The sequence below is a fragment of the Xyrauchen texanus genome, chromosome 50 (genome assembly GCF_025860055.1).
Source record: "Xyrauchen texanus isolate HMW12.3.18 chromosome 50, RBS_HiC_50CHRs, whole genome shotgun sequence".
Classification (NCBI taxonomy): domain Eukaryota; kingdom Metazoa; phylum Chordata; class Actinopteri; order Cypriniformes; family Catostomidae; genus Xyrauchen; species Xyrauchen texanus.
Window position 1 is genome coordinate 20,570,427 of NC_068325.1, and position 144,179 is coordinate 20,714,605.

General features: G+C 40.3%; 1 pseudogene; it reads right to left on the reverse strand.

Moving 5' to 3' along the window:
* Positions 1 to 7,237: 7,237 nt before the first annotated feature.
* On the reverse strand, positions 7,238 to 112,194 carry LOC127641015 (dynein heavy chain-like; annotated as a pseudogene).
* Between the last annotated feature and the right edge of the window lie 31,985 nt (positions 112,195 to 144,179).

Here is a 144,179-nt window from a genome sequence, read left to right on the forward strand (position 1 = left end):
ATGGTCACAAATATGGTGGCTTTGGGGAAAAAGTGACGTCACTGAAACAGATCTATAGTTACACTACACACAATACACGAAACAACTAGCTTGCTAAATTTAAGCTCACACAAAATATGTAGCTAGCTAAGCTAACAACCACTCCACAGAAAAATTATCTAAGCTAAAATGAAAGCTAACTTTAACCAAACGCATGATAAGACTAGCTTGATAAATTTAAGCTACTTCATATTTTCTCTTATACATATGAAATAATCACAAGCTACTCAAAAATGTAGCTAGCTAAGCTAACAACCACTCAAAAGAAAAATTTGCTAAGCTAAACTGAAAGCTAACTTTGACCAAACAGGGCTATAGTTACACTAAATGAAAAGACTAGCTTTATACATTTAAGCTACATCAAATTTTCTCTTATAGGCCTACATTTGAAATAATCACAAACTACTCAAAATAAATTAGCTAGCCAAGCTAAAAACCACTCCACAGAAAAATTAGCTAAGCTAAACTGAAAGCTAACTTTGACCAAACAGGGCTATAGTTACACTACATGAAAGACTAGCTTGATACATTTAAGCTACATCATATTTTCTCATACATATGAAATAATCACAAGCTACTCAAAAATAGCTAGCTAAACTAACAGCCACTCCACAGGAAAATTAGCTAAGTTAAACTGAAAGCTAGCTTTGACCAAACGGGGCTATGGTGACAATAAATGGAAAGACTAGCTTGATAAATTTAAGCTAATTTATATTTTCTCTTATGAAATAATCACAAGCTACTCAAACAAATTAGCTAGTTAAGCTAAAAGTCACTCCACAGAAATATTAGCTAAGGTAAACTGAAAGCTAGCTTTGACCGAACAGGGCTATAGTGACAATAAATGAAAAGACTAGCTTGATAAATTTAAGCTACTTCATATTTTCTCTTATACATTTGAAATAATCACAAACTACTCAAAATAAATTAGCTAGCTAAGCTAACAACCACTCCACAAAAAATTAGCTAAGGTAAACTGAAAGCTATTTTGACCAAACAGGGCTATAGTTACACTACATGAAAAGACTTGCTACTTCATATGTTTTCTCATACATATGAAAGAGTCACAAGCTACTCAAAAAATTTAGCTAGCTAAGCTAACAACAACTCAAAAGAAAAATTAGCGAAGCTAAACTGTAAAGCAATTTCTTTTTTTTTTTTAGAAAGTTGCAAAAAACACTGCAAAAAACATTCTCTAGTCTTGTTTTTCAGTAGAAACATCCAAAATAAATGTACTTAAGAATAAAAAAATTGCATCCCTTACAGCACCTGTAGATCACCCAGACGTCTATTTGATGTGTGTGTTTACATGGAAGAAACTTAATCCAAAAGGAAAAACAAATCACATTTTCTTACCCCACTGGAATACATTATACTGTATTTTTCTGCTATTCAGTATTCCTCTGAAAATAGGGCTTAATATCTTTTTGCATTTTACGCCCCAAGGAGCAAGGATATTTTTTTACTGGAAAACAAGAAATAAAATACTGATTAAAAATGTATATTATTGATTTAATATTTACACTATACGCTACATGGGAAAACTAGCTTGCTAAATGTAAGCTTCTTCATATTTTCTCTTATCAATATGAAATATATCAAATAAAAAAATTTATAGTAAGCAACATAAAAAAACTGTAAATGTACTGTACTGTATGTTCATCAGACAACTAAAAACATTTGCAAAAAGACAAAACAAAAATGTAGCTACCCTGCTAAATAGTCAAATAGATTTGTTACTTGCTACTGAGCAATCAAGTTAAACTAACTGCTTTTCATAGCGGCACTGCTAGCAAAAACTCTTTCAAGCCCAGAAATAAACAAATATTAACAGTGTGCTAACACAGAATAGGAATTAACTGGCCTGGTCAAAGGGATTTGCTTATTCATAACTGCTGGAAACAGCTTGAGTAAGACTAATTCCACACCAGTGTTTTTCTCAAGGGTTTCAAATGTCATAAGTTGTTTTGTTTACAACGTAAAGACCAGCTGAGTTCGGCGTCTAAATGGCCAAATCTGGGCGTATATCGCCTACGACGTGGTGTAGCTGTAGCCTAATTGTAAGTGGTTCTCAACGACTTTTGGACTGTAAGTTACGACTGACTAAATCAGTAACCCCACACATAATCATCTGAGTGATATCCATCACAGAGTCTATTAATTAATTTCCATAATAATGCCTGCCAGAATTAGCCTGCGAGACCGTCTAATTAGTTCTCTATCAGTAGCTGAACACAAATTAACCATGTGATGATTTTTAAAACAGAAGAACTCGAAGCCAGTCTGGTGCCGGCGGTGGAGGGCTTTTTGTTTAGTGGCATATTGGGAATAAAGTGCTTTGGCGTGCTGTGGCAACACCTGTCACTCTTTTCCGAAGCTTTTCAGCGGATTAAGATGATGTCATTGCTTAGCAATCAAACTGCCATGGAGTTTGGGATGTTGGGGGAGACGGTGATGTTAAATTCTAACGTTCTTTCCTTCAGCGCATGAATAATACATGCCGCTAAGACGCCCCATGAATAATTAAGGAGGCGGTAATGAGCAGGGCCAGGTGCCGTATTTCAAAAGTAAAGAGTGAGAAGTCAATGCTCAAAAGACACAGAAATGGGTTCAGGAGGCATTTGGTTGGCTTCTGTGATGTAGTAGTGATGTAATCCTTAAATGACTAATTTCTTCATATTTTCTAAGGCCACATACAAACGAATACATTCTCGTTTGGAGTATATTGAATTCACTACATTTATGTCTCTCATTAACACTCCGTTGGCCGAAGTGAATAATGTCGATCATCTCCTAACAAGGTCACTGTGGCATGGGGACGTGGTCATGAATGTTGTGCCTTGATCAGTGTGGATTTCCTTTGGAATCCCAACTCGGGAGATCATTTTGAAGAGTGCCTCCGCAACACTACGTGCTGAGATGTTGCGTAGTGGCACTACTTCCGCATATCGCGTTGCATAGTCCACCAGTACTAATACAAAGTGATGCCCGCATGCAGTCTTCTCTAATGGCCCGACGAGATCCATTCCAATTCTGTCGAAGGGGATCTCGATCAACGGTAGTGGGCACAATGGCGCTTTTGGGGTGGCCGGTGGATTCACCAACTGACATTCTCGGCACGCCGCACACCACTTGCGAACGTCCCCGTGAATGCCCGGCCAAAAGAATCGGGCCATTATATGTTTCAAAGACTTTTCGTGACCCAGGTGAACAAGCCTTACCGCTCTCTCTCCCGTAGACAGACACATGACCACGTCCACATGCCACAGTCACATGTCATGGTCTGGGTGGATTAGATGGTAAGCAAATATTCGGTTCTCGTATTCAACGTGTTGAATGCATCAGAAATGGGCAGGAGTAAAGACCGAAGCGACTTTGACGAGGGCCAGATGACTTGGTCAGAGCATCTCTGAAACGGCAAGGCTTGTGGGGTGCTCCATGTCAGCAGGAGTGAGTACCTACCAACAGTGGTCTGAGAAGGGACAAACCATAAACCGGCGACAGGGTGTCGGGTGGGCAAGGCTCATTGGTGCGCAAGGACAACAAAGGCGATCCCGTCTGGTCCAAACTGACAAAAAGTCTACTGTGGCACAAGACACACTAATTTTAATGATGGTTACGGGAGGAATGCTTCACAACACACAGTGCATCACTCCCTGCCGTGTACTCACAGATCGATCAGAGTGCCCATGATGACCCCTGTCCACTGTCGAAAGTGCCTACAATGGGAACGTGAGTGTTGGAACTGGACCTTGGAGCAGTGGAAGAAGGTTGCCTGGTCCGATGACAGGATGCATTGTGGGAAGATGACAAGCCGATGGAGGGAGTGTGATGCTCTGGGCAAAGTTCTGCTGGGAAACTCTAGGTCCGGCCAATCACATGGGCGTCAGTTTGACACGTGCCACCTACCTAAACATCCTTTCAGACCAGGTACACCTTTTCATGGCAATGGTAATCCTTGATGGCAGTGGCCTATTTCAGCAGAATAATGCATCCTGCCATACTGCGCACATTGTTCGGGAATGATTTGAGGGACATGATGAAGAGTTGCCCTGGCCTCCAAATTCCCCAGATCTCAATCCGACTGAGCATATGTGGAATGTGTTGGACCAATAAGTCCGATCCAGGGCAGCTCCAACTCTCAATTTACAGGACTTGAAGGATCTGCTGCTAATGTCTTGGTGCCAGATACCACAGGGCACCTTCAGGGGTCTCGTAGAGTCCATGCCTTGGCGGGTCGGTGCTGTTTTGGCAGCATGCATAGGACTAACAGCATACAGTATTAGGCAGGTGGTTATAATATTATGGCTCATCAGTGTATACTCTGGAGCCAGATTCACAGAAATCAAAAATGTCTTAAAATCCTTATGCTACCAATTTCTTCATATTTTCTAAGGCCACATGCAATCAAATACATTTTTGTTTGAAAATGCATTAAATTCACTACATTTATGGCTCCCATGAACACTCCAATGCTGTTGTCTGTTGTCGAAAAAATTCTCCATTACCGCATACTTTAGAAACCGATGATGTTAGGAAACTGACAATGTTACTGTACAGTATATACAGTTTTCAGACGAACACAGTTTGGTATGGATGTGACATACGTTTAGAAAAAGGTTACGAATATTTTTCATTATGTAATATCACATTTTATGTATCCTAAGAACTTAATTACATAAAAAATATATAAATAAATTCTTAAGAAGATTTTCTGCTCCTTAGATATGGCTTAGGCCCTCTAATGGCACTCTTTAATGAATGTTAATCTAAGAAACATATGCACAAAATTGTGTAAATTTGCTTCCAACAAGTCAAAAAATGCAAACAATATTAGTAGATGCATTTAAACAGGGTCATACTGTACATGAACCTTGTCCAGTACAGTTTCAATTGAAATTGGCATACCAATTGGTTTCAATGAGCAGCACATGATTCATGTTGTTTTCTTGTAGATCTAGATATCAAATGCTTTGAATAAAACTGTGGTTCATGGGGAGTTCAGGATTTTCTCAAGGGGCACTGAAGCTCTGCTTAGGCCAGGGGGTAAACAACACCGGTAATGCCACAATAGACCCCAAAGGGCTGGAAAGAAATTAGCTGAAATCTTAAAAATAAAACTTCATGTGTGGTTTAATTTTTTTTAATTTAATGCAGTATATTCCAATATTTAAGACCATTGACAAAGACACTAGGTGCCCAGGAAGGTTTTTGTAACCACCTGGGGTCCACCTAACAAGACCAATTAGGATTCAACTGTGCAGATTGAAATCACAAAGGCCATTCCCATCGGAGAGGAATAAAAAAAAGTGCCACTTTTTGTGCAACATATCTTTCGGTCCCTTTTCGATGATTTCACATGGAGCAAAAAGCTGTGGACCTCCCTGAATGACAAAAAAATGTGTATTTGAGAATAAATTGCTTTCTTTGTCACTTTTTGATTGTGGTGTCTGCCATTCATGCTGTTGAATAATTGTGCTTTTCTTGTGTGGGACGCAAAGCAACATTACACTCAGAATTCTGCACTGTTTAATTCAACAGCTCTCAACCTAACACAATGCAGGCTAAATTTTGTCTGTATAAAACTGTAATTTTACACTTGAGAGTTGGGTTATTCAAAAAGATAACAATAAAGATACAGCTGAAATATAACTGCGCATGGTGTACCGTTAGCGTTTGCCAGCTGCACGACAGGATGGCAAATATTTTGCGACAGATGTGCGTCCATCGCGCCCCATCTCAATAAAACTATCATAGCTCACTGGAATGACTCCCACAGTGATGTTAATTATACCTCATTTCAATATCCCTGGAAACAAAATGCTTGAGAATAAAACTTTTAATTAAAATCTCTCTCACAAGGACTTAGCTTGCTTATTAGCATTACTTTGCATTAGCGTTGGTCATTGAGGGGAATGAAATGATATTTGGCGTTTAAACTAACACATTTTTCCTCAAAACAAGGTTGATAATATGGTCTTCGCAATGTAACTCAGCTTTCCCAACATTTTTTTCCAAACTATAGTAGAGCGGTTTGAAAGTCTCCATTTTCAATGGAGAAAAAAGCCATTCTACTGTGGATGAGAGGACAAAACTTAGCAAAATCAATGTATTTTGAAACTAAAACGCTTTAGTGTGGATGTAGATTAAAAAATGTTTTGGTTAAAAACTTCCCATTCCTAACTCTCATTCATTTTCCAAACTATGCCACATTAGAGAGAGTCTCTATTTTCGATGAAGGGAATTGCCGTTCCAGTGCGAATGAGATGCGTAAACATACGTAAATCAATGTTTTTTAAACAAATAAGTTTTAGTGTGGACGATTTCCATTTACTCGTGGCCATTCCAAAGTATGCATACCCAAGACCATTTTCGAATGTCTCTATTAGCGTTGGAGAAAATAGCCTACAACATTTTTGTCGAAAACTAAGATTCCTAACATCAGGACTGGACTGGGAAGAGAAATCGGCCCGGGATTTTACATGGCAACTGGGGTTGTTCTCTCTCCATTTCTGCATATCGCGGCACTGATTTGTGGTCTGTTCTGCATAACACGATGGCTCATTTTAGCTTATTGAGGCCCATTCAGCACATTTCGCGGCCAACCCACCAGCCGACTCGGTTCTCCCGATGGCCATTCCACCCCTGATCGGCCCCAAAGTACGTTGGCCCACTGGGAAAATGGCTGGTATGCCAGATTACCAGTCAAGCCCTGCCTAACGTCATCATTTTCCAAAGTATGCCCTAGTAGAGAGCGTTTTAGGAAGTCTCCATTTTCGATGCAGGAAAATGCCGTTAAAGTGCAGATGAAAGGCGTAAATGGAGCGAAATCAATAGATTTTCATTTACATTTTTGGTTGAAAACTCAATTTTCTGCTTCCCAAAGTCATCTTTTCAAAGTATGCTATACTAGAGAGCACTTATCAAAGTCTTCGTATTCGGTGGAGGAAAACGTCACTCCAGTGTGTCTGGGAGGCGTAAAGAAACGAAAACATATAAGTGTGGACACGGCCCACGTTTGACCACCAAATTTTGTCTCCCGTGTACACATCACAGCTCAGTATACCTTGATCCTGTACGGAAACCACTATACCGTGTCAATGACAAAACCTAGCCTAATGTTTGAACAAAAACGGATTGTGAGGGCGTTTGGAAACTGCATCTATCTTGGCACACCAATCCCAGGAACATTCAGGCTTCAACAGCCTGCAAAACTGCCAAACTTGGCCTGTATGCCTTCACCCTGGCGTACCGCCACTTCTTTCTCTCCCTTTTTGTGTTTCAAACTCTTTCCAAACCTTCCCTCAACCACATACTTCCTATCCAGTCTTTGAACAAGCTCCTCTCCCTGTCGAAAGCACCCTTTCAGGTCTGCGATCCGACACTCATCACTAGTGAAATGATAGAAATGTCCAATATTGCCAATGACATTTGCTCATAAAACCCAATGGCACACTGGAGAGAGGTCGACAGAAATCCCGCTCTGCTACCTGTCTTATACACTTTTGTTTTATTGTTGTTATTTTGTAATAATTCACCGTACTGCCAAAATTCACAAAATCCTACTAGAGGTGAAAGGAAAACAATAATGTTTTGTTGCAATGAGCTTATTTTGGTTTGTTGATGTGAGAAACTGGAATAAACAACACTAGGATTATATTATCCCACGCTTCAGGATATTTCAGGAGTTTTATACCATGTTATGCAGCTATTCAAGTGGAACATATGCCACAACTTCCCATGCAATAATGATATTTATACAATAAAATTAAGTAATTTTTAACTGGTATTTTGAGAAGAACAGTGGAAAAATGAGATCTCTTTAATATCATAATTGTTTCTCTCTGAGAAAGTAATAAGATCAAATGGAGAATGAAGGAGACTTCTGCTTAGATGTTTCTCCAGGGAAAAAGACCCCGGTACTCTTGTGTATTCTCTCGAGTTTCAGGAGAGTACTCGACAGTGTCACAAACTGTGCTCAGATTCGCCAAGATTTCGCTAAAGTCTGCAATCAAAGTCAGAGGTCTCAATACCCAGGAAGCACACACGCAGATGTTTTCATCTGGAAAGCCTTACAATCAAATTTACATCTGCTAAACATCTTAAAAAGATCAGATTTACAAACATTCGAAATCATAAACGTCTCAAAGACATCTGCCGAGTGTCTTATTGTCATCCAAATCATACTTCTTGACATAGGTCATATAAATGATGCAGATGAGCAAATAACGTTAAAATGCCTTTTCCAGATGAAGTCTATAAAGGAGAATGTCTTCATGTGCTCATAAAACATGTGCTTTGTGTAGCCGTTTTTGTCATTTTTCTGTGGGTAAGCTGTGCGTGTATTTGGGTCAACAGTTTTCCTGCGTTCATTCATCTATTGTCTTCTGTACTTCTTGTATTATTTGGCAGTGCACAATCAAATATGTCGACAAACAAACCACACATATGGGAACTCCACTTTGCATTCACACTTATGAATGGCTTTTCATTGGCAACGGTCTTCAAAATCTCAATCATGTTTGTTCTGATCGCACAAAAGCATTCGCCAAGACAGAACCATGCAGACACAAAAGAGGGGCTTGTCTCTGGTCAAACGAGAAAACAAGGTCTCTGAGCTATTTTCTCACATATTACGTGATCTCTTTCAACTGTGTAGATGCTTTGAATCTGGAATAAGAACTGAAAAATTATCTATAGCAACTATATTTTGTTTTATTTCATGCATGTTTGTGTTTAGATGCAATCTGACCTATACAGTCCAGAGGAATTCAATGGTTTTCTTACATGCTGTAGCATAATGCATTATCTAAAATGCTACTAGTTTGAACTTGAAAGTAATTGAGAGCAAATATAGATGGGTTTTAGCCATTTATACAGTATGCACACTGGCGGCTAAAGGTTTGGAATAATTTACAGATTTTACTTTTTCGGAAGGAAGTTGGTTCTTTATTTCACCAAAGTGTCAATCAACTGATCAAAGCGGACATTTCTGATGTAAAAAACATCATCACTCTTTGAACAAAGTCATTTTAGATCAAATCTAGACAGGCCCAATTTCCAGCTGCCTATTTCTCAAACTACAGACTCTGGTGTACTTATCCTCTTGTTTAAGCTGCGTACACACTGCCAGCGACTCCATCCCATTCGTTTTCAATGAGAGCACAGCGACTTCCGGCGACACGAGCTGTCGCGACCGTTGGCGACTAGATGTGTGCGTGTCCAGCGACGTGACAAAGTTGAGGCAAGTTCAACTTTATTCAAATGAAGAGCGACTAACGGAAGCGACAGCCAATAGGAGAGAAGACGGGAGAGCTCACGTGATCCTTCTCTCTCTCTCTCTCTCTCTCTCTCTCTCTCAGCTCCTGCAGTAACGGAAAGATGGATGAAAGGCTAGTTCTTGCTGTTAGCAATTTTCCAGTGCTCTATGATATGGATCTGGTATATCCAGCCGCTGCTCTTGCACCAGCCGGTGGTACTTGCCATGCTGACTCCGAGATTTAATGGTTATGTGGACCCAGACAGACCGGCGTTTGCGTTTTCGCCACAGATAAACAGCCGCTATGGCAAACAGCACGCCTTGTTTCTCATTCATCTTTGATATAAAGCATTTAATGTACTGATTCCATTTATATTTAGTCTTTTCCCTCCAAAATGTTTGCTTTTAGCGCTAAGAAAAGCGATTTGCTGTCAAGAGCAATGGAATGACATCCGTGAATGTCATTTATAAACGTTACTAGGCAACTAGTAGTGGGAACACCCACTAGCGACTTCACCGCCAGCCACTGGCGACCTGCAGCGACAAAGTCAGCTTTAGTTGTACATCTGGTCTTTCACGTCTCTTTCTGTCCTTATTAGAGACAGTTGTCCTTTGTCTTTGAAGACTGTAGTGTATAACTTTGTATGAAATCTTCAAGCATTGTATAGCCTTCATTCCTCAAAACAATGATTGACTGATGAGTTTCTAGAGAAAGCCGTTTCTTTTTTGAAATTTTTCACCCAATATTGACCAGTCTATTTCATACGGTGGTAACTCAAAAACAAACACAAAGACAATGTTAAGCTCCATTTAACGAATCTGTAAAGGGATTAATGGAAAGGAGGCTCTCTCGCACCACCATCCGCAGTCAACCTTTATCGTTCTCGAAGGCTTGATTAGCCTGATAAGGGACCGTGTGTGTAGAATCACGACCCAGCCCGCCCTCCACCCTGTCACATTCCTCTCTCAGGCTGGGGAGCCCCCTGCATGACGTACAACCCCTCCCCCACCCCCCCAGGGAGAGTCCTCCGGCCCCTGGCGGACGGAACGCCCCGCCGTGTTCTCGGGGAACAGAATGGGTCTCCCCCGCCCCTGGCAACGGTTCTCTTGCTCCAGGCAGTCGGCGGTCCTCTCTTGACCCCGCCACGTTTAGCAGATGGTAGGGGTCACCCCCCGCCCCTGGCAGCGGCCCTGACCACTCCAGGCGCTCGGCTAGGAGCCTCTTCTCCCCTCGCAGTCAGCACCCATTACTCCGCTTCCAGGCGGCCGGGCTCCTCCGTCCCCTAGCAGATGGCCGTGGCTGCTCCACTGGGGTGGATGGTAGCGGCGAGAACTCCACTACGGCGTATCCCTCCTCCTTCCCGGGTTTCGTCACCAGTGTAAAGGGATTAAGGGAAAGGAGGAGGCGAGAACCGGCTTGACGATATAAATGAAATTTAATTAAATAAAAACACACACTCACACACACACACACACACACACACACACAGGGCAGCTGCCCATAAACACTCTCTCTCTCTCGCACCACCGTCCACAGTTGGTGTTTATCCCTCTCAGAGGCTTGATTAGCCTGATAAGGGACCGGGTGTGTAGAATCACGACCCAGCCCTGCCCGAAACATCAAAATCTGTACATTATACCAAACTTTGGGCCACCACTGTGTGTGTGTGTGTGTAGATATATATATATATCCAGCCACCAGAGTCACGGGCTGCTCTCACTGATACCATCAGGCAGGCAGTATCACAGCATCAGGACCCACACCAGTCGACTTCATTACAGCTTCTTCCCCCAAGCAATCAGACTTTTGAACTCTTGATCGATCATGATACATATATCAGCTCTGCATTTTATTAGCCTCAGACTGGACTCACATTTTATACTTCTCTTAATAACACACCGGCAACTGACTATCAGCCGACAGCTGAATGTCAACACAACACTTCACATTTTGTGTAGTCTGTATATTGTATATTGTGTTGTGTAAGAGATGTGAAAAATGTGGTATGCGTAAATCAGACATTTATTGTAATTGTCATACTGCTATATTGCTTGAAACTGCACCAATATATATATATATATATATATATATATATATATATATATATATATATATATATATGCCAAGAAAAAGTATGTGAACCCTTTGGAATTACCTGCATGTCTGCATTAATTATTCATAAAATGTGGTCTTATCTTCAGCTAAGACAAGCACAATCTGCTTAAAGTAATGACAGACAAATAATGCACCTGTTCTTGTCAATAAATACACAATTTTAACATTCATAGTCTAGGGTTGAAAAAGTAAGCGAACATCTGGGCTTATGAGTTGTAATAAAGCTAACTGGAGGCAGGTGTGCCAGTCTATGTGCTGAGATTGTAGGTGTAGACTTTAGCGGTGCCCTGCTGTATAAAAACAGTACAGTCTAGGTACTGACAGAGTCTGAACTTCTCAAGAAGCCTGTGAACCATGCCGTGATATAAACAAACCTTAGAAGAAACATTGTATAGATATGTGAAGCTCGAAAGGCTACAAAATTTTCTAAGACCTGGATGTTCACCAATCCACCGTACGAAAAATGGTCTTCAAATGGTGGAAATTCAGCACTGTTGCTACAGTAGTTTGCCAAGAAGTGAGCATCCTGCCCAGTTCACTCCAAGAGAACAACATGCAATGCTGAAGGAAGTGAAAAAGAATCCAAAGGTAACAGCAAAATATCTGCAGAAATGTATTGAACTTGCTAAAGTCTCTGTTTAGTTGTCAAATATAAGAAAAACACTGATCAAGAATGGTGTTCATGGGAGGACATCATGGAGGAAACCACAGCTCTCCAAACAAAACATTTCTGCACATCTCAAGTTTGAGACCTTGATGCTCCACAAAGCTTCTGGAATAATGTTCTGTGGAGAGATGGAACAAAATTTAACTTTTTGACAGAAACAAACAACACTATATTTGAGGGGGGAAAAGGCACTGCACATCAACACCAAAACCTCATCCCAACTGTGATGCATGGTGGAGCAAGTGTCATGGTTTGGGACTGCTTTGCTACATCAGGGCCTGCACGGATTGCAATCATTGAGGGAACAATTCAAAAGTGTATCAAGGGATTTTACAGTAGAATGTCAGGGTAGTGGTCTGTCATCTAACAGTTGAGTGATTCAACAAGAGAATAACCAAATCAACAATAAAATGGCTAAATAGAAAGAAAATGTGTGTTTAAGAATGGACAAGTCAGAGTCCAAACTTCAACCTAAAGAGGGCAGTTCATGCAAGAAATCCCAAAATAACTACTAAATAGAAATATAATCACAATAATACCAAATCCAAACATTTAACTCTCTCCAAGTTCCACCGGCAACTTTTGAAGTGACCTAAAATCACTTAAATACAAATACAAATGAGGTCATAAAGACAATTGCAAATATAAACATGTTAATAAACCATGACCTAAAGATAGCTTAACACAAATCTCATAAATGTTTGTGTCATAAAACAATGCAACAGTGATTGGACATAATTTGATGTTCCATTATATTTTCAGAGTTTAGACTTTGCGCTTAAAACAGAAGTGGTTAGCGCAATGACCTATTTCTCAGACTTCGCGGCACTTCATTTACATACAATACACCCCCAGTTTGCACACATACACCCACAGATAGCGCAAAGACTCCCACCCATGCCCACTTGTGCTTTTGCGCTGGCACAAAAATTGCACATAGAATAAGCGCTTTCACGAAATATTGATAAGATGTAGCTATCGGTTGTTGCTCGTAGAAATGCGCATTGCAAGCTCACGAAAATAGAGCCCATAGTAAGTCTTAAAAGTACAGTAGCCTGTTTAATTCTAACGATTAAAAACGGGAAAAAAAACTTTACTTTTGACTAATATAAGAAGTGGACTGTAGAGAAAAAAATGCATCTGAAGTGTAGAATATGACCCTGTTAAAGAGCCCATCAAACCCCCACCATACTATGTTCTAAGCTAGATGGTTTTCAAACAGAGCCAAAATGTTTGGGTGAAGTGAGAATTAACAGAGAAAGCACCATCCCTCGCTACAATCCAGTTAAGGGGGGGCAGAGACCAGGTCAAACACAAAGCAAACACTTGGGTGGAAGCATTTGTCTAGACTCTTGACAGTCAGAGCCTAGTCTGTCAGTTTGGCTCTACAGGAGAAGAGCTAATTGCTGTGGGACTAGCATGCCTTCAGTATACATCAAAGCATGCCCGCCCATCCCACCCGTCCACCTCTGGAATCACACAACGGAACACGGGTTGGTTCTCCTTGGTGTCCCTTCAATATAACCTTCAAAACAAATGGCTTATAGGGCCATTCACGTCAAACGTGTTTTTCTTTCCACCCCTATTTTAGTATCGTATTCCTTTGTAAACAAGCGCTAGTCTGACCTTTTTGAGCGTTACACGCCATTCTCACTTATTTAGAACCCTTAAATTAAAAAGTACTTCAAAGTTTAAAAACGCATCTAGATGCACCTGCGTTCTGTTCTATTCTTTTTTAGCCCAGAGAGCGTTTGGTTTGAATGGTCTCTAACGCCACTTAGCGTAAAAGCAAAGCAATGGCGATTAGCTTGAAATAACTATCGGCCGTGAGGTGGCTGTGGCTCAGGTGGTAGAGCGGGTCGGCCACTAATCGCAGGGTTGGCGGTTCGATTTCCGGCCCACATGACTCCACATGCCGAAGTGTCCTTGGGCAAGACACTGAACCCCAAGTTGCTCCCAATGGCAGGCTAGCACCTTACATAGCAGCTATACCGCCATTGGTGTGTGAATGGGTGAATGAGTCACAATGTAAAGTGCTTTGAATACCACTAAAGTTAAAAAGGCGCTATATAAGTGCAGACCATTTCCCATTTACCAAATAGAAAAATAATAATAGTATTATATAATTGAATTTTACATGATGTAATACAGTAATGAATATCTAATGAGGCTCATCATTGAGGAAAATTAAATTGCAAAAAATTTATTCATTAACAGTATATATAAAAACTGCCCAAACACATTTTGGTGAAACAAACTGAGGAGAATGTGCTCTCCCAATCTGAAACATCAGATACCTAATAAAGCCTAACAATAGGCTTTATTATCTTTATGCAACAACATAATTCACATTTTTTCCCTCTTTAATCTGGGGCAAAATAAGACCAGACATGTTTTTTGGAGATTCACGGTTTACATTTTAAGCAAGAAATATTCTGTTGTGTTTTGTCGCTCGTGTGCACTGTAGACACTGTTAAAGAATTTATCACCTCTTCCAACGTTCACTCACATACGCACAGCATGCATCAGGGGAATGTTATGCTTCTCATTTGCAACTCTCTGGGAGAAAAGTACAAGCTGCGATTCGTCAGCTGCCAGGGAATTCTCTAAGGAATATTCGTGAGGATATACAGTTTGCACTTTGTGTTGCGATTGGAACGAATGTTTGCTTACTGGCGAAGTCTATCTCTCTAAAGACCTTCTGTCAGCAAATATAAATCGAGATACTGTAATCACTCTGAAGCAACAAACTAAATCTCCAGAGATAGCCATTGTTTGTTGTTAATAACCACTCGTCACCTGTGAGTAGCTAAACCTTAGTGAATTAGCAATCATTTCTCTGCAATATTTGTCTTCTTACTTGGTTTAATCATTTTATTGCAGGCCTTATGAAATCTAAATCGCCATTTTGGTTCTTTAAGTCGATATCTGTTAGCTTTAAGGCTAATCTGTATGCTATTGTCCCTAACAGTTAGCAAAATAAGCATTTAGCATATTAGCAAGTCATGTTTCCATTGTGATGAATAAACACTAAGTCATTAAAGATGTGATTTTCAACCTGTCTTTTCTGAGTCATTATTTAATCATGAATTGCTGCTAAAACTTAGCACGTTAGCAATTCTTTCTCTGCATTTCTTTTCTTTTTAAATATTTAATTCTAACACTATGACATCAAAATTGGGGCTTTGTGGCTTTAAGTCCATGTCTGTTAGATTTGAGGCTAGTCAATATGCTAGTGCACCACTACAAGTTGACAAAATGAATGTTAAGGATATTAGCAAGTCACATTTCCATTGAGATGAATAAACAGGAAGACATGATTTTTAACCTGAGTCATTATTTGATTGTGAATTTCAGGCTAATCAATATGCTGTTGTACCCATAAAAGTTGACAAAATGGATAGCATATTAGCAAGTCACATTTCCATTGCTCAAAGTGAGTAAATACCAACATTATTCATGTCCATATCTTAGGTTGTAAATTTCCTTCCTTTATTTTCATGCTACCTTTTGGCAATGGTCACTTTCCTGCGAGGCATGCCCCAGATGCTACACAAATCAAAGGATCACACTGAAATTGAATTTTCCGTCCTTCAAAAGAAATACCTCTAGGAAATAAAACCAGGGATTACAATGACAAAGGCCACATAAGATGGACAGCAAATACAGAAAGTCTGTTCCCTCTCTCATTCAGAAACCAAACCCACGCAACAGACTGAACCATGCCTCGCCGCATTTGCCTGTCAGACTGGGAATCACACGCACACTTCCTTTTATTAAAAAATACGGTCCCCTGCTGTCGCACCAACAGACGTCGGTGATCTCACTCAATATGACGGCCCCTTCCATCAACTTCTGAGAACGTGAGACATCCATATTTCATAGAAGTTGTGTTTCTCAACTACGTGCGGCACCCCAAACCACTTGTTCCTCAAGTCGAATTGAACTGCGAGGTGAGCGTGATGTTTAGAGACTACATCAATATTTTTCTCAAGCTTCAGACTTCAAAGGAATAGTTCTGCTAAGAAGTTAAATTCTGTCATTATTTACACATCCTTCTGTGGAAAGGAGATGTTTAAATTAGGGCAGTCAATTGATCTGATTACATGACATGCCAATTAATTAAAGGAAATAATTGCATATCAATATTGGCTGAAAAAGAACCTCAAATAAAATGATTCAAAACATAATAAATAGGTGTGGCAGGGCGGAGGGCGGGGCCGGGGCGTGATCCAACACACCCGGTCCCGTATTAGGCTAATTAAGCCACCGCAGGATCCTCTGCAGTCGACCTTTATCCCTCACGGTGGCTTAATTACCCTAATATGGGACCGGGTGTGTTGGATCACAATAGCGTTGTCAATCGATTCAAATTTTAATCTAATTAATTACTCGACACAGCAATGAATTAATCAAATTAATCGCATGAATCAATATTTGTTGAGAAAGGCCCCTAAATAAAGCTAATTCAATAAAAAGAATACATCTTTATTTAAAAAAATATTAAAATAATATTAAAGTTATCAGTCAACAAAAAAATTTAATCGCGATTAATCACTGATTTTGAAAATCTATCTATCTATCTATTGTCAGTCTATCTATCTATCTATCGATCCATCTATAGTCAGTCTATCTATCTATCTATATCTATCTATCTATAGTCAGTCTATCTATTGTCAGTCTATCCATCTATAGTCAGTCTATCTATCTATCTATATCTATCTATAGTCAGTCTATCTATAGTCAGTCTATCTATAGTCAGTCTATCTATCTATAGTCAGTCTATCTATTGTCAGTCTATCTATCTATAGTCAGTCTATCTATAGTCAGTCTATCTATCTATAGTCAGTCTATCTATTGTCAGTCTATCTATCAATAGTCAGTCTATCTATAGTCAATCTATATCTATCTATAGTCAGTCTATCTATTGTCAGTCTATCTATCTATAGTCAGTCTATCTATAGTCAATCTATATCTATCTATAGTCAGTCTATCTATTGTCAGTCTATCTATCTATTGTCAGTCTATCTATCTATAGTCAGTCTATCTATTGTCAGTCTATCTATCTATAGTCAGTCTATCTATCTATTGTCAGTCTATCTATCTATAGTCAGTCTATCTATTGTCAGTCTATCTATCTATAGTCAATCTATATCTATCTATAGTCAGTCTATCTATTGTCAGTCTATCTATCTATTGTCAGTCTATCTATCTATAGTCAGTCTATCTATTGTCAGTCTATCTATCTATAGTCAGTCTATCTATCTATTGTCAGTCTATCTATCTATAGTCAGTCTATCTATAGTCAGTCTATCTATAGTCAGTCTATCTATCTATAGTCAGTCTATCTATTGTCAGTCTATCTATCTATTGTCAGTCTATCTATCTATAGTCAGTCTATCTATTGTCAGTCTATCTATCTATAGTCAGTCTATCTATCTATTGTCAGTCTATCTATCTATAGTCAGTCTATCTATCTATAGTCAGTCTATCTATTGTCAGTCTATCTATCTATTGTCAGTCTATCTATTGTCAGTCTATCTATCTATAGTCAGTCTATCTATCTATTGTCAGTCTATCTATCTATAGTCAGTCTATCTATTGTCAGTCTATCTATCTATAGTCAGTCTATCTATTGTCAGTCTATCTATCTATAGTCAGTCTATCTATCTATCTATCTATCTATCTATCATCAGTCCATCTATCTATCTATCTATCTATAGTCAGTCTATCTATCTATATCTATCTATCTATTGTCAGTCTATCTATCTATCTATAGTCAGTCTATCTATTGTCAGTCTATCTATCTATAGTCAGTCTATCTATTGTCAGTCTATCTATCTATAGTCAGTCTATCTATCTATCTATCTATCTATCTATCTATCTATCTATCATCAGTCCATCTATCTATCTATCTATCTATAGTCAGTCTATCTATCTATCTATAGTCAGTCTATCTATTGTCAGTCTATCTATCTATAGTCAGTCTATCTATCTATCTATCTATATCTATCTATCAATAGTCAGTCTATCCATCTATAGTCAGTCTATCTATCTATCTATATCTATCTATCAATAGTCAGTCTATCTATCTATAGTCAGTCTATCTATCTATGTATCTATAGTCAGTCTATCTATCTATCTATCTATCTATCTATCTATCTATATCTATCTATCATCTATCTATAGTCAGTCTATCTATCTATCTATCTATCTATACTCATTTTCCTGTAAAAATGAATTTATTTCCTTTTTTAGGAAAGAAAAAAAAAACATTAAGTAACAATGACATTATATTAACATTTCCAAAGCATTCAACAATATAAAGAAATGCACAAATAGCACCAATTCAAGGAATATTAAACGGTTCCCAATCTGTAATTATGTGGGAGGTTGACTGATTGGCGGGACTATCTTACTGGTTGAACAAAAGATGTCGAGGGGTGTATTCTGAAATCTTATTGCAAATCCGTTCGGTGGTGTAATGAAATTACATACTTCAGCTTTAACCTTGTGCGACCCCCACAAAAACATGGATGGATGTTGGATTGTGGCTTCGGTATATGCAACGCATAATATAAATTCATTTAAACTGATTGACCTCAGCTCAGGAGAATCTGGACTGTCATTAAAGGGTAAAACATTTCAACATCATTTGGCAAAACAACATGGCACTGACCACAGCAGAGTTTGTCTTTACATTGAAACCCGTTTGTGTCAAAAGAGTCTCTAGTTTCATCCTATATGCCATTTTTTAAATTTGAACCATTTTAGTTTAGTTTCAGGCTGCAGATGATGTTTGGACCACTCAACATGTTTGACAGATATGGGACAATGATAATCAGTACATAGATAAATAATTGCTGGTTACAGCCCTAGTTCGCAACAAAGTCACAAATTGTCTCTTAGAAGGACCGTATCATTTTTATATGGCATTTAAAGCACACTAGACAACATCCACTGATGAACAGGTATTTTCGGCCTGTCTTTTGGCTCTGGGACAGGAAGCTCGGCGCAGGTTAAAAGGCTCCTGCCCCTCCATCAGTCCCTCGCTGTCTCTTCGTTGAGTGGCTTGGCTGAGAAAAAAGGGGGTTGATGTTTTGGCTTGAGAGCTTTTCTCCGAGCCATCAAATCAGCATGGCCCATCTGATCTCCCGAGCCCTGGCCGGCATTGCTGTGGACCAATCAGAAATTGGAATCAATGCGGGCGAGTGAACATGACAGCGCCTGACCTCTGTCTCGGAACACTGGTGTTCGGCCGGATGTGTGTTGATAAATAAAGAGCTGGGGCATTACCAGGAAAGAGAAAATTTCCTTTTTTTCTTACTTTCATGGAGGCATGATCTGGCAAGAATCCCTGGCTTCTTACTTCAGCGAGGTATCGACTCCATCTGGCTGGTCCTATCTTCTTTGAGGAGCTGGTTTATAAAGAAACTACATCAGGAGAGCAGAGCTGGTTAAAGATACGGGGTCTTATCTGGGCTCTACAGTCAAGGAGGTAGGACTTCGGTGACATTGCTGTAGTCCAATCAGAATCACTGTCAACATCAGTGTATTTAAATATGTGTAGTGGCAAGCATCGTTAATAATGTTGCTCATCCATACAATATTGAGAAAATACAGTATTACATTTAGGTGCAGAACTCTTTTTGTTAAGGCCATAAATGATCCCTCAAATCATGCATCTTTTTGAGAAGAGGTGTGCAATTACTTTTCAAAGCAATCAAACTTATCTTAGTAGGCAGGTAGATGCAAAAATATAACGTAAAAACATAAAGGCAAACGACCCATAGACATATATTGAAGGAGAGATAGCGTTAGGACTGAACAGCCCATAACTTAAACACTTACAACACCTTAGCAACCACATTGCATTGCCTTGACAACCACGTACAACATCCTAGCATCAATGGGGGGTGGGGGTTATTTGCATGGGCTAGCACCAATGGGGGAGGGGGGGGGGCATTTGCATTAGCTAGAACCACTCCCATATTCTTCAGGAAATGTATAAATCTACTTAGTCTGATTAGTTATGTGTTGTGTTCACACATTTACTTTAATCTAGAAAATGTTTGCCATTTAAATGATACCATCCCATTTTTTCATAGAACCATAATGGTTTGATTTTTTTATATGCAGATAAACAATATGAACCTTAAAAAAGTGACAAGCTCTTTAATAATGAATTATAGATCTGCCATCACCCATAACCTCAATAAAAACAGGATGCTTGTGCAAATATCATCACTCAGACTGTGTTTACAGTTCTCAAGGCATCGCTGTGTGAAGTTTTCAATCCATAAAAGCACATTGATTAAAACTACAGATGAGGATGGTATTATTCAAATTCTAAAGTATTTAAACACCATGGTGGTATTTTATTGTACTGCCTTTATGCTGATTTTAATAAAGAATAATTGTATTCCAGTAATGAGAATGTAATGACAATCATCATAGAGAATAATGAGAATTGCAAGGAGCAAAACTATCGCCGTCATCTTCTTGTCACACTATAAATGTATATAAATGATTACTCACTTCCTTTATCTATTTTGCATTGAGCTTCTATGCCATACTGTACAGTTATTGTACCATAAACTGTGTTAGTCACTATATGAATGTAGAATATTGAAGTAATAATATAGAAGTTGTACCTTTACATCTTTTCTTTTGCTGTGGCCTTCATTTCTCATTCACATCACAGCCTCCCTGACAAAACTCTCGCCTTTGTGTCCATAATAGAATTATTGTTGCTTTAATAACAGTTGAGCTGAGTGCAATGAAAATTGAAGTGACAGCGGAGTTTAAAAATAAAGTAAAATCTAAGAGAATATTCCTCTTTTAACAAGTTCATCGCCTCCATCCAAAGACACCAGGTGGATATATAATAAAGAATGAGACTGTAAAAAAGATACATGTTTTACATCTCTCAAGCGTCTCATTTAACGGCTGAATCAAATGAATATACGCTGAATATTAAAGTGAACACTTGTGGCGTGTGATGTATATCACAGCACCGTTTACTACGGTGACACAAGTCCTGGATCTGTGAACGATCTGCAGGTGTGAGATATAAAACTACAGAAAACTGATAGCTCTCTTTGTCATGCATCACAAAAGCTATTGAACATTTCCACCGTTAGTGCCCCGGAAATACAAAATATACAGTTAATTGAGTAGCAAGGCTCGTTGTCACACTAAGTTGTAAAATAACCTGCAATTCTCAGATACATTTAAACAGTAAAATGAATATGAAACACAAATCAAATCATAAAACAACAAACATGTACAATGTATAATTTACAAAAATATTAAACCATCGTTTTGACCACCAAACATTGTAATAAGTGTGTTAATATAGGGATGCACCGATATTCAAAGTTTTTAATAATACCGATATCAACAAAAAACTACAGGCCGGTATCGATGCTTCTAACTCGCTTTATTTTTCATCAGATCATTGTTGCTTAAATGTCCAAAAGCTGTGCAAAAGCTGTTTTATTATCGTCAATGCAATACATTTACATAATTAATTATAAATAAACTTATTGTAAAATGTTTATATAACATTTTATTATCATAATCAAAATAATTTAATATTAAATAAAATTATTGACCAAATTAAAACTGAAAATCAACATAAGCATGAAAATAGATATGTCGATGGTTTCAATTTAGTCAATTTTATTTAACGTTAAATTATTTTTAATTTATATAATATTATATAATAATTGTATCATATATAATAGTTCTACGTAATAATATTTTTATAATAATTATAACTGTCTGATAAATATTGGTGGCGATGCATCGTTGCATCCTTAATTTATAACATTTAAACCATGTGACAAATTACCCCAATTAAATGTGACAATTTGCCCCAACCAGATATTTATGAAAAAATACCCTTAGTCCAAAAACATACTTCAAACTTTTAGTTAAAATATACTTTAATTACATTAATGTTTGACCCTTGCCTTTATGTATGCCAGTGTGGTTTAATTGTGTTCCCATGTTTACCCAAGAGTCATTATAAAAATGTGATTGTTGAAATTGTTCTTTAAGGTTAGAGTTCACAAAAATAGGTGTTTTAAACCAACATCTGAAAAAACACATCTGTGCAATTGGACTTTTGCCTCAAAACCGTACAATTACTGAGATATAGCCATTGTGCAAACTTAAACCAATGTGACTAACTAACCCCATGGTCCCCTGCAACTGTTGCTGCACTTCGGTAAAAATATAAATTGCGCTAATACAAATAATGTGACGAAAGTGAATTGAGTTACTCTGTGTTCTCCATCGAACACCGTAGGCCATGCACATCCATCCTGTAAGAACAAGCTCTTTGCGATAAAACACACACACTGTATATATGAATTTTTCAGGTGTCTTTCATGTTAGCAAGCAAAGGACACTGTCAGCTAGTGAGATTGGAGGTTGGAGCTTCATTCTGGCCTCTTCAAAGGAACCGAGTTCTAAAAATATCAGCGGTGAAGTCCAGAAAACGAAGGGAAAAGCTTATTGTTCTGATCTTTGACTTGACATCAACACTCACACGCATACAAACACACACAGATGCTAGCATGCACACAGGCACACGGAAATAAACAAGCTGAAATAGAGAAATGTCTCGGCATGTCTGAGTGTCTTGATCAAATTGAGTTCAGTCCCTTAGGAGTCTTCAAACTGCAACAGTTAGTGCACTGCAAGGAATGAAAAGGAAAAACAGCAAGAAAGAAGAGCAGTGTTGCTATGCGTGTGATGAAACGTACTGATGCTAGTGAACTAGATTAGCAAGTACAAATCTCAGATTCTCCAAAGCTGTTGAACTGCATTTCCTGGTAGCTAAATTAAATATCACTAACAACATGAACTAGATTTCATTCCTGAAAAAAACTTGCTGCTGCGATGTTAGGGAGTTGTTATGCGATTGCTAAGGCATTCTCGTAAGGCTTTAGCATGTAACTAGGTAGTTGCTATGGTGTTTTGGGCAGTTGCAAGGTGGTTGCTAACTGGCCCAAGCCAAAAGAGTTCATCCCAAGTATGGATAATATTTTAGTCTCTAGATATGGCTCGGGTCCCTTAAATATAAATCTATGGAATGTTTTATCATACACCAGGTAAAATCATAAGTCTAGTTAGGCTAGAACATCTATAAATGTCTCTTTCAGGTCCTTTAAGGTCTTGTGTTGCTTTCCCCAGTCCATGACCCATTTCTTATCCAAGCAATAACGGTGGTAAAAACTCAACATAGCTCTACAAGAGGTGCGAGGGGTCATTACCCTTGAAGAGTCTTTAGCCCTCAAACCATGAATGTTAAAATCAACATTGGGCAAATGCTTCACGTATCTCAACCATGAACCAACCTTTTTTTAAGGGGGTGAAGGGGGGGGGGGTTCTCTGCTTTTCTCCCCAATTTGGTATGCCCAATTCCCAATGCACTCTAAGTCCTCGTGGCAGTGTAGTGATTCGCCTCAATTTGGGTGGCGGAGGACAAATCTCAGTTGCCTGTAGCTGAATAGCTGTATACGTCTCACCAGTCAAGTTCTAATATAAGTTGGTTTTAGGTGGTGTTATCTGGTTTAGCTGGTCTCCTAGCTTTGCCAAGGTGTTTTTCAGCTTGTCTAGTCTGATCTGATCTCCTAGTCTGACCAAGCTGGGGTTTAGCTGGTTTAGATTGTTGGCCAACTGGTATTCTAGGCTTACCAGCAGACAACTGTCCAAATCCCCTCTTAAACCAGCAAACCAGACCAGCCTAACTAGGCTGGGAGATCCGCAAGCTATATTTTAGTAGGGAGGTCAGACAAGGCTCTGTAAACACTTCATAATTCCAAGCAATCGAGTTTTAAGATCAGCTGGTTTACTGTTCTTGGCTGGCTCAAGCTGGTCGCCCAACTTGGTCAAGGTGGTCTTTCACTTGTCCATCAGCCTTTCTAGCTGGCAAATGTCTAAAACGCCTAAAAAACCAACAAACCAGACTAGCTTGACCAGACTCAGAGATCAGCTAAAAACAGAGCACACTAGGGCTCTATAAAAAGCTGTATACAGTACGTCCCAGCAGTCAAGTTCTGAAATAAATTGTTTTTAGGTGGTGTAAGCTGGTCTAGCTGGTCTCCTAGCCTGGATAATCTAGTGTACAGCTGGTTTAGATGGTTTTCCAGCTGATCTCCCAGTATTAACAGCTAACAAGTGTTCAAACCCCCTCTAAAACCAGCCAACCAGACCAGCCTAATGAGGCTGGGAGACTAGTAAGACCAGCAATCTTTTTTTTTAGTGGGAAGGTCAGACTAGGGGGCTATAAAAGTTCTAGCAGTTGAGTTAAGCTGGTTTGCAGGTTTTAACTGGTTTAAGATGGTCTAGCTGGTCTCCTAGCTATGCCAAGGTGTTCCTCAGCTGATCTCCAAGTCTGACCAAGTTTCCAGTTGTTTCTGGTTGCTTCCAGGCTTACCAGCAGACACGTGTCCTAAAAACATCTTAAACTTGCACACCAAACCAGCCTAAACAGGCTGGGAGACTAGCAATCTTTAAGTTAGTATAGAGGTCAGACTAGACTCTAAACGCTATATAAGTCCCATTGGTTGAGTTCTACGATAAGCTTTCTTGCTGGTCTTAGCTGGGTTAAGCTGGTCTCCCAACTTGTCCAAAGTGGTCCTTCAGCTGGTCTTGCTGAAGCCAGACTAGCCTAAGAGACCAACAAAGCAATTTAGGCTTACATCTCTGTTTTTTTTTTTCTCTTAATTACAAGAGCATTAGACATAACTGACAGAAGACATGCGCCCTTCTATTTGACCTGCGGAATAACTGATGGAATCTTGTATCAGATCTGGGGCTTGTGTCCGCCACTGACAGCTGAAACTAACTTACTCGTTTGATCTGGTAATTGACTCGGGGGTGATAAGAAAGACAAATAGAGACAGAGAAAAAAGGTGGATTGGGTTTAAGATTAGAGGGATTTGCTTTCCTGTAGGGCTTAGCTCGTTGCCACCTTGATATAAAACCTACGGCGGAAATGACTCGCACTTCTTACGCGTATGGATTTACGTGTGTGTTGTATGCATATCTATGAGCATGCAGCTTTAGGGCGCATGCACAGTAGAGAGAGATCTGAGAGAGTGCTTGACTGAAAGAAATGTTCAAGGTATATTTTGAGGATGGTGGAGAAAGCCGGATCAGTTTGAAATCAAACTGCAATACACAAGGAAGTCTATAATACCTGGAGTAAACAAGCATTCCCATTTTTCTCAATAGCAGTTGGTTGCCGTAAATGCCACGTGAGTACTCACTTTGGAGCCGAATGAAAATAACGTCATGACAACATTGATTGGTTGATGGCACTACAAGAATGCGCACAGTCCCAAGACTTTTCCCAGCGACTATCCCAAGCAGTGAGGTCAAAGATGGCAAACGGAAAAAATATACATTTGTTTCGTGCTTTTCAGAGCGCCAAAACTGGCCAAATATATTTGTGATTTATATGTTGCTTGATGTATTTTTACATTTACATTTATTCATTTGGCAGATGCTTTTTTCCAAAGCGACTTACAAAAGAGGAATACATTATAAGCGAATCATCTTAAGGAGACAGTGGTAGGAAAAGTGCTGTAGTACAACGGTTTCACTAGCATCAGAATAGTATTCAAAACAAATTAAAATGCAACAATTTTTTATTTATTTTTTATATTGCCACAATGGTTTAGTAACAATATCCACCAGCAGGGGCTAACTGGACCACGCTAACTAGCCTGACCTTGAATGTACTAGCTTCTCATTGGCCAACGGATGCCTACATAAGAGTGGGTTCCAGCAACAATGTCCCAACTTTTGGTCGGCATACATAGCATCAATTTAGCAAATATTAGCTATGTTTTTGCGACATGCCATCCCAGTTAAATTTCTCGAATGCAATATAAATGCTAGATTGTTGCTTGAACATCTTACCAATACATTGCATATTAACACACAGACGCTAACCTACTATAAAATTAGCTAGAACAAAAGCATACCTTTGGGATTATTTCCGATATGAATGGAGAAAAACATTTACACGATTCAACACCAGGCATCCATCCATCCAAAATAGCTCAGACTTAATTACGGCATGGTACTAATTGCCAAGGACTTCAGGCAATGGACTCTAATTGGTCGTCATGACGATCTCTAAGTGCACCTTCATACCTCAATGCCTTCACTGTTACTGATGCCAGTCGTTTGACAGGTGAAGTGTTTATCAGCATGTTTGTGGACTTGTACTATAGTGTTACAATATTACAATTATACATTTACCTTCGTAAAATTACTATAACACACAACCTCTCATAGCAAATTCCTTTAATAACCCTTGAAGTAAATGATTTAGAGACAAATAATTCTTACATCAGCACAAAATTATTTGACATTTCTGTAAAGCATGTACAAAACGTGGTAAAAGTAGAGTTATACCGAAGTCAATTTAAATAGATTAAACGTCACCATTGTTGGTTTTTAATGGCATCAGTTGTTTTTTCACTCTCACTGGGTCACAGTTGATTTAGGTTGTGTCTCCTCTAATGCTTACATGTCTTTGAATTCACAGAATTCATACAGAGACAGAGAGAAGTGAGCACGAGGACGTTTCGGATCAAATTATCACTTGACTGTCCCCAGCACAGCTGGTCAAAAACCTGAGCGGATGAGTCCCTTTTGCACCTGAAGACTTTCATTAGGAGAGATCATTTACACATTCTGTCTCTGAGCCTCCTTGACAGTGTTTCCTTTCAAACACACTTTAAAATGCTTTCATTAAAAGACTAAAAACATATAACTGAAGTCGTCATTTATCACGTTCACATTGTTTCAAAGCAGTTTAACAGATATCATACTGTACTGTAGTGTCTGTAATGTTTTAAACTCATGCCTTACTGTTTTTGTCTTTATCTGTCTGTCTGTCTGTCTAACATCCTCTCATCTGTCCATCCATCCATCAATCTGTCCATTCATCCATCTGTCTGTCAATTCATCTGTCTGTCCACCCATCCATCTATCTGTCTGTTCATCCATTCATCTGTCTGTCCGTCTCTCTATCCATCCTCTCATCTATCTGTCTGTCCATCTGTCCATATCTATCCATCCATCAATCTGTCTGTCTTTCAATCTATCTATCCATCCGTCCATCCATCAATCTGTCCATCCATCCATCCATCTATCCATCAATCTGTCCATTCATCCATCCATCTGTCTGTCAATTCATCTGTCTGTCCACCCATCCATCTATCTGTCTGTTCATCCATTCATCTGTCTGTCCGTCTCTCTATCCATCCTCTCATCTATCTGTCTGTCCATCTGTCCATATCTATCTATCTATCCATCTATCTATCCATCCATCAATCTGTCTGTCTATCAACCTATCCATATCTATCCGTCCATCCATATCCATCCATCCATCCATCCATCCGTCCTATCTGTCTATCTATCTATCTATCTATCTATCTATCTATCTATCTATCTGTCTGTCTGTCTGTCTGTCTGTTCATCCATCCATTCGTCTGTCCATCTCTCTATCCATCCTCTCATCTGTCTGTCTGTTCATCCGTCTGCATGTCTGTCCGTCCGTCCATCTATCTATAAATCTGTCTGTCTGTCCATCCATCCATCCATCCATCCATCTGTCCGTTTCTCTATCCATCCTCTCATCTGTCCGTCCATCTATCTATCTATCTATCTATCTATCTATCTGTCTGTCTGTTCATCCATCCATTCGTCTGTCCGTCTCTCTATCCATCCTCTCATCTGTCTGTCTGTTCATCCGTCTGCATGTCTGTCCGTCCATCCATCTATCTATCTATAAATCTGTCTGTCTGTCCATCCATCCATCCATCAGTCTGTCCATTCATCCATCCATCCATCAATCTATCTGTCTGTTCATCCATCCATCCATCCATCCATCCATCTGTCTGTTTCTCTATCCATCCTCTCATCTGTTCGTCCATCCATATCTATCCATCCATCTATTTACCTATCTATTTATCTGTCCATCCATCATCAAAACTTTACTTTTCAGAATAGTTTTCTGCCCAGTGATTTTTCATGTGGCATGTAATTCTTGCGAAAGGCCGGAACTGTTGATTGTGTCCTTCACACCTCATTCTGCCCTCTACTTTATGACTTGCTGCTGCACCAATTAGTGCCATGGGCCATTCAGCACCATGCAGGTGGCCCGGTCCATGTGCAGCGAAGAGAGGGACGCGTTAATGACTCAAAGCCTCACTGCTCCGTGTCAGAGAGCAGAAGTGGAGATGACATTCTGCGCCACGGGAGTTCGCGCAGAACTGTGAAACACAGACATGCTGAGAAGGATCCAAGGGACTGAGAGGGGGTCCTGGGCTGCAGGCCCTATCGGTCAGTCAGTGAGTCAAGAAGTCAGTTGAAATGAGAAACAGGCGAATTGTTAACATGGAACAAATGTGTTTTATATAGGTAGCTAAAAATACAAACCACATACTTGACGTAGTCTTCAAAAGCCGAGAAGGTGAATGTCTTTAAGTGCCTTTAATTGAGTTCTCTATGCCTTAATTAAGCTGTTGGTTTTTCAGCATTACTATAATAACGTTTCCATCATCAGAGCTGAAGTGCTTTGATATTTTGTCACCTAACAGAATTACATCCAGACATTTTTGGAAGTGACAATTGTGGAATATTTCACCTGTAAATTATGGTTATGAATAACATGAGTGAACTATCCCCTTTAAATGTCCAAATACTTACCGGGGCAAGTATATTATCAGGGTGGTTTTGTGACTTGCAGGGAATGGAGGAAGTATTATAGAGAGAAAGAGCTCTGCTCACAGCTGATTAGTAATATGACCACCTCATACCAGCTGAGTTGACTTTTATTTGACACTTCAGAGTTGCCCAAATTAAAAGTCACTCCAACAATAACTCCAGCCAATCGCCCTGTCCCTCTCGTGCTTGCCTCAGCGAGACTCAAAGACCACAGCTCTGCGTTCTAAAAACGTACATCCCAGAGGTGGACACACTTCTACACACACCAGTCCCTAATCTGAACACCAGACCTGTCGTTAATGAAGCCCACCGATGGATTGTGCAAGCTTGAGCACAGTTGAGACGTAGGGACGTGTCCCCGCATCACCCCTCGATTCTAGAGTCAGCCTCTTGCATTTTTAACGAGCAGGAAATTTTATCATCTATCATAGTAGTATCTCCCCTCCAGGCAGAGAACTGACAAAGTGTTTAATATTGAAAATGCAATATTAAAACCGTGAGGTTTGGGATTATGCATTAGACCCGAGATGACTGCTTTTGTCATGTCTGGCAAAGACACTTCACCAGTAAATTCATTAAAAAAGAAAGGATTTGTAAAGACACCTGTTCAATTGGAGGATTCTCAATCAAATTCTGAGACGGATTAGTGGAGCGCTACTACAACATACGATGAATGTAAAGTCAAAATGCTTGTTTTAACAGGTTTGGTATACCAAGTTATGGGATATGTTCACTTAAAAAATATAAAAAATCTGTCATTATTTACTCATCCTTATGTATGGACTACTCTACTTTTAGTTGCATGAATATTCTTTAAAAACTCTCCTTTTGTGTTCTTCAAATTACATCAGAAAATAAAAGACCTTTCATTTTTGGGTGAACTATCCCTTTAAACGAATGGAAGACTGTTTGTTTTTACACATTCGTTCATTCAAATTGGAAAGTCAGATTTTGGAAAAGTACAATCAAAAAGACACAACTTGAATATTCATACAGCAATTTGAAGCTTCGCATTGTTTAACTCATACTTGATGAACTTCCACTTTAATCAATTTAAGTTAACCTGTGAGCGCATTGACACGCAATCACGCGACCAAACGGCCGATAACTGCCAAAATCAGCATATTCCAAAAATCAGACAATGCAAAGAGATTTTACATTTTTAGGTTAATTTCTGCTTTGGACATTAAAAATTGAACACCCTTACAAAAATTGAGAGTTCTGGCAAACTTGCCGCACTTTTTACTTTCACATGCAAATGAGCTTTTTGGCAAACGTTTCATTGTCGCCAAAGGTTTGCTGCAGGTTCACCACTACCGACGAAGAGTTACAAACATTTGCGGCGAATCGCAAGCACTTTTGCATGTGAAAATAATAAGTGGGAAATTTGCGGCAAGTTTGCCAGAACTCTTGATTTTTTGTAGGGGCAGTAGTTGTAGATCCATGCATTTTCCATGCATTGATAATCTAAAGACTTTCCCGAGGATTAGTGATAAATTGTAAATCGTGAAGTTTTTATCTATTCAGAATTTTTTTCTGAACACAACTTTGGTCAAGTGTGATCAGCAGGATAATTAAAGGTTCACTGGATGTGTCTGGCGGACGATGGTATTTTCGTATTTTCTACAAAGGTATGGACACACAATACTTGTGCACATTGGATTAGAATGCAGGTAAAGGTTTATATATAAACGCATAATTGGGGTAATGGGCAATAAACGTTTTTCGCTTAACCGTTGATGATTTGTCCCCGATAAAGAAAGCCATTTAAGGCATTTACATGACCACACAGGTTGTCGGCATAATAAGCAATATCGGTGTCAGATTATGCACGTAAATGCACTCAATGAGTCAAAGTTCCAATATAAAGTTTTATCAAATGTTAGCAGAGACAAGTGCGTAAATTAGCTTTTCTGTTGAAAGTTGTACACCAGCAAATCTAATTCTAACACTACATTATTACCATATCCTGTGCAATTTGCTTGCATGGAGACATCTTTGATGACGATCAAACAAACGCAATGCAAATGCTAGCATTTGTTTCTTCATATGTGATCTTTCAATCATTGTGCAACAGAACGTATTTATGGATTGATTCAATAAGAAGTTCAACTTCGAATTACCTATCACAGCAGATTGGCACTCAAAACCCAATGGGGCTTGGGCAAGGAGCCATTGAACAATGCAATGCAAAGGTTGGCATTTGTTTCTCTTTACCTCATCTTTCAAGCATTTAGCATTCAAACACCTTTATGGATCATAAATTGGAGATATCAAGTAGGAATATCCTACGTCTGACTTTGAATTACCTGTCACAACAGATCAACACTCAAAACCCAACTGGTTTGCGTTACGAGCCATGAATGCACCCTGATACCTTATCTCTTACTTTCAGCAAGTCCCTACTGTTGCTGCGATTAATCGCGAGAGCTCGCTTGAGACGGGATGTCACGCTAACATTTGATGCCGGCCAGCCAGACCAATGAAACAATGGCTGTCCTCTTCCTCAGTGGTCTGGAGATGCCCAGAGCACGGCCCTGGGCAGCTTACGCTGGCGTCGACATTTAGAGGACTGGAGCCTATCGGTCAAGACAGATGTGTGGGACATTTCATACGGGTCCCAAAAAAGGACATACTCAAAGACAAACCCAGAGCAGTCACTCTAAAGGCCTTCAAAGATGGAGATTGTTCTGAAGGTAATAGGAAGACAACAGGAGTGTTGAAGGAATGGTTTACGCGAATATGAAAACTCTGTCATTATTTACCCTTTTTCCCAAGAGGATAGTGGACATACGATACAGTTGCTACTAGTAACTCTTTAGTCCTTTGACTTTCATAAACACATATAATCAACCGGTACTTACCAAATATTATACCGCTTTAAAGTGGCACATTACGATGAATGACTGGCCATTCACCCAGTTGAATAACAAACATCAGGAGATCGTAAGTGTGTCACGGAAACGATCGCCGAAACTCATCCGCACGCTCTCCCGTGAAATGACTCTTTATGGCAGTAATATATCAAAATCGGCTCATATTTCTTGCACCAGCCATCTGGGATATTTAGAGTTGGGGTAAGGATGATGTTGGGAACAGCTGGCGTGAAGCAGCAGCTTATGCAGCTAAAAAGTTAATAATTGTAGCCCGAAATCAGGAGGAAGCAGTCGAGGTCAGGAAAAAGACATGTTGTTATTTACAATTTACAGCCTTGCATGTCATTGTTTATTTAAACCAATATATTCAATCTCACTCATCAATAAAAATGTAAGATCACTCTACCTGTAAATTTCGGCACAGATCACAATGGCTTGGTGTCAACAGAAACAGAAATGGCTTGTAGTCACTGTTTCCCTCATGGACCTGAAGACCTGAATTGTATGTCTCTGAAAATACTCTGGCGGATAAACTCAGATGTCAAACAACAACAGAGAGGGACTTTGAGTAGTACAACAGCTTCATCCTTGAAGAACAGGTGACGTGAAGTGCCTCTATCCCACAATCCCCAATGGGGACCAGCCTGAAGCCATGTCAAAGTGATGCACCCTACACAAGGGAGGCCTCATGCTGAAAAAGTTTGAGAACCACGTTACTCAGCAGGACACTCAAGGTGGGAAAATGAGAGGGCTTTGTGATGTCAGCCAAAAAGAAAAATAATTTCAGATTTTAACTTTACTTGGAATAATATGCATCCTCAATTTTGATTACATGTTGAGTTTTACCCCCTAGGATTAATTTCAAGGATGTTCTATTACGTTACTATTACTGTGTTTATTGTTTACAGTAACAGCATCACGAAGTTAATCAAATTAAGTTTGTCTAATTAATTACCATTGTTCCATTTATATAAACTGTTCAAGATACTCTAATAGAAAACAAGCAGGATCTTTCAATGAAAAAAGATCCCTACATTAAGGGATTTTTATTTTTTTACTTTTTGAAGGCATATTCGTTTTCTTACCTCATTCATCTCATCCGTTTATCTCAGATTCATCAATTCAATTAATACAAATTCTCAATAGTGAGAATTTATTACCTCTTGACCTCAACTAATCAACTAATATGTTTTGCCGTAGGAATAAAATAATATATAAACCAAACACTTTTATGGAACTAACTCAAAAGGATTATCAGTATCAGATTCATCCTGATGTAAAAAAAAAAAAGTAATGTTCCTCCACGAGTTATTTGCAATTTTATGGTTCAACCACAGGTGTTGATAGAGAGCCCAGACTTCCGCAGTGTAGATTTAAAAGTCAAACTTGGTTGTTTTGTAAATGGTCTGCACTTAAATAGTGCCGTTTTAATGTTAGCGGTATTCAAAGTGCTTTCCACTGTGACTCGTTCACCCATTCACACACACACACATTCACACACCAGTGACGGCAGAGCTGCATGCAAGGTGCTAGCCTGCAATTGGGAGCAACTTGGGGTTCAGTGTCTTGCCCATGGACACTTCGGCATGTGGAGTCATGTGGGCAGGGATTCAAACCACCAACCCTGTGATTAGTGGCCAACCTGCTCTACCACCTGAGCCACAGCCGGCCCATATATGTATGAAGACTATTTACAAAGTCTAATATTTTATTGAATATCAGTCGAGCTCTCAATCTCCCTTAAGATACAAAACAGCCCAACAGTTGCCAGATAATGAATATTCACCACTGCCCTGAGGTAAAAAAAAGTTGCCTGCAGACACTATCAGTTTCTACTGTAAATCTCAAAAACAATCTACAGGGCTTTTAAACAGGTCCATAACACATTCAATAGCGCACAAATATCTTAACAAAAACTAATATCAAAGCCACTAGATAAAATAGCACCTGTTCACTGTAAATACTGTACATTTAAAACAGTTTTACTGTATCTGTTCAGTCACCCTTCCGAAATGTCCTTTATTCATCATGCTAAATTGTTCATAATAAGGTAACTGGTGGCAGTGAGCTAAACTCAACCACTTCCTGTTCAAAAGCACAGAAAAAGTCAGTGGGAGGTTGAAGCTCTCTACCATCATACGCCATGTCATGGGTTGGACTTAATTATGGCAGTCTTTCAACCAGCCGTCAAGCCAATGTGCCTGCAGGGTGATGATCCAGGCTCTTCGTTCAGTAGGGGAAACTCGCTCTGACAAACCGTGTGGGGTGAAGCTGGTCGAATGGCCGGCGGCGTTCACACCTCTGACGCGATTCTAACAAAACCCGGAAACACAGGAAGCTGAAAGTGACCTTCATATGGGGAGAACACCAGAAGATGTGTATGATTGACTGAGGTCACTGTTGTTGATATACTGAGTGCAAATTAGCTTTAGAAGCTAGAGGTTAAATTAACCGTTATAAAGTGTCCTAACCAAGTGTGAAGAGTGAATGTTTTGCGCAACTAGAGTCACAATTGCAAAAACAGTCTCTGTTTTCATGCTGTTTTTCAGAATACTGATTTACCATCGGTTGTACAAAAAGAAAGTCCCGCCCCAAAATCACACCATTGGTTGTATAAAAAGAAAGTCCCACCCCAAACTCACACCATTGGTTGTATAAAAAGAAAGTCCCACCTCAAACTCACACCATTGGTTGTACAAAAAGAAAGTCCAGCCCCAAACTCACACCATTAGTTGTACAAAAAGAAAGTCCCACCCCAAACTCACACCATTGGTTGTACAAAAATAAAGTCCCACCCCAAACTCACAGCATTGGCTGTATAAAAAGAAAGTCCCGCCCCAAACTCACACCATTGGTTGTACAAAAATAAAAGTCCCGCCCCAAACTCACACCATTGGTTGTATAAAAATAAAGTCCCACCTCAAACTCACACCATTGGTTGTACAAAAAGAAAGTCCAGCCCCAAACTCACACCATTAGTTGTACAAAAAGAAAGTCCCACCCCAAACTCACACCATTAGTTGTACAAAAAGAAAGTCCCACCCCAAACTCACACCATTGGTTGTACAAAAATAAAGTCCCACCCCAAACTCACAGCATTGGCTGTATAAAAAGAAAGTCCCGCCCCAAACTCACACCATTGGCTGTATAAAAAGAAAGTCCCACCCCAAACTCACACCATTGGTTGTACAAAAATAAAAGTCCCACCCCAAACTCACACCATTGGCTGTATAAAAAGAAAGTCCCACCCCAAACTCACACCATTGGTTGTACATAAAGTCCCGCCCCAAACTTACATCATTGGTTGTACAAAAAGAAAGTCCCGCCCCAAACTCACACCATTGGTTGTACAAAAATAAAGTCCCACCCCAAACTCACACCATTGGTTGTACCAAAAGAAAGTCCCGCCCCAAACTCACACCATTGGTTGAGTCAGTGTTGCTGTGACAAAAAACAAAAAACATCAGTTTTGATAGTGCCGCAGAGCCACACTGTATACACGTTTTGGAGAACTCAACCTGCGAATGGGTTACTTCTAGTTAACAGCATAAAGATTGCAGCAGTGCTTGCCTACAGATTTAATAAAATCCTTCATAAAAGAGTTGGAAGCCATGAACCAAACCAACCAGCTACGAGCTGAATCACAACATCACCAACTTTGATTTAAAGCAAAAATAAGTGTTCAAAAATCTGACAAAAAGACAAAGGTACAAGATTGTGTACTTAACGTACTTAATGAGGGAATGAACTACAATCATGAAGCATTGTGACTATTGATTTAAAGTTGTTGATTATATGTATAGAATCAATGTATTTAAAGCATATTACATCAACAACATTGCATTGTAGGAAAAAGTATTACAGGCTATGTGCAACGTTTGAGTTCATATGAACACTTCTCTGTGATAACAGGAGGAAAGTAAAGCACATCTTCGTCTGCTCCCTTCGCATCTGTACGCGATCATGTCGAGCAGGTTCCATTACCCCTCCGACAGCCGTATGTATGAAGTAATAAAAGCATTAATGCAGATATCTGTCCACGGCCACAAACCAACCCTGAAGACTGAGACTCAGACAGACACGCCTGTTAATGATGCTAATGAGAGCTCAACGTGACCTACTTCAACATCACACTTGAACTGGACACTGAACAAATACAGACAATCAGACAGACAGACAGACAGATAGACCAACAGACAGAAAAACAGATGGACAGCCTGAAAGAAAGAGACAGATAGATAGACAGATAGATAGATAGATAGATAGACAGACAGACAGATAGACACACAGACAGACAGATGGACAGACAGACAGACAGATAGATAGACAGACAGACAGACAGACAGACAGGAAAACAAACAGATGGACAGGCAGACAGAGAGACAGACGGATATATAGACAGACAGATAGACGATAGACAGACAGACAGATAGATAGACAGACAGATAGACAGACAGACAGATAGATAGACAGGCAAACAAACAGATGGACAGACAGACAGACAGATAGATAATTTAACGACAGATAGATAGACAGATAGACAGACAGACGATAGATAGATAGATAGATAGATAGATAGATAGATAGATAGATAGACAGACAGACAGACACATAGAGAGATAGAGAGATAGACAGACAGACAGACAGACAGACAGACAGACAGGAAAACAAACAGATGGACAGGCAGACAGAGAGACAGACGGATATATAGACAGACAGATAGACGATAGAGAGACAGACAGACAGACAGACAGATAGATAGACAGACAGATAGACAGACAGACAGATAGACAGGCAAACAAACAGATGGACAGACAGACAGACAGATAGATAATTTAACGACAGATAGATAGACAGACAGACGATAGATAGATAGATAGATAGATAGATAGATAGATAGATAGACAGACAGACAGACAGACAGACAGACAGACAGACACATAGAGAGATAGAGAGATAGACAGACAGACAGACAGGAAAACAAACAGATGGACAGGCAGACAGAGAGACAGACGGATATATAGACAGACAGATAGATGATAGACAGACAGACAGACAGATAGATAGACAGACAGATAGACAGACAGACAGATAGATAGACAGACAGATAGACAGACAGACAGATAGACAGGCAAACAAACAGATGGACAGACAGACAGACAGACAGATAGATAATTTAACGACAGATAGATAGACAGACAGACGATAGATAGATAGATAGATAGACAGACAGACAGACAGACAGACAGACAGATAGAGAGATAGAGAGACAGACAGACAGACAGACAGACAGACAGACAGATAGATAGATAGATAGATAGATAGATAGATAGATAGATAGATAGATAGATAGATAGATAGATAGATAGATAGATAGATAGATAGATAGATAGATAGATAGATAGATAGATAGATAGATAGATAGATAGACAGACAGACAGTTGTAGTTATACAAAATGTGTTCTTTCTTTCAGATGCAGATGGTGTAAATGTATTTAACACACCCAAATTACTGAGAAAACACATCAGTTCTCTACACAAGCCTCAAATCAACACCGTGTGTTATTTACTATCAACTGCCCAACCAGACCCCAAAAAAACTTCATTTGCATACATCATTATACAAATACAATCTGATCTACACTTGGTGTAAATCGACCCTACAACTGCCAAATGAATCGAATATTCCCACGAAGCGGTGACAATCATTGATAGTTTAATTTACTGTAAAGAAATAAAGAAAAAAAAAACTCTTCTGTGCATTCAACATCGTTACATTTGAGTTTAGAATTTCTAAACATATTTCAAACCATAAACAATAATAAAAATGGCATATTTCATTTCACACCTCTTCATAGAGGATGCTGGGGCATAATTGTGAGCTGCACTGTCCAACAGTTGACACAAACGTCCTGGGGTAACTCTAATGACCGGTCAGGGTCTAGTTTATTTCCACTCGCCTGAGGTCAGGTGCCAGTTAATACCACCCGGTGTCGTACTAACAACCCGCGGTGACACTGACTAGCTATATTCAGCTTGTGTTGACAACAGCATCTCAAATTAAGTCCATATCAGTGACATGTTGTGCCAAGAGTTTGTAAGTGTTACTCAATTTTTTGCCAAGCATGTAAGGAAAATCAACTTTGGACACAGTGGATGCGTTTCAAATTTTAGCCTACATAGGCAGCCTATTTCTAAGGTTGCATCCTAACTAAAATTGACTTGATTGATGTGGTCACTTTCTAACCTTCTTTAAACCAAGATATTAATTGTAAGCGGTGTTTCCTACATAATTCTGGTTAGCTATACTCTACTACAACAATACTATAGTATTATTGTCACATTCTATTGTTTTGCCGTGGCACTGTAGATTCAGAAGTGGCACAAGCAACACTATTTTTTATTAACACTAACTAAAGACTGTGAAACTATGTCAAGAAATCAGTAAATCGGTGTGTTTGAAGAGATGTAATTTTTTCCCCTGGTCAAGAAAATGGTTCATTTTGTTGAATGATTAGAACACAATGTCCTGCAATCAAACACAAGACATCCTGTGCTTTCCAGCCCCCATCACAACCACTTTCACGGTCATTTCATGCTCGTAAAAAAATAAATAAAATGAAAAACTCTTTCACATTGCCAAAGAATATGACACAGACATAATGCCATTACCTGACAGCTGAATACACTTAAGTACTGTGGCTGTACCATTCATTTACCATGGTAATTGCATGCTACTGTAAAGGGGCTTTTCCACTGCACGGTACAACTCGACTCAACTCGACTCTGCATGCTTTTTGGGGGTATTCCACTGTGGAGAGTACCTGGTACCTGATACATTTTTTAGTACCACCTCGGTCGAGGATCCAAGCGAGCTGAGCCGATACTAAATGTGATGTCAAAACCCTGCAGATCACTGATTGGTCGGGGAGAATCGTCACTACCGGCGTCACTGGATTTCCGACACGCGACATCAACCCGCTAGTTTTAAAAGTTAGCTACAGCGATAACAGTATAATTTGTTCGCGCAACTTTTGAATTGTGAAAAAAGAAATGGCTGTGCGCAAAACCACGCCGTGGTCAATAAACGAGGTGCAGACGGTCCACTCGTTAGCGATGAGCGAAACAATAAAGTCTCTCAGGAAGTGTCTCAGCTGTTGGCCGCACACGGCTACCACCGGACCATCAACAGTGTAGGGAAAAGTTACAAAAATGTAAAAGTGACTACAGAACCATCAAGGAAAAGTGGAAGTGGTTCGACCAAATGGACGCTATCTAAATCAGCGAGCAATGGGATGGAGAGTGCCCTGGACTGGTGTTGATCCATGATGGAGGATGGGACGTTTTGTTACTCTGATTGAAAGCTTCCCTTTATTTAGTTGACCAGCTACTGGAAAGCTTCTAAAACAACCAGGCCAATTTAACTATTACACTTGTGTAAAATCACCATTCAACAACTGCTTTATGCAGCACAATGAGCTAGTAGCTAACAGCTAGCGGTCGTGTTATTGTTTTGGTCCGTTTGTGTCGTGTTCAAGATGATGTCACGGCAGTAGAGGAGGCGCAACTATGACGATCAGCCTATAATCCCACCCACGTTGAGGCGGCACTAAACTGCAGTGGAAATGCAAGCTCAGAAAAGTAAAGCGAGTCGAACCGTAACGTGCCGTGGAAAATTGCCGTAAGGATCCTTTCAAGAATACCATAGTATTACCATGGTACCAGCCCAAAAACATTGTATTGCCATAGTACCACATTCAAAAAAATGGTAGTTACCATTCTAGATTGATATATCACGTTTACATGATACTCCAAAGTAACTATTGGATTACCATGGTACATGTCCAAAATAATACAAACAACTCCTGACTTGCCCCTTTTCATGGGCAGCACAATCCAATCAAATATACCAATCCAAACCCAAATCTATTACCTCTCTCCAGACCTTTAAATATGCATAAAAGACATGCATACTGCGGTTCAATTCTGACAGCATAAATCAAGCAGCTAAAAGTGACAGTGGAAGAGCCTGTCCCTCCAATGCAGTAAGCAAATAGCCAAATGGCTCAGCATAATTCTCACAAGAGACCCTGCGTTGATGGCATTCGGGTGGGGGATGGCTTCATTGGCGGTCCTCCGTCACACTTGCAGAAACCATCAAACGGATTTACTTAACAAGCACCACAGCGAGGAAAAGCTATACCAAGCGAAGTGAAGGGGAGATTCATTCACAAAATGAAAAGCTCTCGAAGTAAATTAAATTACTTCTGGAATGGAATTATTGGGGCGTCGTACTCAGCACAAGTGCGCTGTATGAAAAGCAATACAGCTAAAAACCTTTTAGTGGATTAATGCGAGTCCAAGACTACCCCCTCCCCCACCTGTCAATTTTTCTTGCATCTTGTTTTGTCATCTACCAAGGTGCTTAGAAACTAGAGAATCACTTTACCCTCATGCTTAGTTACTGAAACTTCAATAAGATCCAACAGAGATGACGTGTGCACTGCCAAGCTACAATCTGCTCACAATTTAAAGTTGTAAACAGTTTTAAGACAACTTAAAAAGATAGTTAGCTATGCTACAAGCTACTGTGGCGGGGTGAGCAAGAGACAGACACAGTGGATGTGGCGTTAACCCTCGGAGAGGCATTTATGTAGTGGGCTAAAGCACATAACTGGTAATCAGAAGGTTGCTGGTTCGATCCCCACAGCCACACCCATTGTGTCCTCTTAACTCCAGGTTGCTCTGGGGGGGATTGTCCCTGTAATAAGTGCACTGTAAGTCGCTTTGGATAAAAGCATCTGCCAAATGCATAAATGTAAATGTCCATAAAAGGAGAAAATAAAGTATTCAGGGGGAATGGTGATCAAAACAAAGGGAAATCTGGCATCCTATCGGTGAAATGGGGCTCTGTGAAGACAGAAATCTGCGATTTCGTTTTCGAAACGCTCTCTGTCCACATTGCACATTGCAGAGTTTTCTAAAAGTTGCTCGTCTATGCTAAATCGTCGTTCCATGTACGGATTAAAATGCAATTTTCCTTGTGTTTTGTAGCCGGACAGCCATTCCGAGTAATCTTTGTGTCGCCTATGAAGGAATGCAATGTGAAGGTTGTACAAAGTAACATTTATCTTTAATAACGCTCTCAAAGTGAATAACAGGAACAATAACGGCGCAAAAATGTGGGCCACCATCTTGATTGTTTTGGGTTGAACGGATCACATGACTGCGTCACATGACAACAAATACGTCAACGTTTTCAGATATCTCCATCTTCCCCATCCACACTGCTACGCGTAGACGGCATTTTCAAATGTATCCACTTAGGATAGCGTTTTCGAAAAGCTCAGTTTTTGCTGTCAAATATGCCGTCTCGGTGTGGACGTGGCCTTAAAGTTGCAACACGTAAAACATTTTCAGCAAACTATATTTTGCTGTTGCGCAATAGTAGTTCAAGTTGATGTCATTTCTGCGGCACCGAACGGAATTTCAAAAATAAAATGATGTTTTCAAAACAGCTTTCCAACTAGTCAGATAGTCCTGCCCCCAATGTTGAAAAACTTTGTTGTGCAACCTTAAAATATAGTTAGTTGAAAAAACATTGCATTGTTGCAACTTTTGGTTAGTTATTGCCTAAACGTTGGTTCTGTGGTTCGTAAAGCTTGTTATCGGAAAAACGACACTTTCTGAAAGAATTTCTGAAGATGTTTAAGGTAGTTACTCCCCAACATTGGACGTGTGGTTTGTAAAGTTTGTAAAGCCTGTTATTAGAAAAACTAGACTTTTCCTGAATAGCTGAACAAGTGTTGCGCAACAGCAAAATTTGGTTTGCTGGAAAAAGTTAGCAGTGTCGCAACTTTAAGGCAGTTACTCCCCAATGTTGGTTGTGAGGTTCACTAGGTTCGTAAAACCTGTTATTGGATTCCACATGCTTATTGAAAGAAAATAATGGCATAGCAGTTTATATGCAATCATCTTTGCTTTTATAACTGAAGACAGTACAGCTAGTTTTCAATGAGCACGCTTAACATGAGGCAACCAATTCAAAGATCAATTCTTGTTTAACAACTTGTGAACAATGAGGACAATTTTATATCTAAAAATAAAAATATCCTCCTTTGTCTGTGGGTGATAATGCTGGAAGATGGGAGCATTCCTTTATTGTCGTCTAACAAAGACATCTACACACACAACCAAATAATGGGCAAACACAAACGACATTGTTGCAGCTCGATGCGAATCAACAGCAGTTACCGTGGCCTTCGTTTTTACAATCAGCAGTGGAGTACAAGAAAAGTCTCGGGTGTTTTAGACCTTGTATGAGCACCAAAAATTTATATTTGCTTCATACTGATGAAAGAAGGAGATATATTGGTCATGGCAGCTCACTCAAATTAGAGTGCTACAGAAAAGATGAATCCCTCCGAGTTTGCCGGTGCTTGTCAGAGTGACCCGAATACACCAGAATAATGGTCACTATGATGTACCGACAGTGACGAATTGCTCTTTTTTGTTGTACCACACAGAAATGTGTACTTTCAGTATTTTCTGCCTTTTGCACTGGATTTTTGATGATGACTGACTAAACTCGTCTGATGCATACTTCAATTATCGATACTAATTACCTAGGGCGGACAGTAATTCTGATCACCAAGTCTGCATACATTTCCACTCATTTCTTCTGTGTTCTCTGTACAACCATTTGCGGACACTCAAAATGTGAATAATTGAATTCCCAGATGTTAAAGGTTATTTTATCTGTGATTACTGGGGGATTAAAGGATGAAGAACTTCAAGTTGGCAATTGTTGCTCCGTTTCTAAACTTTCCTGCATTCATTCGTGCAAGTTTCTTGTCTGAACAAGTTTAGTAATTACAGATAATTGTCGCAATCACTGTTAGTTCAGCACCTGCATTGTCTAAGCAAGATGATTTCAAAGTCTGAAATATTGCTTTGGAGATAGAGGAGGAAAATAGATTTAATAAATGTTGCAATAAGGAGAACACGTTCGATATATTCCGTATCTGAGCGTGCTCGCATAATTACACGCCGAATATGGCAACAAGAATCATCGTGCGAAATGAAGACTGTGTGTAATCGCTACCCCAATCACAAGCGACATAATTGCTCTGACAATCAGGGTGGCACTTTTCGGGGAATGGAAAATGCACGAGGAAAAAAAGCAGTGTGGTGGCTTGGAAAGTATTTGCATGAAATTGAGGGTCTTTTCAGGGCGTTTGTGAAATGAGTTTGGGCTAAATTGCTCTTAATTATAGGTATCCAAAAGCGATTTGATTATATTGTATGTTACGTAACTTTGAATACTGTACATGAAAACAAATATTTGTAAACTTAATTATCATGGTTTGCTAATGTTTCTTCGAAATGCCTCGATAGTTAAGCTCAGAACCATGAATTTGAAGACATATGAGGGCTGAACACACTTTCTCTGTCTACTGTATACAGTGGAGACATTTGGTGACGCTGGAAAATAATGATTGAAAATGCCCTGATTTCTATGCGTACTGAAGGGACCGTTTGAAAATTCCACTCACTATGGACTGACTTGCTATAGCTAGTAAACAGTGTTTCAACAAACATTCAGTAGACTATCAGTAGCCTGTATATATATCTCTATTAATTACCTTTTAATGAACTGATGTTCTCAACAATAATGCAAGTATTATACATTGGTACAATGCATTAATAGAGATCTATATACAGGCTACTGATAGTCTACTGAATGTTTGTTGAAACACTGTTTACTAGCTATAGCATGTCAGTCGATTAGCTGTTATTTTGCTGCTGTTACACAGGCTACTGATAGTCTACTGAATGTTTGTTGAAACACTGTTTACTAGCTATAGCATGTCAGTCGATTAGCTGTTATTTTGCTGCTGTTACACAGGCTACTGATAGTCTACTGAATGTTTGTTGAAACACTGTTTATTAGCTATAGCATGTCAGTCGATTAGCTGTTATTTTGCTGCTGTTATATAGGCTATTGATAGTCTACTGAATGTTTGTTGAAACACTGTTTACTAGCTATAGCAAGTCAGTCGATTAGCTGTTATTTTGCTGCTGTTATACAGGCTATTGATAGTCTACTGAATGTTTGTTGAAACACTGTTTACTAGCTATAGCATGTCAGTCGATTAGCTGTTATTTTGCTGCTGTTATACAGGCTATTGATAGTCTACTGAATGTTTGTTGAAACACTGTTTACTAGCTATAGCATGTCAGTCGATTAGCTGTTATTTTGCTGCTGTTATACAGGCTATTGATAGTCTACTGAATGTTTGTTGAAACACTGTTTACTAGCTATAGCATGTCAGTCGATTAGCTGTTATTTTGCTGCTGTTATATAGGCTATTGATAGTCTACTGAATGTTTGTTGAAACACTGTTTACTAGCTATAGCAAGTCAGTCGATTAGCTGTTATTTTGCTGCTGTTATACAGGCTATTGATAGTCTACTGAATGTTTGTTGAAACACTGTTTACTAGCTATAGCATGTCAGTCGATTAGCTGTTATTTTGCTGCTGTTATACAGGCTATTGATAGTCTACTGAATGTTTGTTGAAACACTGTTTACTAGCTATAGCATGTCAGTCGATTAGCTGTTATTTTGCTGCTGTTATACAGGCTATTGATAGTCTACTGAATGTTTGTTGAAACACTGTTTACTAGCTATAGCATGTCAGTCGATTAGCTGTTATTTTGCTGCTGTTATACAGGCTATTGATAGTCTACTGAATGTTTGTTGAAACACTGTTTACTAGCTATAGCATGTCAGTCGATTAGCTGTTATTTTGCTGCTGTTATACAGGCTATTGATAGTCTACTGAATGTTTGTTGAAACACTGTTTACTAGCTATAGCATGTCAGTCGATTAGCTGTTATTTTGCTGCTGTTATACAGGCTACTGAAAGTGACTATAAGTGACTATTTAACTGACTATAAGTGACTTATCGACCGGCTTGCTATAGCTAGTAAACAGTGTTTCAACCAACATTCAGCAGACTTTCAATGGCCTGTATAACAGCAGCAAAATAACAGCTAATTGACTGACATGCTATAGCTAGTAAACAGTGTTTCAACAAACATTCAATAGACTATCAGTAGCCTGTATATTGATCTCTATTAAGAGATAGATCATTTTTTTATGAACATGCAAGTCAATAGTCAAATAAATGACTGCTCTGATGCCAGTGATGTTTTAGTTATGGGTTGAGTTTTCAGACGGTCACTTTACGCACCATAGGTGAATATCTAACAAATACCCACCCTAAAATGTGCTTTACCCTGCAGTTAAACGTCAGCCTATGTCTTTACAATGTAGGCATATGCTTCAATAGTCTTATGAATATATGGTTTTCATCATCTCATTTAAAACCATGGCTTTTCAAACTGGAACAACATCAAAGACAGCAGGTTTATGGTTAGGGCTGTCTGATAAATCTGATGAGAGAGATAGCTCAGCTGCAATAAACGTGGCGAGTTTTGGAGAATAAATGGTAAATAATTTTATATTAAGTTCATCTGAACAATTAAACAGCAGAGAACTTTTAATTTATCTCACAGCATTGAGAAGACATTGGTGCAGGTTGACCAATCAGAAGAAAGAGGCATTTCAGGTTCACCCATAAGTGCAGAAATAAGATGTTTTCTTTTGTTTTTCCGATTTTGAATTCCTAATTGAATATGAAATCAACGAATGATACACAGATTCAACTAGAATGACAAACTGAAAATTAGCACAAATAAAATTACATTTAAACTTCTAAACTGACAAACTTAGTAACCACCTGATAGTCTTGTTTGTTGTCACTGGCCTACAGTTATGTAAATTAATGTTGGTTTAGCACAGCAGTTGTGGTCCCATCCCCTTCAACTTGGGCTCTTGGGTGACGTACTCAGACAAGCAAAGCTAATAGGGGCCCATCAGCGCCGATTACTGGCAGCGCGGTCAGCCAGACCTCCTCCAGTCCCCTACAGGGATCTTGCAGAAGAAGCTGGCAAATGGCCATCCCTAAATCTATCTGTAGATCCACTGCACTCTGCAGGAGTGATTTTAGGACACAGAGATGGGCAAAATACAGTTGGTTGGCCTTCACTGAAAAAAGTGTGTTGTGAATGTTGGTTTGGAAACATTTAGTTCATGTATAAAGCTTTATTTCACCACTACTTTTGTGTTCTACGGGGAAAATAACAGCATACAAGTTTGGAACGAAATGAGAGTGACCAAATATTTGTTTTTCGGGTGAACTATTCCTTCAAGTGGGCAACCTTCCTGGGAATACATTTCACATGTGACAACAAAGAGGATTAAACCAGCATTGTGGATTGTGATTCTCGCATACAGAGAATAATGTCTTCCCAATGGCATCTTTTTACTTCTGTCTCATTAACACAAGCACACAAGCAGAACTGTGATGCAAACAGTACTTTATGTAAAACTCACAGATGGTCAGTTTGCTCCCTCTTGACAGTAATACTGACACAGGAAAAATCACAGTATTTCAGCTTCATATTGGCCAGGCACTCTGGTACTGGCACACCGTCAGCATACCGATGCCGTGGTAAATATGAAAATGACCTGTGAATAATGAACTGGCACGGCAGGGATAACTTTAGCTAAAGCTAACTTTCTGACTACTTGGCTAGTTTGCTGCTTGCCACTTAGAATTAACTAATTACAGGAAAATAAGAATTATTATAACTTTGACTCATCACAATGGATGTCTATGGGGCCAGTGTTTCTCTATACGATTAGCATTAGCAATAAACATAGAGAGAGAGAGCTTATAACGTTGGTGAAATGGCTTGTGAAAGTTAACAGTGTAGATTAAGATGCAATGAGAAGCTTCCGTAATGAAATGCAGAGGACAGCGCTCATTAATTAATTTGTTTGTTCAGCCGTCACAGTCAGACGGGTCACAGGCTAAAGCGCTAAAGCTAGTGCTACCCTGCCGTGGCTGCTGAATCCTTGTAATTACATGCTTCCCTGGTTATTGGCCACCACTTATTTAAATTTTTTTAGTACTTCATATCCATTTGTATCAATGCAAAAACAGAAGCGCAAATTGCTGTTAGATGTAATGGTTGTCAGTGATCACATTGTGTTACAGGATGTTTTGATAATTTGGGGTTTCCATGAATAGTTCATCATGTTTAGCCCATTTCTAAGTTATGGTAGATGTAATAATCAAGTTTTAATCTAGGCAATAACTTACAAAAAACTTTCAATAAACTACAAAAAATGGGGCTTGCTCGTGCAAACAATGTTGTGTGTTGTTGATGGTTGCCAGGGCATTGCTATGCAGTTGCTAAGTTCTCGCAGCCTCCTTTCCATTAATCCAGTTACACTGGTGCCGAAACCCGGGAAGGAGGAGGGATGTGCCGTAGACCGCCTGGAGCAGGAGGACCGCTGCCAGGGGCAGGGGAGACCCCTTCCATCCACCGGAACGTGGCGGGGCGCTCTGTACGCCAGAGGCTGGAGGACTGCCTCCGGTCCTCCCAGGGAGGTGCGGCTGTCATCTGCTAGAGGGTGGAGGAGTGTCTGAGGACCAAGCTATGGCGTATCAGAGAGCCAGTGAGTAAATGTATTTATTTTTTCCTTCTCTCCCTCTCCTCTCTCTCTCTCCGCTGCCACTCCGCCTTGGCCTTTTCCCTGTCTTTTTAAATATTAGTGATTTAATTTGGTACATTGCCGTTACGGCATGTAAGTACCGCATTTTTTTTTTTGTTTCTCTCCCCTTGTCCCCTCCCTCATCCAGGTAGACGGGGATGTCCTTCTGGCAGATGGGGCGGAATGCACGCAGGGAAAGGGGTGGGGGGTGGGTGTACGTTATTCCGGTCATGCCGGGGGCTCTCCGGCCTGAGAGAACGAGGGAGGAATGTGGTAGGGCGGAGGGCGAGGCCAGGTTGCAATTCCACACTCCCGGCCCCAGGGATAAGGGCCGACTGGAGATGGCAGTGCAACAGAGAGAGTGTGTTATGGGCAGCTGTCCGACACCTGTGTGTGTGTTTGTCTTTTTGGTTCAGTTCTTCGTTAAATATCATTTATATCGTCAAGCTGGTTCTTGCAGCCTCCTTTCCATAATCCCGTTAAAAAGCTCTTATTTGCCGCTCTGCTGTTTGTAATATGATATGTTTCTTCAAGCATGTTTCTGAGGTTCAACCAATGCAGATGTGGCCGCAGATGCTTGGAATCCCCTCTCCACCTGATGCCTGTTCTCCACCTGCTCCTCGTTCTCCCACTCTTCTGAGCCCCAGCATTGAGACCTAATCCTGCTTGCATGGAGGCGTCATTTTGTCGAGAGTGAGCTGACATTGACCTTCAGTTTTCATCCTACCAATTTCTCTGTTCTTTCAAGGAAGCATAAATCTAATTCAGGCCTGTGAGCTTCGCGGCACTAGTCTTTGATCTGCAGCTCTTGATGAGTACAAAGAGAGGGAGACGGAGAGAGAAAACTGCCAAAATTAAAAGAGAGAAATAGATGGAAATAAAAGGAAATAATCCTAGTTCCAAGAGCCAACAAAGTGACACATTTGTGAGTAGAGTCACAAATAACATGCAAACTGAAAGGTATGCGCAGTGTATTGTGCGTTATATTGGCGTATCTTAGAACCAAGGTAAAATTCTTCTACTTAGGAGCTTCGCTTTACTTTTAAATAGATATTCCTTTTGTCAAAATGTAATAACTTGCACTGCCTGCAAAACAATTTTCCTTTTGCGGCTGACGTCGCCTAGGCTAGAAATAATGTTAACCAAACCTAGTAGCTATTTAGGCATTGTTTAAGGCTACTGTTGTAGGTCATGCAGCCTTTCTAGAATCTTGCCAATTGTTAACGCAATAATTAAATTCTCATCAATGTTAAAGTGATAACGGTGAGCAAAAAATTACACATTATACATCTGAAAAAGAAGGGTTACCATTGGGACATCAAAATACTGTAGGGTGAACTTGACCGTCACTCCCCACGTATGGATGTTGACATGTTGCTACCAAATATTCTGGTACCCTGACATCTACCCAATTGTACCGTGTTACTGATAAGAGCCATTTTTTTTAAAAGGTAGTTACCTTTTCCTGTGGCACGGCTGATAGAGAATTGGGCAAGCAACCTCAAAGACACGGGTTCTGGTCCTGTGGAAAGGAGGAAGTAAGCGTGTTTGCATAATCAAAGATGATTAACATGATTAAGAGGTTGCATTTAGCCTCTAAGATACATTTGTACTTCACTGATGGCTAGGGTTAGAGTTGGGGTTAAGGTGTATGGTCTGCACTTATATAGCGCCTTTTTAAGCCTTAACGGTATTCAAAGCTTTTTACACTGCGTCTCATTCGCCCATTCACACACACATCCACACACCAATGGCGGCAGAGCTGCTATGTAAGGTATGTAAGCTAGCCTGCCATTGGGAGCAACTTGGGGTTCAGTGTCTTGCCCAAGGACACTTCGACATGTGGAGTCATGTAGGCCGGGATTTGAACCACCAACCTTGCGAATAGTGGCGGACCCGCTCTACCAACTGAGCCACAGCCGTCCCTTTTATACATTTATTTTCGGTAAGGGCAGACTGATTTCTACTGAATTCAAATTCATATTGAAATCAGTCCTTACTTTTCACCATCTTATTAATTTCTGATGTCAGTTTCTTGTGAATATCCTGTTTCACTTGGAAATAAAATGGGTTGCAAACACCATGTCAACTTGTGATATCTGCTACTAAAGACCCACCTTCAACAAAGGGTTAACCAGTTTTCTATTTACTTCAACAATGTACGTTAAAAACCTCCAACAGATAAGAGTTTAAGCATGGCCAGCCTTTGATATCACGTAATAGATCTTTGGTCACACTTTGAAGCACATTGTATTGCATTTAACCAGTAATGCAGCAGGTAACGGGCCACAACGACACCCTGAACAAAATACAAAACACAAGCCATAATGCATCTCAGACAAATAGCTCAGCCGTCTTGCCTGGGGTGCAATGGGGACCTTTAAAAATTCAAGCCTGCCTTGTGTTGCAAGTCAGAGCGGAGGTTATTGGTGAATGATGTGGCATGGCATCTTGGGTCGTAGATATGTGTGCAAGGGCCTTAAGACATCTAAGATGGATTTGACCCAGGAAACAAGAAGGTGTTATAAATTCTACCTAACCCAGAGTTGAGCAAAGATAAGATTGATGCCTGTTATCAATTATTTCAAAGCAACAGTCTCGCAAAGTTTTTGGGAAACAAATGGATAGATTATTAAAAAAGGAAAATTCTGTCATTAACTCACCTCATGATATGAATTTCTTTCTTCTTTCGAACACAAGATGAGAAAAGCTGAATGATGTAGCCTAATACTGGTAACTCTTTTACATGCAATAACAATGAATGAAAGCTATCAAGCTTCAAAAAGGGTGCCATAAAAGTATCATAAAAAAGTGGACAATTTGAATGTTTCAGGTGTTATGAAGCAACACGATGGGTGGGTGAAACAGACCAAAATGTAAGTCACAAGTAAATGTGAGTCATGCCTGCCAATGCAAAAGTTGCTGCCAAGAATGTAGGGTGTTGTGGGTGGTTGCTTGAGCATTCTGGGTGTTTTTTTGGTGTCCAAAATCATGAGAGGCCACCCCAAGTCTCTGGATATAATGTGGGACCCTCCATCATTAGTCTACGTGATTCTCCATCCATTTTATTGTCCGTCAGACAAAAATCGTGCAATTGCTTCTATTCAAATATGCAACCCACTCTTCTGTCTAGAGGTCAGAGGGTTAACATGAACAAATGTCCAATTAAGTCATGATTCTCATGGAATACAGAAGAGGCTATTGTTGTGTTGTTGCCATTTTTTAGAGCCAAAACTACCTACCCAAGCAGCAAAGCAAACACTTTTGTTTGGCAAGAGAACTTCCCCCTCCTCTTCATTTTCCTGGTGCTCAGCATGCCAACGGCAGACCCCGACCGTGTCAGTCTGCCAGGCTCGATTGATATGTCTGTCAAACGGAGAGGTCTATGCAAGCCAATCTCCCCGGGGTGGGCCACAGTGGCCAACGCAACAGATTAAAAGGGCTTTTGAGTGGCCGTCCCCTGTTTCCACTTCACAAAGAGTAGAAAAACCTCTTCAATGCCGCCTGCCTTTGCTACACACAAAAAAACATGCTCACACACCTGTGGGACCTGGACGGGGCAGCCTGCCACTTTACACTCCACCACAGAGCCGCCCGACACGCATACGGCAACCACAGCACACAAGCTTTAGACATGGATCTAAACCGAACAGTGGCCTGCAGGCTTTTAACACCAGAGTAACTGGAAGCCTTGCTGCCAAAAGGGAGTTTTGTCCTACAGAGAGATAACACCATAAAAAAGGGGTGACAAGTTGTTTTAGGAAGTCTGCTGTCTCCTGAGTGTCTGAAAGTCATGAAAGCTACTCCGGAACTAAGAGTTTGGATGAGTTTGGTTATTCTTATGCTGTCTGAAGAATCACACTTTGATTCTAAAGGAATAGTTCACCTAAAAATTCACATTCGGTCATCATTTACACACCCTTTTTATTCCAAACCTGTATGACATTCTTTCTTCTGTGAAACACAAAAGGATGAACTTTAGTGGATTCTAAATGTAGGTGTAGATGCTAGATACCAAGCCACGTTCACTCCACAACACTTGTAGATTGTAACCCACCAAAAGGATGAGGAAATGCCAAATCCGCTATTTCTAAAATGCATCTAAAATGCATGAGAGGAGATAATCGTGATGGGAAATGCAGAGTTTTGGTTTGAGCAAGAGGAATAAATCAGTGGTTAATGAGGTGGTTGTGTGAACCATGACCGATCCCTGCGTCTTGTCCCGCTAATGGATAAATGATGTTGCAAAACAACATCTGCTCAGTAAAAAAATTCAGTAAAAATTAACACCTCAAAAAATTATTTAAAAAAATGTATACAAATAAAGTGCAGAGAAAAACCTGCCCATTTCCACCAAAGATAGGTTTGATTTCAAATAATTTTGTTCTGTCGAACTATGCTTTTAAAAAGAGTGATGGCTAAGACACTGCCTATACCGGAAGAGAGCTCTCAAGAGCGAACCCCAAGTGTCATTACATCGACACAATGTCTCGTTCCCTCCATCAGGGAACAAGACGTTTTACTATAGTAATATTACATACTGACGTAACCATGTTTTGTTTTTTTGGCAGGAATCACCATTTTACAATAGTAATATTGTAGTAAACATGACAGAAACCATATTTTTTGGCAGAAATCATAATGTTATTATTGTAATATTGTAGTAAACATAACTGATGCCATGCGAGGTTCGGACGTGTGAACGGCGAGCTCGGCACACTTTGCTAGTTTTAATACTTTAAATGATATAAACTGTTGAGATTCGATAACTGTTCCATAACTGTTCTAGGAGGACAATATGTCAAAGAATTAAAAAAAACTTGGGCTTTGGAGACATTAAAAGACACTTATGTGCTCAAGCTGATACCCCTGAGAATGGCCACAAGCCCAGGAGCCTAATTTGGCCAGAGAAATGCGGGAAATTCTGCGAGAAATGTTGAAAATGTCGGCAATGCTGACGAAGGTCATTGTTGACTTGGAAGATCTTGCTCTAATACATCGCTCAATCATTACTATGGAGATGAAATACACTGAGGTGGTCACAAGAGTAGGGGATGTCGAGAAACTGATTATTTGGAGTCATTATAGAGGGAATTAGCTGCTAATCTGCTAGTGACTAAGGTGGATTTAGAACGCATCTGGGAGAAATGGGAGGATATGGAGAACCGTAACTGGCGAAATAACATCCAAATCATCTGAATTTCTGAAGCCGAAGAGGGTCAGGATATGGTGAAATTCCTGGATGTGCTCTTTCTGAATCTGCTTCACATAACAAGCCATAAGCTGGAAATCGAGGGAGCTCACAGGGTTCCGGCTCAGCGATGCACTGAGGGAGACAGAAACATCCAATAAAGATCATGTGTTGCACAAGGCGAGGAGTAAAGGAAGGCTTTTTTGGAAGAACAACAGCATTTTTTTGTTCTCAGACTTTGCTTATTGGAGAGAGAAACGTGATCGATTCAAGATGTGCAAGCAACTCTTTTTTCAATGGAAGGTCGCTTTTGCACTGATGTTCATGGCCAAATTAAGAATAGATGCTAAGGATGTCCGTAAAACATTTAGATGTCCCCAACAAGCGATGTCCTTCATAAAGTCAATGGAGTAAGTTATTTTGTGATACTCACGTTGTAGTCAAATGGGCCGACTCACTGAACATTCACTTGACTGTTCAAGGAACTGTGCGCCTTTTTGTGCTGGTTCTGCCTAGCGGCTGGAGTTTGTTTTGTGGAGTAACACTCCTTTGGGACTGTTTAGTGGATGAATCTGCATGTTCTTTGTGCTTGTGCCTTGTGGTTGGTTTTGTTTAATATTTCTAGACATTGGAGTGATTAGGTCATTTGTTGCACTCATGTAGCAGCTGAATGGACCAGCTCACTGAACTATGAACATTTGACTGTCCGGGGAGTCCTTTGAGTCCTTTTATAGATTATCTGTTGTTGTGTAACTCTGTCTCACAAACTTTGTATAGAATCACCGTACTTGAGCATTCTGATGGCAAAGTTATTGTGGGGGCTCTCGCAGGCGTGCATGGACTGTTTGAGTTTAGAGGGATGGTGCCAGTTGGCACTGTCGTGCGCAGGGTTAATGCACACATTTTTCTGTTTGTTTTGGTTCTGGGGGAACTTTGGGGTTTGATTATTGAACTAATGTTGGAATGTGGTCTTTATAATTTTGTTTTTGACACACAATCTATTTTTTCATCATATGTCAAAATGTCAAATGTTAATATGAGTGAATTGTCTCTCTCCATGTGGAATGTGAATGGGTTGGGGCACCCCATAAAAAGAAAGATGGTTATTTCACTTCTTAAGCATAAGAAATATTATATAGTGTTTCTTCAAGAAACACATCTTTCTTGACAGGAAGCTGAATATTTGGGAAGATATGAGGTGGACATATTTTCTTAGTGCTGGCTTATTGTTTTAGCTGAAATTTAGGGGTAAAGTCTTATTTTGGCTAATATTTCTGCACCTAACATTGATGATCAATGCTTTTTTTAGATCTTGAAGGGATGTTGCAAGCCGCTGGCATCCCTCATGATATAATATTGGGAGGAGACTTTAATCTTTTGATGGACTCAGTCCTTGATCATTGTGAAGCAAAAGTGTGTAAGCCCCCTAGAGCAACATCGACACATCAAAGGATGTGTACAAATCTTGGTCTTACAAATTTGGAGACTTTTGAACCCATCTGGTAGAGACTATACATTTTTTCATCAGTCCTTAAGATTTATTCTAGAATAGATTTTTTGTATATATATATATATATATATATATATATATATATATATATATATATATATATATATATCTAAATCTTTAATTTCATCTGTTGTTGATTGCTCAATTGGAAACATTTTAGTCTCAGATCACACCCTGTTGAGTTTTGAGGTGCTTCTACATATGGAGAAAAGGAAATCATATAGTTGGCGCTTAAATATATCTCTTTTGCAAAATCCTAAATTCCAACAAATGTTAAAGACTGAAAGCAATGTTTATATGGAGACCAACTGATCCTCAGTATCCTCTGTGGGTGTGACCTGGTAGGCACGTCTGATGGAATCAGAGAATTTACCTGATTGAAATACAGATATAATACTATTTTGTCATGGAAGGTGGAGTTTTGCCTATTCAGGGCAAACAGTCATACTTCGAGTCGGAGGACAAAGCAGGGAAGCATTTGTCTAGACATATAATGCAGAGAGTCTTTTTCTACCATTCCCTTAGTGAAATCTGCTGGTGGTGAAATATTTACCTCAGCCATTGATATTAATAATACCATCTTCATCTACTGATGAGGATATTAGAAACTTTGTGGAATAATTAGAACTTCCTAAACTGACGACTGAGCAAAACAATTATCTTGATTCTGAGATAACCTTGGAGGAGCTTGGCGAGGTAATTAAGGCCTTGCCTACAGTCAAGGCTCTGGGGCCAGATACCTTTGCTGCTGAGTTTTTTTAGATCTTATGCTACAGAATTGGCTACACTTTAGCTAGATGTTTATACAGAAACATTAAAGAATGAAAAACTTCCGCCAACCATGACACAAGCCCGGATGATTCTTAAAAAGGACAATGATCCAAGCGAGTTGAAGAGTTACCATCCAATTTTCCTGATCCAGGTAGACGTTAAAATACTGTTAACATTTTGGCTAACCAATTAAGTTATGACATCTCTTATACATATAGATCAGGTGGGGTTTATTTGGGGCAGTAGCTCTTCTGATAACATTGGGCGTTAAATCAATACAGAATCATTCCATTTGGAAAAGGTCATGAGACCTTTCTCAGAGTCTGGGGGATGGAGCTTCAACTTCTCTCAAGTGATTATGGGAGAAAGATTTAAACTTGGTATTGGAGTGTGGGCTAGGATTCTAAAAAATGTCAAGTCTGCATCTAGAAATGCAAGGGTCCACCTTTATTCACCTAGTTTTTGCAAGGGTCCACCTTTATGCACCTACAAGATTTTAAATAGATTCTATTGGACCCCCTATATATTGTATAGGCATGGTCTTAAAGACACACCCACCTACCGGTGATGCCAATCAGAAGACACAACCCAGGTTTTTTGGTGGTGTGTTATGATCCAAGAATTTTGGTTGACATTTCAGTTTTATGTGTGATGTATTGGGCACTCAAATTTAATTTTGCCCTAGACTCTGTATTTCAGGACATGGGGTGGTCATCAATATAGGGGATAAACACATAAAATATTGGGTTCTAACCAGTGTCATGATCGGCAAACAAATTGTTTTAAAGGGATGGAAGTCGGCTGGAGCACCCTCATTTCAAGAATGGTGCACGGAGATGGGGAGGGTGGTGGCTTATGAGGAAGCATCATGTAGAAGACTGGGGATTTGGAATTCGTTTGATGGGAAATGGGGCAGCTATTTGTTTTTGGAGGGCAATCGGGGAGGGGCAGTGGAGAGAGAGAAGTTTAGCTTTAAATGTGTGTGAATTTATATATATATATATATATTTATTTTTTGTGTGTTTGTGTGTGTGTGTGTGTGTGTGTGTGTGTCTATAATGATGTGTGACCACAGGGATGTTGTTGAGGGTCAGAGTGGGGCTGGGAGGGGTAATAGTGGGGGTTAAATGTTGATTCCGTGTATATATGTTTTTCTTTGTTATCTATATGAATCAATAATAATTTATTTAAAATGTTAATCAGACAAAACAACTATAGAAACTGTATTTTTGGCTAAATCAGTTTCACTATAGTAATATTGTAGTAACCATGACTGTAGTCGTTTAAAAAAAAAAATCTTTGGCAGAAAACATGGTTTTACTAAAGTAACATTGTAGACTTCATGTCAGGGGTGCCCAATACGTTGATCATGATCTACCAGTCGAAAACTGTCTTGCCTAATCCGGGCAGTAGCATCGCAATTACAATACATGCAGTAGTCCCAACAAGCATTTTCTTATTTTAAATGAAACTGTGTTTTTTTAGTTGGTAGATCTTATTGAGTTGGTCATTTAAAAGTAGATCATCGCACAAAAAAGTGTGGGCACCCCTGCTATATGTAGTAACCATGTTTTGTTTTTTTTGCTGCAAATCACAATTTTACTATAGTAATATTGCGGTAAACATGACTGTAGAAACCATGTTTTTTTGGCGGAAAACATGGTTTTACTATAATATGACTCCATGACTGAAGAGCAAATAAAATTTTGCAATAAAATATTTGTTTAATGACATAAATGTAGCCAAAATATATAATTTAGCTTCAAAAGACTTGGGATACAGTGCATAAGTCATAAGAACGTCCTTTTTTGTCATATTTGTAGCTTGACATCCCCTTTCATTTTCATTGTATGGAAAAGAGCAGTGAACCAAAATGATCCCTTTGTGTTCCATGGAACAAATAAAGTAAATAACTACATAAAATAGAAAAAGAAATGTCTGTATTTACATTGTCAGAAGTTTTTAGCATAAACAGATTCTCTTAGTTGCACCTGTAAGGTAGATACTGTAATTCTCTGCCTTTTTTGATCAATTATCGATGTCTGAAATCCACCTAAAGTCATCAATTCAAAGACACCACAATACCATCTAAATACGCTTAAGTGTTTTTCATTAAACTGGTCTTTAGCAAACAACTCCCAGATCATTATCATGAGCCATGCTAAGCAGTGTGGGCCTGTGAATCTGGACCCAATACAGTCATTAGAGCAGGTATTTCTGGATACAGCCCTGCTGAGAGACACTCGGTTCAGGATCATTCAGCTTCACAGGTGGAAGTAATAAAATCCAGCAGGAGAGGCTTTAATGGAAACCAAAATCATGTTTCTGCAGTCCAACCAGGGGACAGTGTTTTAGGCATGAGGTGTTGGTCTGTGTTGGTCTCTATCTTCCATTCACAGGCCCATACCTTCTCGCTAACCAAATTTGGGTTTAAAGTAATTCGCCAGAATTTGGTTCTCCTTAAGTTCAAACAAGTAGTGCATCTGACCCTCGGATGTAGCTCTCATGCCAAATATGATGTTGAATGACATGCATATGTGCTAATATACTGAATGTAGAGGTGGCAAAACAAATTATGAGAGCCCCATATTGCATGCATACATAATCAAACCCACCATAAAACACAATAACATTATCCACGCCCAATAAAACTCTGCTGCTCCAACAAATGAAATTACAACTATCCTTTACAAACTTGCTTGGTTACATAAAAACAAGCAGAGAATCTGATCCTCCATTATAAAACAACACATAAAAGAAGCTCCCTTTACATTTAGCTAGAAAGACCCGTCGTCAGAATTTAGGAGGGTCAAATCTCACAATAACAGATTTAATAACATATGCAGGCGGTGAAACAACGGGTTGCGTATATCATCCTGACAGGGATGTAATCTGCCCGATTGATTTTCTGAATTTTGGGCCACAAATTGCGACAGGCTGTGCGGTACATGTGGAGAGCGCTGTTAGTTTGTACAGGACTGATGACATCCACCACATGTGCTCGTAAATCTGACCTCACTCATCACATATGGTAGAAAGAGGCTTCAGTCCCCCAAAAAACGACAGATATATTGGCGCATTTCTCATTCAGGCATTCTGAGCCTAATTAGCATTTTTATGGATTGCCCCTACAAGATTTCTACAATGGCGTGTGAATTGTTTGTGGTTTGTTATCATGTTGGGGCGAGAGGTAACAATGAAGGTTTTTAATATCTGAAAGTTGGATTGTTGCAGATTGTATTGTAATGAAATACATTTTAAAGCCAACATGAAATCAAGGCAATCCTTGTTCTAGGCCTCTTTTTTTAACTTGCATTAAGGTGTTTTCGGTGATTGAATCGCATTCGGATAATAATGGAGTGGTGGCATAGTGGTCTAAAGCACATAACTGGTAATCAGAAGGTCGCTGGTTCGATCCCCACAGCCACCACCATTGTGTCCTTGAGCAAGGCACTTAACTCCAGGTTGCTCCGGGGGGATTGTCCCTGTAATAAGTGCACTGTAAGTCGCTTTGGATAAAAGAGTCTGCCAAATGCATAAATGTAAATGGATAGCATGTGACCACATTAATTGCTAGGTATAAATGGGGCCTTATTGTGCGTGTTGCGCTAGTCGATTCTAGTTTGGAACACCCAGTTTTCGCCATCCAACCAATACAGCACAAACATCATCATCTAACGTGAGCTACGAGGTTGTTCATCGATGGTATACGCTTTCATTGAAGCAATCCGTCTGTGTTCTCAACTTCACTGAATTCATGGTAAACAACTACAGTACGTTGCCCATTGTACAGCAGAGAAAAATCCACCAATCAGAGAACCGGGGCCAACTAAACCAGCAAAACATGCCTCGGAGCAACCGCCCATTCCCATGACTCACTGTGAATGATGTAATCGAGTCGATCTCCCTTCACCCTTAAATTACTTACATATTTGTACATATCAGAATATTTAGCAATAAACGTCAAATATCTTGTTTCAATAGTTATAATCAACAACTTTATATATTCCCATCGAATTGTATTCAATGACATCCTTCGCAGTGCTTATTGGGTTTGTAGTTTGTGACCTCATGAAAGACGGTAAGTACGCAGTCTTGTAGCTTTGTCTCGATGTCAGATACTATTTCAAAAAACGTTTTGCCTCAAAACAAATTTCGTGATGTTGTGATTCACCTTGAAGCTGGTTGGTTTGGTTCATGTCTCATAACTCTTTTAAGAAGGATTTTATTAGAAGTCTATGGAAGAAATTAATGGGGAAAATACCGGAACCTAAACGGCTGAACAAGTGGGCGGGCAATGTTGCGCTTTTCCAGATAGATAAAATCAAGTCCCGCCTTTTATCTCATTGAATATACTGTTGCACATGTAAATATGTTACATTATGTAAGTAAAATGGGCAGCGAATCCCATTTCCTGTTGACTTCAAAGACCTGATATGTAAACAATTACATTTAAATTTACATTTGGCAGACCCTTTTATACAAAGTGACTTACAGTGCACTTATTACAGGGACAATCCCCCCAGAGCAACCTGGAGTTAAGTGCCTTGCTCAAGGACACAATGGTGGTGACTGTGGGGATCGAACCAGGGACCTTCTGATTACCTGTTATGTGGGGACAATCCCCCCGGAGCAACCTGGAGTTAAGTGCCTTGCTCAAGGACACAATGGTGGAGGCTGTGGGGATCGAACCAGCAACCTTCTGATTACCAGATTACCAGTTATGTGCTTAGACCACTACACCACCACCACCACTACTCTAAACAATTGTTTAGGACTAGACTAATTGACCAAATTAAAACAACCAAGGCCTTCATAATTAGCATTTTATTCAATGACCCTACAAGGTTTCAGCAATAGTGCATGAATTGTTAATGGTTTGCTATCATTGCATTTTTATCTGAAAGGGTTGGAATGTTGCAGATTGTATTGCAATAAAACAAATCTTAAAAAATTAATGTGTAATCCTAAAAAAGTGTTTAGCATCAAATATAGCATCATAATATAAATGAATGCCTAGTTACACTGACATGAACAGTGGGGTCCACTTTTTAAAATGCTCCCATTTGGCATTCTTCACAAAGTCACGTTCTATCAGTCTGGTTTTCCCACATCAGGCTGTACGTGACTAGAACGGACTTCCAGTAAAATGTTGGAGAGAAGCTGAACACGACGAGTGTTTTGAGAGGTGTCTGCGATGTAACGTGAGCACAGATGGAGGTAGGGATGCTGGCATGAAGATAACCGCCCACCAGTGTGAAATCACGCAGTGCGACTTAACCCTCCATCTTCCAGACTGAAACTTATAATTTATGCATCAGCTGTACCCTCGAAGCTGTTCCAATGGCGCCACCATTCCTTCCAAATGTCATTTTCTTGTTTTGGATTCAGGGGTCTCCCAATGGAACGCTTGAGTTTAGCAAACATGTTTGCATAAAGACAAAGCGAAGAGCCACTTTTGATGTACATGAAGAGGTCAGATTTTGTTAACTCTTACATATAATGGTTTCAATTAGAACCAAAATGGAGATTATGGTCACATGCCTTTTAAGAATTGTTTTAAAAGGAATACTTTATCTCAAAATGATCTCGTTCCAGACTGGTATTGTTTTATTCTTGTTTGTAACAGAAAAGGACATGATATAAAGAATTTCTGGTCCCACTTTACATTAAGTGTCTTAATGGACTACATCTACTATGTACTAACTTTAAGTTTATGTTTAATAAAAACAATGTTTTTATTGTATAACTACATATTCTCACAAGATTCACATTTGGTGATGGGAGTAGGGGTTAGGGGTCAGGGTTTAGGATAAGGGTTAGGGGTCAGGTTTACATTGTACTTGAAGTGTAATTACTGATGTAATTAAATGCAGGTAATTTAAATGCAATACAATAACAACAGGTTTGTCGCCAGTGACGTTAAACATCATTGGTTCTTGCTTGTCTTGTGAATTTCATCGTTAGCATCAAGTGTTGTGTAAATTGCTCAAATAAGTAATCCATCACCAATTACTAATTACCTCTTAAACTGCATTTGGATTACTTTACGTATTTCTTCTGGGAAAAGTAATCACATTTCGAATGACTTTACTTTTAAGTTATTCTTTCCACAGTAAAATGAAATGGCAGACGAACATATACACATAGTTAAAGTTTAAACGTTTTATTCAATGTAATTTTGCGTAGCACAAGTAATGTACTTAAAAGTTTGAAAGACGGTAACAGTAACTGATAACAAGACTTTAAAATGTAATGTTATACATTCGATTACAGTATTCGATTACAGTAACTTTTTACTTTATAATCAGATTACAACACTGTTGACATCAAACCTGGTGCAATGAGTTTAGTCACGTGATATCTGATTGACTGCAAATGGGAATGAGATTTGAGAGCTACGGGTGAAAAAAAAACATTCATGCAGAGCTACGTTCCCACCAGAAGCCTGCGGTCGGCTAAGGAACGTCGGCTTGTCGTACCAAAACAAAGAGGCACCAAAACACTTTCCCGGACTTTCAGTTTCATCATACCACGGTGGTGGAATGACCTTCCCAACTCAATCCGGGAAGCTGACTCACTCTCTAGCTTCAAAAAACTGCTAAAAACACATCTTTTCCAAAAGCACTTAACCGGTCAAAAAAATAAATAAATAAATAAATTATTATTTACATTTCTTGTTGCACTTAAATCTGTTTTGTATACTATTCTGACGATAGTGAAACTTTGTAATATGGCACTTTTCGTACCACTGTCTCCTTAAGATGATTCGCTATTTCTTGTATTCAAATTTCTCAAATAACACTTTATTGTTTAGTTCTTTAGAAAAACATTTATGTATTGGTGCTTTGAAGAACCCAAAAACCAATTAACTTGATCCCACTACCAATGCACAATCTAAACAACCTATAAATGTACATGCCAAAGTTTTTAACCCCCAAAGAACCATATAGCAAACTCAAAAACCCTAAGTGTCCCCCAATGGTTCCTACCTAAACCAGAGGTGTTGCAAAAAACGATTGCAGAACCTTGGTACATAACTGAAACCTTCGCTGTTCTCTGAATAGCACAAAGAGAGTTATCAAGACACATAGTAAGTTTATTAACAGCTGTGTTCAACTGTGTTCATATCTCACCCAGCAGCCATATCACCCTGTAGAGCAAGACTGGTTGCCCACTGAAGCCAAGCAAGGTTGAGTCTGGTCAGTACCTGGATGGGAGACCTCCTGGGGAAAACTAAGGTTGCTGCTGGAAGTGGTATTAGGGAGGCCAGAAGTGGGTGTTCACCCTGCATACTGTGTGGGTCCTAACGGGGACACTATACTGTAAAAAGGCACCATCCTTTGGATGAGATGTTACACTGAGGTCCTGACTCTCTGTGGTCATTAAAAAAAATCCCAGGACATTTTTGGAAAAGATTAGGGGTGTAACTCTGGTCTCCTTGCCAATTTTTCCCCATTGGACCTTATCAATCATGGCCTCCCAATAATCCCCATACATGAATTGGCTCTATCACTCCACTCTTTCTTCTCCCCAAATAGCTGGTGTGTGGTGAGGGTGCTGGGGCACTATGGCTGCTGTCCCATCATCCAGGTGGATGCTGCACACTGGTGGTGGTTGAGGAGAGTCCCCTGTTCACTGTGTAAAGCGCTTTGAGTGTAGTGTCAGAAAAGTGCTATATAAATGTAATATTCATTCATTCAGCTCAATTTGTACTTGATGAATTGTACTTTGTTAAATCACTATGTAAAACTGAAGTGTAATGTCATACCTGCAAATTCACATTATGAAGAAGTGAAAACTCAAATAAAACATTCATGTGAAATATAACAAGGACTGGGGAAAATGGGTGAATTTCAGGAAAACCTGTCAAGAACTGGACCAGGTTGTATTTCCCTTTAAAATGAAGTCTCCCAGCCTCACTAAGCTGCTGATCAGATGGTTTTGCTGGCCAGCCTATTGGTCTCAAAGTCTGACAAGCTGAAAAGTACTCTTCTAAAACAAACAAAAGAGACCAGCCTTACCTGGCAGGGAGACCAGCTTTGCTGGTTTAAGGTGTTTTTTTGTCAACAGGACTCCAACTAGAAATAGAGATATGGAACAACTTTATATTGTACTAACAAGAAGGCAAGAGAGCAAAGGAAAGCAAAATAAAGTGGATGTCTCTCAAGATGGTGTTTGGTTAGTGAGAACACATAAGATTTCACCATCTGTGTCCCGCCTCCTGTTTCTGTCTCCTGAGAACCGGCACCATGACGACCGCACACGCCACACAAGAGTCGTAAATTAATATTGAGATTTTTGGCCAATTGCTTGTTATTGGGGTTGAAGACAACAAGTCACAGATACTCGACTGATTGGTCACAGATATTCTCGCTGAGGTTGGCGTTTCTCGGTCTGGCATCCTGCTGAACGCAGGTTGTAGGATAATCTTGTACGACAACAGAAATGGTTTCCATTATGCACCTATTAGTCATGGTGTATTTACAGGCTTACTGCCATGTAGCCCCAGATCAGGCAGAGTTTTGTTGCCAGCCAATCGGTGTGTCCCAAATCGTTAATATGCTAGTGCGAGCTTGTTTATGCCACAGGAATCCATCCGGAATTGTAGTTAGCTTTTAATTGCATTGTGATGAATTCTTCAGTAGGATAGGTAATTAGCTGGCCATGTCTCATGCAGGCTTAGCTATCGTATAATTCATTAGCGTCTTTATTGGAGGCAGACAGATGATAATATAACAATAATAGCAGATGACCAAAAGCATACTGTCGGAATTGACGTGATGGTATTTCAACTGATTTAGAGCAACAAGTAGTTACAACCAAATAAATTGGCATTTGGGATGCATTTCTGAGTGAAACCGAATATTTAGTTGGAAATAATCCTCGGCATCACACTAGTAATCTACTTGATTTTTGCCCAAGGTTTCACACTTGCCAGCTGTTTTGCTGCTTCCATTAAAATGTAGATCACACCATTCCTCGGTGGAGCTGGCTTCTATCTCCTTGTGTGCACACATCCTCGCAGGTCCATAATTCCAGAGTGTGCCGGTTGAATTAGATGCACCGCCGGACCCAAGTAGGTATAGCTGCAGACCAGAGACCTCCAAATCGGGGCAGAATCTCCAAAAGAGGGTGGGGTTCCACCAAAAGGGTTAAGGTTGGGGAAAGGGTTAGGTTAGGGGCTGCCTATATCGTTAATGGCGATTTTGAGCTCATGCCCCTTTTTGGAGCTCTGCCTGCAGCTATAACCTTCTCGCCGGACCCACTCCCTCAAAACCCCGGCACGAGTTAGATATGTCACTGGGGATGACAGCATGCATCGCAGTCAATGTGCTAGGATGCCACCCCGCCCTTTCCTTCAAACTCTGCGGCTCATGGGAAGACAGGCTGCCATAGAAGCCACCCTCAGATCATGTCCCGGAACCTAGGAGGGGAGCGTGTGTGCCGTCAGACCCCGACCGCATCCTGGACCATCCCATGGGCACTCCCTGACCAACACAAAGCCTCCTCTCACCACGAGGATGGAAGATTCACCCCTCTACTTTTGGACACTTCCCCTGAAGACACTTGAATTCCCCTTTATTGAACATTTAAGTCATTTATTATTTCAAATTATTAAATGGGAATCTGGAATACTCGATTCTGATTGGTCAATGGCACCATCTAGTGGTCTGATATTTACAGTGTAACAACCGCACATTCCGAGATTAAAGCATATTATACCGGTACTCCGTGAATTCCGAAACATCTTTCCAACTTCTCAGAATACTATGTGATCTCTACAAGTATGGTAATAAAATAATTTAAAGTCAAATCAATGTTTACGTTCATTTATTTATTCATTTGGTTAGTAGCTGTGCAATAAGAGGGATAATTTACAGTCAGTTGATATTGCAAAATAAACCTTTTCAGTGTTTTACAAGACCCCTCGCCCGTCAGGGTCCAGACCACCCTTTCTGGGTTTATTTTGCGATAACAACCGGCTGACCGAAGCCTGATGCCAAACCCACTGTGTCTGTCTCTTATGAAAGGTGGTTGGGTACATCTGGATTTCTGCCAAAATGGACTTAACCAACTGTGACTTACCCCAGCCGCACTTCCAGTATTGTGTAGAAAATGTTCTGAGTCCCAAAGCCACATGGAGGAGAAAACACTTCATCTGTTCAAATGAGCTTGGTAATTATGCATTAGGGTGTTGTACGAGTGAGCTTATATTGCAGCGAGGGAGCACAGGGGCTCAATGTGAATTTACAACACTTTCAGAGTCCTTATTAATGACAGCCTGACCGAACAGCACTCACACACACTCGCTTACAGAACAGCCATTCACAAGCACAAGAGAAGAGCAAGATTAAACCAGGCACAGAGAGACACCCATTTCAGTGATATCTGTCAGGTAGTCTGGACATTTTATGCATTGTATTCCAATAGAAAAACACTAACCGCACTTTTATGTGTTTTTCTAAATTTCTGTCTAAAGTGGCTGAAGCCCTGAATGTGTCAAGAGGGTCGTTGAGGTCACCTTTCCTCTGCTGTGATTGTCTGGTTGAAACTATTAATTTTCCACCCGGTGGACAGACAACACACACAAAACTCGTATTAGCTTTGTGCCTTATTGCAGCCAGTAATGTTGTGCCATTAGTGTTTAATGGGAAGGATTTGAGCATCACAGACATGGGTGTGTGGAGAGAGCAATCAAACTATCTTTCTATAGTCAGTCTATCTATCTATCCATCCATAGTCAGTCTATCTATCTATCTATCTATCTATAGTCAGTCTATCTATCTATCTATCTATAGTCAGTCTATCTATCTATCTATCTATCCATAGTCAGTCTATATCTATCTATCTATAGTCAGTCTATATCTATCTATGTATAGTCAGTCTATATCTATCTATCCATCTATAGTCAGTCTATCTATCTATCCATCCATCCATAGTCAGTCTATCTATCTATCCATCCATAGTCAGTCTATCTATCTATCTATCTATCTATAGTCAGTCTATCTATCTATCTATCTATAGTCAGTCTATCTATCTATTGTCTATCTATCTATCTATCTATCTATCTATCCATCCATATACCATATATCTATCTATCTATAGTCTATAAATCTATCCATATAAATTCTATCTATCTATCTATCTATCTATCTATCTATCTATAGTCAGTCTATCTATCTATCTATCTATAGTCAGTCTATCTATCTATCTATCTATCTATAGTCAGTCTATCTATCTATCTATCTATCTATCCATAGTCAGTCTATCTATCTATCTATCTATCTATCTATCTATCTATCTATCTATAGTCAGTCTATATCTATCTATCTATCTATAGTCAGTCTATATCTATCTATCTATAGTCAGTCTATCTATCTATCCATCCATAGTCAGTCTATCTATCTATCTATCTATCTATAGTCAGTCTATCTATCTATCTATAATACAGAACTGTTTTCTGTCATTCCTTTTTCTATCAGAAGTTTGATGGTGATTAAGTTCAGAGATACACTTTTATATAATGCATAGCAGGTGAGTAAATTAAAGCTTATTATAGGCTTTAAAACAATTTTTTAGAATTTTTTTGGAACATTTTCTGTTCAAACTTTTCTGGACATCTCAACACAGACAACATCAAAATGATCTTGTGATGAGGTCACTGATTACAAAATACAACATCCATTAACAACAGAGACACTGGATTTAAAAATACCTTTCTGATATTTACAAGAAAGAAGTGCAGTGTGTCTGAGAGTGTTCTTATTTCCACAAAAAAACTGTGCTGTTTTCACACACTAATACTCACTAATGGAGATGTGATTGTACAAGCTGGTAATAATTTGGGGTATTTACCCAAGCAAACAAGGCCGTGTGAAGTCTTTTGGGAAATATAAAGGTTTTGTTTTGTGGCCATTCATGTTTGTTTTGGAAAAAAGGAGAGATTATGCCGCACAAATGGTGTAGTGTTTGGCGATGCACCAGTACTTCATGCACTGATTGCATTTCATGCAAAATATTCGTCTTATAAAATGTAAAGTCAGTGATGTGTAAAGAGTCTTAACATAATGCATAAAATGTACTTTTAACTGAAAATTCTAGATTTAATGCTTGAACCCTTGAGCAAATCTCTGGCTCTTTAATGAATGTTTGCATGTGCATGACTGAAATTTAAATTGTTTGATATGGTGCCAAACAAGAACAGTAAATACACCCCAAAAACTCCATGGAGCCTTATAAATAGCTCCAAGGCTCACTAAACCAGTCTGTCATTCACAGTGGTATACTGAGTACACAAAATCTTGCTCTTGAGTTAAAGCTAAAAAGAGTAATTTTTTATATATATATTTAAATACTTTCATCTTATTCCATCTTAAAATGTAGCGAGAACTACAGTGTAAGACATTTGTAGGTTGTTTTCCCTGAAAAGTGTAAAAACTGTGACCCTGTGTGTTCTTTATAATTGAGATTTTAGGCCACACGATACAGTAGTGCAAATTTGTACTGTTGGTGGCACTAGAGGGTTTGAGTTGATACTCCAAATTTGCTACCAATGAATGTTCAGACTCTTCCCAACCAGTGTGCTAAATTTCACCACTTTTCCCCATACGCTTCTATGGGCTGCCATAGACTCCCAGTCAGAGAAGAATAACACCAACAGATACAATAGGGGCTTTGCACCTTTGGTGCTTGGCCCTTAAATTCATTATTGTCCGCTACTGGCCATACTAGCTGTATTTTCTCTGGATATAATCTAATGTGTGTGGCCATTAACCATGGCGTCAAGACTGCCAGAGTGCCAGCCCCACCTCGCGTCTGTGATCCGAGCACGGTGTCATGCACAGAGTGGGCAACACTGCCATCATATCTAAAAAAGGAACATTTCCGAGTGGCAGCTTGTGTATATTCTAGCCCAGTCAAGCTCCAGCAAGCAGAGCGCCAGGTTTTAACCTGCCCTCGAGACATATGGCTTTGCCCGCACACCAGGTGGCTTGGAAAGGTGCCAGTCTTCAGATGTTACAATTGGCACCTGAGGAGGGAAAGCTAGTGTGTCAGAGTGATCTTCGTCTGCGGTGCAAAAGCCACCAAATATGGACACCTTGAAATCTCCACTAATTAGTCCCTTAATGATTTCCAGTCTTGGCATACATGTCGGTACAACTTAATCATAAATAAATGAGCAGATAAATATTTAAGGAACTCATAATAACTCAATAACAAGATGTTAGGGCATCATGGTCAAGCAACTCAGCAGCACCCCCTTGTGGTCAGTTAAGTGATACATGTGATATTTTACAACTGATATACATGAATGACATAAGTAAACAAAATCAAAACTGACCCCAATTACTTTCTTAATATCCATTCCTGGTTTTGATATCCACAATTTATTGGTGCACATTATGCTAAAGAAAAACTAAAATGTTGTGTATCCCTCACCTCTGAAACTATCCTTTTGGCTGACATCAGTAGGGCTAGGTATTAATGCACAATGTAAACACAGTCGGTCATTTGTTGTAACTGTGGCAAAACATTGCCAAGGCTATTTGGCGATGCAGATGAGCACACGCATAAAGAGCAGCTATCTGGAACGCTTGGAATATTAGTGTTCAGAAATGGGATTATGTTTTGTTGGGGAAGGCCTATCAAGCGATGGGGCCGGGACTTTCACAACAGTTCTGAAATCCAAAATAACAACCCTGATGCCAAATGTAATCATTGTGGTGGCAGGGAGGGACCTGACCGGCTCACCGTGGCAAGTTGCTCATAAGCCGACATGGGAAACGTGTGCTGTGCATGGCTTAGCCGGGCCAGAGCACACAGATTCTGATCTAGTCTAAGCACCCGCTGGCAAAGCACACATATCACACAAGCCAGCCATTCTCAACGAAGCCCAAACAACCGGAATCAGTGGAATCAGTCCATTTCTAGAGGAATGGTCATGTTGCTTTCAATACATTTGATTGTTAAAAGGAATAGTTCACCCAAAAATGAAAATCCTGCCATTCTTTACTGATCCTCACCCTTCATTTTCGGGCAAACTATTCCTACACATAGGAATTGATTTTACTAAAAATATAATACAAGATTTAGTTCTATACAGGTATTATATGTGAATATCTTCGCTTCTAGCGACGCAAGCTCAATTGTGTACGCTGTTGCATTCTGACATGTATGCAATTGATGCATGCACGCACCTTCTGCCGGTGGGTCATCCACACCTTGCTCGACCTGGGAGGAAGCATGAGGGTAAAAACAACTACAAAACAAAATAGGCGAGGGATAAAGGCCAACATGGAGCGACAGAGAGAGAGAGAGAGGAGAAAAAAACAATCACCGGTTCTCTGATGCGTCGTCACGTGGTCCCCAATCACTCCTCCACCCTCTCAGGCAGACGGCAGCCGCATGTCCACGGAGAGACTGGAGTCAGACCGCCCCTTTGCATTCTCGGCAACCTGTGGGGACTCTCCTCCGCCCCTGGCAGCGGCTCTACTGATCCAGGCGGTCGGGGAGTCGCTTCCCTCCTCTCCTCACGGACGGCGGGCCTCTCAACCCCTCCACGTTTCTGGGGGACGGCAGGGCACTCCTCCATCCCTGGCAGCGGCTCCTTCGCTCCAGGCGGTCTGGGAGTCCAGTCCCCACTCGCCTCGCGCACGGCGGACATTCTCCGTGTCCAGGTGGTCGGGCTACTCAGTCCCCCAGCGGATGGCAGCGGCACTCCCCTAGGTGGACGGCAGTGTCGAGGACTCCGCGACGGGCATCCCTCCTCCTGCCGGGTTTCGGCACCAGTGTAAAGCAGTTCAATGGAAAGGAGGCGGCGAGAGCCGGCTTGACAATATCCCTCTCAAAGGCTTGATTAGACTGATAAGTGGCCGGCCCCACCCTCCGCCCTGTCACACCAATTAAAATTTTATCTGTCAAATACAATCAAAGTTTTTTCATCAATCAGTGTTTGCTGTTAAGTTTGAGAATACATCAGGATTCATACACATTTTAAACTTGTCAGATTTAACAGTAGAGTGTTTAAATACACCAGAAGCAGAGGTAGCATAAGGTACATTTTCAGTCAACAAATCAACAGTTTTGTCATGCCAGGCGATGTAAAGGCCCTTATATGCTGGACACCCATTTAATACATGACTCAAGGATTCAATTACTTCTTCATTATGGTGTAAACAGCTGGAGATATGTATATCTGGAAACCATATAGAAATATTCAACCTTTTTGTCAGGACTTGTAGTCTTGCTTTTATTGTGAATGTCCTCATCAATTGTGGAATTTCTCAATATTGAGTAAGAAACTGAGTGGTCAGCTGAAGAGAGACATGCCAGTTTCCCCTGCTATTTCAGTCCAGTGGAGCTTTTGCTGCTCTTTGTATAAGGCTAAAAGATGTCTGCATGCATTAGTCTCTGGAAGCTGGTACAATGTTCCATTTTGGCTCACTGTTGCCCTGACAGAAGCCAATGGGTCAGTTATCAATTCATCTGAGACCTTCAGTGTCTCAGAGAAGGACCGTTTCCACTCCAAACTAACACCGCTCCAACAGCAAAGATCATTCAGGTCAGGCTAATTAGATCAGATTCCAAAGCCAGCACACACACACACACACACACACACACACACACACGCACGCACGCACGCACGCACGCACGCACGCACGCACACACACACACACACACGTTGGTGCAGCACCTATATGAGGACTCTCCATAGACATAATTATTTTATACTGTACGAACTATAGATTTGATACCTTAACCCTCACAAAAAACAATAAAATGTTTCATTTTCAATAAAACATTTTTAAGTATGTTTTTTAAGTGATTTGAATTATGGGGGACTAGAAATGTCATGCCACCTTTATAGCATAATACCCTTGTAATTACCAGTTTGTAACCTATAAAATTCCCTCACACAAACACACAAGCATTCACACACACACACACTCACTCACACACACACACACACACACACACACACACACACACAAACAAACATGCATATACACACACGCATACACACACACGCACACTCACTCAAACACACGCATATACACACACACACACACACACACCCATCACTCACTCAAACACACGCATACACACACACACATAAACACGCATATACACACACACTCATCACTCACTCAAACACACACATAAACATGCATACACACACACATGCATACACACACACACACACACTCATCACTCACTCACACACATAAACACGCATATACACACACACACACACACACACTCATCACTCACTCACACACACACACACACACACACACACACACACACATACACAAACATGTGCTTATGTGTATATCCAAATTAATGGTAACATTTTTATCATGTTTTTAATTGTATTGTTCTTACTTCAGGGACTGACCCTTCTGGTCAAAAATGACCATGAATACCAAAGAGAGGTGCCCTTTTTCAGTACTAGAGGAGGGTTATTAAAACCACATCGGTTTAATAGCACAGAGGTACAGAGGTTTGTTACCGCTACACTAACACAAGAACGCATGTCAAGTATGTTCAACAGCCAAGCATTTATGTCTGCGTACTTGCTTAAAGTGGCCGTACAGTTTCAACCAATTGATGAAGAAGGGATTTAGGCCACAAAACACAGCATAATTCTTTGCATAATTGGATGGAAGCAGGGACGTTTTCAGGAACACAAATGCTTTGTTTTAGAGACAGTATTTTAGTCGTTAAGCGGCTGCGGGCAGTTTGATAAGTGCAGACAGGACTGTAATTACACACACACACACACACACACACACACACACACACACACACACGAGCGGAGGACCAAGTGAGCGCTAAATAATCGTGATGTAATCTACACACCAGAGATGATGGGACCGAAATGAAAGAAAACATCACAGTGAGCTTGGTCTGCATTGATTAGAATTCAGTTGTGTGTGTGACAGAGATCGAGTTCATAAGCAGGTTATGTCACCAAAAATAAAAATTCTCCTATCATTTACTCATCCTCATTCCACCATTTCAAACCTGTATGACTGTTAGTCTTCCATTGAATGCAAAAAGAGATGTCAGGCAGAATGTTCAAGCTCCTGTACAATGAAAGCATATAGTAAACATTCACTGTCAAGCTCCAAATAGGACAAAAACACAATAAAATGATCATAATAGTAGTCCACGCGACTTGTGCGCTGAACACCAAACTTCGTTTCTTTGATTTTCACATCTGGTAACTAAGGAATGACGATTGTAGTTCCGATTCCGTTTTATGATTCCGTTTACTTCACACATTATTACTGATTACCGTGGCAACAACATTGGCTGACATTCTAAACATTCTTCATGTATATCATGTTATTGTGCACATTTTGTCTCTCTATTTGATGTTTGTCAGTGTTGACAGATTGTTTACAATGGAGGTTTTTGTGCTCTGTTGTGCAGAATGATCACTTTCAGTACGAACAAATTACTTAAAACGTATTAAAGATACTAGCGTATCGGTTTTAACGTAACTGAAAACACATCAGTCGGGGCTTAAATTCAATTTCCCACATACAATTATGACACTGTAGTGGCGTTCATGTGCGCATTTTGTGAATATAGAATCTTGAAATTAGCAACAGTGCGATATGCGGCTAGCACATTAGCACATTAGCATATTAGCACATTAGCTAAACAGAACTGTTTGGTTTGTGTTCTGAATAAGAGTGATTTTCTTTTTAAACATGCCCCCCATTATTTGTAGTTTGAGCTTTTTATTGTATTGTAATTATGAAGGACAGCTGCGCAGTGATTACTTTTACCAGTTTAGTTTAGTTTGCGGTGGGAGGCGCGGCTCACTTCATACAAACAAATTTGAAAAATGCTTGAAAGGGGGTTTGTCTTTGCATATTTTAATGAAATTGCTAAGACAAGTATTTATCTGTTCTCAGTGGAGATCAAAGGACCTTTCTTTCTGTAAAACTATTCGCGATTATTCCTTGTATATTAGCCGCATCAGAAAATTGGATGTTTTGAGCACAAGTGTTCCTCCTTTATCCATTTTAGCAGGTAGCTAAAGATAGCACGAACACAACACGTCTGGACGAAGAATCTTAAGGGCTTACTGGAGCTCATGGAAACGGTTTCCTTCCAAATGAAGTACTGTGTGATGTATCAGATTGTAATACCATTGAAATTTGTTTTGGTAAAAATATGGTTTAACATATTCATACTTCATACATCATGTTATTCACATTGTACGGCAAGGTATTTCAAAAGGCTGCCATGGTATTATCATGGTACCATGTTCAAATACTATGGTGAAGTATTGGGTACTGAGTGAGCAGTCAAAATACTAAGGATACCCTTAGAAAAATGCACTGTGGTCGTACCATGGTACATTAATGGTAATGCCATGGTACTCTTGATAAATGTCACTGAATGATTACCATATTCATACAGTATATCATGGAACTTTAATTATCCTCCAAGATTACCATGGTTTTACCATGTTACCATTTCCAAAAGACACTACGGTAATTTAACAGTACCTTTTCTGAGTATTAATTTACCATTTACTAGAGTTATATTGATCGTTTCGCCATTCGACTGGGGGCACACATGGAAAATCAATTGGGTCAATAACCCCATCCCCCCTTTAGAACCAGCCATGGCACATGTCATACAATATCCATGGTACCATTTCCAAAAGGTACTTTTTTGTGAGTATTGAGCCCTGAGTGTGGCATCACAATACATCTGTGTATGAAGGTAAGTCTAACATTGACTGTTGCTCTTTTTAAATCGTGTGTGTGCCTACGAGCTCGACTCTTTTCCAAATCAATACTGTGGCTGTCCTAATTGGCATCGTTTTCTTAACTGAAACCAAATACCCACAACAGAGGAAACCTGCATCCCCAAAGTGCCTCCAGTAAACCGTTTAAGACTGACGGCACAAATCATTGGAGGAAAGACAGTCCAGATCGGATACCGCGAGCAATGTCAAACCGCTGGAGAAATTATCTGGTGCTATTTTAACTTCATAGTCACCTGCTGGCTGTGTGTGTGTGTGTGTCAAAGTCATTCGCACATAAATTCCTCCCCTCTGCGATATACATCACCTCCTGCTGTTGGTTGCCTATGGAAACAAGATATTCTCATTAAGAAAGTAAGTAGCAAAGCGCAAAGATTCAGTTCTCTATTTCAAGTCAACAGCTGCACGTGCCATATGACCTGTTATACGTTCAGTATCTTTATATGGGACGTAAATTTGAGGGATTTACAGTGCTGCAATGAGCCGAAACTGTTATAGTTTTAGAGAATAACTGAATTAATTATGCTTACTTATTCCACATAAAAATAATATATATTCTACTCAAGCATCCATATAATTCTTCATCCAGCAAAAAAATACAAAACCTGAGCTTGAGGGAATGTTCCATGTTCAAGTTAAGCTCTATCGACAGATTTTGATACCACAGAAACTAATTTTGACTCACAGTGGGCAACACAATAAATATCCAGATAGACACTAACTGAAAAGTATAGCCATAAGACATAAACATTAAACACACTGGGCAATATATCAGTTAAATTGATACAGAGGCTAGAAAATGTATGTGAGCCCTTTGTAATTGGCTGATTTTCTGCATTAGTTGATCATAAAATATGATCTCATCTTCATCAAATTCACAAGTATAGACAAAGTACAAAGCAGCAGCTTCAATTGTAACATCCTGCCATGGACACCATGCCCGTTCAATGTTTTCTGTATAGTAGACTCATGAACAGAGATGATAACCAGTTCCAACGATTCCTTTAAGTCTTTATCTGTCACTCTAGGGCTCTTTTTTACCTCATTGATCATTCTGCGGTGTTCCCTTTGAGTCATCTTGGCTGGACGGCCACTTCTAGAGAGAGTACCTATAGTACTAAATCATCTCCATTTATAGACAGTTTGTCTAACTGTGGACAGATGAATATCTAACGGCCACTTCTAGTGAGAGTACATATAGTACTAAATCATCTCCATTTATAGACAGTTTGTCTAACTGTGGACAGATGAATATCTAACGGCCACTTCCCTTTGAGTCATCTTGGCTGGACGGCCACTTCTAGAGAGAGTACCTATAGTACCAAATCATCTCCATTTATAGACAGTGTGTCTCACTGTGGACAAATTAATATCTAATGGCCACTTCTAGTGAGAGTACCTATAGTACTAAATCATCTCCAATTATAAACAGTTTGTCTAACTGTGGACAGATGAACATATAACGGCCACTTCTAGTGAGAGTACCTATAGTACTAAATCATCTCCATTTATAGACAGTTTGTCGCACTGTGGACAGATGAATATCTAACGGCCACTTCTAGTGAGAGTACCTATAGTACTAAATCATCTCAATTTATAGACAATATGTCTAACTGTGGACAGATGAATATCTAACGGCCACTTCTAGTGAGAGTACCTATAGTACTAAATCATCTCCATTTATAGACAGTTTGTCTAACTGTGGACAGATGAATATCTAACGGCCACTTCTAGTGAGAGTACCTATAGTACTAAATCATCTCAATTTATAGACAATATGTCTAACTGTGGACACATGAATATCTAAACTCTTCCAGATAACTTTGTAACCCTATCCAGCTTCATGCAAAGCAACAAATCTTCATCATCAACTCAAAATGTTTGAGTGCTTTTTATAAGTCAAAGCAACTGTAACCAACACCTCCAATAATGTCTCATTAATTGGATGCCAGGTTTGCCAACTCCTTACACTAATTTGCTTTTGTTGATGTTTTAAGCCAAGGGGTTTCACTTACTTTTTCCAACCTGCATTGTGAATGTTTAATGGGTTGTGTACAGTAAAGACATTAAGGATTATAAATGATTGTGTGTTGTTAGCTTAAGCACATTGTGTTTGTCTATACTTGTGACTTTGATGAAGATGAGAACACATTTTATCACCAATTAATGCAGAAAACCAGCTAATTCCAAAGGATTCACATACTTTTTTTCTTTGCCACTGTCAAATTTTAGACATTTTTAAGTATCGTTAGCAGGGTTGCATTTATGCACAGGCTTACCAGGGTTAAGCCCCAAACTCTCAGTTGGGGTCCAATCGGGGCAATTGCCACCATATTCTCCCCCGTTGACTTTCACGAGAGATTAGGCATGTAAGCACATACATTTACATTTATGTCATGACCGAAAGAACTAGGTCGCGAATACAAGCAGCCGAAATGGGCTTCCTCAGAAGGGTGGCGGGCTTCTCCCATAGAGAGCTCGGAGTAGAGCTGCTGTGTTAAAAGAAGTCAGTTGAGGTGGTTTGGGCATCTGGTAAGGATGCCACCTGGGCGCCTCACTAGGGAGGTCTTTCAGGCATGTCCAGCTGGGAGGAGGCCTCGGGAAGACCCAGTCAGAGCTGGTTAATGTGGCTCGGGATAGGGAAGTTTGGGCCCCCTGCTGGAGCTGCTGCTGCCCCTGCCACCCGACTTCGAATAAGCGGTTGAAGATGTATGGATGGATTTACATTTATGCATTTGGCAGACGCTTTTATCCAAAGCGACTTACAGAGCACTTATTACATGGACAATCCCCCCGGAGCAACCTGGAGTTAAGTGCCTTGCTCAAGGACACAATGGTGGGGGCTGTGGGGATTGAACCAGCAACCTTCTGATTAACAGTTATGTGCTTTATCCCACTACGCCACCACCACTCCAACCACTCGAAGCACGTCCAGAGGGAGATGCTGGAATAAACACGGAAACAGTGTGCAGCGGCAAAACCAATCCACATAGTGCATAATGAAAGAGTAACAACATAGTATAGCATTGAGGTCGTGCTACAAATCATCATTAAATTATAATCATTACAATATTTGTATCCATCATAAGATAATTTAGCATTAAAAGGTGCCCGTTTCTCCGTCTTGGATTTTTTAGCTATTTACTTTTATATGACTTGAATTACTTTTTAGAAGTTTTTGAATCACTTCCCATAAAATTGTTTATATCGTTCGTTATCGACAAAATTTTCAAGAAAATAACAATATAGCTTTTTGCTTGTATCGCCCACCATTACAGTACACTCAATTTACTTCAATTTACAAAGCAACGCAATTCTAGAACATTTTGTTAAAACTTAATTTAATTGCGTTGGATCCATTTAAATCTGTAAAATGGAAGTTTACTTTTGAGTTGGGACTACATGAATACTATTTGTGGTGTTAATGTACCACCGATGAAATTCGGCAAGGGGTTTCCATTTCCAGCATGGTTTATATGGGACTCGATAGGGAGAGTTAATGTTCAAATTAAGTGTTATTTTGTGTGATTTTGAGCAAGATGAATATAAAGGCGTATACATTTTGTTATGTTGAGATTTAGATGAGTTTTGGTTATTGTTGGAGTTTTGGGGGTTACCATTATGGTAAATTGTGGATCTTGAGCTAACAAATCCTGTGCAGACCATACTTTAGCACGTTACCGTGGAGACATAGTGCATGTGGCTATTCTTCGCGGCATCCACACACAACTCACCACGCGCCCCACCGAGAGCCCATGTGACTCTACCCTCCCTAGCAACCAGCACGCCCTGGATTCGAACTCATGACTCCAGGGGTGATAGTCAGCATCAATACTCGCTGAGCTACCCAGGCCCTCTATATACCTGTCTTTATGTGTTCGTTGTGCCAGTCTCCTCTGTAAATGATGTTATACAGCAGTCTCTGTAGTAACTTTCAAGCGTAGTGGCTGACTGAGTGTGCCACTCTGCAGGTGTGTTTGCTCAACATGGTGAAAAACTCTGGCTACGTCTATGACATCAGGGGGTGCTACAACTGCTTGCATACAGAGTGTCCATTTATTTCTGTTTCATTATTTTTATCTATTTATTTGGTTCATTGCATCACAAATCAAATGCCATGGACTCGGTTGGACTCTGAAAAAAATACCGAGTCCCAAACACTCGAGTCTGAGTCAAGTCCTAGTAAAATGCATCCAAGTCCATGACAAGTCCAAGTCCATTAAAGTACCCCAACTCTAGTATAAGCATCACATTTCTACTTTTAAACCTAGAATGCTGGCCATGTAGCCGTACTGTGATTTTAGCAATTTTTTCTCCCCAATTTGGAATGCCCAATTCCATATGCGCTCTAGGTCCTCTTGGTGGCGTAGTGAGAACAACATTATAGCGACCACGAGGAGGTTACCCCATGTGACTACACCCTCCCTAGCAACCATGCCAATTTGGTTGCTTAGGAGACCCGGCTGGAGTCACTCAACACGGCCTGATTTCGAACTCACGACTCCAGGGGTGATAGCCAGTGTCTTTACTCACTGAGATACCCAGCCGGTTTTTGCATTTTTTTAAAACTAAGAGACAAATCAAAATGTTATTTTCATTTAGTAATCCTTGAACTGGCAAATCCAACATGGTCCTGTTGCCCGAAGAAGTAATAATTGCATGTCTGGTATGACTGTGTAGTAGGTCAGTGATATTTGAACTCTTTTATGATTACACAAGGATTTGTTTAAGTCCAGGCTGAAGAAACAATGCTTCAGCTCCCTGTTGGGTTTGCTAATGGGAAGACACCGCTGGCAATTTCAGGCAGAAATATATTTTCTTGTCTAGGTGAATTTCTCTATGTCTTAGAGGATTCATGTTGCATAAAACAGTCTTTTGTACCAGCTGAGTGGAATAAATTGAGAAAGACAGATAGAATGATAATAAATTCAAGATGAAGAGTGTAAAACGAAAAGTGCAAAAATGACTATTTTCATGCATTTTTTTTAATGATATTTTCTTAATTAAGATAGTCTGTGAACTATTCTGTACTTATTACTTTTGCATAGATAAAAATTCTTATTACTGATAAAAATCACTGTTTACATTTACATGCAATTTAAAAGTTAGATTTCAATTGGACTTAAGTCTTTTAAATTTTAAAAAGATTTATTATACAAATTCATACAGTCTGATTTCGCCGGACTAACAGACCCAAATAACGCGATTGTAGCATGGCTTCGTACACCATGTATACACGTTAACTGGACCATGATTAGCTTCGGCATTTCATGAACGCTCTGAGAACAGAGGTGACGTGCAACATGTATTTCACAATTCACCCTTTGTTAAAATATTCGATTACGCAATGTGTCATGCATACTTGGACAGACAGATGAAGACTAATGGTGCGTTCAAGATACAACGCCAACAACATATTCCCGCTGGATTGTAAATGTGTTTAAACTCCGCATTCACACGAGTAACGCGAACCCGCGAGTATTCCCCCATCTCTTCCAGAAAAGGACAGGAGGCGGGGCTTCTACGACTTGGTTCATAGTAAAGTACAACCAATAGCTGGAATCAAGTAGACGAACATATTTTCAGAACTTACCATGTAGTCCAACATCCTTTAAGTGTTCCCAACATATGTTGCTAACAAGTTGCCAAATAAGGGCTACAACTGTTGTCCATTTAGTCAGGCAAGAACACTCGCATGCTTGTGGTAGTTGTAGTCCTTACCAACTAGTATCTTGTTTGAGATCATTTATGTTGTAGAACAAAATGTCCCATCAAGTAATTTTATGCACCGACCTTATTTCACTCCTAAATCCAAAACTGCCATTTGGCTCAAAAATGCTAATTATCTTCTAGGTTTTAGGTCTGCAACCTGAGCAGCTCTATTTCCTTTTCCTTGTTTATTTCCTCCTCAGCTACAGTATTTCATTCCCTTCAGCTGTTTGATTATCTGTCACTCAGGTTTATTGTCTGGGCTTTTCTCTCTCTCTGCTCTTGCTTCTGTTGCTCTCATCTTCAAACACTCTCAGTGGAGATGAGGGCTGCTCTCTCACTTCCTCTCTAATTTCCATTTTGATTCCTCTTTTCTCCTTTCGAATCAGTCATCAGACGGCCTGTTTGCCCTCATCGAACTCCTCACAGAGGTGTACTCCAAATGTTTGTTTGCCTGCATGCTTGTTTGTTTGCCGACAGATGTCAGGGCATCGACTTTGAACTTCTGAGTTTTGTTGCGCCTTGTCGGTGGTGTAATGAAAGAACAAGATTAGCATGCACTGACACCCTTCTACAAAACTAAGAGGAAAACAACCCTAACCCGACTTTTACCCTAACCATGACTTTTAAACTAATCCCAACTTTTACCCTAACCCTGACCTTTTAAACTAATCCCGACTTTTACCCCGACCCTGACTTTTACCCTAACCATAACTTTTACCCTAACCACAACTTTTACCCTAACCCTGACCTTTTAAACTAATGACGACTTTTACCCCAACCCCGACTTTTACCCCACCCATGACTTTTACCCTAACCCCGACTTTTACCCTAACCACAACTATTACCCTGACCATGACTTTTAAACTAATCCCAACTTTTACCCTAACCATGACCTTTTAAACTAATCCCGACTTTTACCCCAACCCCGACTTTTACCCCACCCATGACTTTTACCCTAACCCCGACTTTTACCCTAACCACAACTATTACCCTAACCACAACTATTACCCTAACCATGACATTTACCCTAACCACGACTTTTACCCTAACCACAACTTTTAAACTAATCCCAATTTTTACCCTAACCATAACTTTTAAACTAATCCCAATTTTTACCCTAACCACAACTATTACCCTAACCACGACTTTTAAACTAATCCCAACTTTTACCCTAACCATGACATTTACCCTAACCACGACTTTTACCCTAACCACGACTTACCCTAACCATGACATTTACCCTAACCCGACTTTTACCCTAACCACGACTTTTAAACTAATCCCAATTTTTACCCTAACCATAACTTTTACCCTAACCCCGACTTTTACACCAACCATAACATTTACCCTAACCACAACTTTTAAACTAATCCCGACTTTTACCCCAACCCTGACTTTTACCCTAAACCCTAAAATAGCATTTTGTGGTAACCAATATTATGCCATAAACGCTGTTGACAGAGCTTAACTTGTATTCCTTTAAACAAGCCTGAAATACACTGGAGACTTTTATTTTTTTTTAAATGGCAGAGACTTGGCTCTGTTAATCTTGATGTAAGTATTTAACAGATTATACTTTTTATAGCATATAATTTCACCAGATCAGGTTTATTAATGAGGAATAAAAAACTATCGGCTTAGACCGTTGCCGATAACTAATAACTTAATTATATATATATATATCGGTCTACCTCTAACAAATACATTTATACAATATTTCATAATTTTCTTCCCGTATTACATTATACATTTTTGTTACGGTAATGCGAACCTGGTTGGGAAATGTGTTTAATTGTCATAAAAATGTCACAATGTAAAAATAGCAAATTTTCGTTGAGCAAAATTAGTTTTTCTTTTGATTTTGGCCTGAAGTATAGCACATGAGCTTGACAGGTTTAGTCCGGTTCACCAAAACAGCCTGAACTAAACTATTATTCAGATGTGACAATAGGATCTTTCCTTGCCTGAGGCGAAACTGTCAATGGAAATAAAGTCATGGCTTGCAGCTGACATCAAAGTGCAGAGCAAGTTTTAGGCTGATTTCACATGGCAGCATTTGAACAGCAATAGACACTTTCTGCTAGTCGTTTGGTTGGTGTTTGGTGTCTGGGTTGACAAATACCTCAATTACTACAAATATATTACATTTATTGGAACTCTGATATATTTCCTATCTCCATTACACTCTTATTTATAAAAAATCCCCCACTGAAAAGACAAAGGGGCTGGGAGAAGCGACCGCACACAGATGAGCACGGCTATATGAAATGACATGTCCACTTCATCTTTGTGGCATTTAAGCTCTGGGAGAGAGCGTATGAGGAAAGCAAGCAAGCAGAGGTTGCACATTTACCCAGTAGATACGTTACTCTTTCTCTATCTACAACTCTCTCCCAGCAGACAAATTTTAGCTGGGGAAGTGTAATGCCGAAATGGTGCGAGACAGCAGGAGTTAAGCTAAAATGAACACAGAATCATTTCTGAAAGGCGGTACATCGTAAAAAATGGAGGATCTGGTGCCCAAGTGGGAAAATATATTCTCAGATACTGCGTTAATGAGGAGTGTTGACTGTCGCTTTAAGGAGGTCGAACACCGGACGCGTCTGGCAGACTATGTGGCACGTTCGAAAATCGAAACAATTGTTTTCTGTGAATGTATGCACACTGCCGCCGCCACTCGGCATCTGTCGGCGACGCCCACCTACAACCTACAGAAGCTGCCTCACCACGGTGTGCAACTCATATATTTTCCATTAAATTAAACCCAAATCATTATCAATGGACATATATTACTTACTCTATCCATGTTCATACTTTATGAAGGGAAAAATTGGCCTGGTTGCTAGAGAGGGAAGAGTCATGTTGGGGTAACCTCCTCGTGGTCGCTATAATGTGGTTCTCGCTTTCGGTGGGACGCGTGAAGCCTCCACACGTGCTATGCCTCTGCGGTAACACGCTCAACAATCCACGTGATAAGATGCATGGATTGACGTTCTCAGACATGGAGACAACTGAAATTCATCATCCGACACCAGGATTGAGGCGATTCACTACGCCACCACGAGGACTTAAGAGCACATTGGGAATTGGGCATTCCAAATAGGGGAGAAAAATCCAGAGGAGTGCAAGATTATGTGATATAAAAAAAAGACAAAATATGTTAGTTAAAAAAAAAAAGATGCTGCAAGTGTGAAGACAAAGAACATACAGAAAGAGAAAGTTATGGAGCTACGCTAGCTTCTCAGTGGGTGCATTTGACTAATTCATCATTTCGGTGATGATAAGATCTATAAATACACTTTTATTACTATGAAGTCTGTAAACCGCTGTCAAAAGTCATTTGGAAAAGAGGACGAGATTATACGTGAAAAAGAGTGACAGAATCATGCCAACGGCTGGTATATATAGATCCTCACAGCACAACATGCATTATGAATTTACAGGCAAATGGGCTTTTGCTGTCTGCGTTCCTGTTGACTTTGCATACAGAAGACATCTGCACACTTCGTCACTTGATAAAACCAGTTTCTGTTATGAATCAATTCCGCTGATGTCTCCGTTTCATGCTTTTATGATTATGCACACAAGGAAAAGCAGTGGAACATGTTCTGTGATTGCTGAATAAAGAAATACACATTCCAATATATCCCAGTAAGCACAAAACATTTATACAACATTGTTTAAAACGTTCTAGAAACCCCATGATCGCCTAACCACGCTCGAGCCCGGGATTTTACATAGTAACTGGCTGGGTATTGTACTTCGTTACTATACACCTCTAAATAATACTAATAACAAATTTAAAGTGATGCATACTTTATATATTTAATTTAAAAAAATATCATTGACAATCTGATAATTTGAGAAAAGTTACATTTTAGCCGCTAATACATGTCATATGTATATACAGAGCATGACCATATTTCATGTAAGCCAGTGCTAATTAATGACCACAGGTGTTGACAGTCAATCAACAACAATGACAACTCTTTGGTCAGGATGCGTCAAAAAGTACTTTACGCTAAGACAAAATTTTGGTCTTTACTATGGCAAGCATCACTGTTGATATTGCACATACTTAGGGTTAGGGTTAAGGATTTGAGGAAACCAAATTATATGGAAATAAAGCAAACAATACACTGACTTTTAAAGCTGCTTTTAGTTGTGTGTATTCATTGCTTTTGTCTGCCATAATAATTGAATTGAAATTAAATTTAATTATGTGGCTCAGGCGGTACAGAGGGTTGTCCACTAATCGCAGGATTGGTGGTTCGAATCCCGGCCCACATGACTCCACATGCCGAAGTGTCCTTGGGCAAGACACTGAACCCCAAGTTGCTCCCAATGGCAGGCTAGCACCTTGCATGGCAGTTCTGCTGTCATTAGTGTGAGAATGTGTGTGTGAATGGGTGAATGAGACACAGAGTAATGCGCTTTGAATACCGCTAAGGTAAAAATGGCGCTATATAAGTGCAGACCCTGACTGACAGTGAAACATTCAAGGGGCACTCCGCCACCCCGGATTGATGCTGATGAACATTGATTGACGGTGATCAACATCTTAAATTGAATTAAATTATCTTCATTTGGGCCATGGACGAGTCTAAGGGTGTGGGGGGTGGGCTAATTGGGGCATTGCCTCCCTAGATTTGCCATGAGCCCCCTCCAGAAACTTGTGATGTCCTCGCCCTGACTGAAAGCGAAATGATCAAGGGGCATCTTCATTTGGGGCATGGCAGAGTCTAAGGGGGGGGGCTAGGTGGGGCATTGCCCACCAAGATTTGCCCTGATCCCCCCAAAAACTTGTGATATTGCTGATCAACAATAAATTGACTTAAATTATCTTCATTTGGGGCATGGACAAGTCTAAGGGGGTGGGGGTTGGCTAGTTGGGGCATTGCCTCCCTAGATTTGCCATGAGCCCCCTCCAGAAAGTAGTGATGCCCTTGCCCTGACTGACAGCGAAACAATCAAGGGGCACTCTGCCCCCACGGATTGACAGCAATCAACATTGCATCTCAATGCCGGCCATGATTGGGGGACTTTTAAAATTTATACAATTATATGCGATTAATTTGATTAATGTCATGTAATTTCAATTCCATTTTTTATCAGTTGACCCCATTTCTAATCTATTTTCATACATAACTTTTTTAAAAAGTAATATAAATTATAATAAATAAAGCAAAAACTGAAGTCTGGCTGGATGGTGTAAGCAGGAAACACATTCTCAAACCTAAACGTAAGTGCTTCTCTTGAGGTCAAAGATGACAATATGGACCTCCTCGAATTGCTGGATTGTTTGCAGGCTGTGGAAAGGAATGAAATTGGAAGATTTTATTTTGACTGATCTCTCCTGCACGACTTTGAAATCTTCAGTGACCCTTAGATTGGGCCTGTGGCGAACAGCAGGGAGCGAGTGTGTGTGTGTTTACTTTCTAGGGCGTTCTATCAAGCCTACCTCTCGTTGAGCTAATGGTAGCTGGAATCATGCTGGAAGCACATCGGAAAGAAACCTGCTGGGAGGAAAACACGAGGAGAAGAGATGTACCCTTGCTGTTTGAAACAAGGGGGCAAAGGAGGTGAGCCAAGAGGCATGCTGGGTAAACCTGTTTATATTGCTTTCTGAAGCTCTACAGGCGTAGGAATGAGGCTCGGAAGCCAAAAAATTGGCTTGCATGGTGGATTCTCTCTTCATTTTCTTTACCAAGAACAATATTTCAGTGGTGATCACACAGGACCTGTGAGGTGGAAAATTATGCAATTTAGGGTTTTATCACCGAAACATGAGTTTACATTTCTGAGAAAGTGAAAGGGAAAGACAGCGAATTAAAAAGGGGAAAAATATTTAGAGAAGTATTGGAAAAAAAAGCAGAGGTTTCTCCCTGCCAGAGAGAATGAGTGATTATTAATGTCAAAGTGTAATTACCTTGGATTTACAGGTTAAAAGTTGTCAAAAGTTATCATGAGTATTTTAAAGTGTTCAATGGATGTCTTAACAACTGGAAGCAGAGCGGGGAGATTTTGAAACATTCATAAATACAAAAGATTCTTACCTTCACGCTGTGGACGTGTACTGATGTGCATCTGTGCTCATGAAACTCGAACACAAAGTCAATATAAATATCTCTGTATCATTCACGCATCACTTTTAAAAATGTGGGGTGACAAATAAATTTTTAGAAGCACAAATATAATTTTTTTAATGTCTGTTTGAAATTTCACTTCAACTAAACATTTTAACACATAAACAAGTTGAAACCTAAAAAGATTAAGCAGAATTACACGTGTAACAATAAAATGGTTTGAATGTGATCTGCCAGGTTCATCATGATGCTCCAATCATGATGCTCCCTCCACCATACTTCACTGTTGAGATGATGTTTTCATGTTGGTACGCGGTGCCCTGTTTACACCATACGTAGATTTGCATGTTCTTCCCAAACAGTTCAACCTTAGTTTCATCAGTCCACAAAACATTTCTCAGTAGCATTGTGGAGTGTCAAGGTGGTCTTTAGCAAACTTCAGGCGTGCAGCAATGTTTTTGTTGCAAAGCAGCAGCTTCCTTCATGGTATCCTGCCATGAACACCATACCTGTTCAATGTTTTCTGTATAGCAGACTCATGAACAGAGATGTTAACCAGTTCCAATGATGCCTTCAAGTCTTTATCTGTCATTCTAGGCTTCTTTTTTACCTCATTGATCATTCTGCGGTGTTCCCTTTGAGTCATTATTGATCGTAGGTCTTCTGAGATCTCTTTTTTGCAAGGCATGGTCCATGTCAGCAGATGCATCTTGTAAATAACAAACTCAAAATGTTTGAGTGATTTTTAGAAGTCAAAGTAGCTCTAACCCACACCTCTTGTTTCGTTAATTGGTAAATTATGGTGCTGTTTTTTTACATCAGTAATGTCCTGACTATACTTTGTGATCAGTTGAATGCCACTTTGGTGAATAAAAGTACCAATTTCCTTCCGAAACAGCTAAATCTGTACATTAATCCAAACTTTTGGCCACCAGTGTTTACATAGTTATTTTTGTATCTTCAGACACTCTGAGCAAATATTATGTCAAGCAATCCATTATTTCTTATTCAGAGATGAAGGAAAAAGGCAACATGTACGAAAGTCAATGTCTGCGAAAGATGCATTTGTTTTTGCCGTCAGGACAAAGACGATGTGTGACAGGTGTCAGTGAACCCGAAGCCAATAAAAATCCCTCTGATAGCTGAACCATGGCCAACTCCACTCTCTCAGACACAATGGGCGTGAGTTTCTCACTAAATGACGGCGAGGAATCAGTGGAAGTGGAAGAGTGACAGCAGAGAGGAAACAGACAGAGCAGACGGAAGGAGTTTTGATGTCTGGAACATTGAGTAGATTCACTGGTGAAGGTGGATTCACACATCGCTGAACAACCTTTCCATTGACGTCACCAAACAGTATTTTTCAACCCATCCCCTCTAAGCACTGGCCATATAGAAACTATTTTTCACCATCTAATCATCTTAAGGTGGATAAAATCCAATTCCCATCCAACATTCTTTTCTCATTAAATATCCTGTTTGACTTGGAAATACTAAATATAAAACATTATATATTATATATACACTATATATACAAATTCTATTCAATCTGAATTTTTTTAAATTAAGTTAATATGATGTAGACTGAGGACTTCAACAGAAGCATATACGACCGAAAAACAACTCAGAGATCATGGTAGGTCTGTCTTTAAAGGTTTATAATAATTTGTTAATAATAAACTCGCCTATGGAGAGAATAAATGGAAGTTTTACTTCCGGAACCAGACTTTTGTGCTCTATAGCCATCTTTACGTTGATTATCGTATCATATTGGGGCGGCTGTGGCTCAGGTGGTAGAGCGGGTCGGCCACTAATCGCAGGGTTGGTGGTTCGATTCCCAGCCCACATGACTCCATGCCGAAGTGTCCTTGGGCAAGACACTGAACCCCACGTTGCTCCCAATGGCAGGCTAGCGCCTTGCATGGCAGCTCTGCCGTCATTGGTGTGTGAATGTGAGTGTGAATGGGTGAATGAGACACAGTGTAAAGCGCTTTGAATACCACTAAGGATTAAAAGCGCTATTATAAGTGCAGACCATTTACCATTATCGTACACTACTGAAATGCTCTGAATTAGCATTTAATTTACTGAATTTAAAATGTTACTGCTGCCTTGAAATCAATGAATAACTAACCTCGCACAGCTGAGAAGTCATCGATAGGTGAGTCGGACATAAGCTGTAGCAAAGTCAATGAAATGGAAAAAGTCCTGCTCTCTATCCTGGCTTGCAAAGAGTATCAAAATGTATTAAGCAACTTATCAGTCACTTAACTTTCGTCAGGCATTTCCTTCAAGAAGTGCAATTTTGTTTAGTATGAAATGTCCAAAAATAAAGAAATAAATATTTATTGTATTGACAGATTAAACGGCACAGAGGTCTCGTCACAGTCGGTGACATTTCCAGTTGACAAGCCATCAAACGGAGCACGCTCTGCAGTTTGCTAAAAAGAGAATGGATAGAAATGCATAACCATAATTTTTTGCCATTTTCTGGGTTGTGAGGGATTGCTGCTGGGGACCAATTATGACAAAAACAGAATGAATGCGGCAAAAAGTATATCTGAACTGACGATTAACAGCAGTCGTATACACCACACCAGAGTCTTGCACATGGGTGGGTACCCGACGGGTGAACTGCTAATATTTGACGTGGAAACATATTTACATTGTCATTTGTTGTGCGGGTCCAGAATCAATAGGCACGGGCCGAACTGCGGGTCAAATAGCCAAGACAAGTGCATCTGTACGGCCGTGCGACTGTAAGTACCATGAGCGCTCAGACTGAGGAACATTTACTCTAAGAATATTTCATCAATCACGAAGTGTGTCCAGTGATTCTGCTGGCGAATGAGTCGATTCTTTTCAGTGAATTGGCCAAACGGGCTTGCAAAACGGTCTGAATCGCTTCGTGATTCAGTGCTATTCATTCGGAGCGCTCTCTGAATCATTTGGAGGGATTTCTCACTAGGGCTGGGACGGTTACCGCATTACCGCAATACCGCGGTCACGTGACTCCAACCGCGGGTCTGAGCTTGTCACCGTCGTCACCGCAAAAAAAAAAAAAACATTGGCCTGCACATGTGTGCACGTTGTGTCTAATGACATGGATTCGTTGTGTCTAATGACATGGATTCATTGTGTCTAATGACATGGATTCGTTGTGTCTAATGACATGGATTCATTGATTCTAATGATATGGATTATGTCTAATGATATTAGCCTACATGGATTCAAGGTTTTCTAAACAAAACTTATCAAAATATGGAGCAAATCCGACCTTTCGCGAGTTGGGGAGCGCAATGTTCCATGACACATAATAACATTCCATTTGTATTAGAGATGCGCGGATGGGCTATTATTATGTAATCCGCAACCGCATCACAAAACTCATCTGTCCGCACCAACGTTTTTTGATAAATTTTCAAAACCGCATCCATGGCGCTGACTGTTTTAAGGTCTGAGCGATGCAAGGCTGCTGCCGCGAGGCTAGAAAGCTCTTGGCTGTTCTAGAAAGGAGACTAATCCAATGCAGCAAAGATATTTTAAAGGCTAAAGTCCCTAGTAGGCTATAGCCTATTGGCTATGTTGTATCCCCAGAATATCAGCAGTGAAGTCCGTTTCCGATTGGCGCACAGGGATAAAAATAAATAAATAAATAGTAACGCACATCGGCAAACCTGACTACTAGGCTACTGTAGCCTAAAATTTTATCATTTTGTTTTGAATTTTGTTTAAAATGCATTTGAAGATTTCTATTTATTTCTCATGTCTGTGAGGCAGTAGGCCTAGCCGCCGAGTTTCGGTTCATTTATGAGAGAGCTCACGCAGCAAGAGATCGCATCGGCGCTTCCACGTCCTGCTGCTGATTATATGTCTGCTATATTTGCTTCTTATTTATTAATTCCAGGCAATTAGTTAATGAAACAGTGATTAAAATTAAGATAAAATTTATACAAAACGAAATTTTAAGTTAAAGAAAGGCTTTCTACAAAACAAAACTTAATAAAGTGGTCAAAATCATGTCTGACCCATCTTCAATGCGAATGTATCTGAGAATAATCTTAAATAAGGAAATCTATACAGTGATTAGTTCATGCCAAATTACTGCTTGATGAAAATTTGACTATTTAAAATTGTGCTCGTTTTTTTCTTCGGATGTAGGTGACAATATTTAAAGTCTGTCTATCAAAAGCGACTTCTGATGTGTGCGCCAAAGTCTGTCGGGGACTTCTCTGATCCAATGTAATGTATTTAATGCGGTTTACCGCTATACCGCGGTAATATCTTGCTTTTCAACCGCGGTTAGAAAAAATCCATACCGCCCCAGCCCTATTTCTCACACAGTAAAACAGTATCGGGATATTTGTGAACACAGAACAAACAGCGCTGGAAACAGTGAAAATTTACCAACAATCAACTGAAACAATATTGTCAACTAGGTCCAATATTCACCTTTCTCAACTTTTTCTGATAATTTTCATCACAATATTAGGCTATGTGTCTATTTTTCTTAAATGCTTGACTCATGCCTAATGTTAATTTGATTGCTTGTGTGACGTGAGCAAATAAATACGTTTTGTCTACCTGATGTAGTAGATTTACTTTAATGTGGGAATATCATTGAGGAATATCAATACAGTGCTGCCTTACAAGCACTGAAATAAGACAGGGGGAAAAAATACTAAATTTTTTGCATGATTGCATTCACTAAGCCAACAAGACGCCATAGCAGCATCTTTAAATAAGGACTGCAGTTTTTCATGTATATTTGCACAATTATTTTTGCCAGCCAAGCAGGAGCACAACACGCTAACCATGCTGATTAGCATTTAAAAGAGGCCCATTTTTCATATCCGCTAGCTCCCGGCCCTTTGACTGCATCTGAACTCACGGACCCAACGCTGTTCAATTATGGCCATAAATACCGCCCAGGACAAAAGCCAGAAATGGAACTGTCTTGTGAGAAAAGGCGAACCTTTGAAACAACTAAAGGGCCTTTAATAACACTGTGCGGTGGACCCCAAACACAAGACAGCTCTCGGCAAATCCCGCTAGAATGGATCACGTACTAAAGAAGCTGACATACACTTAGAGAACCTACTCAAAACGTGGGAAGCCCACTTTCGCAAAACCAAAAAGTTGAAGATATGAAAGAACCCGAGGTCAAATTGATGAAGCTCTACTTGCAAAATATGAAAATTAGCAAAACGCTGAAATCACTTACATCAAATTTTTAAGTAATTACACTACAATCAAAGTGCACTTTCGAAAAGTAGCTAACTACATTGAAGCTCATGAAAGGGGCCATTTTTTATTGCATAACAGTGTATAAAATCCATTTATAAAAATGGAAAAAAAATTGGGAGAAAATTAAAATAACTGGGTCAATTTAAGACATATCAGAGCAGAAGGAAGCAAGTGTTATTCCAGGATAACCTTGTACGTGTTTTTGATTCATGCGCCCTTCACAAAAACGAATCTGGACGATTCCAGCCTTGCACCCCAAGATCCTCACTGATCCTCCACCTGGTCAACCTGGAGAGGGCATCAAGCCACAGTGTCTCGCACCCACTGTGAAATTTGGTGGATGATCGGCAGAGGTGGGTAGAGAAGCCAAAAACTGTACTCAAGTAAAAGTACTAACAAAAATAATTACTTAAGAGTAAGAAAGTATCCAATAAAAATTATACTCCATTACATAATACACATTGAACATGTACTACAGAATTATGATTATTATTAATGGAAATTCAGTTTATTTCAGTGTACAATTGTCAGCGTCGTAAGTATTTTGATCATTAGTTCTGTACAGCAGTACCGCCGCTCTCTAAATGCGGAGTACACAACCCACGTAGGTCACCAACCCTGATTGTGGAACACTCACTGTGTCTGAAACCACCCCCTATCCACTATATAATGCACTATTTCAAGTTTTTGCTATTTTGTAGGTGTTTGAATTCTGAGTGAGCCACACACCCTACTTTTGTTCACTCATTCTTACACACAATGCACTCAAATTTCAAGTACACTTGATGACGGTTAATTTCCCACAATCCACCATGGGGAAGATGTACTAGCTAGGAGTTTACTGCTTCCTTCACTCCTGCAATGTTTTATTTCATGCTGAATGTAGTAAATTACTTTTTGACAAACCATTACTGGATTAAAATTACATAATAACATATAGAGAGACAAAACATATAGACACATTTTATTTTTGATCAAATTCGTTTACTCTTTATTTTAACAGTATATATTAAATATTTATTGTATTAATATTGTATTTAATAAGAATAACAAATAAGGCCCAAGTATTTAAAAATGTCATGTGACGTGCCCCAGAGACACTCCGACACTCACGTCCGAATGCACTCATTTCGTTCACTTACTGCTGAGATATAGTGCACTAACTGCCATTTACTATGTAGGAAATAGTGAACGATAGCGGACACAGCCACTCTCGTCGCCACGATCGCCTCATGCACGCACCTCTCACACACGCACGCACGCGCAGAAATGCTGTCTGTTCGCGCTCCAGTTGTCGATCACGCGAATGGCAGATTATTCAATTAATCCGCCTGATGTAGCTGCGATAGTTCCCAGAACCCCCGCGAGGGCGCGGAGTAAATGCATAAATACTGCTTATGACATGCGGGACAAAGCACACTGATATATTGCTGCACTGATTTAAAAATGTACACTTACACAACTGATGTCATAAGAGCACAGTTACAGAAATCACTCTTACACAGAAAAGCCCGCGTTAGAATTAGCGCCAAAATTTACCTCAGCCTGTTGCCTGAAGTTGGAGCTGTGACTTTAATCTTGAAATATCAGCTTATCTTGGTGTTAAAAGAAGGCATTGAATGATGAAACTATTCTTTTTTTCACTGTTTGGAGCGAAGAAATTGTTTCACTTTGAAGAGTTTGATGCTGCTGCACTGATTGAGTGACAGTCTGCGACACCGACTCATCGCGCGCAGCTGTGAACTTCCGCTCTCGTAAAAGTCCCATTCAATAATATCTCAATAAATTACACATTAATTCAAATTAAACCCAGTAATGTAACGACAGTAACGCCACACATTGTAAAGAAGTAAAAGTAAAAAAAATTATAATTAGAAATTTACTTGAGTATGTTCCCCAAAATGTTACTCAAGTAAATGTAACGAGTTACTACCCACCTCTGACGATCGGTGATGATATGGTTTCAGCAAGGCTGGAATCGGGCAGATTCGTCTTTCTGAAGGACGCATGAATCAAACCACGTACAAGGTTAACCTGGAATAACACTTGCTTCCTTCTGCTATGACAATGTTCCCCAACTCTGAGGATTGGTTTTCCAGCAGGACAATGCTCCATGCCACACAGCCAGGCCAATCAAGGTGTGGATGGAGGACCAACCGGATCAAGACCCTGTCATGGCCAGCCCAATCTCCAGACCTGAACTCCATTGAAAACCTCTGGCATGTGATCAAGAGGAAGATGGATGCCCACAAGCCATCAAACAAAGCCGAGCTGCTTGAAGTTCATGTGATTTATGCTTCAAATTCCAAGTATTCTGAAGACATACGATAGGTTAAGATGAGGAAAAAAGCCAGAATCCATAGCGCATTCATAAGCATATGAAGCTCTTTCACAGTGGCACTCGTGTTCACGCAAGTACTTTCATTGTTTTTGGTTGTTATACACAACATTTTTTACTTTATTTTTTGGGTGAACTTTTTAAATATATAATAGATCATATTTATTTTTAATTATTATCTGGCACAACACAAGGATCACCACATCAAAGCTAAACACAAATTTACACTATTAATAATTATTTTGCTGCTTAAAGAACTATTGTGACGACTTAAAATGAATAGGTTAATATTTGTATTTTTTAATTCATTTAAATGTGCATAAACATGAAGATATCACCGTTAGATGCAGCGGTTACAGCGAGCACAAGATTTCCCAAGCTTTAAGCAGCACAATCAGTCTAAAATACATCTAAAATTCCCCAAACATCCTGTCCAGACCGCTCAATGCCAAAATAAACAAGCCGACAAGCAACATGTTGAAGACAAATGGGTGATCAAATGAGGAAAAAGTGAAAATGTCTCTTGTTCTCATTAATTCAGGGAAAATCAACACCTTAGGGAGATTGACAGTCATGTGACCTTTGGTGAATCCACAGAGTTTCCCCACTAATACAGCAAGAACCAGCTGAGGAGATCGCTGCATGCTAATAACTGTTTGTGTAGCGGGAATGACATGTGACAGCTCTCAGGGCGGGAAAAAATATTGAGTTAGGGCGGAGGGGTTTATTACAGATCAGAGGCTGGAAGAAGGCTTTAAAATGTGAATGTGTAATTAAATGTAAAGATTCTGCTGAATTCTCATCATTATGAAGGCTCTTATGCCTCAAGACTGAGAGGAAGCTAAAATCACAGACTAGCGTTCATGTCAAGCAACTTACCATAAAGTAGACTAATGGAAATCCAGTGATCAAATCAATCTTGCGCATATTCGTTATGCAAACTACAATAAAGATAAATCCATTTCAATCGATACCACAATCAAAGCTGTCAGCAACAGTGACCTTTGACCCCCACCATAGTGAAATGGTGACATTTGAGTAGTCTGATTTCCCATGAGCCCTTAGACAATCTTTCTATCAACAGCTCACCTCAGGCAGTTCACCTGTTCGATTCGCTCCGTGTTTAGGGTTTTGAAATTACTAGAGAAGTAATTGGAGGCACAAAACCAAATAGTGGGGTCTGGGTAGCTCAGCAAGTAAAGACGCTGACTACCACCCCTGGAGTCATGAGTTTGAATCCAGGGCATGCCGAGTGACTCCAGCCAGGTCTCCTAAGCAACCAAATTGGCCCGGTTGCTAGGAAGGGTGGAGTCACATGGGGTAACCTCCTTGTGGTGGTGATTAGGGGTTCTCGCTCTCAATGGGGCGTGTGGTGAGTTGTGTGTGGATCGTGGAGAGTAGCATGAGTCTCCACATGCTGTGAGTATCCACGGTGTCATGCACAACGAGTCACGTGATCAGATGCGCGGATTGACGGTCTCAGAAGCGGAGGCAACTGAGATTCGTCCTCCTCACCCGGATTGAGGCGAGTAACCGACCAACGAGGACCTACTAAGTAGTGGAAATAGGGCATTCCAAAATTGGAATAAAGAAATTGCAATGGAGGCATGCAAACAAAGTCAATGTTTCAGCAACATTTTGAAAATACTGAAATTAATGGCATACGTTATACACCGCCCTTAAAACCTTGTTGTGCCGTGAGCATACTAATCTGGTTTGCTTGATGGATGGATGAGTTTTTTGTCACTGTGATGAAAAAATAAAGATTTTCTGAAATTTGAATTGCACAGATCTCTTTTGGTTCAACTATAAAATAAAACTGCTTCTGTTGAGTCCCGTCAATGTAATTACAGTTCAAAAATGCCAGCAACTGCCCCAGTCCAGCTTTGCCAGACCTCTTTCGCTTGGTTTGTTCTCCAAAGAATTAATGAGACAATTCATCATCCATTCACAGCGATGCCCCTTCCAACAGCGCCCAAAAGCTGAGCACAGATTCCCTAAAACCAACTCTAATTGGTTTTGTCCCAAAAACAGCACCACCTAGGACATCTCGAAAGGCGACAATTAAACAGTCTACTGGAGTTTCCCTGAAGTTTTTGCTAAGTATGCACGCAAGGATAAAATGAAGGGAATTATGTCACTTTCCACAAATTGGGTACAAATTGCTGTCCATTACTCTTTTTAAGCAGTAAAAAGCAGAACACAATCTCTCTTTGAAACATTTCTCTTTTACTGCATTTATCAAGCTCAACCATTCAACCCTTTTACCGAAGTTATTTTAAGAAACATGTATTTTTCCTTCATGAATGGGAAATACAAAGTTTATAATACCTACACATCACCAGTTTGTCATAAATTAGATCTGCAACCCTGTTACTCATTGTGGTTGTGTGCCACTTTTTTGTTGTTCCATTTAGTTTTTCTTAAGACAATAAAAAAATGTAAATTGTATGTCTATTTGAATGTTATTTGATATTATAAGACAACTAACTTGTATTTATTGCTATCACACAAATCAAGGTTAACATGTTTTATTATAGGTAAATAATCCCATTCGCTCAATTTTAAAAAGTTTCTTTAATTTATGAGATATACAAGTTTATCAATATTTACCAAAAAATACACTCAAACAATTATAATCTTTCATGTCTTTATTGAACACACCCCCCATTAAACATTAACAATGCTGTGGAAAAAGAAAGTGAACCCTTGGATTTATTAACTTGTCGATCATCCTTTGGCAGCAATAACCTCAATCAAGCATTTCCGGTAGATGCGGAATAAACCCGCACAACGTTCAGGAGGAATTTATGGACCATTCTTCCTTACAGAACTGCTTCAGCTCAGTCATATTCTTAGGATGTCTGATGTAAACGGGTCTCTTGAGGGCATTCCACCTCATCTCTATTGGGTTAAGGTCTGGGCTCTGACTGGGACACTCCAAAAGGTGTATTTGTTTCTGTGCGGCAACATTTGTGTTGGACAGCAGAGGCTTCCTACGTGGTGTCCTTCCATGAACACCATTGTCTGTTTAACGTTTTCCATATAGTAGACTCATGAACAGAGATATTAACCAGTTGCAATGATTTTAACTGTTAATCTAGGGATGTTTTAAACCTCATTGAGCATTCTGCAGTAGCTGAACGGCCACTTCTAGTGAGAGTACCTATATTACTAAATCATCTCCATTTATAGACAATTTGACGAACTGTTGACAGATGAATATCTAACGGCCACTTCTAGTGAGAGTACCTATAGTACTAAATCATCTCCATTTATAGACAATTGGACGAACTGTTGACAGATTAATATCTAATGGCCACTTCTAGAGAGAGTACCTATAGTACTAAATCATCTCCATTTATTGACAATTTGACGAACTGTTGACAGATGAATATCTAAGCTCCTCTAGATAACTTTGCAACCCTTTCCAGCTTCATGCAAAGCAACAGTTCTTGATTCTGAGATCTCTTTTTGAAAGGCATGGTCCACGTCAGCAGATGCTTCTTGTGAATAGCAAACTCAAAAAGTCAAAGTATCGCTAACCCACACATCAAATCTTTTTTCATTAATTGAATGCCAGGTTTGCCAACTCCTGACTCTAATTAGCTTTCATTGATGTCATTAGATCACATGTTTGTCATGTTTTTCCAACCTAATCTGTGAAGAATAATCAATAATTGTGTTATTATTTCAAACAGATTGTGTTCGTTCATTATTGTAACTTAGATGGAGATCAAACCAGATTTCCAGAAAAAAATGTATTAGTCATGGTTTAAACCATTCATTATTTTGGATCCTTTTCACTTAATTTGCCTTATATTACTGTAACTATCTGAATTGGATCACACCAATTCCCTATTTAAAACATGAGCAATCTGTAAATTAATCCCTGCTTGGTGCTCATTAAGTCTGGCCTAGCTACAGGGGCAGTATGACCTAGTTAGTGTTCAGGGTACAGTTTTCATCCCGACATGGCACAGTCATTACAGCAGAGAATTAAAGATCTCCTCGCGGGAGTAGTGTCAATACTTGCTTGAGAGTGTATCTATTTGTTAGTGCATCCACTAGCATGGCAACACAAAACACTATTCATGTCAACACAATAAACAACCCTGGTTGATAAGAACATTGAATTCTTGTCTTTTATGTCCGTGGGCTACATTTACACCTCTTATTGTGAAATCTGTGAGACGTCTTTGTGCCCACCAACAAATTTCATTTACCACTTTCTCAAACAAGCATTGATGATTTTTGTTGAGAGCACCAGTGCCATGTTCTTAATTAGTAGTTAGTCATTAATAATCAGTAATCAATTAAGTAATTCATTATTTAAACATTTAAATCATAATTAAATCGCATCCTTTTTTTGTGGTTAATGATTAATCGCGAATGTTAAAAAGTGCTGAAATTTGAATTTATGTATACTACTTTTCCTGTCAAAATGCATGTAGTTTCATTTTAGAAAACAAAACAATATGTGAAAATAGTTTTTTATTAACATTTTACAAACAAAGCATTTCACAGTATAAAGATAGAAATGCACTAAAATTGCACCGATTCAAGTCATATTAAGTGGGAGTTTGACTAATTTAAATATCTAGTATTTCGCATTGGCCGGTAAATCTCTTAAACCCTCATCCTCCATAATGATAGTGGCCATCCACTTTGCTACAGTGCAATGACCCCAGACACATTGCAAAGGTTCCTAAAGGTTCTGCCCTTTTTCATCCAGTGTTCAGCACTCACACAGCGCTGAATAAAATGTCAGAATATAATGTGAAAATTGGTGGATGGATGGATGGATGGATGGATGGATGGATGGATGAGAGATAAAATGGATGGTTGAGATAGAATGGATGGAGTGATTGGATGAGATAGGATGGATGGATGCATGGATGAGATAGGATGGAGATATGATGGATGAGATGGATTGGATGAGATAGGATGTATGGATGGATGGATGAGATTAGATGGATAGGATGTATGGATGGATAGATGGATGGATGAATGGATTGGATGGATGGATGAGATGGGTGGATGAGATGGATGGATGAGATGGGTGGATGAGATAGGATGGATGGAGTGTTGTATGAGATATGATGGATGGACTGTTTGATGAAATGGATGGATGAGATAAGATGGATGGAGTGTTGGACGAGATGGATGGATGAGATAGGATGGATGAGATAGGATGGATGGCATGTTGGATGAGATGTATGGATGAGATAGGATGGATGGAGTGTTGGATGAGATGGATGGATGAGATAGGATGGATGAGATGGATGGATGAGATAGGATGGATGGAGTGTTGGACGAGATGGATGGATGAGATAGGATGGTTGAGATGGATGGATGAGATAGGATGGTTGAGATGGATGGATGAGATAGGATGGATGGAGTGTTGGACGAGATGGATGGATGAGATAGGATGGATGGCATGTTGGATGAGATGTATGGATGAGATAGGATGGATGGAGTGTTGGACGAGATGGATGGATGAGATAGGATGGTTGAGATGGATGGATGAGATAGGATGGATGGAGTGTTGGACGAGATGGATGGATGAGATAGGATGGTTGAGATGGATGGATGAGATAGGATGGTTGAGATGGATGGATGAGATAGGATGGATGGAGTGTTGGACGAGATGGATGGATGAGATAGGATGGTTGAGATGGATGGATGAGATAGGATGGATGGAGTGTTGGATGAGATGTATGGATGAGATAGGATGGATGAGATAGGATGGATGGAGTGTTGGATGAGATGTATGGCTGAGATAGGATGGATTGAATGTTGGATGAGATATGATGGATGGAGTGTTGGATGAGATGTATGGATGAGATAAGATGGATGGAGTGTTGGACGAGATGGATGGATGAGATAGGATGGATGAGATGGATGGATGAGATAGGATGGATGGCGTGTTGGAGGAGATGGATGGATGGATGAGATAGGATGGATGGAGTGTTGGATGAGATGGATGGATGTGATAGGATGGATGATATAGGATGGATGGAGTGTTGGATGAGATGGATGAGATAGGATGGATGGCATGTTGGATGAGATGGATGGATGAGATAGGATGGATGGCATGTTGGATGAGATGGATGGATCAGATAGGATGGATGGCGTGTTGGATGAGATGGATGGATGGATGGGATAGGAAGGATGGAGTGTTGGATGAGATGGATGGATGGATGGATGATATAGGATGGATGGAGTGTTGGATGAGATGGATGGATGAGATAGGATGGATGGCATGTTGGATGAGATGGATGGATCAGATAGGATGGATGGCGTGTTGGATGAGATAGGATGGATGGCGTGTTGGATGAGAGGTATGGATGAGATAAGATGGATGGAGTGTTGGACGAGATGGATGGATGAGATAGGATGGATGAGATGGATGGATAAGATAGGATGGATGGCGTGTTGGATGAGATGGATGGATGGATGAGATAGGATGGATGGAGTGTTGGATGAGATGGATGGATGTGATAGGATGGATGGAGTGTTGGATGAGATGGATGGATGAGATAGGATGGATGGCATGTTGGATGAGATGGATGGATCAGATAGGATGGATGGCGTGTTGGATGAGATGGATGGCATGTTGGATGAGATGGATGGATGAGATAGGATGGATGGCATGTTGGATGAGATGGATGGATGGATGAGATAGGATGGATGGCGTGTTGGATGAGATGGATGGCATGTTGGATGAGATGGATGGATCAGATAGGATGGATGGCGTGTTGGATGAGATGGATGGATGGATGAGATAGGATGGATGGAGTGTTGGATGAGATGGATGGATGTGATAGGATGGATGATATAGGATGGATGGAGTGTTGGATGAGATGGATGGATGAGATGGCTGGATTAACAGTCTGAAGGTCTGTGCCAAGTTTGCAGTTTGTAGCTTGAACGTTTTAGGAGTTACTTTCAGAAATGTTGGTCTTAGTAAAAAAAAACCTAAACAAAATCTGTAGAAAAACAATATGTTTGCTTTGTCAAACCAACGTAATGCAATAGAAACACACGTCTGAAGTTTAAAAACCCTGCGTGTTTTGAAACGCTTGTCAAACATGAGGCTGCACGCACTAGCCACATTCCACTACGATATTTCATTTAGATTGTAATGGACACACATTTTCAGGTCACTTTTGAGTCAGAACATCCGCACAACTCTAGAGAGGTTACAATATCTTCACTCGACCATCTGTATTCATCACCCTCTTCAAATCTGAGGACCGTATTTCATCGCTAATTCCTAATTCTGCCATAAACAAGATAGCCGGCGAAACTTTAATACGATGATAACAGCACAGTTCTCTCTCCCCTCCCAAAACCAGAAGAATAGCTGCTGCAGAAAGCAATTTGCACACTGAATTTTCATGTTTAATGCCCACAGTGGTTTTAATCATGCTCAGCATTAACAAGTATTTTAATTACCAGTTGTCAACAACTGTGTTTGGAATAATTTCAGTAGTTAAATGTGAGGCTTTTGTGTGCTGTGCCTGCGAGGGAAAGATACAGGGTTAGATTACTGTATGCAGATCATTCAAAATGATCCTGAAAAATAACAGCAAAGGGGTTTGAAAGTAAATGTCACTAAACATAATGACAAACATTTTATTTCTGGTTAAACTATTCCTTTTAAATATTGTATAAACATTCAACATTATCAGGCAATCAACAATGTAGCAACAGACAATGTATCCTCTTCCAAGTGCCATCTTGTGCGACAACACCAATTTGACAACACATCAACCACGGCTAATCCCAGAACAGGCCAGAGGCCAAGTCAGGCTTTATAAAAGAACCACTTAAAGGGACACATGTCTGATCTGAGCGCAGCGGCTGTGAGCTTCTCGTGCCAGCATCATTCATCACTCCGCAACTTCGTCAATGAGCTGTCAGGCTCCATTGCAGAGTCATGACACACATCACACAGACACTCCTGAGAGCATCATTTCTCTCTTAAGTAAGAAGAAACTGAAAATGCAAACTGTATGCGGTGTTCGCACGGATGTTTCTCAGTTGCTTGGTGTTGCTTTGGCTCTAGGCGAAGGGAGAAACCCAGAATTCAAGAATATGGAATGAAAATGGGGCCCTTCCATTTTTGGGAAACGATTCCTTTAATTTAGACTAAATCGGCAACTTTGTTGCTCATTCTGAACTTATCCTAACCCAACTTTGTACAGTTTAAGGAGAGTTTCATCCACAGCTCATTCCAGAAAAAGGGAGATAGAGAAAAGCGTCAGCGGTGATGGGAGAGGGAAACGGGGTTGCTTTTGGAGGTCAAGTTGGCGAGCGTCCAAAACCAGCATCTCACCCACGTTAAAGCTGTTGTCGTGCCACTCGCGCTGACTGCAGAACAAGACTGATGCAGCTGGTGCTCTGTGAATCACCGGTCCAGTCTTAAGTGGTCTACAGCCAGCCAGACTGACTCAATCGAAGCAGAACTGGGTCAAACTGTGGCTCAATGCCTCGATTAGGTCACGGATTTTATGCATCAAAACAGGTTGTATAAAACTTCTTCAAGTCTGGTGATCTGTTGCTTTTGGACAGCAAGCCAGACTTGAAAATGTATACATTTCAATGCATAAATAATAGAATATAAAAGCAAGGGATTATGTCAATAAATGGCAACCTTTAAATTGTGGATCGTTATGATGGACGCTGTACATCATTATTCAGTTCAGCGATATGATAATGAATTCAGAGAAATCCCTGCCCACGGCCCTGATCCAACTCTGTTCATAACCGCTTATGCAGCGTGAATGCATTTCGCATTAAATCGGCTTACATACGACCAGTATCGCTTGCCACTGAGGACATACACAAATGATGCACATAAGTACCGACGGTACTCGTGTTCCTCTGAAATGTGTGTGTGACTGAGCTGTCAAAAAGTGCTAGTAAAGGATTTGAAAGAGAATAAAATTAATCCTCCTATTCAATAAATGTTTCCGAGTCAGAAATAAGCACCAAACTAAATGTTTTAGGGCATTTTTCATGCTTTTAGAGAACAATACATTTGTTTTTATATGAAGCACATGTAAAAAAAATACTGTACATGGCCATAACTCATTCCAAACAGCGTTTAAATGACATTTTTGCTCTGTAAATGAATTAAAACCTTGTTATTTGGAGGTCACAGATCGTAGCCATATGCATAGTGATATATCTTAAAGTCGATATAATGTGGCATGCACACGTTATGCATTTCAGAGTAAATCAGAATATTTTAAAGAGAAAAAAGTAGGGCGGGGCTCCAATTTATCTTATAATTATATAATAATATATATATGTATATTTCTACACATATTTTTTCATATATACATATTTGTAAAAACATGACCATGATGAAATGTGCTCAATAAGACTAGAAGTGTCATGAAGGTTCAGGACCCAAAAGCAGATTTGAAAAAACAAGGGAATTTATTCACAAAAGAATAAAGGTAAAACTCAAACTACCCTGTAGTCCAGGACAAAGCTAACTGAAAAGGCTATGGGTCAGACGATACACTAACCAGGACCGAGCGGACCGAGAGCAGGAACAGGGATGTAACAGGACCGATTAAACACCACCAACATACAGACAAGACCGACTAGAAAACAAGACGAACTGGCCCGGACAGCAAACACGAGGAAACTAAAATAGGGAGAGAAATCAACATGTTAACAAGACAGGGCAGGTGTTACTAATAAACTAATAATGGGCAAACAAGTAGGCGGTGTATGACGTCAGACAGAGAGACACGCGGCGGAACAGAAAAAAACCACGTGCTCTCCCAGGACAACAAAACACCTGAATGGCATGATCGCCCATCGCCAAGACAATAAGGCGATAGACGCTCATGCCAACCGACAAACAAGAGGAGAGAATGCGTAACCTGACCGTACAAGCCGATAAGACGGGACACCTGTGCGAGACTTCGGCCACAAACAAACCCAAAACCTCAGACCGAAGCGACCGAACCTCAGGACAACGTGAAGACAGCTCTTGACCTGGCCGCACAACACAAAGCGGGCGTAAAGCGTGTCCGCAGTTGTGAGAGACAGACGTAGATTATTGAGGCGAGTGCATGCCACCAGGATGACAAGCGTAATGCACTCACACCAATATAAGACAAGACATGGATCATGATTGTCCGGAACAGAAACCAAACCAGACAGAGGTGTCAGGATCCAGACACCGTGCTCCGAACATGAGACAAGACCGATCGAAGAGCGCATGGCAGGGAAATCAACCGAAACCGTGCGCTCACACAAAGACAGACAACAAAACACAAGAGAGATATGGGGCGATAATTCCACAGTCCTGTCAGACAAAAACCCAGACAGACAGAGTTACAGAAAATTATACTAAGAAAGTAAATGGTAAAAAAAAAAAAATTATTTCCTGTTGACTTTAAAGTGAAATTGTAATCCTTGTAAAGTAATCAGGACATTACACTCATTGTTATTTGCATGAATGCACCGAGGTAGAAAACTTGATAACAGTGAGTTTTCATTATAGTATTTATTTGAATTATTTTGAGTGTTAAAGTTTCAGCATTCTTATGTTTTAAAGTTGAGCTCTTGTTGGTGTGCAATCATTCACCTGAGAACAGATAACCTTTCAAACAGAACTATTCTCAACTTTTATGGACTCAGTAAAAGCTCCTGGGGAAGCGTGTATACATTTAAAAAGAAAAGCTATAGGCTACATAGGAGAAAAGACAGAATATAATGAGAATCCGCCTTTGTGAGTCACAGTCCCCACCATCAAAAGGATTTCTCTATGGGGATATACACACATAGACACACACACATCCCGCAGGTAAGTGGATTCTATGGAGAAACTCCATCAGGAATTTAATATTCATGTTTTCAAAAAGATCTGACAAGCAATAGAGGTGTCCTAATGCTCTGCAGGTTACAACTTCACAACTAGATTCACATTCAAACTATATTCTGTGAAAATGCTTTAGAGTAGATCTCAGAATAAATGCAAGTGTCGCATTGGTCTGTCTTTGTTTTAATCGGACACAACTGCAAACATTTTACATTTAATGAAAATACCAAAACTTCACGGCCATCCCCATTGACTTTGCATATATATAACTTACAGCATAGCACTTTGCTTAGCGCTTAGCACTAGCACTCTAGGGCGCTTGATGCATATTTAAAACTTTTTTACTTCAATTGTAAAGCTGATGATATTATTTGTAATGACAAAATGCACATTAAATTAGAAAAATGCTAAATCAAATCATTTTCACAAGCGCTCTCAGACTTGATGCTAGCAGAAAAATTGCTAACATGACTATCAGTGGTTTATCAAACTAAACAACAGATTACATGCTTTATCTTCTTAGTCCTTCTTAATTATCACATGTGATATTTGTTAGCTTACCCGACAGACTTAAAACCCACAATTACTGAAAACACGCATGTTCATGCTCAAACGCAGGTGAGATGACACGACGAGGTGGCGGCTTCTATTTCGCTCAGGTGATTGAGAAGAGAAACATGTAAATGTAAACAATAACAAGTGTGACAGGAAGGCGAGTGTGTGTGATTGTCTCAAGAGCATCCGCTCCGGTACCTGAGAGCATTAGCGGTTAATACTAGCCACGAGAGGAGCCGTCAACACCAGGAGAGTTCAAATTTAGACGCTGTCTCCTGTGTGTTAGTGTGAAATACAGTAGAGCCACGATGGGTTTTGATATTCACACCAGGTGCATTTTCATACAGCTCTCTAGTTGGGGGTGTCAGAAAGGGGTTACTTGCTTTCCATCACAAGTGAGATGAAAAACAGTTATAGCTTTTTGATTCTACCAGCTTTTGTCATAATAAAACACCTTGTTTACACCAGGTATTGAAGGAATAAGGACTTACATTTCTTCCTCACACAAAGCTCTCAAATTACTTCAGCAAACTTGGAATAGCCCACAAAACGCAGGACTACTTTAACGATAGTTCACGGTGCTTTGTTGCATAAATAGGGACTGTGGCATAAAAAGCGTATGAGCTATTTGATTCAGCTTTCTTTAATGGCATAACAGAGACAGAACACGATAAAGAAATAGAAAGCAAAGGAGCAGCAATGGTGCCGTATGACAGCTCAGCCCTTGCTAATTAGGAAACTATTTACTATATTCTGTGGTTGGAGTGTCTCTTCAGCCGTCGCTCTCTAGCGATAATCGCTGCTCATGACAGTGAATTGGAGCAGGTTTCAATATCGCTGTCATTATTTTCAGCTGACGAGGAGGTGACGCTGCCTTTCCTTTTCTTATATTAGCAGAAAGCAGCCTAGTATTCACGAACAAGATGTCATTAGAACTAAAGAAAAACCATGTTGTCACATTTGGCAGATAAATTGTAAGTGATGCGTTTTAATGAACTGTAATGTGACAATGAAGGGCGTGCCAATGTGGGTGTGAAGACGACAAAATTAAGCTGGCAGGCTGGGGAAAGGTTAAACTGGTGACAGGACTGACCAGGCCGGGCCGGGTAGGGATGGGGAATACACCGATGGACAAACTAGACCAACCAACACACACAACACACAAGGAGACTAAAATAGGGAGAGAAACAGGAGTGTGTTAACAGGAGAGGCAAATGAACTGATAATGGGCAAACAAGGAGGCGGGGGATGACGTAAGACAGAGAGACATGCGGCGATACAGAAGCAAAACCGTGGCAGGGCGGCGGGCGGTAGGGTCGTATTTCCGCACACCCAGCCCCTAATCAGGATAATTAGCCCTCGAGAGGGATAAAGGCCGACCGAAGACAACAGTGCTACAGAGAGAGAGATTTATGGACAGCTGTCCAACACCTGTGTGTGTGTTTGTCTTTTTGGTTAAGTTTATAATTAAAATAGTATTTATATTGTCAAGCCGGTTCTCGCCGCCTCCTTTCCATTAATCCCTAAACCCGGGAAGGAGTAGGGATGCGCCATAGTAGAGCAGTCACGGCCATCCGCCAGAGGAGCCCGGTCGCCTGGAAATGGAGGAACGGCCGCGAAGGGAGAAGGGGCTCCTAGCCGACCGCCTGGAGCGGTCAGAGCCACTGCCAGGGGTGGGGGAGACCCTTACCAGCCACTAAATGTGGAGGGGTTGTGACGACCACGAGCTGAGAGGGTATTCCGGCTGACCGCCTGGAGCAGGAGAACCATTGCCAGGGGCAGGGGAGACCCCTTCTGTTTCCCAAGAACGCAGCGGGGCGTTCCATCCACCAGGGGTCAGAATACTGCCTACGATCCGCCCGGGGAGCCGCGGCTTTCATCCATTAGCGGTTGGGGGAGTGGCTAAGAACTAAGCTACGGTGTATCGGAGAACCGGCAAGTGTTTTCTTTCTCTCTCTCTCTCTCTCTCTCTCTCTCTCTCTCTCTCTCTCGCTCTCTCCCACTGCCACTCCCGGCCATTGAGAACAAGGGAGTAATGTGGTAGGGCGGAGGGTGGGCCGGTGTCATGATTCCACACACCCGGCCCCTAATCAGGCTAATTAGCCCTTGAGAGGGATAAAGGCCGACCGAAGATGGCAGTGCGACAGAGAGAGATTGATTTACGGAGCTGTCCGACACTCATGTGTTTGTCTTTTAGGTTTATAATTAAAATATTATTTATATTGTCAAGCGGTTCTCGTCTCCTCCTTTCCCTTTAATCCCTTTACAAAAACAAAGCCACGTGCTTTCACAAGACAACAAAACACACGAATGGCATGAGCGCACATCACCAAGACAATAAGGCAATAAACGCTCATGCCAACCGACAAACAAGACTAGAGAATGCATAACAACGCCAAACAAAGCGATGCCACGCATTCTCACACCTGAGCGTACATCGCGAGGCAAATGCTACGTGATGCACACAACAGGCTTCAAAAACAAAACGAGCGTTACGTGAGGCGCACCAGTGTTCGAGAGAGCCAGACAAACAACCGACGTGAGTGCATGCTGCCAAGATGACATAAGCGTGATGCACCCACACCAGTAAAAGACAGAACGTGGAGCATGAGTGTCCGGATCCTGACACAGACCAAAACTGAAATCGAAATAGCTTCTCTGAGAGTTTTGCTCAGGGTTAAATGGACATTAGGGTTGAATCTGTCTTTTATTGTACCACCATGCATCAAATCAAATCGCTTCTCTACGGGGTACAGCACACAATATTTTAGTTCATATCCTTAAGTGAACTCAAATCAATAAACCAAGAGCTGCAAGCTCCTTCTCTCAGCATTTATAAAACACATCGCGAGCGCCATGTCTACCTTGCATTAACAACGTGAAGAGAAAGAAACCATCACTGCCTTCTCTCGAGTCCCTAGACACAAACACATCCTGTCTAAAGCCTCCTAGACAAAATCAATAGCCCGAGACAGCTGAAAGCAGGACGCCGGCTCTCCTCGTCTCACACCCGAGTCATTCAAATCAGCCATACTGCAATCAGCATGCCAAAGTCATCTCAGTGCATCTGGCCAATGTAGACTTTATCAGCTTCATCGCCGTCTCCTTTCCCGCATCCGATGTTAATTGCACATTTGGTTGGACTCCAAACGGCTGGAGATGTTTGATAGAGTGACCCTTTATGATGAAATAGAGCGGTGTAGTTATGGCACGCCTTCATTGCACTGCAGACGATCAAACTGAATCTGTGATTGAGTAATTGAAATTATTAATTGGAAAGAGGCAGAAATTTAATTAACAAAGGCTGGGGCAAAAGGGTACGCTAGTGACAAAAATTCCCCCCATATATTAGAGCTTAAAATGCAGCTGTGATGAATTGGACTGTTTTACTGAACTCATTAAAATGTAAAACAATTATTCTTCACTATATTCTAACATGGACCTGTCTAGTGAGAGATTAGAACTGTCTTAAAAAATAAACAACAATGGCACATTTTGCTTATTAGATGTACACTTCTTTTTCAGTTATTAATGGTAGACAGACAGACAGATATAATGACACACAGGCAGACAGACAGATATTATGACAAGCAGACAGGCATCAAGAAACACAGGCAGACAGACAGATATAATGACACACAGGCAGACAGACAGATATTATGACAAGCAGACAGGCATCAAGAAACACAGGCAGACAGACAGATATAATGACACACAGGCAGACAGACAGATATTATGACAGGCAGACAGGCATCAAGAAACACAGACAGACAGACAGATATAATGACACACAGGCAGACAGACAGATATTATGACAAGCAGACAGATATCAAGAAACACAGGCAGAAAGACAGATATTATGACAGGCAGACAGATATTATGACAGGCAGACAGACATCATGAAACACAGGCAGACAGATATTATGACAAGCAGACAGGCATCAAGAAACACAGGCAGACAGACAGATATAATGACACACAGGCAGACAGACAGATATTATGACAAGCAGACAGGCATCAAGAAACACAGGCAGACAGACAGATATAATGACACACAGGCAGACAGACAGATATTATGACAGGCAGACAGGCATCAAGAAACACAGGCAGACAGTTAGATATAATGACACACAGGCAGACAGACAGATATAATGACACACAGGCAGACAGACAGATATTATGACAAGCAGACAGATATCAAGAAACACAGGCAGAAGACAGATATGACAGGCAGATATTATGACAGGCAGACAGACATCATGAAACATGCAGACAGACAGATATTATGGCACAGGCAGACAGACAAGCAGACAGACATCATGAAACACATGCAGACAGACAGATATTATGACAGGCAGACAGATATTATGACAGGCAGACAGACATCATGAAACACAGGCAGACAGATATTATGACAAGCAGACAGACATCATGAAACACATGCAGACAGACAGATATTATGACGCACAGGCAGACAGACAGATATTATGACAAGCAGACAGTCATCATGAAATACTGGCAGACAGACAGGTATTATGACAGATATAATGGCACACAGGCAGACAGACAGATATTATGACAGGCAAACAGACATCATGAAACACAGGCAGACAGACAGATATTATGGCAAGTAGACAGACATCATGAAACACTGGCAGACAGACCGATATAATGGCACACAGGCAGACAGACAGATATTATGACAGGCAGACAGATATTATGACAAACAGACAGACATCATGAAACACTGGCAGACAGACAGATATTATGACAGATATAATGACACACAGGCAGACAGACAGATATTATGACAGGCAGACAGACATCATGAAACACAGGCAGACAGATATTATGACAAGCAGACAGACATCATGAAACACATGCAGACAGACAGGTATTATGACAGATATAATGGCACACAGGCAGACAGACAGATATTATGACAAGCAGACAGACATCATGAAACACATGCAGACAGACAGGTATTATGACAGATATAATGGCACACAGGCAGACAGACAGATATTATGACAGGCAAACAGACATCATGAAACACAGGCAGACAGACAGATATTATGGCAAGTAGACAGACATCATGAAACACTGGCAGACAGACCGATATAATGGCACACAGGCAGACAGACAGATATTATGACAGGCAGACAGATATTATGACAAACAGACAGACATCATGAAACACTGGCAGACAGACAGATATTATGACAGATATAATGACACACTGGCAGACAGACAGATATTATGACAGGCAAACAGACATCATGAAACACAGGCAGACAGACAGATATTATGGCAAGTAGACAGACATCATGAAACACTGGCAGACAGACCGATATAATGGCACACAGGCAGACAGACAGACATCATGAAACTCTGGCAGACAGATATTATGACAGATATAATGACACACAGGCAGACAGACAGATATTATGACAGGCAGACAGATATTATGACAGATATAATGACACACAGGCAGACAGACAGATATTATGACAGGCAGACAGATATAATGACACACAGGCAGACAGACAGATATTATGACAGGCAGACAGATATTATGACAGATATAATGACACACAGGCAGACAGACAGATATAATGGCACACAGGCAGACAGACAGATATTATGACAGGCAGACAGACATCATGAAACACTGGCAGACAGACAGATATTATGATAGACAGGTAGACAGATATTACGACAGGAAGACAGACATCGTGACACATAGGCAGACAGACAGGTATTATGAAAAACAGACAGATTTTATAACCGACAGACACACAGGCAGACAGATAGATATTATGATAGACAGATATTACTACACTGAGGCAGACAGACAGCTATTATGACAGACAGACACTTATATAGGCAAACAGATATTACAACAGACAGACAGATATTGCAACAGTAAGACAGACAGATATTACAACAGACAGACAGCTATTACAACCAACAGTTATTACAACACACAGAAAGACAGAGAGATATTATTATATACAAACAGACAGACAGATATTATGACAGACAGGCAGAGACAGACAGACAGATATTATGACAGAGAAGCAGAGACAGACAGACATTATGAAATACAGACATATATTATGACAGACAGGCAGACAGATAGACAGACATTATGAAATACAGACAGGCAAACACATGTGACAGACAGACATATATTAAGACAGACAGGCAGAGACAGACAGACATTATGACAGACAGACAGGTAGAGGCAGACAGATAGGTATTATGACAGAGAAGCAGAGACAGACAGACAGATAGACAGACATTATGAAATACAGACAGGTAAACACATGACAGACAGACAGATATTAAGACAGACAGGCAGAGACAGACAGACATTATGACAGACAGACAGATATTATGACAGACAGGCAGAGACAGACAGACAGATATTATGACAGAGAAGCAGAGACAGACAGACATTATGAAATACAGACATATATTATGACAGACAGACAGACAGACAGACAGACATTATGAAATACAGACAGGCAAACACATGTGACTGACAGACAGACATATATTATGACAGACAGGCAGAGATAGACAGACATTATGACAGACAGACAGGTAGAGGCAGACAGACAGATATTATGACAGAAAAGCAGAGAGACAGACAGACAGATAGACAGACATTATGAAATACAGACAGGCAAACACATGTGACAGACAGACATATATTATGACAGACAGACAGGCAGAGGCAGACAGACATATATAATCGCCCTTTTCAGTGGAGTCTCGACTCTATGTGCTTCACAGGTGTCATTTGAATATGTTAAGCAGCACTCCACAAACACATGTTCCTCTGAAGCCTGAGTGAACATCTCTTTAACAGCGCCGGCTCTCAGCACAGCTATATTCTGTTCCAAACACCCTGATGCTTCAGAGGCAGACAGCGGATGCTGCGAGATGACAGAGATACGGGGACAGGTGGCGTGCTGTACCTGAGCAGCGTACACCCAAACAGATGGTGCTGAAGAGATAATTACAGATTTAAGGATGCATCATTCCACACTTAAGAAGCTGCTGTACATTTGTTTTTATGAAAATCTGCGAAAATGAAAGGCAGTTCCAAGGATGTACAATGATGTAGAAATATTTCAGAAATGTATAACGCATCAATCGCTCAAGACGATTTTTAATGCATGAGTCAAACTCACGTAGAATGGCGAAAATTTTTGACAGGATTTTCCATGCATCATTTATTTAAATGATATCGCTGTATGTTGTTGCGAGCACATCCGATAGACAGTGAAAACGCTCACAGAACACATTCACAATAATACATTTATTCCGCGGCGTTTACGTCTCTCTTTGACACTGTAGCGGCTTTCACGACGTACAAAGTAACATGAATTATCTTGCGTCTCGTCTACACTCTCAAACTGGTCGATTTTGAAATTATTGACGATTTTGGTGCGGTTATCGCCTGATGCCAAACAATCTCAAATTAGCCAAATACAACAATTCTGAAGCCATTACTGAAGCGCAACCGAGGCTCTTTGACAAGATGGGAATTTTGAATTGCTTCGGCTGACTTTTGAGATTGTAAGAACTTGTTCGAGTTGCTTTACTTCTTGTGGCATTGCAGTATTGCGCGTCTTTGACACATGCTAGCATGCTAGGCACTTGTCACTTGCCTGCTTGTTGTCGTAAGTCCCCGAGGACTGTCCATCCACTGACTCCAGAAGATTCTGACATCTGTGATAAACCCAAGATGTCTGCTGCTGACCCAAAACCAGTCATCTGTGAATTCAGTCTGTTTGCTAGCATTGAACGTCAGTCTGAAAACCTAGCAATTAGGGATTTGACGTGATTTCCTTGTCCTCATTTGCTTTGACACTCTCAAATGAGATAACCACGTTTGAGAGATAGTCTTAAGCTGCTGATCGGTTTACGTGACGAGATGCATGAGCTTTCATGACCAGCACGGTTAGCATAAAATCCAACCTGAACGCTGCTGTTCATTCAATGGTTTGACAGATGTGTGACTAGGTAACGACCGGGTCGTGATGGTACTTAGAGGTTCAGAACCATTCCCGCTGAACAGCAGGCCAGTTTCAATGCACCTGCAGCCCAGTGGCACCATGTCAAATCCATAAATAATGCGAGTGGCAGTAAAACAGAGGGGAACATGATCCCTCAGCGGGCATTCTTTACTCTCTATGAGACAAGACTGGTCCAGTCCATCCATTTATTATAGATGTGCCCTGCATCCGTACCACAGCTCGTACCACGTTCCCCGGGGCAGCTGCCGTGAAATCACCTGCTGGAAAAGTGAGGGAATAGTGGAATGGCAAGGAGGTTGTGAGATCATAGGAAGAGGACATTGCGTTACGTACCATTGTACCGAATGTACCATTGGAAGTTTCTCTCAAATGTCTAGTTTTGGTGTACTTCTAAAGTTCTCATGTGGAGTATTTGTTGTGAAATTAGGAACGAAACGTTCTGTTCATATGTGCCGTTTCACCACTTTGTGCTGCAACTTTGTTTATTGATTTCCTCCATTTAATTTGTGAGAAATAGACTCACAATTTCCACAAATTATAAGAAAAATCATACATTTTTGTCTTCCATAATTTATCCAAATATACAGAGTTCTGACAAATAAATCGCACTCCATTTTCGAGATTTTTACCCAAATTGTGATTCCGAATGCATTCATCGTGCTAAATCGTTCAACCCTGTTACCAACGTCTTAATTTGTCAATAATTTGTCAAATCAAATGTATTCCAAACTACAAACTACCATTCAGTCCTACTAAGTTGATAGCGTAATCAAGGCTAAATCTGCAACCCTGTTACCGCGCAATTTCCACCCTATTAAAAAAAATTGTCAAAAAATAATTCAACTTGTGACACGCCAGAACTGAGTCCCGCCAAATAAATCAAACTTAATTTTCCAAATTTTAATACATATTGTATTACACATTGTTGTGCTGACTGCATTCATCATGCTAAACGGTTCAACCCTGTTACCAATGTTTATTTAAGAATAATTAAAAAATATATATATTTATGTAAAATACTATTTTATTCCAAACTAATGTTTAGCACAAAATTCTCAAAACCCTTCTAAAAGACAGCATAATTAAATAGTTACCGCACAATTTCCACCCAATTAAAAAATGGTAATAAAGTATTTAAAATGTGATGCTAAAGATGTCCCGCCAAATAACGCTCACTGCATTAGCTGCACTTGTATCGTAGTCAGGGCTGGACTGGGAAGAGAAACTGGCATCTGGCCCAAAAGTTGTTGAGCGGGGGTGTGTGTGGAGCGGGTGTGTGTGCCGGGGGTGATCCAAAAGTTGTTGTGTGTGTGTGGGGGTGGGGGGAGTTGTGCGGTTCGCTGTCCTTTTATGCATATCGCAGCGCCGGTTTGTGGTCCGTTCTGTATAACGCGTCGGCCCATTTTAGCTTCTCGCGGACCATTCGGCATGTTTCGCAGACGACCCACCGGCCCACTCGGTTCTCCCGATGGCCAGTCCAGCCCTGATAGTAGTGTTGACTGCATTCATCAATATAAACCGTTCAACTTCATTACCAAAGTCTTTGTTAGAAAAATATTTCTCTAACTTAGACCTTAGAGAGTGATAGCTTCATTAAGGCTAAATGTACAACTGTTACCGTATGATTTCCATCCTATAATATATATATATAAATACAAACTGTAGTGTTCAAGCTAAACCATTCAACCCTGTAACCACAATTATCGTCAGAATTAAAAAGTATTTTTAAGCAAGTATGTTTATGTAAAACATACATGTATTCCTAACTGCAAACTAACATTTAGTCCCAAACTTGCTAGCCCCTACGAATCGACAGCTCGATTTAGACCAATTTTGCCTAAACCCTGTTACTCATACATTATATAGGCTAAACTAAGCAAGAACTTGTCACAGGGATGCACATTTAGCCTAAATAAAGCTAACATTTATAACATTTGTCTATAAAATCACAAAATCACACAAATCAGGCTTTAGACTGTACATAGACAAGTCCCCATGTTTACTTGCAAGGTTGCAAAAATTGCTAATCTTACATACAATAGAATGAATGGAAATGTAATTTCCAGCGGTTGACGATGAACATTTTATGAACCTTTTATGCACCTCCTTACACTGAAAACCGAGTGCGTTTCAGGCCCTGTTTTATAGCGATGATGGCTGTTAGTCATGGTGTCCCTCATGAACTCTGGTGACCCGAACCAGGTCATACCACCCCGTCTCACACGTCTCGCCCCCCAGCAAAAGTACACGCCAGCGGATGAGCAGATCCAGAATGCTTAGCCTGGGGTATTTTTGCGCAAAGTGTCAAAGTGAAGCCGTACACCGGTTGGCCGGACACCACAGTGTGAATTATGACAGGAATACATGGATACACAGAAAGGTGTAAAGACAGCAGGTGTCACAGTGACTAATGAAACCAGCCCCGTCCAGATACACTGTTCTTGCTGCAAGAAAACCTCCCTAGTACACACATATTTATAGTCACCAAACTGCACCTATTTAGTATGATTCGCTCTGTTCAAACCCTCTTAGTGAGCTGGACTACTAACTTTTAAGGACTACGAGATTAACGATAACTATATTCAGATAAAACACTGAAATGCTAATTGCTGTGTGGGTCTAATCATATGCTAATGAGGATAATCCAACAAATATTTTGTTCCGCCCATTAAACCCATAACGATTCAATCTGTGAGTATAGGGGAGGTGGGGAGACATTGAGCCAAGAATTTTAATAACTGAACGCTTTACGTAGGAAGTGCTTTCTGTAATGCGTATCGGCCTGGTATTCGCTGCTGTAGATTAGCTCAAAGCGAGCGGCACCTCACGCAAGCTCACTGACGGTACGCGTATCAGGTCTGCAAACGTTATGTTGCACCCACGCACGAAGAATTTGCACGTTTAAAGGAATAGTTCACCCAAAAATGTACTTTCCCTGCATACAAAATCAGACAAAATTGGCGCTTTGAGGTTCCTTACGCGTGTGATTACATACTAGTGACAAAAAGCACAAATGTTTAACACATTTCCTACATGCGTTGATACACTATTGTATAAACATGGTAATCCATACTAGAATGGTTGCTATGGAAGCAGTATCTTGTCAAGGAGTCTCGTGACTTTGAACACCCCAGCAACAGGCTAAAAGCATTAGAAAACCAAGCCTTTATTTTTGTCCACATATACAGTGGAAATCTTTTTTTCACATATCCCAGCTAAGCTGGGGTCAGAGCGCAGGGTCAGCCATGATACAATGCCCATGGAGCAGATAGGGTCAAGGGCCCAACATTGGCATCCCTGGGGCTTGAACCCCTGACCTTCTGGTCAGTAAACCAGAGCCTTGACCGCTGAGCCACCACTGGCTGTGATTGAGAGCTTCTCTGAGTGAAGTAGTCGTGGATGCACCTGCGTATGGAGTTATATATGTGTCAAAATTCTAAAATTGTATTTTGAGCACACAAAAATGTCTGTGCAAGCAAGATTATATTTTGAGCGTGCAATATGATATTTGTGGCACACATATAACTCCATACTGGCGACTTCTTTTCAGGAACGTCAGGACGTCAGTCCCCGTATCTCTTAACTTTAACATTTAACTTTCCATAACTTCTGCAGTAAACTGCACTAACCGACCTAAGGGATCTGATCATTGCTGTTTTTTTTGGTAAGTTAAATTTGTGCTTCGTAAGCTAATCAGTAAATTAACATTATTAGCTAGTTAGCTAAGACAACAAGTAGTCTAACGTTAGCTATTTGGAAAAAAACAGATTAGCGTTCGCTAGCAGTTACTTATTATTTTTTATTTTAGAAAATAATATGGTAAAATATACCATAAAATACTCTAACTTTACCGCCGCTCCACCCCACGATCACTACTGCGCAGACTCTGTCTCCAAATTACATCATCAGCGCAAGATGGCACCCATTTCCAGGATATTTTGGCTACATTTTTGCACAGTTGGAGGGAGTGGAGATGTGTCGTCCATCTTTATAAACAGTCTATGGTTACCATAATCAGAACACCTTAGAAAATTAATAGCAACACACATTAAAAACACCCTAGCAGCTGCATAACAACATAAAATAAAACCCCATTAAGAACAACCTAGCAACTGCATAGTAAGATGCAATAAAAGTATTAAGAACACCCTAGCAACCACATAGCAACACTTAAAACCACTTAGAACTGTACACCGTAGCAATTGCATAGCAAGTTAGCAACACGCTAAAAACTATTCAAAACACCCTAGCAACCACATAGCAACACACTAAAAACCCTCAGTACACCCTAGCAATTGCACATCAACAAGCTAAAAAACTATTCAGAACACCCTAGTAACCACACAACACACTGAAAACTATGAAGAACAAAACATCTAAGCAACAGCATAGCAACCTGCTAAACAAAACTATTCAGTACAACTTAGCAACCAAATAGCAACAAGAAAAGTACAAAATATAAGAACACCCTAAGCAACAGCAGAGCAACAGGCTAAAAACTATCCAGAACACCCTAGTAATCACATAACATGCTAAAAACCATGAAGAACAAAACAACTTAGCAACAGCATAGCAACATGCTAAACAAAACTATTCAGAACATCAAAGCAACCACATAGAAACACTGAAAACCACTAAGAATACCTTAGCAACTGCATAGCAATGTGGTAAAAACAATTAGAAACCCTCACAACTGAATAGCGACAAGAAAAAAAAACATCAGAACACCTTAGCAACTGCAGAGCAACATGCTAAAAAAAACATAAGAACACCCTGGCAACTGCATAGCAACATGTAATAAAACTATTCAAAACACCCTAGCATCCACATAGCAACACACTAAAAACCATCAGTACACCCTAGCAACAGCACAGCAACATGCTAAACAAAACTATTCAGAACATCAATGCAACCACATAGCAGCACTAAAAACCACTAAGAATACCTTAGCAACTGCATAGCAATGCGGTAAAAACAATTAGATCACCCTAGCAACCAAATAGCAACAAGAAGAAAAAAAATCAGAACACTTTAGCGACTGCACAGTAATAAGATAAAAACCATCAGAATACCTTAGCAACTGCATAGCAACATGCAATAAAACTATTCAAAACACCCTAGCAACCACATAGCAACACACTAAAAACCATGTAGAACACCTTAGCAACCAAATAGCAACAAGAAAAAAAAACATCAGAACACCCTAGAAACGGCATTGTAACACACACACTTTTTTTTTATTAAGAACACCCTAGAAACCACATAGCAACACTCCAGAAACCTTTCAAAACAACTTTGCAATCGCATAGCAACGCCCCGGCTACCACACCAGGAAATCACTACTCTTAACTGTTCTACTTACTGTTCATTATGGTGTAAATACCACAGCAACAAATTATGATCATTCTGAGAGCTAATTAATTAGAAGAAGAATAAACAAAAAATACAACTATAGAATTATTTTATAGACAAAAACACCCATTCTTACATTAAAAGTATTCTAATTTAATGGTACAAAGAGTACTCTGTACTTTCTCATGCAGGCTTTGAGAATATACAAAAACTACTCCAAAGAGCTGCAGCTTTCAAAGGTTTGGGCCAAACTTTATCTGAGATCCATTTACTCTGTTTCTCTGAATGAATAACGAAATGCAACAACTCTCAAGCGCTCATGTCGCATTAGAGCTACAAAAAGAAAAACAAATCAACTACTGACACCAAGTTATCATTATTCTCGATTCATAACAAATCAAAAAGGTTCCTCTGATAAATAATGATTATTATTCTTTGAAAGCAACACTGTGAAATGACAGGCAAAAACAAAAGAGCGAGGAAAAAAACGATTCCGACTGGAAGATGAAAGAAGTCTCATCGAAATGCCGACGTGCAGAGAGAGAGGCATCGATGATGACAAGCTTTGATCACCCGCCGATGAATTTGGAGTTTCAACACTAATCCAGTCTCGCTCTGTGAGTGAGGGTGAGCTGACAGAATCGTCTACATCATCCCAGTCCAAAATGATTTGGTTGGAGGAAGAGTGAGAAAATTCCAAAGACTGACCTCATTTTTAAAACACTATTCCCAGTTGTTTAGCTCGGCCTGTCTCAACCTCAAAACAAGCTGTGTCATCTTACATCATAACCGTATTCTCGACAATCATCCTACAAGGCAAAGAATGTCTGAAATTAGGTGTCGCTGAATGTTGTGAACTCTCCGGCGGATAACCGAGCCAATAATCAATAGTCTTCTACTCGCTGAGTTAGTCGTAATTTAAGTCGTTATTCACGCAGGAGGTGAAGCCACCGGAAGTGTTCGAGCGGCCATCTTTATATGCCCAAACTCTCATTGAGCATCGATGACTGACAGGCGAAAACACCCCCGTTTCACCGTCTCCAACCTGCGGATATGACAGTTGCATTTTGCCCTCTAGTGACAATCATGTTTAATTAGCTTGTTATGGATAATATTCGTTACGAGGGAGAAGATAGACGGCGATTGCGATGTCAGAGTGTTCAGTCTATCAATGCAGCCCAACTATCACCAAAGGAAGTGGGAAAACTGTCCACAAGTTTTCATGCAAGTGCCTCCACGTCTGAGACCATCAATCGGCGCATCTGATCACGTGACTCGTTGTGCGTGACACCGCGGAGACTCACAGCATGTGGAGGCTCATGCTACTCTCCACGATCCACACACAACTCACCACACGCCCCATTGAGAGAACCACTAATCACGACCACAAGGAGGTTACCCCATGTGACTCTACCCTCCCTAGCAACCAGGCCAATTTGGTTGCTAAGGAGACCTTACTGGAGTCACTCACCACACGCCCCATTGAGAGCGAGAACCACTAATCACGACCACAAGGAGGTTACCCCATGTGACTCTACCCTCCCTAGCAACCGGGCCAATTTGGTTGCTAAGGAGACCTGACTGGAGTCACTCACCACATGCCCCATTGAGAGCGAGAACCACTAATCACCACCACAAGGAGGTTACCCCATGTGACTCTACCCTCCCTAGCAACCGGGCCAATTTGGTTGCTAAGGAGACCTGACCTGGAGTCACTCACCACACGCCCCATTGAGAGCGAGAACCACTAATCACCACCACGAGGAGTTTACCCCATGTGACTCTACTCTCCTTAGCAATCGGCCAATTTGGTTGCTTAGGAGACCTGCCCTGGATTCAAACTCGCGACTCCAGGTGTGATAATCAGCGTCAATACTCGCTGAGCTACCCAGGGTAAGATCTTACCAAATGTTGATATACATACCTCGCATGGGCTTTCAAGAAACAGGAAACATTCTGACTTTAGATAAACAAATAATTGCATGTGACTGAATGATTAATGTTTACTCGCTGAAATGATTTCCCATTAAGTCAATGGGGGACATTGGAATGTTTGGGCAGAGCAATATGGCGGCGCAGTGGCTTCACTGTTATGACATCATCAGCAATCCAGTTCTAGTGGTTGGAACCAAACACAATGTGCCATTTTTACATTTTGAACAATAGCGAAGGCTAGATGCTAGCTTTGGAAGAGGGGGGAGATTATGAGAGAGTTTAAAATGGATCTATATGTACAAACTAAAGCCCCATAGACAAACAAAGCCTGCGTTGCTTCACCACATGTTGTAATTTTAACATTTGTTTGTTAAGGGTGACATCACGAAAGGTTGTCAACTCTTGGGCAGACGACACAAGCAAATAATAAATGCTCTTCTACTAGCAAAGTTGTTTGGAAAGGTTTTTGGAGTGTTGCTATGCAGTTGCTAAGATGTTCTGTTCTTAGTTGTTTAAGTGTTTTGCTATGTGGTTTCTAGGGTGTTCTGATGTTTTATTTTTCTTGTTGCTATTCGGTTGCTAAGGTGTTCTACGTGGTTTTTAGTGTCGCTATGTGGTTTCTAGAGTGTTCTGAATATTTTTATTTAGCTTGATATGCCATAATTTAAGTCGTTATTCACCGTTAATCATCCCCTCCGCCGAAAATATAAAAAATGGCACACCAACGACATTGTCGATCAATGTGACACTTTTACATTTTAAACATTAACGAAGGCTAGATGCTAGCTTTATTGGAGGGGAAGATTATGAGCAACTTTAAAATCAAGCTGTAGGATGTTTTAAATTTAATTTCTATGGCTAGCTTTACGGACATTTTATTTATTTATTTTTATTTTAATTCATGTTTAAACTCGTATGAGAAAAATATACTAGCAATTTTTACATTTAAAGTGCTTTATAAAATGTTGTGACACAAAATGGCAAAGTGCACCTTTTTTAATCATTAGCAGGCCGGTGTTTGTTTCAGGCTAGACGTTTGACTATATGTACGAACTAAAGCAGCGTAGGCTAACGAAACCGGTGTTAATGCAACATGTGTTGCCATTTAAAAATGTGTTTGTTAAACTTTTGGGCGGACAACACAAGCAAATAATTGAAGCTCTTCTACTAGCACAGTTAATCGTAATTTAAGTAGTTATTCACCGTTAATCATAAGACAAATAAAGTTTGCGTTTATGCGAGTTGTTGTCAACTCTCCAGTGGACGACCTAAGACAATAATCATTGCTGTTTTACATGCCAAGTTAATCGCTAATCATCCCCTCCACCAATGCGTCAAAATTGGCTGTGAACATTAACTAGCATTAACTAGCATAAATAAAATTAACATAGCTAGATGCGAGCTTTGGTCAAAGGAAAAATTGTGGTTAAGATTACATTTTTAGGTGTTTTAAATGTTATTTATATGGCCTATACGGACATTAGTCATTTTTTTATTTATTAAATTTTTTCATTAAGGGTGACATCACAGAAGGGGGCGGATGACACAACGTTTTTCAACTAGAGTTAATCGTAATATAAGTCATTATATCACCGTTTATCAAGCTTAAAAATGCCTTTCGCCATTGGTGAACGTTGTTGTCATAACCAAACACAATATGCTATTTTTAAGTTTTAACGTTCATGAAGGCTAGATGTGAGCATTGGCGGAGGGGAAGATTATGAGTGTGTTTAAAATTTCGAATTTTCGATTAGCTTCAGAAGACTCACATTTTAGTGCATGGATTTTTTTGTTGTTGTTGTAAATAGAATTTCTCTGGCTTGCTATATGGACACGTAAAAACGTATATTTTATATTTAAACTTGCGAAACACCTAATAGCAGATTTTTGGGTTTAGCGCCCTTCGTTGTGGACACAGAATGGCAAACTGCAACATTTTGTAATCATTAGCTGGCTTGTGTTTGATGTCCACACGTTTGCTTGTTGTCACCAAGGGCAACCATGTGAGAAATCTATCGATGCTGTTGAAAAGGTCACGTGGCAGGCGGTTTGCTAAGAAACAGGCGCTGAACAAGCGTGTCAATAGATTGTAATGAAGTTGAATGGTTCTATCGTACAAGACCAATAACATCCTAAAGGCCACAAGATTCTTGGGTATTTAGATGTTTAATCATGGTAATCTTCAACCAGGACTGATCTTCACAGTATATGCACGCTTAAACTGATCTCACGATTCATTACCAAACAAACTATACGCCCTTAGACAGCATTGCAGATGTTTACCATATTAAAATGGCAATCATTCATATAGTTCTTTAGTGTAAATGAATGAAACATTTTGGCCAGTTACGATAACTAAGCGGTTGACGATGGATGGATGGATGGACGATAACTACATTGTTTGAGAAACACAAAAATTCCAGTTGCCGTTACCGAGCAACCCAAGCAGTCCCAACACAAAGACTTCAAGTCGTGCTTTCAAGAGTGCCATTTATTTGAATCCACCCAATCAATTCCGGGAATAAACCGGCAAGGAAATGCACAATGGAGGAAGATTTAGGGACCCACGCTGGCTGGAGAGAGATAAAAGAATATTCACCAGACTAAAAACCTGAGAAAATTCATCGGATGGACAAAATAGCAGAAGAAAGAGTACACGAAGCTCTAGCCGTATTACCTCAACAACAAACGACTAAAGATGTGAGGTGCACATTACGTTCAAATAAAGGCCTTTTCACACCACACATGACGCGATTATGAGAGGCGAATCACGAAGAATGGCCCTTTCCCGTAGAAAGCTTATCAAATGTTCGCCGTTAGCACATTCACGCCTTTACAATAGGTGGTGCCATGTTGGAACGTATGGCTTATCATATGGTTTCAAAAGTCCTCGAACATAGTGTACGAGTCACATAGACAACTTTTATGGTACTTGTTGTTTGTTGGAAATAGAGAAGGATTAGTTGAGTAATATAAAACATTTGAGAGATGGAGTAGGTTTGCATAGAGTCTTCAAGTCAGGTCCAGTCAGATGTTTTTAATAGATTGGAGCAGTGCATTGTGGGTAGCAGGGCTAAGTCACATTTGACAGGTTAATTGACTGTGAGATGATGTTAACAGGGTTTTCTCTGCACTGTTAAGGTGGAGGTGTCTTGAGGTGTGATTTTGGAGAGAGAGACAAAGTGACTGTCGCGCCAATAACAACCAGAAGATAATCTAGGGTCAGAAAGTCAACGTTTTCTCAAGCATAGTATGAGAAAGTCGCCCAAAAGCACAAAGCCAAGACGTAGCTAATTTATTACATGTCAAACGGACAAAAACTGGAACAGAACAAATATTATAAATAGACTGGAAATGATGAGGAGGTCAGCTGGGTTTCTGAAAGCCATTCTTGGCTTGAATTTGAGCTTGAGCTAAAAGATTAAATTCATCACTTCAACAAAAGTTTGCTCGAGGATTGGCAGTTTTTTTTACTATAAAATGTTTTTTTGTGTATGTAAATCTAACTCGATATTTAAAGGAATAATCCACGATAATGGCAAGTGGAGAAAATGAGCCGCTGATCGAGGCTTTGTCCACACTAATACGTTTTTGTTCGCAAACGCATCTTTTTCTCTTCGTTTTGGCATTCCGTCCACACAGAGACGCCGTTTTTGTCCGCGGAAACGCACTCCAAAGTAGATGCATTTGAAAACGCCGTTTTCGCGTGGACTGTGAAAACAGATGCTTTGGAAAACGATGACCCATTTTTTAGTCATGTGATCTATCCAACCAAAACAAACAAGATGGCGCCCGTGTTGTAGCAGCGCTGTTGTACTTGATACTCACTTTGATGGCAAAAAAAACTTTTAAATGTTACTTTGTACAACCATCACATTGCGTTCCTTCAAAGGCGAAGGGAAGTTTACTCGGAATTGGTTTTCGGCGACCAGGGCTGGACTGGGAAGAGAAATCGGCAAGGGATTTTACATAGCAACAGGCCCAAGGTGTGGGGGGGGGGTCCGTTCTACATAACGCGGCGGCTCATTTTAGCTTATCGCGGCCCATTTTTCGGCCCATTTTGCATTTTTTTATTTTTTGTGTGAATGGGTGAATGAGTCACAGTGTAAAGCGCTTTGAATACCGCTAAGGTTAAAAAAAAGGTGCTATATAAGTGCAGACCATTATACCCAAAATAAATTAAAAAAACATTTTTGAATAGCAACATTATTTTCACAACATATTCCACCCAAATTCTCTGTAATAAAGTATTTTTCCAGTAAACATTTACTATAGTACATTGGGGTTTTTCCCCAGTATATATTATGGGTGTGGCCGAGCACCGTGCTGTGGGGAGTGGCTAGGGCAGATGAGTGGTGAATGATTCCACCTGTGCTTAACACCTGTCTTGTGTTTCAGTGAGCAGTGACAGAGGCATTTAAGGAAAGGAGACAGTGGCACACATGGAGAGAGAGCCCAGCTGTCAAGCTGCCTGTGTGTTGGCCATGTGCCACCTTTGATTTATTGGAAGTTGAGTCCATTTTCGTTATCTCTGTTAAGCGAACAGTTTTCCTTTAAATAAGTGTTTTTCTGTGTTGGAATCGTCATCTCCCTCTTCCTCGTTCCCTGGAGCTAAGGGATTCTTTGACAAACAAATACTACTGTACATGTGAAACTTTAGATCATGTGTTGTAATTGTTATTATTTTGCATTTCAGGAATGAGAATGTGTTAAAATGTGTTTAAATGTGTTGAAAATGCTTAATCTTCCTTATATAGTACTACAAAAATTTGAGGTACATGATGTGTATATCCATTTCCCATAATCCACTCTGCTACTGTGGTGACCTTGCATCTTGACCCTCCCTGAATGCCCCTTAATTTGATGATGACACCACAAGGACCAATAAGAACGTTGCTAGGAAAGAGGACACGGCTTTATCCAATTTTCTCTAATTGGTGCTCACTGCCGAGCAATTCCATAGCGTATTTCCGGCTGCGCTTCTTTTCTATTGCCCGGCCAAATGAAGTTACCCAATGTCAAACGCCAGAGCTCAAACATATTGGCTTTTTAATTTTTCCGATCTTCCGAGCTTGTCATGAACTTCCTAATAAGCACTAGTGATGTCTATATCGCAGTGCTCCCATTGGTCAAATCATGAGAATCACACATAGACTTACTGCTTATAACTTCCTTAGATGTGATTGTATGTCTCAGCTCCCATCTCAAATGCTTAGAGATGATGATGCAATGATTGAAATTTCCAAATACCTTTTTGGGGCTTAAGGTTAAGTCCAAACTGACCCTTCATAATAAACATTCCAGGTCTGGTCATGATATGCCAAGTCAGTTCCATTTTGTAGACAAGTTGTTACATTTTTGGCAGCTTAGTTAGCCAAAACAGTGTCGGCTAGTGTTTTAGCATGATGCACATATTCGGCGTTGCTTTTTCTCGTAATGCAAACCATTTCTCTGGGGCAGAATGTTTTTTCCAACAGAATTTAAGATGCCGACATTTCACTAAACCTTAATCACATCTGTGCTGCATAAACAGTCTCAACATGAGTGAATTGTATATGGATACATCACTATAATGGGTTCACTGTCAGTACAAAAGAAAGCTACGACGGTGAGAAATGAACTGTCATATCAGCCAGAAGTGATTTTATGAATGGATTACCGTGGAATATCCTGGTTAAGTTGTGACAAAGAACCATTATCTCCCAATTTGAGAAGTGAATCTTAAGAAAACTGCCAAGCAACTGTTCAACTCACGGCAAAATCGAAAGGAAAAATTAGATTCTCTTAGGACTCTGTACACTTGACATTGCGTAGTTATGCCTATATATATATGCCTCTTCTGTGATACCCGAGGATTCGCATGAGGCGGAGTTCGAGCAGGATGAATTGGAGGTGGATTTCATGCCGGCAAACGTCCCACGAGCCCGTCAATCTCCACGAAGCACATGTTTCCCAAATCGCTATGTGCCAGACGAGCTCCGGCCCTCTCTAGGAGCGTGCGGCCTTGTCTCGTTTGGTGGATCTGACGCTGGTGATGATAAGGATGATAATGTCAATGTCATGTCTCTCGCCGCATCAGGCGATGCTACCGCCCCTCCCCCCAGCGAGGGCGAGGAACATGTATGCACCACTGACAGGGAGATGCTTCGTGTCCTTGGAAGGGCGGTCGAAGAACTTCCTCGAGTGGTCTCCCCCAGAGGAACCTGGGCAGTCTCGGCTTTATGAGGGGTTCTTGCTGTCCGGACGCCGTCAAGCACTGTCAAGCTGCCCCGTTTTCCCCCGAAGTGCATAGTGAACTATCTAAGTCCTGGCACGCACCCTTCTCAGCACGCATGTGCAGTGACGCCGTTCTCACGGACCATGGGGAAAAGAATGGCTATGCCCAACTACCCCCTGTGGAGCAGGCGGTAGTGGCACATCTCTGCCCTAAGTGTAACAGGGTGTGGAAATCACACCCCATACATCCTTCTAAGCCATGTAGCCGGACATCCACACTGGCAGGAAAAGCCTACTCGTCGGCAGGATAAGCTGGATCAGCAATCCACACAATGGAAGTGCTCCAGGTATTCCAAGCAAAGCTTCTCAGACAAATGGACAAGCAAGGCTTTGATCCAGAGACTTTCATAGAGCTACAGGCTGCTACAGACCTAGCGCTGCACGCCACAAAAGTCACGGCGCAGGCTATCGGCAAGTCCAGGGGCAACCTGGTCATTTGCACGCTGGCCACCCCCTTTCAATGGTGTTCAGCCCTTTATAAGTTATAGAGGACGCACAAAAGGAATGTCCTTCTCCAAGCAAAGACTTTCTCACTGGATTGTCGATGCAATTACCCTGGCTTATGTCTGTGCACCTGTTTTTATAGTGCCGCCACCAGCTAAAAAGTTGGTTTTAGCCAGTTTACCTGATGATTTTAGCTGGTTTATGCTGGTCTCCTCATCCGATCAGCTGACAAGTACCCAAAACCCCTCTAAAACCATCAAACCAGATTGGCCAGGCATGAAAACCAGCTAACAACCCCAGCTGAAAAAACAGCCAAAGATGGTTTGATGGTATTAGCTTGTTGGTTTCCCAGCCAGGGCAAGATGGTTTTAACATGTCTGCCAGCCTGGCCAGCTGACAAGAGCCCAAACACTCTCTAAAACCTTCCAAACATACCAGCCTTACCAGTTGGCCAGGCTGAAAAACAACTAAAAATAACAGTCAAAGATGGTTTGCTAGTCTTAGCTGGTTTATGCAGATCTCCCTGCCTGATAAGCTGACAAGTGCCTAAAACCCCTTTAAAACCCATCCATCCAGACAAACCTGGAGACCAGCTAACCACTACTGCTTTCAAAATAGCGTAAGATAGTTTGCTGGTTAAAGCTGTCTTTCCAGCCAGATCAAGCTGATTTTTTAGCTGACCAGCTAGCTGGTTTTTCTGACAAGTGCCCAAAACCCCTCTAAAATCATCAAACCAACCAGTTTGACCAGGCTGGAAAACCAGCTAACAAACGCTGATGAATAAAAAAAGCTAAAGATGCTTTGTTGGTCTTATCTGGTTTAGGCTGGATTTCCGGCCAGGTCAAGATGGTTGGCCAGCTAGTTGGTCTCCTAGCCTGACCAGCTGACAAGTTTCTAGAACCCCTCTAAAACCATAAAGCCAGACCAGCTTGGCCGGGACCAGCTAACAAACTCTGTGAATAGAAAACAGTCAAAGTTGGTTTGCTGGTGTAACAGCCAAGCTGATTTGTGGTGGGGTGGAAAGGAGGAAGCTGGGTCCAACAAAATTGAATGCTCAACTTAAACACTCGCTCGCTCGCTCGCACACACACTCGCTCGCTCGCTCACACACACACACACACACACGTTCGTTTGACTTGGTGATATATCGAATACTTAGGATAAATTTGAAGTGATTTTGCTGGTAACAGTAAATTAGGCGACTTGAAGAATATTACGATTACCTATATAAAGACCTTGTATCTTGTCTAAAACGTTGTCAGATGACTTAAACTTCACGATCAAAAATGACATTTTTCTCTTAATGATTATTTCTATATTGGTTGACATGAAAACCCTTTGTAAGGAGATACAGTAAACATTGTCAGCCTATAAAGGTTTCTAAAAAACCTTCTCGACTGATACGATAAACTGACACGCATTTGGCCAGACAGCCAATTTAAAGGTTGACGCGCAGACACCGGAGCGCTGGCACATCCCCGTTATTTTCCGTTTAAACCCCACTGCCCCCCGTGGATTCGGATCGATACCAATCCAAAGCAGCGTCTTTTTTTAGACAGCCAACCGATGGCAGATGAACTCACGGGATGCTTGGGTTTACCCTCAAGGTCTCCAGACATTGAGCCAGCAGCTAATGACGGTATCGGATACCTGACCGCGGCCAGGCTGAGGGGCACGCACACTTCCTCTTTGACTGCACGGATAATTATTTGTGGGCACAATGGTCCTTTAACTGACCTTGAATTAGATCATGTGAGAAAAACAAATATGGCCCAGCTGACACTAGCACCAAACACAACTGCAAAAATAATGACTGTTTTCAAATAGGTAGTCCCGCCTCAAATGCACACCACTGATTGAGTCAACGTGAACAAGCAATGATTTGATAGTGCCACAATTTTAACAGATACTTGGAATTCAACCTTTGAAAGGTTTAATTGCAATTCAACAGCTTAATATGCAATGACAACTATATTTAATGGAATTTGTGTATTTTTTAGATAATGTATTATATATATATATGTTTTATAAATTTTTATATTTATGTTATGTTTTATACATACATTATACAAAAAATAAATAAGATTGGGAATGCAAAGATTTAATCCAAAACACACTTGATTCCACTCACTCACACACTCTCTCACACACACACACACACATTCACTCACACACACACACACATTCACACACTCACTCACTCACACATTCACTCACTCACACACACTCACTCACACTCACACACACATTCACTCACTCACTCACTCACACACACACTCACACACACACACACTCACACACACAAACTCACTCACTTACACTATCACACACTCACACACACACACTCAAACACACATTCACTCCACACACACACACACACACACACATTTTGTCACTCACACTCACTCACACACACACTTTGTCACTCAGACACACTCACTCACACACACACACACACACACACACACACACACACACACACACTCACACACACACACACACTCATGTAGTGTTTCCATGTTTTATGGGGACTTTCCATAGACATAATGGTTTTTATACTGTACAAACTTTATATTCTATCCCCTAAACCTAACCCTACCCCTAAACCTAACCCTCACAGAAAACTTTCTGCATTTTTACATTTTCAAAAAACATAATTTAGTATGATTTATAAGCTGTTTTCCTCATGGGGTCCGACAAAATGTCCCCACAAGGTCAAAAATTTCGGGTTTTACTATCCTTATGGGGACATTTGGTCCCCACAAAGTGATAAATACACACTCACACTCACACACACACAGACACACACACACTTTCCCTTCATCCACTCATCCCTTAACATGCTGCATTTTTAAAATTATAAGACATAAATAAGATATTCAGCTGGAGGGCAGGATAATTACATATTGATTGTAAATAATGGAGTCGCCCCTGCATGTAGATCAGAATAAAAAGCCCATTGCAGCAATTTTCGCAGGAGAGGGGAGCCCCGAGGCCTTTAGTCATGAAGGAAATGCAGCTGCAGTCCTTTCACACAAACTATTGTGCTGTCCCAGCATGCCCTTCTGCAGACAGAAGCAGTTGTTACGCTGCGTCCCACATTAAAAGAACAAACACTTCTTCCTTTGACCTGCGACAGAGTTGCTCTTCGGGTTTAGAGTTTCATTTTGTACTTTCTAAACTTAGGTTGATTTCTGAAAAGCCCTTGCATCCTTTTGCCAAATGTTGTGTTATAAAATATCACATAAGATCCTGTGTCTGTGAAACTATGCATATGTCGGGCAATTCCATGGAAATCAACCACATATTACCCCCTTTTAAATTCTGTATTATAGTGGTGTAATGAAGAATTATTCCAGACCGCTAGAGGGCGCCGCTTGCTCACACAGCGCCGAATGCAGGCTCAATCTAAACTCGGTTTTCTTCCATTGTCGCATTTAACTTGTTATCGCCATAACGGTGTTTATTTAAACAGGTGTTTACATGCACACTCTTACACAGATTATGCTTGTGGTCATGTAATGCATTGAATGGCTTTCCTTTATCAATGTAAGGTCAAAAACCGCTTAAGAATAAACCGATTGACACGGGTAGATGCTCATTTGCTCGTGCCTTGCGCCCGTCTGTCAGCTGCTTATCCCTGCCTTCCTCGACCTGGGAGGAGACAGGAGGGGAAAAACAACAACAAAAGGCAAGGGAATGGCTAACATGGAGCGACAGAGAGAGAGAAGCAGCTCACTCACCAGTCCTCTGATGTGCCATCACCTCTCCACACTCTCAGGTGGACGACAGCTGCTCCTCCCCGGGCGGACCGGAGTCAAACCTCGGACCCCCAGAGGACTCCGCTTTTCTGGCGGCACGTGGGGATACTCCTCCGCCCCTGGCAGCGACTCCATCATTCCAGGTGGTCAGGGAGTCCCGTCCCTCCTTACAGTTGTCGGCCGTTCCGCGTGTCCATGCAGTCCGGCTGCTCTGTCCCCCGACGGATGGCAGCAGCGTTCCCCTCGGTGGACGGCAGTGTCGAGGACTCTACGACGGGCATCCCTCCTCCCTCCCGGGTTTCGGCACCAGTGTAAGGGGGTTATAGGGAAAGGAGACGGCGAGAACCGGCTTAACGATATAAATAATATTTAATGAAATAAAAAGACCCACACAAACACACAAACAGGGCAGCTGCTCGTAATTCTCTCTCTCTCAAACTGACGTCACCAGCCGCCTTTATCCCTCGCACACCCCATCGGGTTGATTGGGGACCAGGTGTGCATCATTCCAGCCCAGCCCCGCCCTCCTCCGCTCTACAAGTAATTATTTCAAATGTAACAAACGCAGATTTCTTGCTGGGTTGGATTTTGTTTAATAAGCTGATTTTTGGTTGTTTTCAGTATGGTGTGCATGTAAACACACTCATTCACTATGCAGTACAGTAATATACGATATGGACCGTGTGTTTGTGTTGGCATCAACTGATAATACAACACAATAAATCTTTCTGAGAGTTTCACTTTTTCGCACCATCATTTGTTTACGTAATCCCAACTCCTTTATTTTATTTGCCAGTTCATCCTCCCCAATTTCTTACCTCAGCCAGAAATATCACCATTCTGCACTGTTTTAAACCTGATTCGTGCGTCTTTCCACATGCACAAGCTTTTACATTTCCAAAATAAATAAGCCTTGCTCAACATCGCTTCATTAAAGTCATAAATAACGAGCTTGCAGATGTTCCTGCTGACTGTCAAGAGCTCTCTGAATTCTTACCATCTGAGACCCCCAAATAAATACACGTATGGACTTTAAAACCCTGCTGATCTGCATATTTGCTGTGTTGAAACATATTTTAAGGTCTCAGAGTTTGTATAAATAGGAAATGTATAATGTGTCTGTGTTTTTCAGTCAGCCGTATATATTACAACGAGTGTTGCTCAGAAGAGAAATCAAAGTTTGCCGGATGTGTCAGTGCAGATAAACTAACTTTAAAGTTAGACGTTCGTCTGTCTGCACTAACTGCTAACTCACACGCAGACGTCCATCATTAAAACAGCACTATGTCAACACACATAATCAATGTGATCATCTGTCTGGATAGAATAAGCTCAAGTAGCTAAATGCTGAGAATGCCGTTAGACTGAAAGTCGCTTCTTAGCTAACATCAGGCCAAAGAAAAACAAATATTCATCACACGGATTCAAAGAAAGGGAACTTCAAAAAATGTTGGACGAGGGCACAAGTGCTGAAACATATTGAAGCGTGTGTTGTATCAGGTCAAACGCAGGGAACAAAATTACCTCCGAAAAGTCAGAGGCTGACATTTAAGAACAAAACCAGATTAACCCCACCCAGAACTGACCTCCGGGTACACCAAAGCCACCCGAGCAGAGACCATACACCAAACAGAACATACATTCAAACGATAGTCTTTGTAATAAAAGGGCAAAAGGTCAAGACATTTTTTTTCTGTATATTTTCGTTGTTTCTTGAATTGTTATTCTTGTAATATTGCAGAGGTCCATACCAATACCAGTAAAAGTTCACAATCCTCAATATAAAAAAATAACATGCAATACATGCTCAGGTGGTAGAGCGGGTCGGCCACTAATCACAGGGGTGGCGGTTCGATTCCAGGCACGCATGCCTCCACATGCCGAAGTGTCTTTGGGTAAGACACTGATGCCCAAGTTGTTCCCAGTGGTAGGCTAGCACCTTGCATGCAGCTCTGCCATCATTGGTGTGTGAATGTGTGTGTGAATGGGTGAATGAAACTATTGTTAAACCTATCATCTCCTTTTGAGTTCATCTGACAACATATATATTTGATATATAGTATAAACAATACCATATTTTCATTATTATACTATTTATATCATTATATTAATTTTATTTGTGTATATTATTATATACTTATCAAAGCTGACTGATTCACACTGCAGAGAAACACCTGTATATGTCAGCTGGAGCTCTAGAGAGGTGGAGATGAGAGATGTAACAGGTCTTTAAGCATTTGTCTTCACCCTTCAGCTGAGTAGTTCTGGTAGCATTACACAAAGCATTTTAGATTTTTTTGGTCTGTCTGGTCAAAGGTGCTGTGTTATGTGGGAAAGCCACAATGTGAAAGGCAGAAAAACTAGACCGCTCCAAACTTGGGCACCTGCAAATTGCAACGTTGACAGATTTTCGTTTCAGTTTCATTGCATCATTCGCTTAAAATGCTGATTTACTCTCGCAGATTCTCTCATGCAGGCGGCTGTGGCTCAGGTGGTAGAGCGGGTGCCAATCGCAGGGTTGGTGGTTCAAATCCTGGCCCACACGACTCCACATGCCAAAGTGTCCTTGGGCAAGACACTGAACCCCAACTTGCTCCCAATGGCAGGCTAGCACCTTGCATGGCAGCTCTACCGCCATTGGTGTATGAGTGTGTGTATGAATGGGACACAGTGTAAAGCACTTTGGTGACCGATAAGGTTTAAAAAGGCGCTATATAAGTGCAGACCATTTACCATCTCTATGGATTGGTTTACCACATTTTAGCTACATGTTAAAGTGAATAAAAGTGTGCTGCAATTTCCCGTATTATGAGGAGCATGCAGGAATGATTAAAATTGTGCGCAATACATGCAAATCACATGCCAAATTTCCGCCCTGATTGCCTAATGTTGTTAACTTGTTTTAACAAGTCCAAGAATGTATTATTTTCTAACCACTTGTTGTTGTTAAACTTACATTTCCCCATTGTTTGGTATTTGATTACTTAATCTCAATATCAACCTCAGTGCATCCCGTAACAGCATGCAAATCAGTTACCATAGCGATCACTAACCAACCTACCATAGTTATTGCTTGGGCGCTGCTAGGTGGTTGCTAGGTGGCTTTAAGTCCAAAGAATACTTCGGTTTTCCATGTGTCTTGCACTCAGAGAATGTGATGATGATTTAGTCAAAAGCACAGAACGCGCAGACTGTCCACAGCTTTGCGTTTTGGCGTCACGTGTGCCTGACGTCGACTGCGATAAAGAGTATCACAAAGCAATCGTAGTACACATGCAATGAAACTGAGTTTTTCCGTGAACGAGAAGGAACAGCACGCAGAAAAACATTCTACTATTTTCTTCATATTTTCTAAATTATGTTACGAATATTTCGTATTCCTGAAAACACTTCTTACGAATGTACTTAAGTTGTTTCTTACACCATTTGTAGTTGTAGAAACCTTTAACAAACTTCCAATCATTTATCCTGAAAACGTTTTTTTTATTATTACGATTTTCGTGAATCCAACCACAACTCGACAGTAACATTGACTCGACAGTAACATTGACTCCAAACCCAACGGCTTAAGTTTGGAAGCAGGACTATCTGCTTGTCCAGTCAATGTGGGACGGGGAGAGTATTTGGGAAACATGTCTGAACAATAACAGTTATATTGGAAATTAGTTTGATGACACTAGGAGCACAGAACTGACAAACTTCGTATTTAATTCTTTATAGAAATCTAATTAAAGGGATAGCTTACACAAAAATGTAATTTACTCACCCTCATGTCATTACAAACCTGTATAACAACAAATGTAAGTGTCAGTTACTATTCACTTTTCATTGCAGCAAATGGTGACTGAAGAAATCATTCTACCTAATATTCCCTTCAGTGATCCACAGAAGAAAGAAATTAATTAAGGTTCGAAAAGACAGAGTGAGTATATAATGACAGAATTATTATTTTTGATTGAACTATTCCTTTTTAATAACTCGAACAAAACCTCCAGAAACTATAGTGTAAACACTTCACATCAGCTACATCGCAAAAGCTTGACAGAAATAACTATAGTATAACAACAGTCAGTGTCAAGTATGGAGTCCAAAGTTTCTTCTCTAGAGGCCAAATACACGTCAAGATATTAGTTCTCAACTCTCACAGCACGGTACAGAGCACCAACTCGAGCCAGACGACAATTCCCGCTAGGTCTAAGCTTCTTATTCTGATTTTAATTTTTTTCCCCCTCACCAGAGAAGACAGACTGTTGACCAGAGTGAGAAAGTGGCTGAGCGGATTAGCCAAGAATGGAAGCAGATAGCAGTTTACACAGTGCGAAAATTGCCGAAAAAATAATCAAATCGAAAGACAAACCAAAGCGTCAGGGAGAAAACTCAGAGACTACGGCCATGCATGAACGGTGCTCAGGGCACAGCAAATAAAACCAAAGGGGAAACACTTTCACTCAGAAGCAAATATCGTGCATTCGCCACATAGACGCCCACACACAAACAAACTCTGAGAAGTTCGTCGCGCCATGTCCACTGGACTGTAAACTCTGGAGATGAGGAGGCGATCTTACCATTTTTTTTAGGAGGGCCTTTCCTGGCCCCAAAACAAGATTACATACTCTAGTTTTCATTCTACAAAACAGTTTTGACAGTTTTTTCCAAACAATTCAGAAACTACAAAATTTGGATTAACTAAAAAGTAACCAAAGCCAAAAAGACTTAACTGAGATTGCCAGCCGAAAATCACCTTTAGAAGTTCTATAATGTGAAATATTTCCAAATAAAGCAGTATATTCAATGAGAAAATGGTAGGGGAGGACTTGGTTTTAACAGGAGTTGACTGGATCCCAAAAAGTAGGCGTTACACTCCAGAATGGGGCAAGACGGTTGGTCGGAGGGGAGGCGTTGAAAATGAAGCAACCTTGGTAAAATCAGCCAAAAAGGAATGTTGTTTCGGAAGCAGTTATTAAGTTTTTTACAGGTCATTCGGAGGGCACATGCCAAATTTAATCCACTTAAGATGCTAGGGGGCACAATATCTTAAGAAACAAAATCAACTGTAACACGGTTCAAATGGGCAAGGAGGTGGCTCTCTCTCTCCTGAACTGATGCATCCAGCTTGGCCTTATCCATCTCCTTGGCTGATTAGCCCAATTGGGGGCCGGCCGTGCAGACTCACGTCCTGAACCCGTCCTCCTCCTTGTCACAACACTATATGTACAGCATCCACTGGATCTATTCTTTCAAACTTGGCTATTGTGGTCATGTTCCTTTTACATAAGCTAGTACCCCCTTATAATTGTCACTTGAAGCTATATTTAGTATGTTTGCTCCTTGGGAATCAAACCCATGACCTTGGCGTTGCTAGTCTATTAGGAACTCTACAAAAAGCAACTTCTTATACAAATCTACTTTTACAAAACTGCATAAACAAGCCGAGATGGATCAGAAATAAAGCCAAAGACTAACCCAGGCTTGACTGATAGTACCTCTCAGTTCTCAAGTGGGATGGCGTCCAAGCAGCAGGCCCCTTCACCACAAATTACATCACCCGTGAATTTTAAACCAACTGCGGCATCATAAATCCCGCCCAACAATTATTGATTAAATGCTTTTTCCCAATAATGAAAGGTATAAATCTCCCTCTCTCAAAAGACAAGGTATATAATGTAATAAAGGAGTTACATGGCCAAACCTCTGAAAGCGAGCTTAAGAGCCCGGGTTGATTACGGCCCACCGTTGGCGAAGGAGAGGGGGAGAAAGACAGACAGAGGTCAGTTTGGAGGGGGTTGAGAACAAGACGCTTGCATCTGCAAGCCACAGTGGAATTAGTTATCAAAAGCTCCATTACTCAGAGAAAGTCTCACAAGCATTTATTGATCGTGGATAAATGTGCTTGTTTTGGAGCGCAGTCATGCCGTGGACTTGACTGGCAGCCTTGGGTGAGACTCTAGAGATTTGAGAGTCATGTTATCTCAAAGAGTTTCATTGGTAAGTTATGACACCTGCATTGCAAGAACAAGACTAGGACATCTAAAAAGGTTAGTTTGCTCAAAAATGCTAATTCTGTCGACATTTACTCACTGTGGCGTGAGGACGGGGTGTTGCATGTGTCGCTCTCTCACCCCCCCACAGACCGTCACATGACCGTGTCCCCATGCCACATGACCACGTCCCCATGTCACACTCACCCACATAGTAGAAGCCTTTATTATGGTCACACATTATACATCAATTTCTTTGAATATATATATATATACAGTGAAATTCTTTTTTTCACATATCCCAGCTAAGTTGGGGTCAGAGTGCAGGGTCAGCCATGATACGGCGTCCCTGGAGCAGATAGGGTTAAGGGCCTTGCTCAAGGGCCCAACAGTGGCATCTTGGCGGTGCAGGGGCTTGAACCCCCGACCTTCTGGTCAGTAACCCAGAGCCTTAACCGCTGAGCTGGAGATGTTAGGATTGCTCTCTAATCTATAGGATTAAAGCTGACAGAGCCAACGTCGAACGACTATTTGGCGCAGCTGGTGGCGAAAGCAAACGGTGCTCTCTAACATGGCAGAAAAGATTTTGCCCAAACCTGTAAGATCTGCTCGAAATGTATCTTCAAGAACACTTGGCACTTTCTCAAGGGGCTCCAGGTGGGCTAAATACACCAGTGGTGTTCCATCTACAAATGGGAAGGTTTTGAGAAAATTGGGAAGATTATTTATGATAGAAAACAGCACAGATGGTCGAGCACTAGCATCACTAAATTTGGTCGGGAATGACCGTGTATGCGAGAGAAATGCAATAGGTTACGAACCCTAGTTACATTTTTACTCCACTGATGGTTACGGTTTAGGGTTGGGATTTGGTTCAGGAGGTAGAGTTAATAAAGTATGCATTCCAGTTGACTGTATTACATGATTTACAGCTAAATACAACTAGCATTTAGTGCCACTCTGTTGACATTTCAACTGGAAATGAGCTCACATATGATCATACGTTCAACAACACTTCCAGTTGTGGCTACTGGGGGCAGTGATTTGAATTTCGGTAAGCACAGACCGATTTCAAGAGCAGAAGTTTTGACCTACTATTGCCGAAATTCACAGTGTGGTCATCTGAATGGCCATTTTATCATGCATAGTTAAGAGAGCAAATTAAATAGGCTTATGCACTTTTAAAGCGCTAAAGCCACTTCCCATATTTAGTTCTTTTGATGTCATAAGTGTGTGCGTCCAATCAAACTCAAACGTATTTTGTCCAAATTCATCTGTCACTTGGTCCTCAAAAACCATGAACAAATGAATATACATTACATACATTACCTCCAAGTTAACATGCAAATTGGGCCAACAACATGGCCAATAATGGCCAGTTTAACTACTTAGCCAATTTCTTGTTAATAATTTAGTATATTGTTGGGCACATGCAGTTCATTGTAGTATTAATACATACATTTATCAGCAAAATGTTGGTACTGTGTTGGGTCACCACATGCCCAGTGTATAATCTTTCCACAACAGAGGCGAGAGGAACTAGCTAATACCGGCAGGATTTTGTGTGGCTGAACCATGATAATATGATTTGTAGCATTCAAGGAAAGAACCCCATATCAAGAGTGGCCTCTTCCTGTGGCAACAAAGCCGAAACTTTATTGAGCCCTCCGAGCAGAAGGATTGATAAAGAGAGATTGAAACCGAGAGAGAAGGATTTTTTTTTTACTAATAACTCTATCCAAGAGGAAACTAAAAGGATTTTTCTTCCCATTCAATTTGACATCTCACAGAGTGGGCTGACCGCTTTGAGAAACAGAAAGGCTAGAAGATAACGTCCGTGCAGTGTATTGTACCAAGTCTATATATGACAATAAAATGTGCACATTTTAACCTGCTTTCCCTGCAAACATAAATTACCAAAACTCTTGTAGTTGTTACAAGATTTGCAAGGTACTTTGCTTAACTTTCTACCCCTAATTAACTGTGCTGATTTGCTTAACTTTCTACCCCCACTAACTTTGCTAATTTAGCTAACTTTCTTACCCATGCAAAATTTGCTACATTTCTACCCCTGTTAACTCTGCTAACTTTATTAGCCCTGGAACTCTGCAAACTTAAGATAACTTTTTATCTTTGCTAACTCTGATAGCTTTAGCTAACTTTCTAACCCCTGTTAACTCTGCTAACATTCTACCACATGCTAACTGTGCTAACTTTAAATAACTTTCTAATCCCCACCAACTATGCTAATTTATTTGACTTCATACCCCGTGATAACTCTGCTAACTTAAGCTAACTTTTTCATCCCTGCTACCTCTGCTAATTTAGCTAACTTTCTTACTCACACAAACTTTGCTAAATTCTACCCCATGCTAATTCTGCTAACTTTAGCTAAATTGTACCCCTGTTAACTCTGCTAACTTTCTACCACATGCAAACTATGCTAACTTTAGATAACTTTCTAATCCCTGCCAGCTATGCTAATTTAGTTCCCTTCATACCCCTTGCTAACTCTGCTAACTTTAGCTACATTTCTACCCCTGTTAACTCTGCTAACTTTATTAGCCCTGGAACTCTGCAAACTTAAGATAACTTTGTATCTTTGCTAACTCTGATAGCTTTAGCTAACTTTCTAACCCCTGTTAACTCTGCTAACATTCTACCATATGCAAACTGTGCTAACTTTAGATGACTTTCTAATCCCCGCCAACTATGCTAATTTAGTTCACTTCGTACCCCTTGATAACTCTGCTAATTTAGCAAACTTTCTTACCCATGCAAACTTTGCTAAATTCCACCCCCATGCTGACTCTTGCTAACTTTAGCTAACTTTCCACCACATGCTGTGCTAACTTTAGATGACTTTCTAATCCCCACCAACTATGCTAATTTATTTCACTTCGTACCCCGTGATAACTCTGCTAACTTCAGCTAACTTTCTCATCCCTAACCCTGATAACTTTATTAGCCCTGGAACTCTGCAAATTTAAGATAACTTTTTACCTTTGCTAACTCTGCTAGCTTAAGCTAACCTTCTAACCCCCATTAACTTTGCTAACTTTCTATCACATGCTAACTTTAGATAACTTTCTAATCCCCACCAACTATGCTAATTTAGTTCACTTCCTACCCCGTGATAACTCTGCTAACTTTAGCTAACTTTTTCATCCCCACTACCTCTGTTAATTTAGCTAACTTTCTTACTCACGCAAACTTTGCTATATTCTACCCCATGCTAACTCTGCTAACTTTAGCTATCTTTCTACCCCTGTTAACTCTGCTAACTTTATTAGCACTTGGAACTCTGCAAACTTTAGATAACTTTTTATCTTTGCTAACTCTGCAAGCTTAAGTTAACTTTCTAACCCCCCTTAACTCTGCTAACTTTCTATCACATGCTAAATGTGCTAACTTTAGATAACTTTCTAATCCCCGCCAACTATGCTAATTTAGTTCACTTCCTACCCCATGCTAACTCTGCTAACTTAAGCTAACTTTTTCATTCCCGCTACCTCTGCTAATTTAGCTAACTTTCTTATCCTTGGAACCCTCGGCATCAGACACATTAGTTTGTTTTTAGTGCAAACAGTCAAAAAAATAAGTGTGTCATAATTTACCCTCGTGACACTGTATGTAGGCCTACGTGACATTCCAAACATATATGACTCTACTTTTCATATCATTAAATTAGCCCTTGCGATTTGTAATATACTGGAATGTATCCTTAGCAAACAAAGTTTTAAAGATCACACTGTACACTTTTCTCTTATTACTTATTACTAACGTAAACTCCTAATTTTGTACTCAGTGAACCACATTTACCACTTAGGAAAATGTATATACTGTACATACATTCATATACATTTATAAAATCCATAAGAGTTGCAAACTTCTATACTGTAGTGCCAAATCTTTTTTTCCCAGCATACTGTTTCGTTTGTGAGTGACATCGTAATAGGCCCCTGCTACATTATGATAAGGTCAAATTAGAATTAATCACTGTGTTTTCTCTCCGGGGTAGATGAATATACATGACTTGGCTGAATTGCTTTTGACTCTCAGGCTGTTTAAACAATGACAAACAGATGCTGATAAGCACTGGATTTCACGCGCGGGTGTGTGTCAGCGGAGAAGAGAATTAGCGAACACCTTCTGGATGTTCCAACAATTAAGATTCCTTAAATGCGCAATGTTCCGGAAGGAGGGGGGGAAAAAACCTGGTAACTTTATTTCTGGAATTTGTCGTTTAAGGGAGGCAAAACATTTGCTGAACTGAACTTAGAAAATTAGCTTTCGATTAATACGAGGAGAGCTTGAAAAGAAAGTGTTTGGTAAAATAAAGCAAAAAGCTTCTCAAGGCCCTGAGGAATTCACAACACCGTAACCTCTAAAATAGCTAATACCTCATTTTTCCAAAATATGTGAATGTTTGGTTATAGTTTGGTCTGTTACAGTTTGATAGACATTTCTTTGCACATTGTCGTTAACTAAAACATCGTCAACTTGTCTTAAATTTTATTGAATTTATTCACAGGACATTATAAAAGGACATTTTGTCAAAAGACAAATTTATGACTAAAATAACAAAATGTTCAGCCATGTTAAAACATCAAAAGAGTGGTTTACGACCCAACAGAAGACACCTGATAAAACGTTTTGTTTCCCTTCATAAAAGGCTGCAGACGACACCCGTAAAGGACATGTTTGTTTCTGTATCTGCAGGTGTGCACGAGCGTTTGAAGTAAACGGCCAGTGTTTCGATGACAGAGGAAAAAATGCCTGCAATATATTTAATGCTTTCAAATGTGCCGTTCCTGCCGCAGATCACGAACGCGCCTCTGGTAAGGGCTTATGGGACAGAAACAAATAAATAAATCTAAGCACTGGAGTGTAATGCTTTACAGGGTAATAAAACACACGGCCATCAGGGAACGACGGCGGTCTCTCATTGCAAGGAATACCCAGAGGGCTTTGGGGGGTGGGGGGGTGCTCTGGGACCAAGGAGAGAGTGGACATAAATTTCACGAGAAATCCAGAAGTCCATTTCTTCCGTGCTGAATGGGAAAAAGGTGATGCAGACAATCAGTCCAAGGTTTCGACTTGGATCTCGGAGCATGAGGCCTACTTGAGGCAGGTTTCAGTATTATGGTGACTATGTTAAGACATCCACGGTGAACAATGACATGAGGTATGAATCTAGTACTAGATGGGTCATATATTTATAATCGTTACGGTCAATTTGATATTAGGTAGAGTATGTGTTGCAACCCAGGCGTGTAATGTACCGCTAAAGGCAATTTACGGTAAAACTGGATTGTATCACGTCTAAATTAGTACGTCACACACAGTATTCTCTTAAAGGTGCACTTAATACATTTTCTGTTCAAGTAGCGCTGACATCTAGTGGTCTAGATGCAGCATCACGCATAAACAGACGTTATTAGTTACCAATGTTATTATAATAATAATTTGATATTCACAGCGAGTCATGAAATTGTCGAATTTCGAGGAATTTGTAAATAAAGCGGTTAATATTTGTTTGTTGCTGAGCCTGAGAGGCACAAACAGTGTTCATAATCCTGCAAATAACAGTAAAAATGGGCTTGGGTGTATTATCGCTAATTGGACGATAACTTACGAACGGTCACGAAATCGTCGAATTTCGAGGAGTTTTTAAATAAAGCGGTTAATATTTGTTTGTTGCTGAGCCTGAGAGGCACAAACAGTGTTCATAATCCTGCAAATAACAGTAAAAAGGGGCATGCGTGTATTATCGCTAATTAGCCGATAACTTACGAACGGTCACAAAATCGTCGAATTTCGAGGAATTTTTCATTAAAGCGGTTAATATTTGTTTGTTGCTGACCCTGAGATGCACAAACAGTGTTCATAGTCCTGCAAATAACAGTAAAAATTGGCTTGGGTGTATTATCGCTAATTAGCCGATAACTTACGAGCGGTTAAATGGTTATCGAATTGTAAGCATGATAATCTGACACTCGCTGATGAAAGTGACACGAATGATTCAAACCAAAGACATACGAACCATCTACTTGCATCTGTCACGACTTGCACATTTTAACTTTTACCATTGAAGTCCGTGTCCTTCAAGTGGAGTCTGAAAAAACCGACCAGCGGTCGAAAATCGAAGTGCCGCTTATTGTTAATTTGTTTTAGTTTTCACTCTTGAATGCGTTACTCGTCGTAATTACGAATGCCAACTCGGACGTGGGCACTTTTTAAGGCCAAACAAGGAACAAAATATCAACAAATGAGAATGTAATTATGAGACTGATTCATCATATAAATATGTTGGTGCGAGTGACACAATGACCATTTGTCACAAATATACAAGGAAATAACTAATAAATAATGACCATAATGATGGAAAAAAAATGGTCGATAAAAATATTTTGGTATTCTCAGTTTAGACCCTGGGTTGGCCTAAAATTGACCTAAAAATGTTTGTTATTCTTGAACAACCTATTTTACTTTAAGTTTTGACCCTTTATTGAATTGATTGATTTTCTATCTTCTCCGGGATAGATAAAAGACAAAACGAGAAGGTGCCTTATTCAGAATGCGAGATCAGAATATGATGACTAAGCTCAGAAACATCAAAGCAATTGTTGTACTGGGGCATCATACTGCCCATACCGGCCGTCGCCCAACACATCGCTAATGCGAGGATTCGGATGGCATGCTTGACATCGTTGCAGCTGGCGGGGTGATTTTTCTGTTTGGAATATTACAAGTCAGCGTTGATGTGGATAACGTGAAACCTGCGGGACTCAGTGAGGCAAGCTGCCCATTATTATTCTGAAAGCACATCTCCGAGTTATCCATAGTTAAATATGTAACGTGGGCTGACATTTACAGAGAGCTACTCAGAAATGAGGAATTCTCAGTTGGATTTTGGGGCATACAAGAATAGAAATCGATATCTGCATTCATGCATGCGCTGTTACATATCTCTGAACGAATGTGCATGCAGTGGTGGCGTAGTGGACTAAAGCACATAACTGGTAATCAGAAGGTTGCTGGTTCGATCCCCACAGTCACCACCATTGTGTCCTTGAGCAAGGCACTTAACTCCAGGTTGCTCCGGGGGGATTGTCCCTGTAATAAGTGCACTGGATAAAAGCATCTGCTAAATGCATAAATATAAATATATAACAGCGTTAGATGGATCTTTTTATTATTACGCCAAGCACTACTTTGGACAGAAACTTTGGAAGAGTTACGCAACCAAAAAAAAGAGGTTTAAAGAAATAGTTTGCCCCAAAAATGTTGTTCCAAACCTGTAAAATCGTATTACGTTTTCATTCCTTTAAAGTAACGACACATCGGAGCGAGAGCGAATAAATGCTGTCCAATTGCGGGACAAGTGTTTACCTATCAGGATTGCAGGTAAAAATACTCTTTGTAGATCCCAATTTACAAAAATGTTGAAAAAAGGTGCTCAACCTACCAAAGAGGGAGTGCAACCAAAAATCTAAATGCCATACTTTCAAAAATAGGAGGTGCAACACTCACTCACGCAAAAATAGATCTACAATTGTATTTGATTTCAAATGCATGACATTTCGGCCACAATCAGGGCCTTCATCAGACATCATTGAAATATCAGTTTGAATGTAATAGAGACGTTGCAGGTCTGCGGGGGCACGTGGCAGCTGCCGGTGCCGGTGTGTGGGTTGCAAAGGAAAAGCAAACAAAGCAATCAATATTTTTCTCAGGAGGCAGTATTCTGAGGGTAGATACTAAACCAGCAGCTTACTGCCGACGCACACACCTATTCAACATTAATAGATCAACACAAATTACTGACGTTTTTACAGACGGCAAAGGCACAAAGGAACCCGAGGCTGATGCAAACAAGTCTTCAGAAAACCTTCATTCACAACTGACGTGGTTTTCAAGAGGCGAGACTGACAGGAAATGGAGTATGGTGGGAATTATTAATGAATCAAACG